General features: G+C 41.1%; 2 protein-coding genes and 1 non-coding gene across 7 annotated transcripts in view; 2 read left to right on the top strand and 1 right to left on the bottom strand.

The window, feature by feature from the left end:
• Window positions 1-4,210: 4,210 nt before the first annotated feature.
• MAP3K19 (mitogen-activated protein kinase kinase kinase 19) lies at window positions 4,211-79,206 on the bottom strand. Of its 4 annotated transcripts, none has more exons than XM_032145578.2 (13): window positions 78,943-79,206; window positions 71,888-72,083; window positions 62,245-62,433; window positions 56,588-56,703; window positions 53,665-53,780; window positions 37,465-37,561; window positions 31,361-31,439; window positions 30,155-30,414; window positions 22,968-23,011; window positions 17,311-19,764; window positions 15,166-15,315; window positions 12,311-13,008; window positions 4,211-4,992 (listed from the first exon to the last, which is right to left on the bottom strand). In XM_032145578.2, exons 4-13 carry the CDS (start codon window positions 56,607-56,609, stop codon window positions 4,926-4,928), a joined length of 3,987 nt encoding a protein of 1,328 aa, XP_032001469.1. In that variant the 5' UTR covers window positions 56,610-56,703; window positions 62,245-62,433; window positions 71,888-72,083; window positions 78,943-79,206; the 3' UTR covers window positions 4,211-4,925. The 4 variants fall into 4 exon arrangements, with proteins under 4 accessions (XP_032001469.1, XP_058290354.1, XP_032001470.1 ...); XM_058434371.1 differs by having other exon boundaries at window positions 71,888-72,027; XM_032145580.1 differs by lacking the exons at window positions 4,211-4,992; window positions 12,311-13,008; window positions 56,588-56,703; ... (1 more) ...; window positions 71,888-72,083; window positions 78,943-79,206 and adding exons at window positions 14,690-14,814; window positions 55,413-55,485 and having other exon boundaries at window positions 15,162-15,315.
• A 19,760-nt stretch (window positions 79,207-98,966) lies between these two features.
• Window positions 98,967-99,070, top strand: LOC116463071 (small nucleolar RNA U13). The gene has a single exon (XR_004246543.1). It is a non-coding gene; the product is annotated as a small nucleolar RNA U13 (small nucleolar RNA).
• A 5,368-nt stretch (window positions 99,071-104,438) lies between these two features.
• RAB3GAP1 (RAB3 GTPase activating protein catalytic subunit 1) overlaps window positions 104,439-114,138 on the top strand; it is a 120,029-nt gene continuing 110,329 nt past the window's right edge. For both annotated transcript variants that reach the window (XM_032146029.2, XM_032146028.2), the window contains exons 1-3: window positions 104,439-104,477; window positions 104,583-104,638; window positions 109,878-109,953. In XM_032146029.2, the coding sequence (XP_032001920.1) occupies window positions 104,460-104,477; window positions 104,583-104,638; window positions 109,878-109,953 (150 nt within the window). In that variant the 5' untranslated portion in view covers window positions 104,439-104,459. The remainder of the gene's footprint in view (window positions 104,478-104,582; window positions 104,639-109,877; window positions 109,954-114,138) is intronic.

Genomic DNA, 114,138 nt, shown 5'->3' with positions numbered 1-114,138 from the left:
GTAGTACCTGTTCATCACAGAATTGTATAAGGCTTGGATGGTCAAGGAAGGCTAAATAGAATAGCATTAAAGAGAATCCTAATTGAGGGGTAGATTTGGGATATTGGAATGATGAAGGCCAATCCAGATGTATAACTGGAACATATTAAATACTGCATGCTTGCTGTGTCCAGAATTCTCTTAAATTGTTCATTCTGATTTCTGTTTTAAGATTTTTCTTGTCTAACCTTTTGCATCACTCCCATAAAAAGCACAAAGAATAATTGCAGTTATCTGGAAGGGGAATTACCCATTTAAAATTATTTTTTGAGGCAAGTTCTCACTGTCACCCAAGCTGGAGTACAGTACAGTGGTGTGATTTTTGGCTTACTATAGCCTCCGCCTCCCAGGCTCAAGCGATCATCCAACCTCAGCCTCTTGAGTAGCTGGGACTACAGGCATGTGTCACCATGCCCGGCTAATTTTGGGGGGTTTTTTTGTTTGGGTTTGGTTTTTTGTTGTTGTTGCTTTGTTGTTGTTTTTGGTACAACAGGGTTTTGATAGGTTGCCCAGAGTGGTCTCAAACTCCTAGGCTCAAGCAATCCGCCCACCTTGGCCTGCAAAAGTGCTAGGATTACAGGCGTGAGCCACCACGCCCGGCCCCTTCAAAAACATTCAAACATAGCTGTTCTGTAATAAGGCTGCTCGCCAGCTTCCCTCCCCTTCCCAGCAATATCCCCGCACCTTCCACTTGAAAGAAAATGAAAGCTAATTGCAATAACTTTGATAAAGTAGAATTAGGATAGAAAAGTCACTTCTTTTAAAATAGATTTTCAGGCCGGGTGCGGTGGCTCACGCCTGTAATCCCAGCACTTTGGGAGTTTGAGGCCAAGGCGGGCGGGTCACCTGAGGTGAGGAGTTCGAGAGCAGCCTGGCCAACATGGCGAAACCCTGTCTCTACTAAAAAAATACAAAAAAATTAGCTGGGTGTTGTGGTGCGCGCCTGTAGCTCCAGCTACTCGGGAGGCTGAGGCAGGAGAGAATCACTTGAGCCTGGGAGGCAGAGGTTGCAGTGAGCCGAGATAGCGCCACTGCACTCCAGCCTAGGCGGCAGAGCAAGACTCCATCTCAAAAAAAAAATTTTTTTTTTAATTAAAAATAAAACATTTTCAGCCTAAATGTAACATAAATTTTTTTTATATCACAGTTAAGAGATTTGTCTCACTGGTGCTGACACCAGTAAGGCCTTGTTCTATTAACATAATAAATTGGATGGGTTTTAACTTTACAAAGTGAGTAATTCAATCTAACCAAACTCATACAAGTCCATTGTTTATTCCTTCACCCCTGCACTTTTCAATATAATAAATTGTATGTTTTTATTTTAGCCGTAGCATATGGCCTGCCTATTCCTTCCCCTCAACACCACCTCCCAAAACAATGTAGGGCCTCACTGACAAAAGATTTTTATTATATTGCCATGAAATTAAGAGGCTTACTTAGACCTTTCAAATGTTCAGAGACAGTTGAAGAGGCCAGTTTTCTTTAGTCTTTCACGTCAGCCTGTTAGTGACTGCCTTATGGATGAATTCAGCCATGGATTTTCATAATGTTGTGATGTCCTGTCAATAGGAAAAAGCACTATCCTCTATAAACTTGACAGTATAATGGCATATACAAACTTTTTAAAAACTTTATTACCAGTAGAGAGAGAGGCTGCTTACACCAGAGATTTTTTAATTGGCAGAATCACCTGGAAAGATTTTTAAAATCCAAGTTTCTGCATTTAAATAGCTGCTTTAAACTGAATTAATACTTGTAAGTGCAGCTCGTGTGAAGAATAAAGATGGCCTGGTAGGTGATGGTATGTTTGGATGCTCCTTGAGCAGATTAAGTGGGTTATTATCTTGGAGCTACTCATTACATGGTGTATGACTAAAGTAGGTTAAAGTTAAGGAGATGCTGTAGATCTACTTTTTAGAACTTGGGGGTTAAAATGTCTTTGGTTGAGCTTGGGCCCAGAGCATACAGGAATTTAGTACATAATAAGGTGGGTTTTCGATGTGATTGAAAACTCAGTGGTTGTGCCTTGGGAAAAGGGTGATGCTCATGGAAGGGAGGACAATGTTACTGCTAGGTGAACAATGAAAAGCTTTTCACACCATTAAAGTACTCAATAAAGGGAGGACGATACTACCATCCCAATCAGCGGCTAGACTCTATTCTAGCTTCACAAAAAGCTCAGTGAAGGCTAGCCATGCCAGCCCCAACCTACCTCCACTCCCAACCTCCTTTCAGACCCTCTTCAAAAGGAAGGGAGCATACATGTGGGCAATGATAATGAAGAGTGTAATTCCAAACAATTGTTCATGTCTTAAACAGTGAATAACAAAAACACAGAAGCTCTGAGGACCAAGGCTTGCCTATTGAAAACTTCAGCTTTTTTTTTTTTTTTTTTTTTGAGATGGAGTTTCGCTTTTGTTGCCCAGGCTGGAGTGCAGTGGTGCGATCTCGGCGCACTGCAACCTCCGCCTTCCAGGTTCAAGCGATTCTCCCGCCTCAGCCTCCCAAGTAATTGGGATTACAGGCACACGCCACCATGCCCAGCTAATTTTTTGTATTTTTAGTGGAGATGGGGTTTCAGCATGTTGGCCAGGCTGGTCTCCAACTCCTGACCTCAAGTGATCCACTCGCCTCGGCCTGCCAAAGTGCTGGGATTACAGGGGTGAGCCACCCTGCCCGGCCAAAACTTCAGCTTTTTGAAGTTTCTGTTCAATATTCCAAAATTGTCTTCAGTATCCTTATATTTCAGTAGAATAGGAGTAAACTTGTTAACACCGACTTCATGTGTCCATTACTGTGATCTCTATACACAGTATTAACAGGTCTTACTCTTTGCCCTTTCCCCATAGGGTTTAACAGGCTTGATTGTAAATAGTTGCTTTAAAATCCAATTTAATATTCAGATTTGAAAGAATGCTGAAGATTCCTCCAAAATGGAAAAGGAATAAGCCCTAACCTTTCAAAATTATGTTGTTTCTGGTCATGTTGAGATACAAGTAAGTAAAATAAAGGACATATTCTTCCCTTAATTTCTTAAATATGAAAAAAAAATGAGAAAAGTTATACCCACAAAGACTCACCTAATGTTACATGTCCACAGTAAAATCTGTTTTTACCTCACCTGGACAGCATTTCACATTTATTTCATAAAAACTAAACCAGCTTGGTTTTGACAAATCCTGATACTAGTATTAGAATACTCTTAATTTGTAGTTGTACCACCTTGAAATGATGGCAGCCAATAAAAATATCTGTGGCTATAGCTTAGAGCAATAGGTGCTGGCTGGGCGCGATGGCTCATGCCTGTAATCCCAACACTTTGGGAGGCTGAGGCAGGTGGATCACGAGGTCAGGAGTTCAAGACCAGCCTGGCCAAGATGGTGAAACCCCATCTCTACTAAAACTACAAAAATTATCCGGGCGCAGTGGCAGGTCCCAGTAATCTCAGCTACTTGGCAGGCTGAGACAGGAGAATCACTTGAACCCAGGTGGCAGAGGTTGCGGTGAGCCAAGATCACACCACTGTACTCCAGCCTGGGCAACAGAGTGAGACTCCATCTCAAATAATAATAATTAAAAAAAGAACAATAGGTGCGAAGTTTAGTGGATGAGTGAGATCAACAGCAATGGAAACCTTATAAAAAATGCTTAATCCTGGCCGAGCACGATGGCTCACACCTGTAATTCCAGCACTTTGGGAGGACGCGGCAGGTGGATCACTTGAGGTCTGGAGTTCGAGACCAGCCTGGCCAACACGGTGAAACCCCATCTTGGCCAACATGGTGAAACCCCGTTTCCACAAAAAATACAAAAATTAGCTAGGCATGGTGGTGGGCAACTGTAATTCCAGCTACTTGGGAGGCTGAGGCAAAAGAATCGCTTGAACCCAGCAGGCGGAGGTTGTTGCAGTGAGCCAAGATCACGCCACTGCCCTCCAGCCTGGGCAATAGAGTAAGACTCAGTCTAAAAAAAAAATTGCTTAATCCACCAACTTAAAATGGCTTGTAATACTACTAACTCATCCATGCTCACTTTTGTGAAGTCTACTAATGTTCTGGGAATGGCAGTATTTGAAGGATGACCTCAGCAGAGGTAACTATTAAAATGAAATGAGCAAAGGTCTGGAAAAATCATCCTTCCCTTACCAGACCTAGCTTTTGTCCTACCAACTGGTTTAGGCTTAGCTACTTCTGCATATGGAAATGACCTGATTCACTGCAAATAGATAAAAACTTTAAATCACTACAAATAAATTACAGAGAAAAGGGCCCAAGGTTTATGATGCCACCTTAACTAGCACAATTTCTCAGAGACATCTGAGGAGTTTGGGAGCCCTCTGATAATGAAATGCTGAGGCCCTCACCTCCTCCCTATCAGGCCTTGAGCCTCCTAGACTCTTTTAGGCTAAGATTGCTGCCAAAGTACAGAATCTAGAATCTCTTTAACTTACCTTCCTGCCTTCCTCTAGTCTGTTTTGGACGAATTAAGTAAGCGTCTTTACTCACCAAGCAAGAAAATATAAGTTGTTTTTACAATTTATTTTAAACTAACAACATTAAAATTGACAGGACAGGCCAAAAATAAAAGGAAATGTCATATAAAACAATAGAGAATGTAGTTCCTGGACAATCAAAACTGTAAACACTGAAATATGTTTTTTGTTGTTATTAAGAACATGTTTTCTGATACTATGAGTAATCATGTCTGACACTTGAGGAGGCTAATATGTAACTGCAACTTTCAGTTAGTGACTCCATAGGATCTGGTTAAACTGGGTTAGACTGAATTTTCAGTAGGGAAACAAAGATCCCTTAGCCATCATTCCCCACAGTTAAGCAAGGGAGCATCTGCAGTGGAACTGGGAGGAAAGTCTTGATGTATATTCAGTGACTTCTCTCCAAGAAGGAGTGCTTCAGGAGCTGGAGAGCAGAAGGTCGCTCATGCTGGTCCCTAAGAAGGGAAAAACACATTAGAAGCAGCAGCACCCAGTAATGAGACTGCCAATGAGATCTACTTAAATGCAAACTTTTAAAGATGGAAACACAACTTCTGATAGTCAAACAGACTTGGGTTGAGTCCAGTCTCCAATTTTTAGCTGTGTGACCTTAAGCTAAGTGACTAAAACTCTCCTCATCAGTAAGATGGAGATAACAATAATACCTAACTCATTGGGAGAATTAAATAATATATATACAACTTTTAAGCAATAGCATGGTACTTGTTTGAAAAGTGGTAGCTATTGTGATTGAAAACTAGGCCCTACTTTCCCATTGTACTTTTGTTCAATTTGTTTGGAGTCTAATTTACATATGGTAAAATTCACACATTTACTTTTAAAATTTAGAAGCATTAAAATCCAGAATTGAAAAGACTTTTTAAAATAGATATTCAAATATGCTTTGGTGATTAATTGAAATAATCCCATTTTGGGCACTCCTGGATTAATGTAAGATAGAGGGAGACAGTTGTTTAGTACTATTGTGGCATAGTTTCTTTCTTCAAGAAATTCAAAAGGTTTTAGAAAGGTATCATTCAATGAGCCAGTTAATGAACCAATGAGCTAATAAAGTAGCCAATGATTAGTTGCAATGGCCTATTCCAGAGGCATTCTTTTGGTTAAATTGGCTATCTTTTGATTTTTTTTTTCAGATACATAACTATTTATTAAGGCTTTAACAAACAGGTAACTTCCCCTACCCGCTACATTGTGCAACTACTTTATTGATATATAATGAGTATTTATCATTTCTATGTGTCAGGAACATTTCAAGTCCTCTCTTCTAGCTATTTGAAATACAGAATACATTGTTGTTAATTACAGTCACCCTGCTCTGTTATCAAACATTATAACTTACTCCTTCTATCTAATTATGTACCCATTAACCAGCCTCTTTTTATCCTCCCTGCCCCACCACATACACACCCTTCCCAGCCTCTGATAACTATCATTCTACTCTCTACTTCCATGAGATCTACTTTCGTAGCTCCCACATAAGAGTGAGAACATGTGGTATTTGTCTTGCTGGGCCTGGCTTATTTTACTTAAGAACTCTAGATCCATCTCTGTTGCTGAAAATGATAAGATTTCATTTTTTTTATGGCTGAGTAGCATTCTGTTGTGTATATATACTAAGTTTTCTTTATCCATTCATCTGTTGAGGGACACTTAGGTGGATCCATACCTTTGTTATTGTGAATAGTGCTGCAATAAGCATGAGGATGCAGATATCCCTTAGAGATAATGATTTTCTTTCCTTTGGATAAATAGTCAGTAGGAGGATTGCTGGACCATACGGCAGGTAGTTCTATTTTTAGTTTTTTGGGTTTTTTTGAGAAATCTCCATACTGTTTTCCATAATGGCTGTATTAATTTACATTCACACCCAACAGTACATGAGTTTCCTTATCTACACATTCTTGCCAGCATCTGTTATTTTTGTGTGTTTTTAATAGTAAACATTTTAACTGGGATAAGATGGTATCTCTTGATGGTTTTAATTTGCATTTCCTTGTTGATTAGTGATGTTGAGCATTTTCCTCATATACCTGTCGGCTATTTGTGTCTTCTTTTGAGATACGTTTCTTGTTGGATGAACATTTTGCAAATATCTTCTCCCATTCAACAGGTCGTCTCTTCACTCTGTGCCTTCCTTTACCTTAAAAGCACAGGTGACAAAACCAAAAATAGACAAATGGAACTATAAAGAGCTTCTGCACAGACCAATAACCTGGAGTGTTTCCCTATGTTTTCTTCTAGTAATGTTATAGTTTTGAGTCTTATGTTTAGGTATTTAATCAATTTTGAGTTGATTTTTGTGTATGGTGAGATAGGGGTCTAATTTCGTTCATCTGCATATGAATATGCACCATATATTGAAGAGGGTGTCAATTCCCCAGTATATATTCTTGGTCCCTTTGTCAAAAATAAGTTGGTTTACATATGGGGACTTATTTCTGGGTTCTCTACTCTGCTCTATTGGTTTATGTGTCTGTTTTTATACCAATACCATGCTGTTTTGATTACTACAGCCTTGTAATATATTTTGTGTATATTTTGAAGTGACAGTGTGATACCTCCAGCTTTGTTCTTTTTGCTCAGTATTGCTTTGGCTCTTTGGCTCTTTGAGCACCTTTTTGGTTCCACACAAATTTTAGGATTGTTTTGTATATATTTCTGTGGAAAATTACGTTGGTATTTTGATAGAGGTTGCATTGAATCCATAAATGACTTTGGTTAGTATGACCACTTTAACAATATTGATTCTTGTGACCCATGAGCATTTGTTTGTGTCTTCAATTTTTTTCATCAATGTTTTGTAGTTTATTTCATCAATGTTTTGTAGTTTTCCTTGTAGAGGTCCTTCACCTCCTTGGTTACATTTGTTTCCAGGTATTTTATGTTATTTTTGTAGCCATTTTAAATGGGATTGCCTTCTTGATTTCTTTTTCAGCTACTTCATTGTTGCTATATAGAGACACTACAGATTTTTGTATGTTAATTTTGTATCCTGCAACTTTACTGAATCAATCTAAGAGTTTTTTGGTGGAGTCTTTAGGTTTTTCTAGATATAAGAACATGTCATCTGCAAAGAGGCACAGTTTGACTTTCTCTTTTCCGGTTTGAATGCCTTCTATTTTTTTTTTTTTTTTTTTTTTTGAGGTGGAGTCTCGCTCTGTCGCCCAGGCTGGAGTGCAGTGGCGTGATCTCAGCTCACTGCAAGCCCCACCTCCTGGGTTCACACCATTCTCCTGCCTCAGCCTCCTGAGTAGCTGGGACTACTGGTGCCCGCCACTGCACCCGGCTAATTTTTTGTATTTTTAGTACAGACAGGGTTTCACTGTGTTAGCCAGGATGGTCTCAATCTCCTGACCTCATGATCTGCCCGCCTTGGTCCCCCAAAGTGCTGGGATTACAGGCATGAGCCACTGCGCCCAGCCTGAATGCCTCTTATTCTTTCTCTTGCCTAATCACTCTGGCTAGAACTTCCAATACTATGTTGAATAGGAGTGGTGAAAGTGGGCATCCTTCTCTTGTTCTAGTTCTAAGAAGAAAGGCTTTCACCTTTTCCCCATTCTGTATGATGTTAGCTGTGGGTTTGTCATATATGGCCTATTATATTGAGGTATGTTCTTTCTATGCCTAGTTTGTTGATAGTTTTTATCACGAAGGGATGTTGGATTTTAGACAATGCCTTTTCTGTTTCTATTGAGATGGTCATATTGTTTTTGTCCTTCATTCTGTTAATGTGATGTATCATGTTTATTGATTTGTGCATGTTGAACCATCCTTGCATCACTAGTATAAAACTCACTTGATTATGGTGTATTATCTTTTTGATGTGCTGTTGGGTTAGGTTTGCTAGTATTTTGTTCAGGAATTTTGTATCTGTGTTCATCAAGGATATTGGCCTATAGTTTTCTTTTTTTGTGGTTTTGTTTGGTTCTGGTATCAGGGTAATGCTTGGCTTCATAGAATGAGTTAGGGAGAATTCTTTCCTTCTCAATTTTTTGGAACAATTGGAGGATAACTGGTGTTAGTTCTTCTTTATGAGTTTGGTAGAATATGGCAGTGAAGCCATCCGGTCCTGGGCTTTTCTTTGTTAGGAGATATTTTATTACTGATTCAATCTTATTGCTCATTATTGGTCTGTTCAGCTTCTCTATTTCTTCCTGACTCAATCTTGTATGTGTCCAGGAATTTATCCATTTCCTCAAGGTTTTCCAGTTTGTTAGCTTATACTTGTTCATAATGTTCTCGGATGGCTTTTTTCATTTCTGTGGTATTAGTTGTTATGTCTCCTTTTTTGTTTCTGATTTATTTATTTATTTTGAGACGGAGTCTCGCTCTGTAGCCCAGGCTGGAGTGCAGTGGCGCGGTCTCAGCTCACTGCAAGCTCCACCTCCAGGGTTCATGCCATTCTCCTGCCTCAGCCCCCCAAGTACCTGGGACTACAGGTGCCTGCCACCACGCCCGGCTAAATTTTTTGTATTTTTAGTAGAGACGGGGTTTCACCACGTTAGCCAGGATGGTCTCAATCTCCTGACCTCGTGATCCGCCCACCTCAGCCTCCCAAAGTTCTGGGATTGCAGGCATGAGCCACCACGCCCGGCTGTTTCTGATTTTTATTTGGGTCATCTCTCTTTTTTTTCTTGGTTAGTCTGGCTAGCACTTTATTGATTTTATGTTTTTTTTAACCAACTTCTCATTCCACTGATCCTTTGTATTTTTTTTTTGTATTTCATTTAATGCTACTCTGACCTTTATTATTTTTCTATTAATTTTTAAATTTTTTTATTTTTAATTTTTGTGGGTACATAGTAGGTGTATATATTTATGGGGTACATGAGATGTTTTGATACAGGCATGCAATGTCAAATAATCACATCCTGGAGAATAGGGTATACATCCTCTCAAGCATTTATCCTTTGTGTTACAAACAATCCAATTACACTCTTTTAATTATTTTAAAATGTACAATTAAGTTATTAATGACTATTGTCTCCCTGATGTGCTATCAGATGGTAGGTCTTATTCAAGCTTTCTAACTATTTTTTTTTAATCCATTAACCATCCCTATCTGCCCTACTCCTATCCTCCTACTATCATTTCCAGCCTCTGGTAATCATCCTTCTACTCTCTATGTTAATGAATTTAATTGTTTTTATTTTTAAATCCCACAAATAAGTGAGGACATGCAATGTTTGTCTTTCTGAGCCTGGTTTATTTCACTTAACATAATGTGATCTTTATTTCTTTTTTTCTACTAATTTGGGGTTTGGTTTGTTCTCTTTTTCTTCTGTTTCCTTGATTATCTATTTAAATAAATGGGGTTTCTCCACGTGGCCCAGGTTGTTCTCCATCTTGAACTCCTGGGCTCAAGTGATCCGCCCACCTCGGCCTTCCTAAGTGCTGGGATTACAGGCATGAGCCACTGCACCTGGCTGTTATAATTATTTTTAAATGTGTCCTTCCAATCTCAATTGCTTTCCTGAGCTGCAATTCCATAGCTTCAAATGTCTCCTTACAGGGGGTGGGAAGGGTTTAGCTGCCTCCCCTGTTCTTCTCTCACAACTGTGATTTCTCCCATTATCCAGACTCAAAAATGTGAAATCCTATCATCCTGCTCCATTATCAAGTCTTGATTCACCTTTTCTCTGAAATTTTCTGGAATCCTTTACAATCCCACTGCTTCTACCACCATCAGCATCCAAGCTCTGGATTTCTGCAGAGCTTTCTAGTCTCAAGCAGCATCCATCCCAGGCCCTTCAATACATTGCCATCTGACCCGCCTTCCCAAAGACCCTTTTCTTTATGGCCTTTTCTACCCCAAATCTTTTGCAGCCCCCTGCTCCTCACTGCCTATTGCAACAAAGCTAAACTCCTTGGCCTGACTTCCCAGAACTTGATCTGTCAATAGGAGTACCCCCTCCATGCTTATTTCTCTCAGCTTCCCCAAGTTCCTTTCTGTTTTCTTTAGACTTTTCCTAGTCTATGCCTGATGACCTCTATTTCTGAATCTTTAAGAGTGCCTCGCCCTTTATTTTCTGGCTATCCATATCTCCAAGGAGTATTGTTATTGATATCAGGTGAGATGCTAGGGTCCTCAGGGCCTTTGCCATAGAATTTTAGGAGGTAATTATATACTTGTATATGACTCTAATTAGGTAAGGTATGTTAGTATTCTTCCTAATGATTATTAACTGTAAACTCCTAATTTTGTGCCCCACACTCTGCTAAGCAATTTACATGTACCATTTCACTTAACCTTCACAATTACCCTGTTAATTTTTATCAGTGGTGTGAATTGTATATTGCTTAGTTTATGAAACAACGGTTCAAAAGGAGAGCCATAAAAGAAGATTCCACCCTTTCTCTTTAAAGCGCGCACGCGTGTGTGTGTGTGTGTGTGTGTATTTACTCACAACTTGAAAGAAAATGAGAATAACAAGTGGTTTCTAGCTGTGAGTCAATAATATAGGTAATTGTTAAATTCGGAACAAAGCAACTACAATAGTTTTAAGAGTTAACACCAATCTCTAAAACTAGTACTGGTCTATACGATTTTCCAACACATTTATGCCGTTTTTTTTTTTTTTTTTTTTTGGAGAGGGTGGGCAGCTCAGTGACTGGGGCTGTGTCCACAAAATCCACGCTGGAAACCTAAGGGGTCTCTGCATCTAGCAGTGCCAAAAACTGTACCCCTGGAGTGGCATTCCTGCCCTGGCCCATGTAATCATCCTGAAATCAGCCAGGACAGGCTGATATTCATGTGCTGGGAGAGAGAGACAGAGACTGAAAGAGAGGCACGTTCATTGGCAGAGAGGGAGACCTGTAGATTCTAAGATTTATTCAGAAAGGCAAAATGAACCCCCTGGGAGTTGGGGGTTGCCATATGTGCTTGCTAAAAGATGGGACACTGGAGTTTTTCATCTAGGGATAAGAAGGCAAACTTCCTTGAAAGACAGGAAATTGACTTTGAGTCTCAGGCCTTTCTTGTCCTCCAACTAAAGTTGAGCCTTGCTAGGTAGGTGGGTTTGGGGCTGCTGTGCAGTATCCTAGAGTGGGCTCCAGCACCCACAGCCCCACTCCTTAACTCTTCCCAACCCCACGGGTACACACTTTAACTAGAGCCATCTCTCTGCTATTGTTTTATTCTTTGATTTAAGATTTCTATGAACAGAGAGTACCTGGCTAAAAATTTGAAAATCACAGCACTAGTTAATCTCCATTACATTACAGTTACAGTTCTAACATTTTACCCAGAATTTAATTCCATAGATATGAGAGAAGATAAGGAAGGGGAAAACAGGCAATTTTCTAAGGCTTTTCTGATTCACCAAATACTCCCCCACTTGACACTTGAAATCTCCAATTAGACATTTCTTTGGCTCAAAATGTTTCCCCTCACTTTAAATGCAAGATGATATCATTTCACCCTAGCCAGTTCCTAGGAAGATGTCTCATTGGTAAATAAGTAGATCTTTAACAAATTTTGCAAACCCATTGATTTGGGCAAGTATTGACAGAACTTGATAAGACATTTAATGGAGGCACTTTCTACTTGAAGCATTGCCTCCTATACCCTGATACAACAATGAACACAATTACCCAATATGACTGATTATGATTACTTTCGGCACAAAATCACTGTCTACTTGACTTCATAACCAAAACAGAGCTTTTAATGGGCCATCAATTGCAAGGGAAATGTCAGCCACTTGGAATCTCTGGGCATTTATCTTCCTCCTCTTGCTTTCAGTTTCTTACCTGGTCAGGCACATGCTCACAAAGTCTGCTGCATTTTCTGAGAAGTGGTCTGGTAAAGGAGGCATCAGCCCTCGGTGTGCTCCGATGTAAAACATGGCGGCCATCCTGTCCATGGAAGCCAGTGGAGGCTTTCCTGTAGCCATCTCAAACACAGTACAACCAATGCTCCAGATATCTGATTTCCGTCCATAGCCAGACTCATTGATGACTTCTGGGGCCATCCAATATGGAGTCCCATGCATGGACTTAAGCATGTCACTGTGGGTGCCATTTAAACCTGCCCAGGCCAAACGCTTGGCACAGCCAAAGTCAATCAGCTTTATTATTCCAGTTGGCATGAGCATAACATTATTTCCTTTGATATCACGATGTACCACACAGTTCTCATGAAGAAAAGCAACACCTTGCAGAATTTGTTTTGTATATTTACAGAACACCATCTCAGGCAATGGCCCAAAACGGTTTATAATACTAGAGATTGAGCCACCAGGAACAAACTCCATGAAAATGCTCACAGTGTTCTCTTGCAAGCATGTCCCCAAATAGGCCACAATGTTGACATGTTTCAGTGCTTTGAGCAAATCTACTTCTTCCTGTAGTTTCCGGTATTCCTTTTCAGTAGCTAATTTATCAGAGGTATCCAAAGCCACCTGTTTTACAGCTATTAGCTGCCCTTGGCTAGTGAGACCACAGTATACCTAGAAGCAAACCAATAATACCTTGTTATTAAATTAATGACATAACTTATTCACAAAATGCCTCAGGTGACACTTGACTTTCCCTTCTCTTCCTAAACCCTTGTCTTTCTCTAAGTTGATACCTCCCTTCCTAAATGCAAAGTGTTTAAGCAAATTCAGTGTTTCAGTGGAGCCAAGATGGGTATGAGAAACATGGTGGATGGATGTCATATTGGCTTAAAGTCAAGTGGCTTGAATTGGCTAGAATCCTGGCTTCAACTTTCCCCAGCTGTATAACTTGGGATAAATGTGTAATCTTTTGACTTCAGTTTTTCTCATCTGTAAAATTGAGGTAACAATACTTGCCTCACAGATTGCTTTTCTTTTGTTTGTTTGTTTGTTTTTAGACAGGTTCTCACTCTGTTGCCCAGGCTGGAGTGCATTGGCACAATCACAGCTCATTGCAGCCTCAACCTCCTGGGCTCAAGCAATCCTCCTACCTCAGCCTCCTGAGCAGCTCGTAGCTAGGATCATAGGTGTGTGCCACCACACCTGGCTAATTGTGTGTGTGTGTTTGTGTGTACTTTTTGTAGAGCCACTGTGCTATTTTTTTCTTTTTTTTTTTCTTTCTCTTTTTTTTTTGGAGACAGAGTCTCTCTCTGTCACCCAGGCTGGAGTGCAGTGGCCCTGATCATATCTCACTGCAGCCTCAAACTCCTGGGCTCAAGCGATCCTCCTGCCTCAGTATCCTGAGTAGCTGGGACTACAGGCATGTACCACCCCACTAGGCTAATTTTTGAAGTATTTTTGTGGAGACAAGGTCTCTCTATGTTGCCCAGGCTGCCTCACAGATTTTTTTCTTTTTTTTTTGGAGACAGGGTCTCGCTCTGTCACCCAGGCTAGAGTGCAGTGGTGTGATCTGGGCTCACTGCAACCTCTGCCCCCTGGGTTCAAGCAATTCTCATGCCTCAGCCTCCTGAGTAGCTGGGATTACAGGTATGTGCCACCACACCTGGCTAATTTTTGTATTTTTAGTAGAGACTGGGTTTTACCATATGGCCAGTCTAGTCTCGAAGTCCTGACCTCAAGTGATCCACCTGCCTCGGCCTCCCAAAGTTCTGGGATTACAGGTGATAGCCACCACACCTGGCCTGCCTCCCAGATTTCTGTGATGACTACATGAGATGGTGGTTTGGAAAAGCTCCTGATAATATGTAAAATAGAGCTAGTTCAGCTCCCAAGCTCTCTGGAGTGAGAAGGAGACAGGCCCTGGAACTCACCCTTGTGATGTAATCTCAGTGGTTTTGTGTCTTCCTGTCTTCTCACTGATTTCTGAAACATCCCCATCTGGAGACAGCACACGTCTTATTTGGGGGCCAGCCTTTTCTTTACTCGTCTATGTAAATAACTATCTAAAGTGCTAGGGTTTAGATATATAATGTTTGTACATATTTAAGAGGTACATGTGATATATTAATACATGCATAGAATGTGTAATGATCAAGACAGTGTGTTTAGGACATCCATCACCTCAAACATTTGTCATTTTCTTTGTGTTGGGGGCATTTCAATCTTCTAGCTAATTGGAAATACACAATATATTGTTGTTAACTATAGTCACCCTACTGTGTTATCAAACACTGGAACTTATTTCTTCTATCTGACTGTATGTTTGTACCCACCTCTCTTCATCGCCCACCCCCTAAGATCTCTTATGCAGTTCACAAAATGTAAGGAACATCTTTTGTTTTTGCCATCTAGCAATGATTCTCCAAACTTCCAGTAACATATTCTGCTGTCGAAGGAAGATATTTCTTTCCCATTGGACTTGAACCCGGGAGGATGGGAGGCTAGAAATGCAGTGGCCATTGTATCACTATATGTGCCTGAGAAAAAGCCAGGCAAAGAGAGAGAGAGACCAGATCCTGATGACATTGTCTGATCCCTGAAGCCACCTGGGCCCAGAGCCAGACCTATTCCAGACCTTTCAGTCGGATAAAGCAGTAACTGTCCTTTCCCTCTGTGGTTGGATTTTCTGTTACTTCCAACTGAAAGCGTTCTAAGTAAAAGAGTGCTTGCCAGAGGAAGCAGGGAGGATGACTGGGGGAGTGGGAGGGGTGGAGGGAGGGACTGTGGAGGGGTGGGGAGTGCTGATTTCAAGTTTCCAGTTTAACTTACTGTGCCGTAGGCTCCCTTTCCAAGAATCTCACCCTTGGTCCATAGGATAGGTTCTTCAGACTTTAAACTATTTTCAGAAAATATCTTCTTTTCATTTGAGATGAGAAATTTCTGCTCCCTGTCATATATCCTGAGCCCACTACTATGCCTCTGGAAGAATGAGACAAAAGGAAAGATGACTGTTAAACCAAGTCACTGGGATGGAGAGAAAGGGGTGAGAGTAAAGTCTTCTTTTCAAATGTTCCTGTCTGTGGCCACTCTTACAGGTAACTTCTAGCGACACATCATTCCCCCCAAATGACCACATAGTGTATCTTAGTTGTGAACTTCAGCCTTGTTAATTATACACATTTTAAAACCACATCTTGCTCTGTATATTTTATAGGAGGAGATCTTAGGCCTGTTCATCTCAGGCCCCACATGGGCCTGAAGCTACTAACCACTGTCTTTTGAGAATGATCTTTCACAAGGTCCCTATCATGACAGAATATGTTAGTGTGTGCCATCTCCTCAGCCCCCTAACCTCAACTCTCTCCTCAAAATTCCCATTATCATGGTCAGCTTGCTCCTAAACACAGACAAGTTCAGAAAGAGAAACATACACAGAGCTGGACAAACACATAGAGACACACAAACTCATACACACATATTCACATATGTGTTCACACAAATGTACACACACATAAACATAAATGATATATAATCCATAAACATACATGCACACATATATATCACATATATACATACACATAGATACTGCGAGATCACATACAAACCAACTATGGCCAGATCATATATAAAAATAGAACTCTGATCTACAATGTGCAAAAACCAACCCAGGAAATCAACCCATTATCTACAGTAAGCAAACCAGGAAGCCAGTTTACCATCCACAAGCCAGACTTGCAGGAAGTCAGACTAGTATCTCTAGCAAACTGTCCAGGAAGCTATGGGATAATTATTTATCTTGTATGTTCTTCTGCCCAATAATTATTTAAAATAATTATTCCTGGCTGGGCGCAGTGGCTCACGCCTGTAATCCCAGCACTTTGGGAGGCCGAGGAAGGTGGATCATGAGGTCAGGAGTTCCAAGACCAGCCTGGCCAAGATGGTGAAATCCCGTCTCTACTAAAAATACAAAAATTATCCAGGCGTGGTGGTGAGTGCCTGTAATCCCAGCTACTTGGGAGGCTGAGGCAGGAGAATCGCTTGAACCCAGGAGGCGGAGGTTGCAGCGAGCTGAGATCGCACCACTGCACTCCAGCCTGGGCAACAGAGCAAGACTCCATCTCAAAAAAAAAAAAAATTATTCCTGATCCTGATATAGTGTGGATATAGTGTAGTATGACCTGAGTTAGTGTTCAATAAATAATATTTCAGTTTACCTACTGTTTCTGTCTTTAAAATTTCAGTTTGGGAGGCTTGTGTACTTCAGTGAAAACGATAACAAAGAAAACCCAACTATGTGTTGATCTTCTTCACCACTCCATGCCCACTCCCGTGCCAAACAAAATTTTTTAAAATCTTATTTCAGGATTTTTGCTTACACTTCCATGAGAGCAAAGGCCGAGTCTTGTACAGCACTATGCTCCTAGTTCTTGGCCCACTGCCAGAAACACAGTAGGCATCAATAATAATTTTGCATTAAAGTAGTGAATAATCTGAAAGCAAATGCTCAGGTGTAGGGGCTCTGAGAAATGTACGTTTCATGTCTTCCTATGAACAAAATGGTGAGCCACTTCTGGAGCCATGTTCATTTCTTTCTGTCTCACATACCTAGAGCAATGTCTTGCCTATAATTATCTATCTGCTGATAGTTGGAAATGATATGCTGTTGATTGAAAATGTCATCATTGAATAAAATACTGACCAATTTGAATGGTTTTGCTAAATTAATTTAACCAAACTGACTTTATTGCAATGTCAAGCTAGCTAAATTCCAGAAGGGAGGCAACATAATGAAAACATCTTAGCCTGGGGGTCAGAGGACCTGAATTCCAACCTTGTGATCAAACAATGAGACCTTGAAGCAACTATTTAATTGTTTAGGGTTTATAATTCCTCATTTGAAAATAAGGGGTTTGAACCAGATTGTCTCTGAGGTCCTTCCCACCCCAATGAACCTTGGATTCTAATTATACCAACCTGTATTTTGACTTTTGTTGTCTCTCTGCCCATTTCTTTTGGGGTACTTCCTCTCCGACTGAGGACAAGATTTAGGTTTTCAGGATCTGTTTCATTTGCCATTTTTTGGCAAGAGTTGTTATCTTTCTCATCAAGAGCTAATAATTCTGCAGCTAGACAACCTAATAGTTCATCTGTCAATTCTTCATTATTTACAGAGTCCAGAATTCCTTGGGAAATTGAATTTGTGCCACTTAAGGTTTTTCTAAACATTTGATATGTGATTGACTTATTTGCTAAACTATCATGATCCAAATAATGTACCCAATATTGATATGTCTGGGAAGATGCACTTTCTTGTTTTTCTTGGAAAGAGAAATTTGTAAGTGTTTTAGACTGATCTGAAACACTATCAAACTCTAGATCATTAGTTAAAATTCGGCTGGCATTTACTTTACTAAGAGATGCTATATTCTGCTTTTCTTGCTGTACATACTTGTTAGAATTCTTCTCACTGGGCACTGCCCAGCTGTTTTCTGAAGGGATAAATGGGATCTGGTGATGTAGCTCTTCAAGTTCTTGCAGATCTCTGAGGCTTGTGGTGAGTATTTCATTGTTGGAAATGTCTCTATCACCAGCAGACTCTTCCATAGAAACTTCTTCAACAATGGATAAATCTGAGACAGGAGGGAATTCATTCTGTTTCATGGACTGCTCAAGTGTCTGAGCCAAGTTCATGGGATGAATTTCATCTTTGGAAGATAGAAACTCTTTTCCTGAAGACTTTATCTGCCAGTCTGGTTCTGAAATACCATCACCATTTTCAATGTCATGTAGGTTGCTATGTATAGCCTTGGAACTCTTTTCTTTAGAAATCAAGACTTTGTGCTCTTGTTTAATGCCAAATGAAGTCTTTGGGGGTTTCATATGTGCTTTTTTCTGAGAAAGTCTTGTTCTAATATTGCTCTTCCTCTCACTGCGTGAAGATCGACATTTATTGGTGATACATCTGCCTGATGGAGCCGAACATATCTCATGGTAATATTTGTTTTCATCCCTTTCAGTCTCTCGCATATGACAATAAACAGGGGTCCCAAACATTTCATAGATTCCAGGTCCATTAGCAGTTGAATTGATTTCACTGAACATATCACTATACTTAAGATCTAGGTAATTTAGTCTTGGCTCTGTCGGTTGAACAGAGAGAGGAACACATGACTTTTGTATTCCTGGATTTTTACAGATGCAAGGAAATGATTGCTTTTTAGGTTTCTGAGTCTGGTGAGTTGATTGCTTCTTTGCTATCTGTGGCATTTTCTTTTGAAACCTGGGCAATTGCCAAGGCCTGGGGTCAACAAGTCCCAAAGCCGGGAAAATTTGTGTTTTTCTGCTGGTTTTATGCATGGTAGGCTTAATGGGACCTTCAGTAGAAATCACGAAATTCTGAGGTGTCTTCTTACTTGTCTTGGTCTTTGAATCCAACTTGCTCCTATGGGAATTCATCTTATGCTTGTCATTTTCTTGGTGTACAGGTATGTTGACACTATGGTTGTTATGAATGGTTCCTTTTCTTTTTTGGAGGCTTGGTTTGGCTATCGCTGGTTCCTTGGGGCTTCCATCCACAGGGAAGGTGATGTGGATAAGAGGCACCTTCCCATTCATTTCTGGTTTGGCTCTTTCTGCTATTGATATTTTTATGTTTGTCTCCATGCTGCTATGACCTTCTGGGAGTTTATCAATGGGGTCATCAAAGACTACATTGGACAAGCATTTAAGTACAGTACACTCTTCTAAAATATTGTTTGGTTCCATTGCTTCATTTTTATGTAATGAAGCTCTTTTTGAAGCAGCTTTATTATTTCTCATCTCTTCATCCTGGCTTGGAGTTATTTCTGAATGCTGGGTTTCTTGGAACTTGCTTGGAATGGTACATACTATTTCTGGATCTTGTTCGTAGTTTTTGGCTACTGAACTCTCATTCTTTCTTGATGAAAGATATTGAGAGTTCTCTTCTTCAGGTTTTCGCGTTTTACTGCCATGGCGGTCAATATCCTCTTCCCTATCTGCAGGAATATTGCCTTCCTTCAAATTCTCAAAAGACACCAAAGACTGCCCTTTTTCAAAGTGAGTTATTTCAATTTTGTTACATTCTTCTATTTCCTTGGATTTCCAGTTCTCCTCCATCTCCAGGCATTGTCTGTGACGGTTAGTCTTAGGAAAAGAGCACATGTTTCTTGACCAAATGAAGCCATCAGAAGACCTGAGAGTCGGATCCATCAACAACTTAACTAGGGCTCCCGGAGGCTTGTTTGATGGGCTAAGCTCATCAGATTGACGAACAGACACTGAGAGCTTAGGCACAAAAGATGTGAGGCTTGGAATGTTTCTTTCTTTTTCTTTTGGAAACTTGTGATTTTGGGGGATAGTAAGGACACCAGATCGCGTGGGCAAGAGTGACAGTGGTGGCAGAAGGAACTAAAAGGAAGACAGAAAAAGCTATGAATGCAGAAACATATATAAATATCACGCTAACTCGTTTAAAGTAGTCTAAAGAGATTATAATATCCTCTTAAGGAAGGCTTTTAAAGTTCAAAGCTATCCTGGAGATCACAATTCTTTTTTTTCTTCTTGAGACAAGATCTTGCTCTGTCACCCAGGCTGGGGTGCAGTGACGTAATCACAGCTCACTGCAGCCTTGACTTCCTGGGCTCAAGCGATCCTCCCATCTCAGCCTCCCGAGTAGCTGGGACTACAGGCGTGTGCCACTATGCTTGGCTAATGTTTAAATTTTAGTAGAGACGAGGTCTCTCTATGTTGCCCAGGCTGGTCTCAAACTCCTGGCCTCAAGCAATCCTCCCACTTCTGCCTCCCAAAATGCTGGAATTACAGGCATGAGCCGCTATGCCTGGAAGGATCACGATTTTTAAAACTAAAACCTCATTCCCAATATTTTTTTTAGAACCAATTTAAAACAACACGTTTTAAAACCAGGATTATTATAGATGTAAATATTCATGGCTATATATTTTTAAATGAAGGCCCTATAATGTAAATGGTAAAAATTTAAGATAAGAAGCATTTTATTTCTCTTCTTTTTTCTTTTTACTTTCCATAGAATTGATTTAAGATTTTTGAAATCCCACTGAGAACAGTTTAAAATTGCTGTTAAAATACCTCAAAAATTATCAGTTATTGACTAACTCAGAATTCGTATCTGAAACACAACTACTCACCATCGTTTTGCTGAATTAGTTTGTGAATGAAATGTACAAAATTTCATTTTTGTGGATGACAGGAAAATGGATGGCTTTCCTTTCTCCTTTGTCCTCTATTTTCAAACTAAGCTAGTTTTTATTATCATCCTGTAGAGGTCAGTGTAACCCAATGTATAATATTAAACTTTGTGGGCAGTAAGCTATAAACTCCTTAACTTTATGCTTCTTTTCAGTGTGGTCTTTTCCTGTGTATACAGATTCAATACCTATTTATATCACAATGTTTATAGGCATGGGTCATGGGTAGTAATTGAGAAATATATGTTTAATTTTCATTCTATTGCCACCTGTGTGTAAGAAGGAAGGAAATGGAACCTGACTCTAGAAACTTAGGCATTAAAAGTAGATGAGATGTAGTGTAGGCCCCAGTTTTACTGTCTAGATGATTTTCCCCATTTCTCAAAAATGACTTAGGAAATGAAGGCAGATTCACCCAGTGCTTAACCATCTGCCTAGTAATGGACATTACAATTTTTTAGGTCAATAAACTCCTTTTTACAATGCTAAGCAGTACCTATGTATAAGTAATTCTTCAAGGCTCATAGGGAAAGAAGTGCCAGGTAGTTGAGAAACTAAGAACTGCAAATATCTTTCCAAAATATTATAAATTAGACAGCTAGGAAAATCTTTCCACCACTGGGGGAAAAAGAATTGCCTAATTTCTAAATAGGTTGAAAGAAGACAAATTAAAATATGTCTGGCCAGGCGCAGTGGCTCACACCTGTAATCCCAGCACTTTGGGAGGCCGAGGCAGTCAGATCACTCAAGGTCAGGAGTTCGAGACCCACCTGACCAACATGGTGAAACCCCAACTCTACTAAAAATACAAAAATTAGCTGGGCATGGTGGCAGGTGCCTGTCATCCCAGCTACTCAGGAGGCTGAGGCAGGAGAAATGCTTGAACCCAGTAGGTGGTGGTTGCAGTGAGCCGAGATTGCACCACTGCACTCCACTCCAGCCTGGGCAACAGAGTGAGACTCTGTCTCAAAAAAAAAAAAATGTCTAAGGGAGCTACTCAGCTCATTATGTAGAGAACAGAAACACTCCAGAAAAGCACTGCACATGGCAAGGCATAATTTTCCCAGGATGATTTGCTACTTTAGGAACTATATGTGAGTTGTTGTTTTTCCAAGAAATACAGTTGACCCTTGAAGAACACAGCTTTAAACTGCGCAAGTCCACTTATATGTGGATTTTCTTCCTCCTCTGCTACCTGTGAGACAGCATGACCAAGCCCTCCTGTTCCTCCTCCTCCTCAGCCTATTCAACATGAAGACAATGAGGATGAAGACCTTTATGGTGATCCACTTCCACTTAATGAAGAGTAAATATATTTTCTCTTTCTTATGATTTTCTTTTTTTGTTTGTTTGTTTGTTTTGTTTTTGAGATGGAATCTTGCTCTGTTCCCAGGCTGGAGTCCGGTGGCATGATGTCAGGTCACTGCAACCTCCACCTTCCAGGTTCAAGCAATTCTCCTGCCTCAGCCTCCCGAGTAGCTGGGACTACAGGCACCCGCCACTATGCTCGGCAAATGTTTTGTATTTCTAGTAGAGACAGACTTTCACCATGTTGGCCAGGTTGGTTTCGATCTCTTGACCTCGTGAACCACCTGCCTTGGCCTCCCAAAGTGCTGGGATTACAGGCGTGAGCCACCACACCTGGCCCCTTATGATTTTCTTAATAACATTTTATTTTCTTGGTTTTATTGTAAGAATACAGCATATAATACATATAACACAAAATGTGTGTTAATCAACTGTTTATGTTATCTATAAGGCTCTGGTCAACAGTAGGCTACTGCAGCCAGGTGCAGTGGCTGACATCTGTAACCCTAACACTTTGGGAGGCTAAGGGGGAGTATTGCTTAGGCCAGGAGTTCAAGACCAACATGGCCAACATAGCGAGACCCTGTCTCTAAACAAAACAAAACAGAACACCCAGCACTTTGGGAGGCCGAGGCGGGCGGATCACGAGGTCAGGAGATGGAGACCATCCTGGCTAACACGGAGAAACCCCGTCTCTACTAAAAATACAAAAAAGCCGGGCATAGTGGCGGGTGCCTATAATCCCAGCTACTCAGGAGGCTGAGGCAGGAGAATGGCGTGAACCCAGGAGGCAGAGCTTGCAGTGAGCCGAGATTGCGCCATTGCACTCTAGCCTGGGTGACAGAGCAAGACTCTGTCTCAAAAAAACAAAACAAAACAACCGGTAGGCTATTAGTAGCTAAGTTTTGGGGGAATCAAAGCTTGTGTGTGGATTTTTGACTGTGTTGGGGACATCAGTGACCCTACCCCCTGCATTGTTGAAGGGTCAACTGTAATTGCTGAGGATTTGGTTCTAAATTAGTTGATAGAGTTTTTTAGTTTTAATTCTCAAGTCAAAAATGCTAGCACTAATCTTACCTCGATGCTTCGGCCACTGTACTTCATATGAGAGGTCGAAAACTCTACAACAAGAAAAAAAATAACTGGATATTCTTAGTAGTAGAGAGAAAACAGTCTCAAGCCAGAGTCTGGGGACGGAGTAATACAGATGCTAAGGGGTCTGAGGAAAAGTTGTAGAAATTGGAGGCTTCCCCTGTGGAATTCACACAGAGGTGGAATCATTACACAAAACTTCAGGCTGCTGTCACTAGCAGGGGTTGCTGTTTTATATTTATATCTCTAATTCTGACAGAAAACCTGAGATCTCTGGACCAGAGAGCAGGCCATTTATCACTCACCGAACATTGTAATGCCAGTTCCCCACAACCCAGTTGCTCACAGGGCAACGTGATGAGAGCTGGGTGTTGACCTGCGCAGCTGGCAGAGCTGCATCACAGGAGGGAGCCCTGGAATGATGAGACTCAGGGGGTGTATTGGGTGGGTGGCACTTTAGCCCATCTTTCCCTCCAGAGAAAGAGAGAACTTTACTGTGAATTGTAAGCAAATGCCTCCAGGAGAAAGGTGACGCTATGTTTTATTACCCTAGAATATAAGCAAACAGCTTTTGGGAACATCAGTCTCTCAATTTCTCTGGAGCAATACACTAACTTCGGAGGCGTTTTTGCCATTCAGTCATCCTTTAACTTAGATTCCTAGTGTTTTTTGCTTAGAAAGCCTGAACTGTGCAGAAATGTGAAAATATTCTTGTATAAGTGTCTCCCAACAGTTGTTTAAACTAGATCGACCATAAACTCTGAAAGGTGAGTGTGAGGAAGACTCACCTAGGGAACAAGATGGGACTTACTAGGTAGTATAAAACCTAGAAGTTGTTCTCTTCTTACCAAAAATTCAGAATGATCCCCAAAACCCCATGAACCACCACCACCACCACTTCTGCATAGTTTGGACTTTCTAAAGCTGAAGCCAAAAGCTCCAGTGTCTCCAAGGTCAAAACAGGTCACAGAAATGGATGATGTGGGACAGGAAGGCACAGCAGTAAATCGAGATCATATGCCCAACTAAAAGGGCATCATTACCCAGCTCTCAGATGTTATCCAACCCAGATGGATAATCTAGCCCTGCTAGATCTTCCAAAAGAAGCCAGAGAGCTGCAGATTTTTTTTTTTTTTTTTTTTTTTGAGACAGGGTTTCGCTCTGTCGCCCAGGCTGGAGTATAGTGGCATGATCTCAGCTCACTGCAACCTCCACCTCCTGGGTTCAAGCAATTCTCCTGCCTCAGCCTCCCGAGAAGCTGGGATTACAGGCGCCTGCCACCATGCTCGGCTAATTTTTCGTATTTTTTTTAGTAGAGACGGGGTTTCACTATGTTGGCTAGGCTGGCCTCGAACACTTGACCTCGTGATCCACCGGCCTCGGCCTCCCAAAGTGCTGGGATTACAGGTGTGAGCCACCGCGCCCGGCCCAAGCTGCAGGTTTTATGTGAAATCTCCTTCCCCCACCCTTGCTTATTTATTTAAAATTTTTATATTTTTAATTTTTTTTATAGACAGGGTCTTACTATATTGCCCAGGCTGGTCTCAAACTCCTAGGCTCAAACAATCCTCCTTCCTTGGCTTCCCAAAGTTCTGGGATTCTAGGTGTGAGCCACTGGGCCTGGCCTCTCCTCCCTTGTTTTTCAATTTTGTGAGGGTCAAACAAATGTCTGTAGGTCCATTTCAGACTCAGGCTGTCATTCTGAAGTTTCACACAGAGAGAAAAAGACTTCTCTAAGATTTAACACAGTAGAAAAGCCAATCCCAGGTGAAAAACAAGTCACCTAAGAAGAGGACTCCAACAGGCAACAGGAGGGGTCATAGGCATTCCCCTTGGACAGAGCTGGCCATGGCACCCCCCCTTCATTCGTAATGCATTTACTCAACAATTATTTACTGAGTGCCTACTGAGCGGCCAGCACTGTTCCAGAAGATGGCAATTTATAGTTGTGAGCAGGAAAGACAGATCTTTGCTCTTTGCTCCCAGAGGTTGCATTGTAGAGGTTGAGATTTTCTATTGAAAAGATGTTAGAAGTTAATCTAGAAATACAACTGAATATAATTTATAGCTGGGTACATATGGATAGCATCCTGAGTTTTTAAAAAAACGCTTTCAAGTATTCTTATAAATATTTGAATAGGTATTATCCAGTATTGGTCAGGAATTATGTGGGGTAAAGACTTTTGGTGGGAATGTAGAGGCAAGATCTTTCTGGTAGGTAATTTGATAACATGTGTCAAAGCCTTTTAAAAATGTGTAGAGACCAGCCTGAGCAACATAGCGAGACCCCATCTCTACAAAAAATGTTAAAAGTAGCCAGGTGTGGTGGCATGCACCTGCACTCTCAGCTACTCAGGAGGCTGTGGTGGAGGATCACTTAAGCCTGGGATACCGAGGCTGCAGTGGGCCCTGTTTGCACCACTGCACTCCAGCGTGGGCGACAGAGCAAGACCTTATCTCCAAAAAAAGTAAATAAAATAAAATAAGTACACAGTTTCAATTAAAAATGGCAGATTGAATGTACAAGCTTTTCTCCAATCCCTCCACAAATCACACTAAAATCACAGTAAAGGAATTAAAAAACATGTAAATAAGGACAAAAAAATAAAAACACCCAAATGATAAAACAACAGATGAGCAATATCAACATTTTGGACAGAGAAAACTATATGGATGAATAATAACTGATTGAGTTGTCAGCTTTCTGTGTTCTGCCCAATGCTTGCAAGGGGAGAGCCCAACCAGAAATAAGAATCTCGGCAAGGAATGGGAACTGAAGGTACCTTTGAAGACAGGGATGCAGGCAAGATGGAAACGAGAGGGTGCTCATAAGTCTGTGCTGGAGTAAAGTCCTGGATTCCCTGCCCTGTCCACTATGAGGAGTTTCTCTTCTCCTTTCCTGGCAGACGGCTGGAAGTTTACTCCCTGGAGGGCTTGAAACAAAGATGCTAAGGAGCTGGGTATGGCTGGGAGCAGAAATGGGGTTCTGGAGTGAAAATATGAGGATTAAGGAAGAGTCTACACACTGAAATTTGAACCCCATTCAGTGCCAAGAACGTTGCCTCTAGTCTCATAACCTACAGGCAGGCACTTGGATTATCTCTCTGGGGAAAACTAGCCAAGAGAAAAGGTCCATCGATGTATACAAGCTGACGCTTGTGAATCCCTCTACCAATCGTCCAGTTCTCCACCTATTCAACTCCTCTGAGGCCCATTCAACAAGCTCATTCAAACATACAGAACTTTTTAGTGAAACCCTTTTAGATACAAATAGACAAGATTCAACTGATATGTGAGGAAATGCTCCAATACGAAAATACAGAAAACAGATCAAACTGAAAGAAAGAAAGGAGCACAGAAGAATTAGAAACAACAAACAAACAACTCTATCATTCATATTTTCCGTGTACCCTTTCTCAAGAAGCTGCTGGGAAATATGCCCTAGTAAATGAGGATTAAGTAAAGCAAGGAAGCCAGGTAAGGTGGCTCAAGCCTGTAATCCCAACACTTTGGGAGGCTGAGGTAGGTGGATCACTTGAGCCCAGGAGTTCAAGACCAGCCTGGGCAATATAGTGAGACTCCATCGCTAAAAAAGAAATTTTTTTTAAAGTAGCTGGGCCTGGTACTGCATCCCTGTAGTCCCAGCTACTCAGGAGGCTGAAGAGGGAGAATGGCTTCAGCCCAGAAGGCAGAGGTTGCAGTGAGCTGAGATCGTGCCGTTGCACTCCAAGCATGGGTGACAGAGTCAGACTCTGTCTCAAAAAAAAAAAAAAAAAAAAGAAAGGAAAGGAAGATTAAGCCACATATCCAGTACACAGGGATTCAACACAGCAAGGAGGCAAGGGAATTCCCAGGATGACACGAAGGGAATCTCAGATGGGTGGCTGGGCAGTAGATCCAGACAGCAGGTGGTACAGAGTAAAACTGGAGGCCAGGAGGGTCCAGGAGCAATGTCTCCAAAAATAAAAGGAACCAATGGATTGCCTGATATCTAATCACCTGTATTGAGATTTGTTTTATAGGTGCAATACACAGGATGGGATGAATTAGTAACAGATATACAGAAAGTAAGCAAATGAAGAAATGAAGTGGTTATTACTAATGCTGAGATAAATACAATGTCTAAAAGGAGAGGAAATGTAATCAACACACTATGGGGCTCAGCTGCAAATAATATTTTACCTAGTCATAATAACAGAGACAATGAATATTGATTTTTAAAAAATAGACACAAAGATTGGGAAAATTGGGCATTGCTTGTGTGTCAGGCAAGTAATGTAAAAGTAATAAGTCTTAATAGATAACTGAACAATCAATAAATACCATTCTAAACATGATATTTAGCAATATGAAAGTACACACTAGAAGAAAGTCTTATACTAGTTGTACTTTTTTTTTTTTTAAGAGATAAGGTCTGTCACCCAGGCTGGAGTGCAGTGGACTAATCACCATTCACTGCAGCCTTGGCCTCCTGGAATCAAGCAATCCTCCCACCTCAGCCTCCTGAGTAGCTGAGCCTATAGGTGTGCACCACCACAGCCACCTAATTTTTAAAATTTATTTTTACATAGGTACTTTTTTTAGAGGTGGAGTCTGCCTATGTTGCCCAGGCTGGTCTCAAACTCCTGGCCTCAAGCAGTGCTCCTGCCTCAGCCTCCCAAAGTGCTAGGGTTATAGGCATATGCCTGTGCACAGCTAGTACTTCTTATTTCTTTTTTTTTTTTTTTGAGACTTCAAGTGATCTGCCTGCCTTAGCCTCCCAAAGTGCTGCCCTGGACCTGATTATTGTTATTATTAATTAAAAGTGCATTTGTAATGGCTATGTGCCAGGTATGATGTCAAGTGCTTGGAGGTTGAATGATTCTTGCTTTTGTAATCCGGTAAAGATGAACACATAAACGAATAGTGACAATTATGCTTGATTAGTGCTATGTTGTAGGTAAGATCAGGATCCTATAGCAGAACAAAGAAATGGCAACTCATCCAGTCTTGGAAAGTTCAGGAAGACTTTCCACAGGAAGGGGTTTCTAAGACAAAACCTGAAGGATGGCATAAGCTCCAGCAGAAAGAACAGTAGGTGCAAGTATTCACATGCATGTTTAGGGAATAGAGGGCATTTAGTGTGCTAAAGTTTATCATGCTGCTAAGGAAGAGTGGTAAGACGTGAGGCTGAAAGAGACTGTTGAAGCTGAACACCGTGGCTCACGTCTGTAATCCCAGCACTTTGGGAGGCCAAGATGGGAGGATCACTTTAGCCCAGGAGTTCAGTAACAGCCTGGGCAACACGGTGAAACCCCATCTGTACCAAAAAACAAACAAACAAACAAACAAAATTAGCCAGGCGTGGTGGCATGCACCTGTAGTCCCAGCTACCCAAGAGGCTGAGGTGGGAGTATCACTTGAGCCCAGGAGGCAGAGGTTGCAGTGAGCCAAGATCATGCCACTGCACTCCAGCCTGGGCAACACAGCCAGAACGTGTCTGGAATAAACAAACAAACAAACAAAAAAACAAAAAAACGCTATCAAGATTTGGGAACTAACTTTGTAAATTTCAAGGAACAAGAGTCTAGGTCCACTTCACAGTCCAGATTTCTTATGAACTGTTTTACATACAGCCCATCAAAACACTGCTTCACCATTATGCCAAATGAAACACAGACACAGGACAAATATTGCACGATTCCATTTCTATAAAAGACCTAGAATGGTCAAATTCATATTGAGACAGAAAATAGAATAGTGGTTGCCAGAGGCTTTGGGAGAGTGGGAAATAGAGAGTTATTGTTTAATGGGCACAGAGTTTCAGTTTTGCAAGAAGAAAATATTCTGGGGATGAATAGTTGTGATGGTTACACAACAATGTGAATGTACTTAAATGCCACTGAACTGTACACCTGAAAATGATTAAAATGGTCAATTTTATGTTACACACATTTTAGCATAATAAAATAAAAAAAAATTTAGGCCAGGTGTGGTGGCTTACCCCTGTAATCCCAGCACTGTGGGAGGCCAAGGTGAGAGGATCACGAGGTCAAGAGATCAAGACCATCCTGGCCAACATGGTGAAACCCCATCTCTACTAAAAATACAAAAATTAGCTGGGTGTGGTGGCATGTGCCTGTAGTCCCAGCTACTTGGGAGGCTGAGGCATGAGAATCACTTGAACCCAAGGGGCAGAGGTTGCAGTGAGCTGAGATTGCGCCTGGCGACAGAGCGAGACTCCGTCTCAAAAACAAAAAACAAAAAACAGAAACAAAAAAAATTTAAGCACTGCTTCACTTAAATTTCACTTAAAATGTATCCTTCTCTTAAAATCCCATAATAATTATTCTTTTTTTTTTTTTTTTTTTGGTAAGATGCATCACAGCTCCACTGGCATGCAGTCTCCCTCACTGTGGTAAATCAATGAATGTAGCTTGTTGGATTATAAGGTTGTTCCTGGTGGTTTTGGCTGATTGGTTGAGGACAGTGGTAAGCAAATAGCAAAGACAATGTTGCCGCAGGGGGAAATGCTCCATCAGTGCTGCTATCTAGCAAATGAGTCTTGGGCTCAAGGTAGTTGGAAGTTGGCTCTTAGACTTGCACATTAGCTTGGAGATCCAGGAATAAGGCTAACGTAGACTCAAGTCCATAATGACCCTGGGAATTGGTAGAAGTAAACTCAATACTTCTGGCCAAAAGCATCCACAGCATGGGCCCCCAAGATTCCCACAGATAAACATCAACCAAATATGAGCTCACAATGAAGATTTTCAAACACTCAAGAAAAAAAGCCAACCATAGTGCAGAGCAGTAGGATATTGATACTGAAATTATCAAATATAGTTTACAAAATAATGTCTGAAATGTTTAAAGAAATAAGCAATGAAATAATCTAAACAATAAGATATTCTCAAAATATTTGCCTTCTATTCCTTGAACAAATATATAAACATTTGCACATATAGTGTTCTTTCTGCTGGAACATTATGCCATCTTTCATTTTACTTGTTTACTAGTTTATTGTCTGTCCCGCACCCCCATGACCCCCAGGAATGTAAATTACACAAGGGCTGGGGTTATTGTCTGATATTTTTACTGCTTTATCTCTAGCATTTAGAACAGTGCCTGGCACAATATATAAACATTTGTTACCCAAAAGGACTCACTGTGGAATTCAATGTTCAACTTACCTTCAGATTTTCTTTGCTGCTCCTTCAGAAAATGAGGAGCATCTTCTCTGGTTACAGACTTGGAAATGTTTGGTTCTAAACAAGATCTTGGCAGCAAAAAGCCCAAGTTCACATTGCAGAGCTCCCTGGAACGTTCCTCTTTTTGTAAAACTAAGGGCCGCATGGTCAGCATCTTTGTCCTGAGCTCCACTGTTTCTGTTTCATTTGGATGAGAAACTGCATGTGCTTGTGCCCATTCTTGATGTGATGAGGTTATCTGACTAAAGGGGGAGGGAAATGTTTGATTTAAAACTCAATAAGAAGTTGCCACATCTTCTGAATCTCCAGTCCTCAGTACAGCCTGACATCACTAGAAAGTTTGAAGAACTATTTCCAAATGGTGCTGCTGAAAGGAAAGGCTGAATCCTGAGAGGGTAAGACATCTCCAACTGCCGACTCCTCCTGGCCTCCTTAGCCCTCTGTACCATTGCTTGGATGGATTAGGTTTCAGCTCACTCTCATTTTCCCAATCACCATTTCCTTGCACAGAGAAATCAGAGACCAAGGGCAGGCTTGGCGGATGTACCCTTTTATCTCCACAGGCACTGACTAGCCCAGTGTTTCTCAAACTATCTTTGAAGAAGAACCAGCATTTAAATTTCCAATCATTGTGAACTGACACTTTTGTAAAATATAAATGAATTGCCATAAAAATGGAAGAAAAATAAAAGACATGCAAAAAATAAGCCTCAATTTGTCTCACTACCCGATCAATGAATGTAAGTTATTTGCCAAATTGCTTTGCAACTTTTTTAATGGTCACCCTCACAGCCTGTCCTGACCTCATCATGGACTAGTAACAGGACCGCACAACCACATTCTAAGTAGCTCTGCCCTGCAGTAGGGTCAGCAAACTACAGCCCGGGGGCCAAATCCGGCCTTCAGCCTTTTTCTGTATCTTTAATTGGATCACAGCCACACTCATTTGTTTACATACTGTCTGTGGCTGCATTCAAATGACAGTTGCGGAGTTGAATCATTACAACAGAGACCATATGGCCCACACAGCCAAAGTGTTTATGATCTGGCCTCTGCCACATACCATTTATTGTGACCTGCACTTTTAAGCATTTTTATGGATCGAATTACTAATAATGTAGGTTGCCACGTGACTATCATTGCTTCATACTTCATTTCAAATCTGATACTTCAAAGAATATTCCTTACTTCTTTTCTTTTAAGTCTTCTTGGCTCATTTCTTGGGGAGGACTGGCATCTCTTGGAAAAGTCACAGTGATCTCAACACCTGTGGAAACATACCACAGTAGTAGAAGGAAGAAAGTAATGAATTCCAGCGGAAAGCGGGAGATGTACTTTATTTCTGTTTGGCTAATCTCTTCTTAATGATTACAAAATGGACATTAATCAGGGGCTGAGGTTTAGCCATCTTTGTATCTTTCCTGTTCAGGATATGATAGATCCTAAATAAATGCTTGCTTAAAGGGCAAAAAACCATATAATAATATTTTACAGATGTAAAATAAAGTTTTATAACAAACTATGTTGTCCTCAGGATGGAGAAAACAGAACCACCTTCTATAAAGTGTAATGACACCTATCTCCCAGAACTATTGTGAGCATTCAATGAGATAATTTATGTAACACCAAAGATGTTTGCTTGTATTTGTAATTTTGGTCATCTCCTGTCTCATTCCATGAACTAATTCCCAGAATAACCCTTAAGACAGAAAGTTCCAACTTATAGAATACGTGCTTGCTCACAATATAAGATGTTAAGCAAATTTATGTAAAAAACTAGTGTGAACTACTCTAACATTGCCTGTTCTTTAAGGTGTGTTCATTCATTCCTTTTTTCCATTTAACAAACTTTTATTAAGGATATGCCAAGCCCAGCGCTTTGTGCTGAAAACATGGAAATAAACAAGATGCAGCTGAGGCCCTAATAGAGCTGATAAGAAAATAAAGAATGCAGTGAGATAAGCACTGTGATAGAAGCAAGTGGTGATGTGGAAGCAGAGAGGGGTGTCCTTCCGGGAGGACGCAATGCTTGCCCCGGTATTCATTTCTATCCATTTATCTGTCAGAGCCATTTATTCACTCAATCTGCATGTGCCTGGAGGAGCAATGGCTGTAATGAGCTCCACTAACTGAAGGCTGGGGAAGGAGTATCGCAGGGAGGATAAGGTTAAGGTGTGAATCAGACATCCCTCTTCTGCCACTTCCTGGGTGACCTAGGGAAAGTTGTTTAATAGCTATCATCGTTATCTAAATTAGTAGATTTTTATTATTTTAAAGGACTTTGGATATATTTGGGTAATACATAGGAACTACCATAGTGAAAGCATTTTTGTTGTTCAATTTTTATACCTGTGCCGTTTAATGAAACAAGTGCATTAAAAAAAAACACAGTAAAAAATTCCAAAAGGAAAAGTTTTGTTTACAATCAGGCAAATGATAATAGTGTTTACCATCATTGTCATCCAATAATATTGTTTTGTGCTACCATAAAAATGTAGCTAGCTTTGGTTTTCTTAGTGTTTCTCAAAGGAGACAACTTGATTGCATGTTTTCTAATACTATACAATTGCATGGAACACTTGTCTAAAAATGAAGTTTCCCTGGAATAGTCCATTGTTTTTTAAGTTTTCAAAGAACCTATCACCACACTATGTAGCACAAAATGAGAGACTTGGAATTATTGAGCTGGAAGGAACTTAGAGGTCACCTAATCCAAGCCTTTCATTTTAGAGATGAAGAAACTGACAGCAATGAGTTTGCATGACATGCTCAAGGTCGTTCTCCTACTTGAAAGGAAGATGGATGTCTTTCATAATATTTTTGTAGTCATCCTTGAGTGCAAACACCTAGCTGACATGTTAGAGTGAGAGAAACATACAGCATACATTCCTAATAACTAAACTGTCAGTGAAAAGGATGTTCTGGCACAAAAGCTAAATGTATTTAGCTCTTTGCTGCGGAAGTTAGAAAACTGAGTGTATTCACATGAACCATATTTAAGAACAACTGTACTTTTGCAGTTGTCAAGAATTAATAAACCCAGAATGTTTTCAAACAAATTTAATGTGATTCAAAGTCTGTTCATCAGCTGACTTCTTTTTCAAACCAAGAAACAAAGATATAATAAGCACAGGTAAGAAATACCTGCCTTTTAAGATATTATTAAGAGCTAATGGCCACCATCCTAATTGTTGGTCTTAATTGGAAAAAAAGATTACAGAATGTACTGATTCTGAAATCCTCTAGAAGCATACAAATGTTCTCTTTGCTCTGCCTCCTGAATACTGTGAGTTGCTGAGTTGCTGTGGATAAGGCCTCTCAAGCTACCCAGTAGGCCAGGGAAGAGGATGCATTGTCACAGGTAAAGACAAAACACTTGCTCTTAGCTAAGTGCATTTTTTACATAATGAGGGTAAATTAACCCTATTAGAAAATATTACCATAGAGAGAAATTAGAAGGCAACATTTCAACATAGCCACGAATATATTTTCTTTATAGAAGAGGTAAAAATAACATTCATAACCAGTCAGAAAATGATCATTAATTTGTTGTTGTTAGTGTCAAAACCAATTATTACAATAAAAACTTAAAATCAGGCCCAGCCTAACTGATTTCAATAAAGAAAAATTATTTTCTCCAGAAAAGCCTTACTTTCCTGTTTGGTCTCCTTATTTTATTTTATTTGCTAAATTTCCGTGGGTACATAACAGGTGCATATATCAATGAGGTCCTTGTTCTATTTAAATGGATGTGCATATCTGTCTGGATTGTGAGCATGGAGGCTCAAAATATTTTGAGGCCATCTTCACGTTTTGATGATTTCCTAAATTGTGAAGCTCAACACAGACTTAAAAAAAAAAAAAAACTGTATTTCCAGCCTCCTGCTCTGCTAGATTCAGAAAGCTTACTTGAGAGACTGATGCATGTGAGTTACATGAAAAAAGATAAGGTGCAGGCATGCTGTGTGCTGATGTGGGTACCAGCAGAGGGAGGGGGTTCTTCCATTGATAGTAGGAGCAGCTCTCTTGTTATGGCAGAGGTGGCATGATTAGGGGGTCAGTAGCAGCCAGTTTTGAAATGCAGTTATGGGAATTCTTCCTAACAATCCAACCTAGAGCCTTCCTGTTATGGACTGGATGTTTTGAGTGTTTGTGTCCCCCACCACAAATTCATATGTTGAAGCCCTAACTCCGAAGTGTGGCTTATTTGGAGATGGGGCATCTAAGGAAGAAATGAAGGTTACATGAAGTGTCAAGGGTGCAGCCCTGATCCAGTTGGATTTGTGTCCTTCTAAGAAGAGAGCTCACTCACTTGTGCTCTGCCTGTGTGTGCACAGAGGAAAGACCACGTGGGGACAGACCAGCCATCTGCAACCAGGAAGAGAGCCCTCACCAGAAACCCATCCCTGCTAGAATCTTGATCTTGGACTTCCCATTCTTAAGAACTGTGAGAAAATAAATGTCTGCTATTTAAGCCCCCCAGTCTATGGTATTTTGTTTTGGCAGAATGAGTGGACTAAGAATGTTCCTATCCTCTGGTTTTTCAATGATATATGAACTTCCTAATATCTTTCAAAATTCCCTTCCTTTTTAAACCAACCAAGAGTAGGTTCTTGTATACCTGCAACTACAGATCCTGATGAATTTATACTGTATTAAAATATTTTTAAGCCCATTAGTTTTAGGGAATAGGCTCTCTTGTTCACTCATGAAAAGAGTAAATTTATAGGCTCAGTTTCTAGTCTACAAGATTTGTGTCTGTTATGTTCTGAGAAAATAGTGCTTGTTTGTTTATTTGTTTGTTTGTTTGTTTGTTTGTTTTGAGACGGAGCCTCACTCTGTCACCCAGGCTGGAGTGCAATGGTACAATCTCAGCTCACTGCAACCTCTGCCCCCCAGGTTCAAACGATTCTTCTGCCTCAGCCTCCCAAGTAGCTGGAATTACGGGTGCGCGCCACCACACCCAGCTAATTTTGTATTTTTAGTAGAGACAGGGTTTCACCATGTTGTCCAGGCTGGTCTTGAACTCCTGACCTCAGGTGATCCGCCCACCTTGGCCTCCCAAAATGCTGGGATTACAGGCATGAGCCACAGTGCCCCGCCCATTTAAAGAGATTTAAACCAATATTTAAAATGAATATAATGCACAATAATATCTAAAACTCTTTTATTTCAGAATCTGTGATTAGAAAGAGTAGCTAGCTCAACTGAAGTCTCTATCAACTGTGAGATGAAATTTTATCAGGAAGAGAATTGCTTCTTCCAAATTTGTAACTCAAGTTGTCAAAAGCTTAAAACTGGCCGGGTGCGGTGGCTCACGCCTGTAATCCCAGCCCTTTGGGAGGCCAAGGCGGGCGGATTACAAGGTCAGGAGATCGAGACCATCCTGGCTAACATGGTGAAACCCCGCCTCTACTAAAAATACAAAAAATTAGCCGGGCATGGTGGCTGGTGGGCGCCTGTAGTCCCAGCAACTCGGGAGGCTGAGGCAGGAAAATGGCGTGAACCCGGGAGGCAGAGCTTGCAGTGAGCTGAGATTGTGCCACTGCACTCCAGCCTGGGTGACAGAGCAAGACTCCGTGTCAAAAAAAAAAAAAAAAAAAGCTTAAAACTGAAATAACTTAGTGGAGATGCCTCATAAGTATTATGGCTCCCATATGAAAACATTGCAAATCACGTTTAAAAGAATGACTAACATCCCAAATGGTGAGTTATCTCCAAATTGAGCGGAATAAATGAAATATTTAACCTCCTGGAAGGCGCTTGGGACACCATTAGGCTTCTAAGTGCTTGGCTTTGAAGTCTATGAAAGTCAAAGGAGGACTGCAAGGACCGTTCTGAAGGGTTTCGGGGTTTATTTTCTTTCTGTTAGCTTTTTCAGGCTTAATGGTGTTCATAATTTTAATGGTTACTGAATTACTCTCGGCCCTCAGCCTGGGGAGGGAAGAGTCCCAGTGGGCGTGAGAAAGGCAGGCGGCTGCCCAGGAGAGGGCAGCATCGTACCACCTCCCGGAGGAGACGCTACTCCAGAGAGCTGCAGCCTTCTGGGAGGTGCGAAGGGATGAGAAACACGGGCATCAAAGAGGGCGGCTTCCCTGGAGTGTTAGAAATAGAAGCCAGAAAATTGCCCAGGAGAAATTGCAGCAGTTCAAATGAACATTTACTTTAAGAAGGTTATGGGCCGGGCACGGTGGCTCAAGCCTGTAATCCTAGCACTTTGGGAGGCCGAGGCGGGTGGATCACGAAGTCAGGAGATCGAGACCATCCTGGCTAACACGGTGAAACCCCGTCTCTACTAAATATACAAAAAATTAGCAGGGCTTTGTGGCGGGCGCCTGTAGTCCCAGCTGCTTGGGAGGCTGAGGCAGGAGAACGGCGTGAACCCAGGGGGCGGAGCTTGCAGTGAGCGGAGATCCCGCCATTGCACTCCAGCCTGGGTGAAAGAGCGAGACTCCGTCTCAAAAAAAAAAAGAAGGTTATGGATGAATAGATGACAGACAAATGGGATAGCCGTGGCAACTATGTTCTGAGACGAGAATCTGCAAATACCTTGTGGTCTGTTAAGTGCAAGGGCACTTATGGTGTGACAGGATAGCGTATTTGAAATGGGTGGTGCTCTGGAAGATTCCAGACTTATGGCCTTGTAAATAAAAGACCGAGACTTGGGGACTTTCATGCCTTGTACACTCCCCCACCTTCCCCTCAGGGACAACAGCTGATGGAGACATGTGCGGCTCTGGAAGGGAACCGATCGCTGAAGCTGCTGGAAGATTCTGAGAGGAAGAAAATAGGGAAAGGACGTTATCAGACAAAAAGAAACGGACAGGGAATGGCTTGGCTGAGCTGGAGTAAGGTGGAATAAAAGAGGCAGAGAGCATCGCCTATTCTAGCCAGTCAAGCTGCCTAGACCCACTGATACAGATACGGACCAAAAGGTAGTATTATGAGTGGTTTTTCTTCTCCTTTGGGCTTTTTCTGTGTTTTCAAACTTATTTAGTATTATTTTTAAAACTTTTATTGCAGGAGTTAAGCTCAGGGATACAAGTACAGGTTTGTTCCATAGGTAAACATGTATCATGGGGTTTGTTGTACAGATTATTTCATCAGCTAGGTATTAAGCCTAGTACCCATTAGTTATTTTTCCTGATGCTCTCCCTCCTCCACTCCCTCTACCCTCTGATAGGCCCCAGTGTATGTTGTTCAAACTTCTACAATAAGCCCTTTTGAAATTGGAGGGAAGCCCATATGATAATGTTATCTTTGTAAACACATTAAGGACTGAAGCCCGATACCTTCTGTCCTGGGTTGCCAGTCCTGTCTACCACCACTGGGATCTTCTACTTCATTAACCAGTGTGGAATGACTGCAATCATCATCTTGGTCGAACTCCTGCAATATCATAAAATTCAAAACTCAGTTATTAGTTATTCGATGTATCAGTTTGTTGGCAGAGTGAATGTTGATTTTTCTGGGCTAAAGATTTACACTGTGGATTCCTTTTAAATTGAATAAAGTATTTAGGACTAAAATAATAAGAAAGTATCTGCCCTTGGAGCACTAGGCTCAGACAGTCATGGATGTGATTAATTGCATAATAAAAAATGAAGAGCAAAGCTGAAATCACATCGACACATAGAAATTCAGTATTTTATACTTTATCATCTCAGTGCCCAGGCTGCTAAGCTGCCCCAAATTCCATCTGGGTGGGTAACTGGAAAGAATCCTTTAGCCACAGTCACAGTGAACAACCCCAAAGGAATGTGATCTTTTCCATAATGCCTCCCTGGGGCATCATTTACAAATGGCAAGAATGGAAATCCCTGCCCCTGTGGAAGCTACAGATATAACCCTAGACTGAAAGGAGGCAGCAAAGCTGATTAAAGTCTTCTCTATGATGGAGTTCTGATCTAAATCGTGGTGCATAACCTCTTAAACTTCCTTTTCACTCTCTAGAAAATAATCATTATAGTTGAAAACCAACTTGATTTACAAAAAGTACTCCAAACATTTTAAAGAAGAAATGTTTTCTTAGTAGAATTCATTGTTTTCGATAGTTTCCTTCATTCGAAGTTATAGCTGGTGATTTTGTGCCTTTAAATTTCTAGAACCATGATAGACCCAAGTAGTAGTTAAAACATCCCATCACAACCCATACGTTACAACTAGCTGTCTGGTTTCTATGATCTAGGCAGACTACCTATTTAAGTGGACTGAGGGACAGTAAGTCTTTGCCCTAAGTGCACAAGCCTGTGATCTGAAATGTCAGAGAAAATTCTCTGTCACAAAAATTCTCTGATAGCTCATTTATTAATTCCCAAGAGAGCTAGGAAGTTTCTTGCTTTCCTCTCCTTGTTCATTTTAATTGTCGTAGCAAATAATAAAAGTTGGCCAGGCACTGTGGCTCACTCCTGTAATCCCAGCACTTTGGGAGGCTGAGGCGGGTGGATCACTTGAGCTCAGGAGTTCGAGACCAGCCTCGGCAACATGGCGAAACCCTTACAAAATTTAGCCGGACGTGATGGCACACACCTGTTGTCCCAGCTACTTGGCAGGCTGAGGCAGGAGGATGGCTTGAACCCAGGAGGTCGAGGCTACGGTGACCTAGGGTCATGCCACTGCACTCCAGCCTGAGTGACAGAGTGAGACCCTGTCAAAAGAAAGAAAAGAAAAGAGAGAGAGAGAGAGAAAAGAAAAGAAGAAGAAAAGAAAAAGGAAATAAAAGTAAAACCTGGCCAGGCATGGTGGGTCACACCTATAATCCTAGCACTTTGGGAGGCCGAGATGGGTGGATTGCTTGAGGCCAGCCTGGACAACATGGTGAAGCCCCATCTCTACAAAAAATACAAAAATTAGCCAGACATGGTGGCACGTGCCTGTAGTCCCAACTACTCAGGAGGCTGAGGTGCGAGGATCATTTGAGCCATAGGAGGTTGAGGCTGCAGTGAGCCATGATTGCACCACTGCACTCCAGCCTGGGCAACTGAGTGATACCCTGTCTGAAAAAAAAAACCAGAAGTAAAACCCTCCATTTATACAGTCATTAAAAATATTATAGGTATTCAATCATAATAACTTAGTTGTCATACCTTACTTTTATTCAGCAGTTCGTACTTAAACATTGTTTTTTAATTTTTAATTTTTATGGGTACATAGGTATATATATTTATGGGGTACAGGAGATATTTTGATATAGGCATGCAATGCATAATAATGACATCAGGGTAAATGGAGTATTCATCACATCAAGCATTTATCCTTTGTGTTACAAACGATTCAATTATACTTTTAGTTATTTTTAAACATACAATTAAATTATTACTGACTATAGTCACTCTGTTATGCTATCAAATACTAGGTCTTATTCTTTCTTTTCCTTTTTTTTTCTTTTTGTTCTCTCATTGGGTTGATTATTCATTCTTTCTAGCTATTTTTTTTTCTACCCATTAACCGTCCCCCTTCCTCCCTACCCCCAATACCCTTATTAATACTTTCTAAAGCATTTTCTATCTCCTGGCAAAAGTTGGGTGCCCTATCTCAGACTATCCTGGTTGTCAGTGGCGGATGGGTTCACTCGGCTCCTAGGCTGTTGTCAATTTCACTGTTTAACCTTCTCTGTATTTCAAAAATTCTACCATTATCTGGCAAATTCCTCCTCCTTCCTATCAAATCACAAAGGGGGATTTATTCTTCCTAGAACATATGAAAATACAAAAAAGTATTTTTTAAAGCAAGATTTAAAAAATCACCTATAACCTGACAACCAAAGAGCAAACACTGTTAACACAGGAATCATATTTTCTTTGTGTTTCTCCTAAGTATTTAAAAATATAGTTGCATCACATAAGTTTTGTATCTGGCTTTTTCACTTAAGTGTAAATTCATAAGCAATTTACTAAGTAAGTGTCCTTTTAATTTTAATGGAATTTAAAATTTCTTTCCTTAAACAAATATCAGAGGCCCATAATAGTACTTCTTTTTTTTTTTGAGATGGAGTCTTGCTCTGTCGCCCAGGCTGGAGTGCAGTGGTGCAACCTCGGCTCACTGCAACCTCCACCTCCCGGGTTCAAGAGATTCTCCTGTCTCAGCCTCTCAAGTAGCTGGGACTACAGGCACCTGCCACCATGCCCGCCTTATTTTTGTATTTTTAGTAGAGACGAGGTTTCACCATGCTGGCCAGGCTGGTCTCAAACTTCTGACCTTGTGATCCGCCTGCCTCGGCCTCCCAAAGTGCTGGGATTACAGGCATGAGCCACCACGCTCAGCCAATAGTACTTCTTTAATAAGCCCCATTAGTCTTACAATGTAACTCCCATGATGCTTAGTAGTCATTTTAAATTCTTCATTGTTACAAATAGTATTATTAAATATTTGCAACTAATACCTCAATTTTGCATTATTTCTTTAGAGTAGATCCCTAGATATGGAATTATTGATCCAAAGACTGTGAAAAAGTTGTTTTTTTGTACACACATTGCCTTAAAAGTAAAGTTTATTCCTATTTATAATCCACCAGCAGTGCACGAATGTGCTATATCATATCTTCTCCCTTATCATCATTCCTTTTCATTTAGTTAATTAATTATTATTGTTTTCCCTTCTTTTCACAGGTGTTTATATGATTATTGTTATTATTTTGAGGCAGTGTCTCACTCTGGCACCCAGGCTGGAATGCAGTGGTACTATCATGGCTCACTGCAGCCTCAAACTCCTGGGCTCAGGCAATCCTCCCACCTCAGCCTCCTGAGTAGCTGGAACTACAAGTATGTACCACCATGCCCTGCCCCTTTTCATTTTATTTTTTATTTTTTGAGACAGAGTCTTGCTCTGTTGCCCAGGCTGGAGTGCTGTGGTGCAATCTCGGCTCACTGCAAACTCTGCCTCCCGGGTTCACGCCATTCTCCTGCCTTAGCCTCCCAAGTAGCTGGGGTTACAGGTGCCCGCCACCATGCCTAGCTAATTTTTTTTTTTTTTTTGTATTTTTAGTAGAGATGGCATTTCACTGTGTTTACCAGGCTGGTCTTGATCTCCTGATCTCAGGTGATCCACCTCCCTCTGCCTCCCAAAGAGCTGGGATTACAGGCACCTGCCACCACGTCTGGCTGACTTTTCATTTTATTATATTTAATGTAATATATGGAATTGGTCTTCTTATTGTTGTTTGAATGTGCATACTTTGATTAATAGTAAAGTTGGAGATAGTTATAGATGCTTATGGGTCATCTGAAGTTTTCTTTTTTAGTATTATATAGAGTTTTTGTGTAGCTCCTTAGTCTAGAACACTCTAAGAGACCTCAAAACACATTTCTACCATTTCATTTAATTACAGTGATTTGGTGAAATTTTTATGCTAAGCTTTGAGAAAACAGCCTTCATTTGGAAGTGTTAGTCATACAGCAGGTTCTCACATCAAGTTTCCATGTTGATTACTGGGCTGTGGTCAATCTCAACTACTCAGTTCATTTGTCAGTTGGTGCTGTAGGAAAAGTTGGAAGCCGGCAGTGTGGTCATACCCACCTACAAAATCCATAATGATGACTAGCATTTACATATATAGTACCAGACACTGTTCTATATGCGTTACACATATTAACCCGTTTATCCCGGAGGTTGCAAATTTTTTTGTGTGAAAAATCAGGCCTTTGCAATGACCTTGAGCAGTGGGATATAAATAAACCCCACAAGCTCACCGTTCCAATAATGGAACACTAGGCATAAATGAGTTAACTAATTTAATCCTCACAACTCTAAAGTTAGGATCTATTATCTTCGTTTTATACCTGAGGCCCAGAAAAGTTAAGTAGCTTACACGAGGTCACACAGCTAGCCAGTGGCAGAGCCAGAATTCACACCCAGACTCTGAAATCTGGGTCCAGAGGTTGTGACCACTCTGTGATCTTGTTAGCATGAAAAGTTTGAAACAATGAATTTCAACAAGAACCAGAAAAAAAAAAAAAAAAGAATTAACGAGCAAAATAAAGGGAAAGGATACTCAAACCTAACTGGTAAGTTTTGCATAGAAAAAATAATAAAATATGTGTGATCCCTATAAGTACCTGACAAAAATGTATACCCTGGAATAAACTGAAAAACCGTAAGTATCACAGTCAAAAAGTATGTAGGGAATAAGATCTACTTTGAAGGTGATGATGGAAGTGAAGACTCAAACAGAAACAGCTCAGAATTTTCTAACTTATTTTATAAATCTAACCAGCAATGACTTTAAGATGTGCTTGGGTGCCACAAGCAGGAGAATTGAAATAGTGTCATCTAGGAGTGAGTAAAAGAGGGAATACATCAGAATAACAAGTCCCAAACATAGATGGATTTCATAAAGCATTGACAACACCACGGGAACTGATAGACGGATGAGAAATAGAGCATCGCATTCTAGCCTGCAGACAACAGCATACCGAGCATACAGAAGGTAAAGGCACGATGGAAATCAGACGTAATTAAATTTTTTTATTTTTATATTTTAGAGACGTGGGAGCTCACTCTGTCGCCGAGGCTGGAATACAGCAGCACAATTATAGTTCACTGCAGCCTCAAACTCCTGTGTTCAAGTGATTCTCCCACCTCAGCCTCCAGGAAGTAACTGGAACTACAGGCGCACGCCACCATAACCAGCTAATTTTTTAATTTTTTTGTAGAGACAAAGTCTTATTATGTTGCCCGGGAGTGTCTCGAATGCCTGGATTCAAGGGATCTTCCCAGTTCAGCCTCCCCAAGTGCCGAGATCACAGGCATGAGCCACCATATCCAGCCTATAATAAAATTGTGAAAGAAGATTCTCCTCAGATGAAAAAAGATGACTGGGTGAGTCTATAACGAGCCTCTCTGGAGCTGTCCTACATGCAAGGCAGCTGCTTATATCTGTAAACTATAAAAACCTATTTCAGACAACCAAAAAGAAAACAAAGCTTTCATTTAAAGAAAAGAGTGAAAGAGATTTAAACTCCAGTTAAACCACTAGGGAAGAAAAGGCAAATATACCGAAAAAGTCCATTTCTCCCTCAAAAAGGAGTTTAAACTTTATTTCAGCTACAATAAGAAAAAACACCTAATGAAAGTTTTTATAAAAAAGTTTTGCCAGGCGCGGTGGCTCACGCCTGTAATCCCAGCACTTTGGGAGGCCAAGGCGGGTGGATCACGAGGTCAGGAGATCGAGACCATCCTGGCTAACACGGTGAATCCCTGTCGCTACTAAAAATTACAAAAAATTAGCCGGGCGTGGTGGCGGGTGCCTGTAGTCCCAGCTATTCTGGAGGCTGAGGCCGGAGAATGGCGTGAACCCGGGAGGCAGAGCTTGCAGTGAGCTAAGATCGAGCCACTGCACTCCAGCCTGGGTGACACAGCGAGACTCTGTCTAAAAAAAAAAAAAAAAAGTTTTAAAGTTGCCTCAAAAAATGTACTGATCAGGCACGGTGGCTCACACCTGTAATCCCAGCACTTTAGGAGACAGAAGTGGGAGAATCTCTTGAGACCAGGAGTTTGATATTGTTTGTTTGTTTGTTTTTTAGAAACAGACTCTCACTCTGTCATCCTGGCTGGAGTGCAGTGGTGTGATCATAGCTCACTGTAACTTTGAACTCCTGGGCTTGAGTGATCCTCTTGCCTCAGCCTCCCAAGTAGTTGGGGCTACAGTTGCATGCCACCACACCTGGCTGAGGCCAGTTTGAGACCAGCCTAGGCAATATAGTGAGACCCCATCTCTACAAAAATTTTTTTAAACATTTATTTCAATGTACTAATATGAAGTGATATAGTTAGTCCTTTTAAAAAGAAAATTGCTTAAATAGACCATAAAAAATAAAAAGTATGTTTTTGTTTATCAATATCTTATGCATGACACTTACCTTAAAGATTTGTCTCTAGGTATTTTATTTTGATTACTATATAATATTAGTAACCAAACACAGTGCAACCTTCAATATTGTGACAAAACCTAGCAAATTTCTCAGTCTCAGCATTGTTGACATTCAAGACCAGATAATTCTTGGCTGTGGGGGCTGTCGTGTGCCTGATAGGATGTTTACGAGCATCCCTGGCTTGTACCCACTAGATGCCAGTTGCATTCTCCCCCAGTGATGATACCAGAAATGTCTGCAAACATTGTCAAATGACCTCCTAGGGTGGGAGGGGTGGGAGGTGGGTGCTGGGAATCACTCCCTTGTTGGGAACCAGGGTACTAAATTCCACTTTGGTAGGAAGCAGACTAAACTACTTAGAAAATTTATAAATGCACAAAGCTAAAATATTCAAATAGGAATGTTTCCATGGTAGCTCATCCCATCCCATGTCCCAGAGAAGTCTTGATTTAACCATTTATTTTTAATTTTCACTTGATTTTTGTCAAAATTAAACTGCACATTTAAAAAAATCAAATAATGGTAAAAGACTTTATACCAGGAAAAACAGTCACTGTTTTCCTCAGAGGCAACCACTTCCAAACTTTTAGCTGTTTCTTTTGGTATTTTCTTCCATATTTCTGCGTAGTTATCATGCTGTCTCTTGATTCATCAAAGTGAGGCATCATCTATTGACTTATTATGGTAGTTAATAATTTAATATTCTTATGCCCTGCCTCCATCCTCCCAATCCATTTACCTTCTTTGTTGTTAAATCAATAGTCAATGGCTAATTATGATTATGAGGATATTGTACTATGTAGTAGTACAATTGTACTGTAGTATGATTATGGTTTCTTTCTTGTATAACTGTATTTTTTTTTTTCCTGAACAAATCCCCAAACCCTTGTTTGTTTGTTTGTTTGAATAGACTTTATTTTTAGGGCCGTTTTAAGTTCACAGAGAAATTAAGAGGAAGGTATAGGCCGGGCGCAGTGGCTCCCACCTGTAATCCTAACACTTTGGGAGGCCAAGGTGGGTGGATCACCTAAGGTCAAGGGTTTGAGACCAGCCTGGACAACACGGTGAAACCCTGTCTCTACTAAAAATACAAAAATTAGCCAGACATGGTGGCGCATGCCTGTAATCCCATCTACTCGAGAGGCTGAGGCAGGAGAATCACTTGAACCCAGGAGGTGAAGGTGGCAGCGAGCCAAGATCGTGCTCCAGCCTGGGCGACAGAGTAAGAGTCCATCTCAAAAAAAAAAAGGAAGGTATAGGGATTTCCCATATACCCCCTGCTGCCACACATGCACAGCCTCACCTATTATTAACATCGCCCTCCAGAGTGGTACATTTGTTACAGTTGTCCGTAGTTAACATTAAGGTTCACTCCTGGTGTTATACATTCTATGGGTTTGAACAAATGTATAATGACCTGTATCCACCATTATAGAATCATACAGAGTAGTCTCAGTGCCCTAAAAAATCTTCTTTGCTCTGCCTATTCACGCTTCCTTCCCCTCATTCCTTGGTTTTTAAATTTCTAGTTGGTTTATTTTATTTACTTTCTTATGTCTTTTTATTAAATGCCTAAATCTTCCCAACCTACAATGGACTCTCCACTTGGTGAAATTTATCAGACAACATATCTGCTCTGTTTCCCTCCTCTGTCCTGCTCCCTGCCCCCACCCCAATCCCCCAATCATCTGAGCTCTTTGTTTCCTAGACTTGCTACACAGCTGGAGTCCTGGGACCTGCCTTCTTCATTATACCAATGATTCCCTCCTCTCTCTTGATCCCCTGAGTCACAGATCCTATTTTTTCCTCTTTCTTTATTTACTTTTTCAATTTAATACAGCACTTAGTAGCTTCCTTAAAAGGTGTATCAGAAGTAATATGTTTGAGATTTCTGTGTCTGAAAAATATCTTTATTCAACTCTAATGCTTAACTGAGAGTTTGTTTGGGCATAGAATCCTAATTTGAAAACCACATTCAGCCGGGCCAGTGGTTCACACCTGTAATCCCAGCACTTTGGGAATCTGAGGTGGGCAGATCACTTCAGGCCAGGAGTTCGAGATCAGCCTGGGTGATATGGTGAAACTCCAACTCTACAAAAAAATGCAAAAATTAGCTGAGCATGGTGGAGCATGCCTGTACTCCCAGCTACTCAGGAGGCTGAGGTGGGAGGATTGCTGGAGCCTGGGAGGAGGAGGTTGCAATAAGCTGTGATCATGCCACTGGCCACTGCACCCTAGCCTAGGTGACAGGGTGAGATCCTGTCTCCAAAAAAGAAAAAAAGAAAGGTATGTTGTCCAGGCTGGTCTCAAACTCCTGGGCTCAAGTTATCCTCCCATCTCAGCCTCCTGAGTAGCTGGGACCACAGGTACAGGTGTCCACATCCATGCCTGGCTGAAAGCCATATTCTTCTGTGTGTGTGTCAGATATTTGAAGACATTCCTTACTCCACCCCTTTTCCATTACTTTTGATTTTAGTGTAGCATACATTCAGAAAAGTTCACTTACCATATGTGTATAGATTAATTTTAATAAACCAAATACATTTGTGTATCCAGGACCCAGATCAAATAAAAGAACACTACCAATATCCCCAAAGAACACTCTCATGCAAGTGCTATTCTGAATTCTAACACCATAGATTAGATTTGTTATTCCTCCTTTTGTTTTTATATAAATAGACCCATACAGGATTTAATTTTTTATGTCTGGCTTCTTTTGCTCAACACTGTATTTGTGAGATTCATGTGTATTTTTGCATGTAATTTTAGATCATTCACTCTCATTCTCATTTATGTGTAGTTTTACACTATGTGAATATACCACAATTTATGTATCCTTTCTATTCTTGATAGGCACTTGGGTATTTTCCATTTCGGGGCTATTATAATAGTGCTGCTATGATCATTATAACATGTAGCTTATGGTAAACATATGATGCACTTCTGTTAGGTATGTACTTAGGAGCAGAATTGCTGGATTATGGAGTATGCATATATTTCTCTTTAACAGACACCAAAAGACAGCTTTCTAAATTATTCTAACACTTCATTCTCCCATCAGCAGTGCATGAAAGTTCTTGTTGCCCTACATCCTTGTCAACACTTGATATTTCCCAACTTGTAAAATTGTAATCATTCTGTGGATGTGCAGTGTTATCATATTGTTGTTTAAAATTACATTTATCCAATGACTAAAAGCTGAGCATCTTTTAATATATTTTATTGGCCATTTAGACATCTTTTTTTTGCTAAGTGTCTGATCAAGTTTTTGCCCACTTTCTATTAGCCTATCTGTTCCTAATTTGTGGGAGTTTTTAAATTTTTTCTGAATGCAGGTCCTTTGTCAGATACATACATTTTAAGTATCTTTTCTCACTTTATGAGTTGCTTATTATTATCTTAATGATGTCTTTAGATAAAAAGAAATGCTTCATTTAATATAGTCCATTTAATTAACTTTTCTTTTATGGCAAGCATTTTTTGTGTGTGTGTGTTCTGCTGTAAAAATTGTTGGCCAGGCACGGTGGCTCATGCCTGTAATTCCAGCACTTTGGGAGGCCGAGGTGGGTGGATCACGAGGTCAGGAGATCGAGACCATCCTGGCCAACATAGTGAAACCCCCATCTCTACTAAAAATACAAAAATTAGCCGGGCATGGTGGTGCATGCCTGTAATCCCAGCTACTCGGGAGGCGGAGGCAGGAGAATCCCTTGAACCAGGGTGTTGGAGGTTGCAGTGAGCTGAGATTGCACCACAGCACTCTAGCCTGGTGACAGAGTGAGACTCTGTCTCAAAAAAAAAAAAAAAAAAAAAACAAATTGTTGCCAGCTCCAAGGTCACAAAGATTTCATCTTACATTTTCTTTCAAAAGCGTTAGTGTGGTCAGGCAAAATGGCTCACATCTGTAATTCCAGCACTTTGGGAGGATGAGGCAGGGACATTGTTTGAAGCCAGGAGTTCAAGAACAGCCTGGGCAACAAAGCAAGACCCCATCTCTACCAAAAACAAATTGAAAAAAATTAGCCGGGAATCGTGGCATGTGCCTGCAGTCCCAGCTACTCAGGAGGCTGAAGCAGGAGTTTTGCTTGGGCCCAGGAATGCTAGGCTGCAGTGAGCTGTTCTAATCAACGTGGAATTGATTTTGTGTATAGTGTGAGATAGGGGTCAACATATGTATTGTTTTCTACATGACTATCCATGCAACCCAGAACCATGTATTGAAAATTGTTTCCCCTATTTCACTGCAGCATGAACTTTGTCATAAATCAGGTAATGGATTTATCTATATTTCTAGCAATATCACACTGCCTTAATTGATTTAGCTTTATAATAGGACTTGATATCTGGTAGCGTAAATCTTCCAACTTTGTTCTTCAATATTGCCCTCAGTATTCTTGGCCTTTTGCCTTTCTATATGAATTTAGAATCAGCTTGTTAATTTACACACACACACAAACCTGCTAGGTTTTGATTGGGACTGTGCTGAATCTACAAACTAATTTGGCAGAATTGACGTCTTCATAAAAGTAAATTTTCCAATCCACTAACATGTTACATCATTCTATTTATTTAAGTCTTTTTAAAATTTTCAGCAATATTTTACTACTTTCAGTGTAGAGGTCTTTTATTGCCCCATATATTTGTAGCTCCGTATATTTGTAGCTTACAATGGTATTTTTAAGACATCTGGTGCCATTCTAGTTTCCCATCCTTTATATTATCTCTCTCTCTCTCTTTCTCTGAAAACTTTTAGGATTCTCTTGTAGCCTCAGTGCTTTAAAAGTTCATAATACTTTAAGGTAATTTACTTAGTCACTGTCCTGCAATGATGGGTCCTGCAGTGATGGGTGCTTTAAACTTGAAAACTCATATCATTTGGTTCTGATAACATTTTTTTCTTTATTTTTCTCTCCTCCCTTTAAAACTATTTCTTCCCCTTCATTTCTTTGTGCTCCTGATGTCATCTGCATTCCTTGTTGTTTTGATGCTACTTTTCATATTGGAGGCTTTCCTCAAATACCTGGTGACCCTTGGCTATCTTGGCTCTTCATATTAAGAAAGAGACACTAAAAATATGACTAGAAGTTCTCTATGTATATTGCTATTTACCTGTCGGTGGCCTTCACTGGGGTTAATCTGGTAGTGAAATGCTTTTGTTTCAGGGAACTTAAAAATGTCAGTATCAGTAGGTTTATTTTCTGGGGTTATTAAATCTCCAGAAGAGAATCTTCTAGTCTTTTGGCTTAGTAGTATAAACAGGCTGCTGGCCATATGGGAGCTAGGTGGAGAAGGAGGACGGATGCAATCTCTCTGTCAATATTCAGACTTAAGCCTGCAGGTTGAGAACTGATTCCCATCTTTCACCTTGTATGTTGTTACTAAGTCCAGAATTCCTCCAGCTCAAATAATCCTCCACCAAATCTTCCTGCCTTCTGTGAGGGTGGGGAAGGAGTAGTGATGTAGTTACACAGAGTGGAAGTAGAATGTTGGGGATCTCTCTGCTCCTTGTATACATTTTCAAACAAACCCTCCTGTTTTTCAACCTCATGCTAACTCCCAATGTCTGCAGTACCTGGTGCCTCTAACTCCTGGGTTTTTCCATGGTTCTTTGCAGTACATCATCTTGATTCTCATTAATATCCTTTCTCTGGAAAATTAGTTTTTACCATTTTCCATGCTGCAAAATCATTTCTTACTTCTCTATCCACTTTCTGACATCTTATATTGCGACTTGGGTTTAGCAATGTATCCTACCATGTTTCACTAAATCTAAGATGTCCTTGATTAAAAGCTACACTGTTGTTTTATGTACCATTAAAAATGACAAAACAGTACCAATTTGACAGTGACAATTGCAAGATGTCTGACTTCAAAGAGGTTAAAACACAAAGTACACATCTTAGAATTGATAGTAGTTTAGGCCGGATCCGGTGGCTCATGCCTGTAATCCCAGCACTTTGGGAGGCCAAGGCAGGCAGATCACCTCAGGTCAGGAGTTTGAGACCAGCCTGACCAACACAGAGAAACCCCGTCTCTACTAAAAATACAAAATTAGCCAGGCATGGTGGCCCATGCCTGTAATCCCAGCTACTCCAGAGGCTAAGTTAGAAGAATCACTTGAACCCGGGAAGCAGAGGTTGCGGTGAGCCGAGATCGAGCCATTCCACTCCAGCAGCCTGGGCAACAACAGCAAAAAAAAAAAAAAAGAACTGATAGTAGTTTAATTGAAGAAAGAAGCTCAACATATATTTTTTTAAAGGGATTGGGCCTCTCCACTGTTGGCCAGGCTGGAGAGTAGTGGCATGGTCTTGGCTCACTGAGGCTTCAATTTCCTGGGCTCAAGCGATCATCCTGCCTCAGCCTCCTGAGTAGCTAGGACTAGGGGTATACACCACCATGCCCAGCTAATTTTTAAAATTTCTTGTAGAGACAGGGTCTTGCTATGTTGTCCAAGCTGGTTTCAAACTCTTGCCTCCCCCGAGTGATTCTACTGTCTTGGCTTCCCAAAGTGCTGGGAGTACAGGCATGAGCCACTGCACCTGGCCCAGATCTTTTTTCTTTTTCTTTCTTTCTTTTTTTACAAAGATGTGAAAGTAAATCAGTGGAGGAAGTATGGTCTTTTCAACAAATGACAGAGGAACAATAGGCAAAAATATGTACCTCGACCTAAACCTTGTACTTTGTAAAAATTAACTCAAATTCCGCTGGGCGTGGTGGCTCACACCTGTAATCCCAACACTTTGGGAAACCAAGGCAGGCAGATCACCTGAGCTCAGGAATGCGAGACTAGCCTGGCCAACATGGTGAAACCCCATCTCTACTAAAAATACAAAAATTAGCCAGGCGTGGTGGCAGGCACTTGTAATCCCAGCTACTCAGGAGGTGGAGACAGGAAAATTGCTTGGGAGGCGGAGGTTGCAGTGAGCAGAGATCGTGCCACTGCACTCCAGCCTGGGTGACAGAAGTGATACTCCATCTCAAAAAAAAGAAAAAAAAACTCAAATTGGATTATGAATCTAAACGTAAAATGTGAAACTATAAATCTTTTAGAAGAGAGCATAGGATAAAATTGTGACCTAGGCTTGGGTGAACAATACTTAGTCACAAAAATCATGATCCATAAAGAAAAAAATGGATGCTGTTTTTTTATCAAAATTTAAAACTTCTTTTCAATAAAACATTAAAAGGATGAAAAAACAAGTCAAATTATTTTCTTGACTAGGAGAAAATATTTTATGAAGCATGTACCTAGAATATATAAGGGCTTCTCTAAACCTATCAGTTAGAAAGCAAATAATCCAATTAGAAAATGGGCAATGGGGCCGGGCATGGTGGCTCATGCCTGTAATCCCACTACTTTGGGAGGCCAAGGCAGGAGGATTGCTTGAGGCTAGGAGTTCAAAAAATTTTAAAAATTAGCTGGGTGTGGTGGCATGTGTCTGCAGTCCCAGCTAGTCAGGAGGCTGAGGTAGGAGGATTGCTTGAATCTGGGAGATTGAGCCTCCAGTGAGCCATGTTTATGCCAGGGCTCTTTGGCCTGGGCAACAGAATGAGACCTCAATCTCAAAATAAATAAAACAATTTTTGGACTTTTTTTTTAACCAATAAAATATAGAGTAGTAGGATCTTTATTTGGGATATGTTAATTTTTGTAAACATTCAAAATGTACAAATGAGTACACAGTGCAAATTGCGTCTCCAGTTCTCTCTCTGTAGGCAACCACTTTTGCCAGTTTGTTGGACATCTTGGGTCTCATTCCACAGTTTTCTATGGGCTGCAATGTTTGTTACTAATACTGTTACTGTACTATAGGGTACTTTTTGTAAAGTCATTCATCACAGACAGGATGATAACCAGGGCCACGAGGGGGCACCTCCTTTTTGGTACCCTATGATGGGTGTGATATGATCAGATTAATGATCTCCTTTTCTTTTCCTTTTTTTTTTTTTGAGATGGAGTTTTGCTCTTATTGCCCAGGCTAGAGTGCAATGGCACAATCTTGGCTTACTGCAACCTCTGCCTCCCTGGTTCAAGCGATTCTCCTGCCTCAGCCTCCAGAGTAGCTGGGATTACAGGTGCCCACCACCAAGCCTGGCTATTTTTTTGTATTTTTAGTAGAGATGGGCTTTCACCGTGTTGGCCAGGTTGGTCTTGAACTCTTGACCTCAGGTGATCCACCCGCCTTGGCCTCCCAAAGTGCTGGGATTACTGGCGTGAGCCACTGTGCCTGTCTTTTACTTTTTTAAAAAATTGAGACAGGGTCTTGCTCTGTCACCCAGGCTAGAGTTCACTGGTGCAATCATAGCTCACTGCGGCCTGAAACTCCTGGGCTCAAGTGATTCTTCCACCTCAGCCTCCCAAGTAGCTGGGACTACAGGCATGTGCCATCATAACCAGCTAGTTTTTTTTTATTTTTAGTAGAGATGAGGTCTCTTTTTGTTACCCAGGCCAGTCCAGAACTCCTGGCCTCAAGAGATCCTCAGCCTCACAAACTGCTGGAATTACAGGTGTGATATGATTTGGCTCTGTGTTCCCTAGGAAATCTGATCTTGAATTGTAATCCCCACATGTCAAGGGAGGGACTTTGTAGAAGGTGATTGGATCATGGGGGCGGTTTCCCCCATACTGTTCTTGTGATAGTGAGGGAGTTCTCACAAGATCTGATGGTTTTAAAAGTGGCAGTTTCCCCTGCACTCTCTCTGTCTCTCCTACCACCTTGTGAAGATGTGCCTGCTTCCCCTTTGCCTCCCACCATGATTGTAAGTTTCCTGGGACCTCCCCAGTCATGTGGAACTCTGAGTCAATTAAACCTCTTTTGTTTTTAAATTACCCAGTCTCAGGTAGTATCTATAGCAGTGTGAAATGGACTAATACAAGGTGTGAACCACTACGGCCAGCCTAGACTTCCTTTTCAATATTAATGTACATAAAAGGAAGGTACATTTGATTATTTAGTATGGATTCAGCTGAAACAATCTTCTGTGGTACGGGAGACACATACACACACACACGCAGGCAGGCACACCCAGAGTAAAGAACTGAATATTTGTGTCCCACCAAAATGTGTATGCTGAAATCTCAACTACCAATGCAATGGCAGTAGGAGGTAGGGCCTTTGGGAGGTAGGTTATGAAAGTAGAGTCCTCATGATAGGATAAGTGCCTCTTATAAAAGGGACCCCAGAGCACTAGCTAGCTCTCTTTCCATCGAGTGAGCATACGAGAGGTTGGCAATCTGCAGTCCAGAAGACAGCCCTCACCAGACTCAAACCTGCTGGCACCCTGATCTCAGACTTCCAGCCTCCAGAACTGTAAGAAATAAATTTCTGTTTACAAGCTACCCAATCTATGGTACTTTGTTACAGCAGCCAGAACTGACTAAGACACACACACATACACACACACACACGTGTACACACACGTTATGCATGAGTCTCAGAGTTTACTAGCTAATTACTGCTCTGAGATTGAACTTTCAGAAGAGTGTCTTACCAAATGTGCTTTTTTATGATTACACTTAAAAATAAAATTGTAATATATGAGTGTTACGAAGTATTCAAGCAACACAAATAAAGTAGGAGATGGCATAGGCTCTCTGTTGTTTCTTTAAAGTGAGGCTCTTACCTCACTGCTGCTGATGCTTTGCAAGATGATGTTTTGATTTTTGGTAACTGTCATCATATCAGTTGGAGAAGAGTTTGTATCATGACAAATGTCAAGCAATGACTCAGCATGTCTTTCTATCAAAAGAAACATAATAGTATGTTTTGATAAGATTCATCTCCAGCAATTTCAAAGGAAGATCTAGCTCTATGTTCTAAAATCAGCTCCATTTTGTCAAAGATTTTCCTGAAATAGTGGTCTGGGATCCTGATGAAGCTTCAGGCACTAATTTTCACAGGAAGAGATGTGAAGACAAGAGTCCACAGAGTGGATGGCTTACTATTTTTTTTTAAGGCTTTGATGGTAACTGCTATTACATAGGGACAAAAAAATCAAACAGGTACTTTGAGATTTTGAGCAAGTGAAGTATTTTTTAGAGAGTTAGGGTGAATCAATCAACCGATCTGATCTGAGCACCCACCAAATTGTAAGCCGTATGAGAAATTAAAACTTAACAAGAGTCAGATTTTAGTTCAACTTAAATCCAGTCACCTCATACTTAATGTCTACATCGTCATTGCAAAACCCTCTGTAGGGTGCTGTGACATGAGTAAGAACTTTTTAATCATTAAAGCCATCAGCAGTTCAAGGTTAGGGAACCCTCTTCTCCAGAGCTGTGCAGAGGAAGGACATCCGTCTTCCATGTTTCCTGAGGATGACCCATCATTACGGACTTCTACTGGTGGACGATTAGGAGATGCTTCTTGGCCTCTTCCAACTAAACCCTGAAAAACTGCCATGTATTTTTCAGGGTACTGAAGACTTAGTGCCTGCTCAATCGATACTGGATTTTCTTTCTCTGAATCTGCGCACTGCCCTGAAGCCCCTGAAGTTATTTCTTGGGGATTGAGGATAATTTCTGCACAATTTGGCTAACAATTGAAATCAGAGCAATACAGGGCCTTATAGACCATCCTATAATTTAAAAAATTTAGATCGCTCAAGCTTTCTTCTTTAGTTTGTAGAAGAGAGTGAATCATGAAGTTAAATTGATAGCGATCAACAGTTATCACTTCAGATGTTTGGGATTAATGGTTTGTGGTAGGCAAAGTTGTTAAGTGAAACCCTAATGATGAGCTGGAAATCACATTTGCTTTACAGTTGCCCAGGACAAAGACACTCAGTTCCTCTGAGCACACTTCCTATCTAGTGATTAAAGCCTCATTAAACGGACAGAGTTCATAACACCAAACAGCAGACTCCCAGTTTGTACCCTAGGGACATTTCTCTCCTATGCATCCCCTCCTGCTATCCTGGCTTCTTCAAATAAGCATTGGCTTCTTTCAACAAAAACTCCCCCTCTTTCAGTGCTCCTCCATTTATCTTGTAGTGGAAACAAAATTGAACAAGTGATCTATACCCAGACCTTCCATTTCTTCATCATATTTTCCTTCTTTATTCTCTGCACTTTATCTTCTGCCTACATCCTGCCATTGAAACGTCTCACATCCTTACCACATCTGCTTTGTAATCTCTTTTCCAATTTAACATTGTTTCCCGCTCCTTTCTTCTGGCAACTCTCTTCTGATTCTCCTCCTCCTCCTCCTCTCACTTTCTGAGTCCTGATGTCCCCACCACTTCTCTCTATCTATGGGTGCACCTCCTCGGCTCAGCCCTCTGCAATTTTCTCACTCTCATCAGTCCCTCAACGACCTCACCCACCGTCATGTCCTCACAATCTCCTCTCTGTAGAGAACTCCCAAACTAACTTTTCAACAGGTCCTTTCCCACAAGCCCAGTCCTACAGAAACTTGCTACTTGAAAGTTCCAATGTGCTCCCATTTTGTTGGTTGTATTTCCATCTTCTGCACTTTCCAGGCCTTAAAATTTAGTCATCTTTGACTCAAGTTTCTCAGCTTTTATCTCTGTGTCTCCACTGTCAACATCACATCTCGCAGTTCTGTAAATTTTTCTTCCACAATGTCTCCTAGACCCACCACTCCGAGCATCTCTCAGGCTCACTCTCATGCCCCACCCAAGGACTCATTCCCTAGTTCTTACCACCACACATATGGGCACATCTATAATTTCTTAATAGAGATCCCTGCCTTTTCTCTCAGATGTAGCCAACACGATAGGAATAGGTTAATATTCCTAAAACATGGCTTTCATTATTCTCTGGCTTAAAATTCTTTAGTGTCTGTTTTATTGAAAAAAAAAAAAGTGATGTCCTTCAGCCTGACATCTAAGGCTCTCCCCTCCATGGACCCAGTTTCTTTATGTATCTGACCTTTTGTTTCTCTTTTCCCTGACATGAACTTTCAGTTCTAGTTTCTTGTTTGCCCCTGGGATAAGCCATGCTCACTCCCAGCAAGGGGCCTCTGCTCCACAAAATCAAATTGCATCCTTTTTTCAAAGGTCAGATCAAGTCTCACCTCTTTCATGAAACCTTCTTAGGTATAGCTTTGTCCTCTGCCCTCGAAGCTTCAAACAGAAAGTGAATCAAACAATAAAGTCGGGCAGCTTTCACAAAGTCACACGCTGCTCAGTGGCACACTTTTCATTATACTTCTTGCTGTGGCTGTTTCTTTGTCTTTGCTTGGACTCTTTTCCCACCTATATCAAACCTTCCCACAGTTATCCAGCCTTCAAGAACCACTGTAAGTCCCTCTCCCCCTTTCAGGTTTACAGCAAGCTCTTTCTCTCTGTCTTATGTGATGTGCCCCTGACCATGCTGTATATTTTCAAAAGTTTAAACCTTGCATTAGACTTCTTTGCATCCCCCAGAGCACCTAGTCATGGGCCTTGTACAGAGTCACTGCTCCATAAATAGCCGTGGACTTGATTTCTTTAAATGGATCCATCAAACACATGTAGAAAAAGAAACAGTTCTAACAGGAATTTTTGGGTTGGGAAATTATGCATGTGGAGTGAAAGTATTTACCTGGTTTTGGCATAGAACTCATTAAAATGTCCAAAAGATGCTGTTTCTTTGAACTCTCTATTTGTGACACATAATGTATCGCTGATTTTCCACTAAAATCACAAAGTTTAGGATCTCTAGGAAGAACAGAATCAACATTAAAGTTTATTTAGTTGAATCTGTTGAAAAAAGAAAACTAATATGAGAGGGAAAACATTTACATCAAATAAATAAAAAGTAATCTTATGTAGTTTGGGGATGATAATAATGATTTCAAAATGTATGAATAGAGGATGACAATTTTACAAGGTTTTAAATAAAAGGAATTTGCTGTGTATCTTTATTCCCATCCCCATTCTAAAAACATTCTAAGATTTGCAGAGAATTCCCAACTTTGGACAAAAATTTTTATAATTCTTTAAGGGTGCATAAAATCAAGCAAAGATAAAAACATCTTTTGTTTTTTTATTTTTAAATTTTTTCAATGAGTCATAAGGATTAAAACATTTTGATAAACGATTGTCTTATCATTCCAAATAGCTCACTTGATTTTTTTTCTTTTCAATAATTAAGCTAACTGCTGACTTTTTTGATATTTCTTTTTTCTAATGCTAACAGCTAGCTCTTTTATGATTCAAAATGGTGGAATGGCATAGAATCTTCTCTTTAAAATTAAGCTGATGCTTTTATTTCATGGTCTCTTGGATGAGTGGAGCAATCTTGTCATAAAAACAAAGTGCCTCTCCACATGGCCTTTTCTTTCTTTCTTTCTTTTTTTTTTTTTTTTTGAGGCGGAGTCTCGCTCTGTCACTCAGGCTGAAGTGCAGTGGCCCTATCTTGGCTCACTGCAAGCTCTGCCTCCCGGGTTCACGCCATTCTCCCGCCTCAGCCTCCTGAGTAGCTGGGACTACAGGGGCCTGCCACCACGCTTGGCTAATTTTTTTTTTTTTTCGTATTTTTAGTAGAGACGGGGTTTCACCGTGTTAGCCAGGATGGTCTCGATCTCCTGACCTCGTGGTATGCCCGCCTCGACCTCCCAAAGTGCTGGGATTACAGGCGTGAGCCACTGTGCCCGGCCCCCACATGGCCTTTTCATTCTTCTTTACCTGGCTTTGTGGTTGGTAAGCCCAACTGGCTGATCTTAGGACCATTTACAACAGCACAAGTCTCTTCTTATCCTCTCTATGTTGTACTGAACCCTTGCATTAGATATCAGCTCAGAGAAATCCAAAGTTAAATGATGAGAATCCCATTAATAGATTATAGTGAGGGAAACAATGATGAAACTTGTTTTACTTATCCTATTCTAGGACAAGGAGCAAGTTGATCATGGTCTCTATCCTAAAACATTTGAATTTGAATCTCTTCATTGCTACGGGACAGGGTAATGTGTCATGAGCCACGGTAATATTCTCTTATGGACTTTTCTTCATCAAAGATTGTAATTCAAAAGAAATAGCATAGGACTGAGAATTGGGGTTGCCACTACCTTGATATATGGCTTTAAGCAAGCCACTTATCATATTTGCAGAGAATTCCCAACTTTGGACAAAAATTTTTATAATTATTGGTGCATAAAATTAAGTAAAGGTAAACTCATTGGGACCTCTCCTCATCTGCCTAGATTAGGGTGTCTCCAAGTGGCATACCTTGATTTCCAGTATTCTGGACCCCAATCCAGACCTACTGAACATCTCTGGGATGATGTCCAGGAATCTCCACTTTTATCAATTAGCCAAACTATTTCTCAATAGTAGTCTGAAGTAGCTTCAAAATTCCCTTTTCATTCCATTATACTAACTGATCCTTTTACAGTATCTTGTATTCTTGACTATAATTTTGTTCTTGAAGCTCCCTCCTCCTTTTTTTTTTTTTCAAAACAAAATTCATATGAAATACTGAGAAAGAGTTCAGGCCATCTGTTCTTATTTGATGACAAGATAACTAAGTAACAGCTTTAGGAAACTGCAATTGTAACATGAGAGATTGCTTATTAACACTCTTATTTTTTAAAAAAAGTTCATTGTTTTTCTCTCCCCTCCTAAAAGAGCATTTGACATATAGTAATTTTAAGATAACTTGAAAACACTATTATAAATTGCTTTTCAGACATTCACAGTGTTTTCTGAAATAATTAGTAATATCTTGGGGGTAGAGAGCTGGATACTCAAGAATTATTTGACATTCCCAGTAACTACCAAAACAAATCATTTCAAGAAATGATACAAAGAGCTGGATATCATAAGAATAATAGGTAGCAAATTTTAGAAACTGCACATCACTTTGCAATTGTGAAGTCACTTTTATGATGATGCATGTGCATTTGGTATATATAGTAGAAAACAGCCTGTAATCTCCACACTTTGGGAGGCCAAGATGGGAGAGTAGCTTGAGGGCCGGAGTTGGAGAGTTGCTTGAGGGCAGGAGTTTGAGACCAGCATGGCCAATATAGTGAGACTCCATCTCTACAAAAAATTAAAAATTAGCCGAGCATAGTGGTATGTGCCTGTAGTCCCAGCTACTTGAGAGGCTGAGGCAGGAGGATCCATTAAGCCCAGGAGTTTGAGGTCGCGGTGAGCTATGATTGCACCACTGCACTCCAGCCTGGGCAACTGAGCAGGATCCTGTATAAAAAAGAGGAAAGAAAGAAAGAAAGAAAGAAAGAAAGAAAGAAAGAAAGAAAGAAGCAAGGAAGGAAGCAAGGAAGGAAGGAGAGAGAAAAGAAAGAAAGAGAGAAAAGAAAGAAAGAGAAAGAAAGAAAGAGAAAAGAAAGAAAGAAAAGGAAGGGGAGGGAGGGAGGGAAAGGGTAAAAAAGAAGATTTGTGTCTCAGTTTACATGTGATTTCTGTAAATAACAATGGAATAGACACCCTTCAGCTGGGCTGACTAACTGCTCATACTCACGCATGATGCCTTAGGAGCTGGGACAGAACTTCCACAGGTTTGTACACTGTTAACATGTCAAGACTCTCAAACAGGTCCACATCTCTCACAGCCAGCATCAGAGGAGTCAAGCCATGTTGGTTTGGGAAATTTATGTCCAGGAACTCTTCGGATGCCTTTAAAAACATGCAGCTTTATTTCTGTTGTGTTTTCACTGCATAGTTCTTTATGCTAATCTTTGCATTTTCATTGCTTGGCCAACTTTTCATTATAACTTCAATATGTTCTTTCTCAGTGTCTGTCTTGAAAGGGAACTGATGAGGTGAAAGAACACAAGCCAGAAAGACAGATCTGGGTTTCAATCTCAGCTCCTTAAGGTGGTTATTTAACTTTCCTGACAGATTGTATCAGGGACACCCTGTTAAAAGGTGATCAGATCACCCTGATACATTGAGGGTATCCAGTTAAATCATGTTTAATTTTCATTTGGGATGTATTTACACAAAAAATTATTGGTTGTTTATCTGAAATTTAAATTTAACTGGGTGTCCTCTATTTTTATTTGCAAAGTCTGGCAACCATACTTGCTAAACTTCAGAGCCCTCAGCTGTAAGGTGGAATAGTAGTGTCTTCCTTGTAGGGTTATGTTGCTGATTGGAGCTAGAATGTAAAAAGCACTTAGCAGAGTGTCTGACACACAGTAGGTGCTCAGTAAACATTCATTGAATGAATAAATCATTTATAATAATATAGCAGCTCAGCCGGGCATGGTGGCTCACACCTGTAATCCCAGCACTTTAGAAGGCTGAGGCATGTGGATTTCTTGAGCCCAGGAGTTTGAGACCAGCCTGGGCAACATGGCGAAACCCCATCTCTACTAAAAATACAAAAAATTAGCCAGGCATGGTGGCATGCACCTGTAGTCCTGGTGACACAGGAGGCTGAGATGGGAGGATCACCTGAGCCTGGGAAGGTCGAGGCTGCAGTGAGCTGTGATCAAGCCACTGCACTCCAGACTTGGCAACATAGTGAGACTCTGTCTCAAAAAAAAAAACAAAAAAAATTTAAACAAACAGTGAACTTACCTGTATTTATATAGTCAAATGGAGGGAGGTATATGGATGTAATGTGATGCCTTAACGAAAGTAAAACTAAATTTGGATAATTCAAAACTGAAAAGCTACTGCAGGCCAAAACACTTAAATTGTTCATTTTATAGACCAAGGAAATGCACTAATTTCCATCTCTATTTCACTTTATGCCATGTAAGTATACTCAGTGTCTCTACCTCAGCTTCTCTAGGGACAAACTAGAGATAATGGTATTACTTAAGCAGGGTACTGTGGGAATTAATTAGTTAATTTTTTTTAGTCGCTAAGAAGAAATCACCTCTTGTAGCAATGTTTATTATTAGTTAGAACCAATATGAAAATTTTCAACTGAGAATAGTCTTGCAATAGCATATCAATTCAGCATCTGTTGATCAAGGTATAGATCCAGTTACAGGTACCAGTTTCTTAAAACTTGGTTCCTAATGTTTAGGGGTTAAAAATGTTATAAAAGCAGACATTGGGCCGGGTGCAGTGGCTCACGCCTATAATCCCAGCACTTTGGGAGGCCGGGGTGGGCGGATCACAAGGTCAGGAGATCGAGACCAACCTGGCTAACACGGTGAAACCCCGTCTCTACTGAAAATACAAAAATAAAATTAGCCAGGCGTGGTGGCGGGCGCCTGTAGTCCCAGCTACTCCAGAGGCTGAGGTGGGAGAATGGCGTGAACCCGGGAGGTGGAGCTTGCAGTGAGCCGAGATCGCGCCACTGCACTCCAGCCTGGGCGACAGAGCAAGACTCCATCAAAAAACAAACAAACAAACAAACAAAAAAACATTAGATTACAATTACAACTGCTGAAAATACCATTAAGTAAAATACGTTGTCTTTCAAAAAAATTTCTAAGCCTCAGTTCGTGATGTCTGGCAATTTTAGACTATCATTTAGTCCAACAAAAGAATTTGAAGTATTGTTTGGTTTTGTTATGTCTCTCTTTGAACTGTACCTGACTGGAATATCTTTTACTTTTTTCTTTATCTGTTTGTGTCTTTACCATAAGGGATTAGAGGAAACTGTTTCCTAGCAGCAATTGATTTTCTTTCAATTGGAAGGTCACATGTTCTGACAGTCTCTTTGAAGGTAAATGCCAAGAGTAGGCAATTGCCAGTTACCAATAATTAATGTCCTTGGTTATGCATATGATTTTGCAAGTTGCTTTGGGAAAAAGTATCTGTAAGTAGAAAATCTAAACACAAAGATCAATACCCTGAGAAGACAGCCCTTTAAAAACGTAACCTCTGAACTCCTTTCATGACAACTAAATATTATGCAAGGCATAGGCTCTCAGATTCCCTTTTCAGGATAAAGATAATAACAGCAACTGGTCCAAAGGGATCTAAACAGCAATTGTACAAATGGAAATAATGCCAAGGGAACTCCTCTGAGCAAGTTGATACTGGTCCTCTGGAGGCTTCCTGGGAGCAAATCATTTCCCAGGGGTGTTGCGTGACTTCTAGCATCCAGCTCGAGGAAGGTGGAAATCGACTGCTCCTGTGTTCTTGTATTATCTTGTTTTCCACCCCAGTGTCCTGTTTGATCCCCTTTCTTTTTTATATATTCTGTCTGAAACTTCCTAGGATTACATTTGAAAAGAACTTATTTTTCTTTAAAAGGAGTCATATGTAGTCTGTGCCCTTTTCACCATCCACTCACCCACCCAAAGACAGAAACAAATATTAACTAACCAGTAAATGTTGAACTTGCTCAAGATCACCTTGCCATGAACTTTGTAGAAGCTGCATTTGGGGAGCCTGGATTCTACTGACTGCCAAGAGTTGTCTTTGGATATTGCAGTTAGCTACATGAATTGCAGTTCGATTGCTGTAATTGCAAAGGGTGATATCTACTCCCTTTTCCAGAAGAAATCCAACAACCTGCAAAACAACACAGTCTTAGTTAAATATTTTTACGTACCAACAGTGTCTTCAGAGCTGGGTGGAAAACTGACTTAGGCATGGCTCTGATTCATCAGGATGTGGGTAACTGCTATTTGCCCTTTTTAATTTGGCAAACAAAAATCTCCGTGACATGCATAATTTTTGGATACTCTTTTTTGTAGGGACTAGAGCTCTATGAGTATTGTATGTTAAATCCACACAAAACATTGAAGTTTTATAACTGTCTATCATCGAGAATACAAAACCAAAGGGATCAGGCATGGTTGTGTGTGCCTATAATCCCAGCTACTGGGAGGTTGAGGCAGGAGGATCACTTGAGCCCAGAAGTTCAAGGCCATCGTGCACTATAATCCTACTGTGAATTGCCACTTCACGCTAACCTGGGCAACATAGTAAGATCCTGTCTCTAAAAAATACAAAAACAAAGATGATTCAGGCTTATATATTCTTGAATGTCACAAATATTTCTGCAAGTGTTTCTAGAAAGAGAGTAAACTCTATTCAATACGGTGAGGGGACAGACTGCCCAGTTGCATGTTAAGAACTGTCCTTGGTGCTGAGACTGCACCAATGAACAAGACCAGCAGCCAGCCTTTAAGATATTTAGGTATTTGCAGTCTAGTGAAGATCAGAGACAGATTAAAAAAAGGCAATTGCAACATGGAGTGAAAAATGTAACAAGAGAGGTGAATACAGGAGGCTGATGGGGGCACTTCAACGAAATCTATTAAGATATCTTGGAGAGTCTGCAAAGCGTTCTTGGAGAAAGTGATGTCTAAGCTGAGACCTGAGGAATCAGACTCAGTTAGCCAGGCAGACTGGGAGAAAGATCGTTCCAAGCAGAGGATACAGTGTGAGTAGAGTACAGTGTGTACAAGAGGGCAAGTAATATTCAAAGCTCTGGAAGGAGTTAGGTATGTCTAGAGCTCAGGATAAGAAAAGGAAGGGAAGGAGATGCAGGTGGAGAAATCAGCAGTGCCTGAGTCCTGGAAGACCTGACAAACCCCTATGAGGAGTTAGGGCTGTGTCTTCAGAGCAATAGGCAGACAGTGAAAGATTTTCCTCAGGAAAATGACATAATCAGGTCAGTGTTTTAGAAAATCACTCTGACTGCTGAAATAGATCGATGTGGGGAAGAAGGGAACTGGGGAAACCAGGGAGGAGAATACCACAGTGGCCTCATGGAGAGATGGCAGTGACTGAACAAGAGAAATGGTAGTGGAGATTTAGTGGCTGAGGGCATAATCTAGGAACACTTAGGAGGTGGAGTTGACAGATCATAGCCACTTATTCAATGTGGGAGTTAATGGTGAGCCAGAAATCAAGGATAATTCCAAGATACTGTCTTCAGTGTACTTTTGTCTATCTCCTGTACTGCCACTGCAGACCAGGCCACCATGGTCCCTTGCCTGAAGCAATGGAACAGCCTTCTCTCCATTTCAAGTGCTTCTGCATGAAACCCACTAGAAAGGCCCAAATCAAAAATTCAGATAACAGCAAGAGTTGGAAAGATGAGAAGAACCTGGAGCCCTCATACCACCATTTCTGCTGGTGGAAGTGTAAATGGTGCATCCACTTTGAAAAACAGTCTGGTTTGGGAGGCCAAGGTGGGTGGATCATGAGGTCAGGAGTTCAAGACCAGCCTGGCCAAGATGGTGAAACCCCATCTCTACTAAAAGTACAAAAATTAGCCAGGCACAGTGGCAGGCGCCTGTAATCCCAGCTACTCGGGAGGCTGAGGCAGGAGAATTGCTTGAACTTAGGGGGCGGAGGTTGCAGTGAGCCGAGATTGCACCACTGTACTCCAGCCTGGGTGACAGAGTGAGACTCTGTCTAAAAAAAAAAAAAGAGAGAAAAGAAAAGAAAAACAGTCTGTCAGTTCCTCAAATGATTAAACATAGAACTCTCCTATGATCCAGCAATTCCACTCCTAGGTATGGTACTCAGGAGAAATGAAAACATATACTCACACCAAAATGTTTACAGAAGCATTATTCATAGTAACCAAAAGATGAAAAGAACCATTTTCTGTCAATGGATTGGATAAATAAAATGTTGTATATCAAGACAATGTGATATTATTTGGCTATAAAAATAAAGTACTGACACATGTTACAACATGAATGAACCTTGAAAACATTATGCTAAGTGAAAGAAGCCAATCACAGGAGATCACATACTGTATGATTCCATTCATATGAAAATCCCAAATAAGAAAAGTTACAGAGGCCAAGCACGGTGGCTCAAGCCTGTAATCCCAGCACTTTGGGAGGCAGAAGCAGGTGGATCACTTTAGCTCAGGAGTTCAAGACCAGCCTGGGCAACATGGTGAAACCCTGTCTCCACAAAAAATACAAAAATTAGCTGGGCGTGATGGCACATGCCTGTAGTCCCAGCTACCCAGGAGGCTGAGGCAGGAGGATCACCTAAGCCCAAGAGGTAGGGCCTGTAGTGAGCTGTGATTGTGCTACTGCACTCCAGCCTGGGCAACAGAGTGAGACCCTGTCTCAAAACAAACAAACAGACAAACAAAAAATAATAAAAAAAGAACAGCTGTACAGACAGAAAGTAGATAAGTGGCTGCTTAGAGCTGGGGTGGGAGTTGGGAAGAAAGGATAGAGAGTGATAGCTAAAGGAAATCGGGTTTCTTTTTATCTTCTTTTCCTGGGGATGAAGTTCTTTTTGAGATGATATGTGTTCTAAAATCAGTTGTGAGGATCGCACATTAATATAAATATACAAAAAACATGGAAGTGGCCACTTTAAGTAAGCAAATTGTATGGTATATGAATTTTATCTCAATAAAGCTGTTTTTGAAAATGCCTTTGCATGCCTTTATGGCTTTGCATGATCCAGCCCCTGCCTGCATTTCCAGCTTATCTTGTGCCATTCTTCACCCTCCCTCTGCAAGATCAAGTCATCTTTCTATACTTCAAGAATGCAAGATTTTTTTTCCTTTTTTTTTTTTTTTTGAGACGGAGTTTCACTCTCGTTGCCCAGGCTGGGGTGCAATGGTGCGATCTTGACTTACTGCAACCTCCGCCTCCAGGGTTCAAGCGATTTTCCTGCCTCAGCCTCCTGAGTAGCTGGGATTACAGGCCCCCACCACCACGCCCCGCTAACTTGGTAGTTTCAGTAGAGACGGGGTTTCTCCATGTTGGTCAGGCTGGTCGGGAACTCCCGACCTCAGGTGATCTGCCCACTTTAGCCTCCCAAAGTGCTGGTGAGAGGTGACAGCATGCTGGCAGCCCTCGCAGCCCTTGCTCGCTCTCGGTGCTTCCTCGGCCTTGGCGCCCATTCTGGCCCAGGAGCCCTTCAGCCCGCCGCTGCACCTTGGGAGCCCTTCTCAGGGCAGGCCAAGGCCGGAGCCGGCTCTCTTGGCTTGCCGGGAGGTGTGGAGGGAGAGGCAGGAGCGGGAATCGGGGGCTGCGCGTGGTGCTTGTGGGCCAGCTAGAGTTCCGGGTGGGCGTGGGCTTGGCGGGCCCACACTCGGAGTGGCTGGCCGTCCCACCGGCCCTGGGCACTGAGGGGCTTAGCACCCGGGCCAGCAGCTGTGGAGGGTGCAGCCGGGTCTCCCAGCAGTGCCAGCCCACTGGCCCTGCGCTTGATACCGGACCTTAGCTGCCTCCCTCGAAGCTGGGCTCGCGACCTGCAGCCCGCCATGCCTGAGCCTCCGCCCCGCCCCGCCCCACCCCGCCCCGCCCCGCCCCACCCCGCCCCGCCCCGCCCCACCCCACCCCGCCCCGCCCCACCCCACCCCACCCCCTCCCCCCAGACCCCCTCGCCCCCCTGCCGTGGGCTCCTGCGCGGCCAGAGCCTCCCCGACTAGCGCCACCCCCTGCTCCAGGGCGCCCATCAACCGCCCAAGGGCTGAGGAGTGCCGGCGGGACTGGCAGGCAGCTCCACCTGCAGCCCCTGTGGGAGATCCACCTGGTGAAGCCAGCTGGGCTCCTGAGTTTGGTGGGGACTTGGAGAATCTTTATGCCTAGCTAAGGGATTGTAAATACACCAATCAGCAGTCTGTATCTAGCTCAGGGTTTGTAAATGCACCAATTGGTGCTCTGTATCTAGCTAATCTAGTGGGAACTTGGAGAACTTTTGTGTCTAGCTCAGGGATTGTAAATGCACCAATCAGCAACCCCCTGTCAAAACGGACCAATCAGCTCTCTGTAAAAGAGACCTTGGCTCTCTGTAAAGTGGACCAATCAGCAGCATGTGGGTGGGGCCAGATAAGGGAATAAAAGGAGGCTGCTCGAGCCAGCAGTGGCAACCTGATGGGGTCCCTGTCTACAACGTGGAAGCTTTGTTCTTTTGCTTTTCGCAGTAAATCTTGTGCTGCTCACTCTTTGGGTCCACACTACCTGTATGAGCTGTAACACTCACCACGAAGGTTTGCAGCTTCACTGCTGAAGCCAGCGAGACCACGAACCCACCGGGAGGAGAGAACAACTCCAGACGCGCCACCTTAAGAGCTGTAACACTCACCGTAAAGGTCTGCAGCTTCACTCCTGAGTCAGCGAGACCACGAACCCACCAGAAGAAACTAACTCCTAACACATCCGAACATCAGAAGGAACAAACTCCGGACATGCCGCCTTTAAGAACTGTAACACCGCGAGGGTCCGCAGCTTCATTCTTGAAGTCAGTGAGACCAAGAACCCACCAATTCCGGACACACTAGGATTACAGATGTGAGCCGCTGGGTGCCCAGCCAAGATTTTTTTTTCCTAACCAAAGCCTTTGTCTTTGCTGTTCCCTCTACCCCAATTGCCCTTTGTTTATGTCTTAGCATAAATACAACCACTTCATTAAGGATTTCTTAGGCCGGGCGCGGTGGCTCAAGCCTGTAATCCCAGCACTTTGGGAGGCCGATGCGGGCGGATCACGAGGTCGGGAAATCGAGACCATCCTGGCTAACACGGTGAAACCCCGTCTCTACTAAAAATACAAAAAAATTAGCCGGGTGTGTTGGCGGGCGCCTGTAGTCCCAGCTACTCGGGAGGCTGAGGCAGGAGAATGGCGTGAACCCGGGAGGCGGAGCTTGCAGTGAGCCGAGATCGCGCCACTGCACTCCAGCCTGGGGCACAGAGCAAGACTCCGTCTCAAAAAAAATAAAATAAAAATAAAAAGGATTTCTTGACCACTTTATCAAAAGAGAAGGCACTCTTGGTTACTTCAAAGTACTAATAACTATTTGTAACTTATTTATGTGCTTGTTTCCTTATTTGTCGTGTTTCACCTGCATTCAAATGTAAGTCCCCAAGGGCAAGAGATCTTATCACATGAATAAATATTTTATGAATGAGTGAATGAATGGTTTAAGATAAATGATGATGCCTTAATTTAATTCAATTTCAAATAATTAAATGTTTATTTGATTTCATAAAATGGGTAAACCGATGCTGGTGTCCCTCAGGAGGGTAAGGTGTGGGAAGAAAGATGATGAAGATAATTTTGGACATGTTGTGTTTGGGATGTCTGTAATATACAAGTGGAAATATTTAGTTTGGAGTTCAACATTGTGTGTGTGTGTGTGTGTGTGTGTGTGTGATATGGGCTTGAGAATCAGGGGCCATCCTCACATGATTGAAGGACACCAACATTTAAGGGATGAGAAGAAACAACCCATAAAGGAGACTGGATAGAAGTTGCCAGAGAGGTAAGGGGGAAAAACCAGGAGGAGGTCAAGGAAGAAAACACTTGAAGAAAAATTGGAGTCCAATGGTGCTAAGAGGTAGAAGCAGCAAAGGACATTGTAGGGAACATTGGCAAGAGCAGTTTCAATGGAGTAGTAGAGGAAGGTGTCAGACTGCAGTAGTTTGAAGAGGTAAGTAAGTGGAGGCAGTGAGGATAAACCAGTAAAACATTCTTTTTTTTTTTTTTTTTTTTTTTTTTTTAGACAGAGTCTCCGTCTGTTGCCAGGCTGGAGTGCAATGGCAATATCTTGGCTCACTGCAACCTCTGTGTCCCGGTTTCAAGCAATTCTCCTGCCTCGGCCTCTGTAGTGGTTGAGATTACAGGCACCCACCATCATGCCTGGCTAATATTTGCATTTTTAGTAGAGATGGGGTTTCACCCATGTTGGCCAGGTTGGTCTCAAATTCCTGACCTTAGGTGATCCACCTGCCTTGGCCTCCCAAAGTGCTGGGATTACAGGCATGAGCCATCACCTGGTTTTTGACAGCAGACCCTGATGGTTTATGTGATTTGTTCAGCTGAATGGATTCAGGACTTTGCGCGGCATTGTTGAGGTGAGTACTGCAGATTGGCCGCCTCCTGCTGCTTGGAGTTCTGTTGACAGTAGCTTTCATTGAATGTTACATGAGACAAATTGATGAATTTGGTCCCAGCCTCTGTTGGTGAGATTAATCAGAGTGGCCAAGAGAGCGATGAAATAATGAGAAAATTAATCAGATGCCAAGATAGTGTAGAAATGAGGGGTGGACATTGTTAGGAGGCATGTCTCCACGGGTCTCTTACATTTCTGCAGGTCTGGTGAGCAAAGGTGCCAACTGCCTTTATTCCATGCAAACTTTTCAAGCTTATTTGTATAGTGAATGGCCTTGGAATATAGAGATAGTGTCTCCTTCTGCAGCAAAGAGTAGCTTTGCTTACTGCACATTGTAAATTATTAGGGGTCTCTAAGTTGAGGGTTCCTCTGCTGTCATGCAACTCACTGCATGTTCAGGGGTCACCTGGTCCTCTTCGTATCACTCAGTGGGAATTAGGGCTTAGGGAACTGATACAAAACTGCTAAAATTCTGACTAATGCTGTTGTTATGAATAAATACACTGCCCTTTTTCTCTGATCCAGTAGTTGTTTCTTCTGCTAGGAATTCAAGCAATTCTGGCACGCTAACTCATTAGTTGCGAGTAAGGTAAAATCTCAGATCCTTCATAGTTCTCGAGAGATGTCTGCGAGTGAAAAGGCCTGAGAGAGGAAAGGAAAGGAAGTGGTTGCAGGAGGACGTGAGATCAGTGGAGGTATTTGCTTCTTTACGGGCTGGCAGAAGGCACTTATCTAAGCATTTTTAAATGCTGATGGAAAGAAGCATCATTGTTTGTAATGACAAGAATCTGGAGACCACCCAGATGTCCACCAGAGTAGGAGAGGGAGATAAATAGTGTAGGCAGATAAATTGTGGCATATATATACATACATATGTATATAGATGTGTGTGTGTGTGTATGTGTGTATATATATATATATATATTTAAATGAGACAGAGTCTTGCACTGTTGCCCTGGCTGGAGTTCAGTGGCACGATCTCGGCTCACAGCAACCTCTGCCTCCTGGGCTCAAGCGATTCTCATACCTCAGCCTCCCAAGTAGTTGGGATTACAGGTATAAACCATCATGTCCAGCTAATTTTTTGTATTTTTAGTAGAGATGGGGTTTCGCCATGTTGCCCAGGCCGGTCCCAAGCTCCTGACGGACTCAGGCAATCCACCCACCTTGACCACCCAAAGTGCTAGGATTACAGGCATGAGCCACTGTGCCTGTATTGTGGCATATATTTTTATCTAATGGAACACTAGATAGCACTAAAAATGAAAAACCATAGCTACACTTCATGTTTCAAAATGGAGGAATCCCAAAAACATGATAATGAACAGAAGCAGCAAGTTATGCAGGAACATGGCTGGGCATGGTGACTCAGGCCTGTAATCCCATCACTTTGGGAGGCTGAAGTGGGAGGATTGCTTGAGGTCTGGAGTTCAAGACCAGCCTGGCCAACATGGTGAAACCCTGTCTCTACTAAAAATACAAAAAATTAGCTGAGTGTGGTGGCGCACACCTGTAGTCCTAGCTACTTAGGAGGCTGAGGCAGGAGAATCGCTTGAACCCAGGAGGCAGAGGTTGCAGTGAGCCAAGATCACAACACTGCACTCCAGCCTGGGCTACAGAGTGAGACTCCATCTCAAAAAAAAAAAGTTACGCAAGAGTATATAGATGTGAGTTTGTTTTTATAATATTCAATAGCAGGAAAAAGCCAAGTAACTATTTAGGCATGGATGCAGAGGTGGCCAGGAAATTATTAACCCAAAATTCAAGATAATGGTTAGCCAGGGTGGGAGATGCAATTCAAGACAGGCATATATATAGAGGGCTTTTGAGGCGTGGCAATGTTCTAATTTTTGGCCTGGGTATTTGGTACACAGATGCTTGTTTCATTAATTTTCTTTCTTTCTTTTTTTTTTTTTTTAGAATATGTGCTATATTTTATAATTTGTTTAAAAAGGATTCATGGAAAGGAGTCAAAAAAGAAAAAGAGCTTCAAACATAGTCAAGAGAGGCTAATTGAGGAAGCAAAGGTGACCAGGCAGGATTGAGGGTCCACTTGCATTTAAAGTCCCAAGAACTGGCCAGGTGCAGTGGCCCATGCCTGGAATCCCAGCACTTTGTGAGGCTGAGCCATGTGGATCTCTTGAAACCAACAGTTTGAGACCAGCCTGGGCAACATGCTGAAACCCCATGTCTCGAAAAAAAAAAAAAAATTAGGCAGGCATGGTGGTGTGTGTCTGTAATTTCCAGCAACTTGGGAGACTGAGTTTGGAGAATCACCTGAGTCTGGGCAGGCTGAGGCTGCAGTGAGCCAAGATGGTGCCACTGTACTCCAGCCTAGGCAACAGAGTGACCCTGTCTCAAAAAACAAAACAAAACAAACAAAAAACAAAGTCCCAAGAACTTGTAGAGGCATCAACTTGTGCAGTTGAGTGAAATTTGTCTTTTCCAGTCTAGTTTCCCTATTCTTGCCCTTTCTATTTGTGAAGCCTCCCTCTTTGCTGCCTCTCCCCAACTCTACATGCTCATATTGTTGCCACTTTTACCTGAATGCTTAAACAGAACTTTATAAGTTACGGCACACAATGATATAACTGATGAATAAGACCCAAATGGGTTACTTTTTCATTAATGTCTCCATTTAATAAATATTTATTAACACCTGGCTGGGTCAGGCTCTCTGCTGGTAGCTGGAGATACAGCTAGAACAAAGAGGACAAAGTCTCCTGCCCTTTTAGGCCTTATTATTCACTTATTTATCACTGTTTCCCTACTTCCAGGTTTACATACATTTGTTAGAGCAGAGCATAAATTTCCAGGTACTGATGGAGTTGGGGGTCCATTATGTGGCGCCATTAGACCATTAGCTCCTCGGAGGTGGCATCTGTGTTTGATTGACATCCAGATCCACCATAAAATCTAGTGATTGCCTTGGATATAGCAGGAATATTTGTGCACTGAGTGAGGAAATGAATAGAGATGGTTCCTATCTAGATTTAGGGTATCCCCCTCCCCATACCCCGCTTTGTGTCTTCAGACATTCTTTTATGGCAATGGGTGATATCACTATTCACAAATATCTCACTCTTGGAATCCTTAGCTTGGAAGACTTTTTATCCTTGAGCCCAGCATGCCACATGTTACCTCTGTTAGATTTTCCTCTGCTGCAGTAATGAGAGGCGTATTCCCCGTCTCTGGGTGCTGAAAGTCAAGGTTTCCGAGGATGGATTGGACTTTAGTAATACAGTCACAGATGAGTTCCACATCACCTCTTGAAACTACTTCTAGGAAATCATGAATCAGTTTATTTTTATTCATCTTGCTAGTTCCACATGATTGCCTTGAAAAGAAAAGGAAACATTTAATTATATGAGAGCCAGCAAAGCTGTGAGTAGTTCAAATGTAACGTATTCTGCCTTTACTGCCACCTGTTTCCTTCTTTTATGTATAAAAATCTTATAACAGTTTTAAAGACAATTTTGAAAATAGGGGGAAATGCCGCAATACCACCAGGCTTGGTTCTTTGTGTACATTTTGAATTAGGAAGAATAATAATTTCATCATTATTTTGGAAGATCTGCTGTGGTAGAGGAGAAGAGAGGATGGATCAACAGTAGAGTGGAAACAGCACAAGCTTGGAGCCCAGTAGAACCTGGATTTAAATTCCTTCTCCACAGATTACCAACTGTGTGACCATGAGCATATGGCTCATCTCTGGGCTGCGTTTACTTATCTCTAAAATGGAAATGATCGTCCCCTCTTCAAAAGGTTGGTGAGGATCTGAAATATGATCTACAGAGGGTTGGCACATTTTAGAGGTGAAAATTCTTTTTGGATTTTTTTTTTAGCTTGTTTATTAACCACCTTATACGATTTCCTTTCTGAAACTCCTAGCTTCCCAACAATACTGTAAGCTTCTCAGTAGCAGGGACATTACATGACTTATCCTTTTGTCTCCTCTGTGATTCTAGCCCAGTGGGAATCATTGAGGAGCACAGTGCCCACTGTTCTGGATTTTCCAGGAAAGCCCTAATTTTAAATAACTCATATCAGTTTTCCAAATCATTGAAATATCTCAAATTGCAATTTTGGAGGTCACCAAACTACCCTCTCCTGCATGGAGCCCTATTTTTTTTAAATTTTGAGATAGAGTCTCACTCTCTCGCCCAGGCTAGAGGGCAGTGTCACGATCTTGGCTCACTGCAACCTCTGCCTCCTGGGTTCAAGCGATTCTCCTGCCTCAGTCTCCTGAGTAGCTGGGACTACTGGTGCGCCACCATGCCTGGCTAATTTTTGTAGTTTTTAGTAGTGACGAGTTGGCCAGGCTAGTCTCGAATTCCTGACCTCAGGTGATCTGCCCGCTTTGGCCTCCCAAAGTGCTGGGATTACAGGTGTGAGCCACCGCACCCAGCCTGGAGCCTCTTGCTGTTAGTAACAGCACGACATCCTTTGTCAGGCTCTATACTCCAACTTCTGCTTCTGACACCACAGTCACTGTATGTAGCCACATGCTATTTATTCGATGTGCAATTTCCTTGCCATAATCTGGCATGAGATTGAAAGCAAAAGAACAAGAGGCTCATTTCATAGTATAACTTTGTGGAGGACAGCTAAGAAAAACAAACAAGAGGCCGGGCGCGGTGGCTCACGCCTGTAATCCCAGCACTTTGGGAGGCCGAGGTGGGTGGATCGTGAGGTCAGGAGACCGAGACCATCCTGGCCAACACGGTGAAACCCCGTCTCTACCAAAAATACAAAAAATTAGCCGGGCATGGTGGCTGGTGCCTGTAGTCCCAGCTACTCGGGAGGCTGAGGCAGGAGAATGATGTGAACCCGGGAGGCAGAGCTTGCAGTGAGCCGAGATCGTGCCACTGTACTCCAGCCTGGGTGACAGAACCAGACTCTGTCTCAAAAAAAAAAAAAGAAAAACAAACAAGAAAAAGTCTAGATTTGCTCTTTAGTGTTCTAAACACACAAATGCCTTCAGAATTCATGGGCCAGACTACAAGAACATGTACAGAAACACAGAGAACATGTGTTTCACTCTAGAAATAGTACTAGCCCATGAATTCATCCATTCATTAGGAAGATGCTATATGCCCTTCAGCAGCTTTCATTGACCTGTCCCAATAAACATAACACAAAATAGGTTAGACAAAATACAAGAAAGAACACACATGATTAAGCGTCCATGCAAACATCAGATAATGAATCTTACAGATGTCAGAGAAATGGGCTGGCCACGTAATCTGGAAGATCCCCTTGAAAGAAGGCATTCATTGCCGGGCACAGTGGCTCACACCAGTAATCCCAGCACTTTTGGAGGCCAAGGCAGGCAGATCACGAGGTCAGGAGATCGAGACCATCCTGGCTAACACGGTGAAATCCCGTCGCTACTAAAAGTACAAAACATTAGCTGGGCATGGTGGCGGGCACCTGTAGTCCCAGCTACTCTGGAGGCTGAGGCAGGAGAATGGCGTGAACCCAGGAGGCAGAGCTTGCAGTGAGCTGAGATCGCGCCACTGCACTCCAGCCTGGGCGACAGAGCAAGACTCCGTCTCAAAAAAAAGAAAAAGGAAGGCATTAGTGATATCTGGAGAGTCACAGTGAAGGAGAATGGGCAGCTCTGATGAAGGGCAGGCATGAGCTCAGGCCTCTATCTGGGGCCGAGGACAAGAGAGTAAAACCAGATGGGAGTTTACCCTGGATTCCCCAACACATTGGGAAACCTATGGAGAGCTTTCAGCAGTGCGTTTTAGGAACATTGGTACTTTAGGAAGATTATTATGATGCAGAGGAAAAAGGCAGAAACAAAAATTTGAATGTGCATGGGCATGGTGGCTCACACCTGTAATCCCAGCATTTGGGGAGGCCGAGGCGAGGGGATCACCTGAGTTCGGGAGTTCAAGATCAGCTGGGCCAACATGATGAAGCCTTATCTCTACTAAAAAATACAAAAATTACCCGGGTGTGGTGGTGTGCACCTGTAATCTCAGCTACTCAGGAGGCAGAGGCAGGAGAATCACTTGAACCCAGGAGGCACAGGTTGCAGTGAGCCGAGATCAAACCACTGCACTCCAGCCTGGGCAACAGAGCGAGACTCCATCTCAAAAAACAATAACAATAACAAAATTTGAATGTGAGGGTTCACAGGATTTGTGACTGATTGACCATAGACAATGAAAAGGTCCAAGAGGTTGGGGTCCAGGAACTGAGGGAGGACCCACTACTGGGAAGGTGATGCCTTTTACAGAAAGACAATAGATGAGGTCAGCAGCAGAGCCAGTACATAAACAAGTGTGTGTGGTTCGTGTTCTTGGCTTTCAAAGAAATGGTGGACTTAGCTCAGTGCAGTTTCCTGAACTTGCTTGAGCATAAACATTTCCTTGTTATAAAGATTCCAAGTTTCCTTTAGTAGATCTGGGATGAGCCTGGCGACTCTTTTTTTGAAAGAAATTTTTAATAGACTTTTAAAAATTGACTTTATTACTTAGAGCAGTTTTAAGTTTGTTATGCAAAATTGGGCAAATTCTGCAAAATTGGGCAGAAAGTACAGAATATTCCCTCTCCACTGCCCCCTACTGGCCTCGCCATCAACAGCCTGCACCAGAGTGGTACATTTGTTAACAACTGATGAGCTTACAAACAGTCTGTAGTGTACATTAGGGTTCACTCTTGGTGTTGTACATTCTATGGGTTTGGACAAAGGTATAATGACAGGCATCCACCATTTTAGTAGGTACAGAATAGTTTCGTGGCCCTGAAACTCCTCTGTGTTCTGCCCATTCATTCCTCCCTCCTCACTAACCCCGGGCAACCAGTGACCTTTTTATTTCTCTGGGAGGCTCCCAATCAGTTGCCACATTAAAAGGCAACTTCTAGAAACACAGATCTTGTGATTAGAATTGAATCCACAATCTGTCTTGCAATCCACTTTGTTTTCTAATTGACATTTATCATTACTACCTGTTAGTCCTTTTGATTTAAACTTCCTGGAATAGATATTAGTTTCCCCTTCAAATTTCTAGCAGAATACTTTGAAATACAGAATGAATTCCTCAAGTCTTTATCTACCTTTGTTCAAAGTGAAGTTACAAAATAATAACAATAATACAACAACAGCAATCATGCCCAACATTTATTGAATGCTTGCTACGTGTCATATGCTGTTCTAAATGCTTTACAGGTGTTTTTTCTATTTAATTCCAAATAACACCATCAGAACAGTTGTATTATTATCCCTATTCTATAGATGAGGAAAATGAAGCACAGACATTGGCAAAATGGTATCTCACTCCAGAGAGATGAGAGTGCTACTGCCCAAAAAGATGTAATGGCGCCAGGCGCAGTGGCTCATACTTGTAATCCCAGCACTTTGGAAGGCCGATGTGGGTGGATCACCCGAGGTCAGGAGTTCGAGACCGACTTGGCCAACGTGGTGAAACCCCATCTCTACTAAAAATACAAAATTAGCCAGGCATGGTGGCGCATGCCTATAATACAAGCTACTTGGGAGGCTGAGGCAGGAGAATCGCTTGAACCCAGGAGGCAGAGGTTTCAGTGAGCCGAGATCGCACCATTGCACTCCAGCCTGGGCAACAAGAGTGAAACTCCATCTCAAACAAACAATGACAACAAAAAAGATGTAATGGAACTAGTATTTAAAGGTGCGTTTGCAGGATAGGCTTATTTCCATTTTCATGTTTGGACCTTAGCTAGATGGGGATGAGCTCATCATTACTCCTTGCTAGCCACACTGGATGGTGTCAGGCTTTCCTCTTGTTTTATTTTTTCCCTTCAGCTCTGATCCCCTCTGTCTGATAAGAACCCAATCTAATGTGCCTGAGAGGTATCCTCAATAAGTGTATATCCTTATAAGGCATATAGTGCTGTTATATTACATTGGTTTTTAATTTACACAAATAATATGTATTCTAGAGCTTGTTAATTATTTGTTAACACTTTGCTTTTTAAGCTTTATCCTTGTACTTATATGTACAAGGTTTTTGGTTTTATGTTCACCGTATTTTATTACTCCCTTGGTGATGGACATCTAAGTTGTCCACAAACAACACTATGATAAATATCCTTGTTTGGGCCTTATTATGCACCCTGTAAACGTTTCTCTGGGGCAAGTGGGTCGAATGGATTTAATTTCACGAAGTACTGCCAGATTGTCCTCCAGAATGGCTGTATCAATTTACACTCCCACCAGTAATGCCTAACTGTTTTCTTTAAGCTCTTTTAAGAGAAGCAGACGTTTAGTTGATTGCTGTCACTTAATCATCATTATCTTAATCATTAGCATTTAATAAGCAGTGTACTTGGAACCTTACTAAGGGCGGAAGGGGCAGATGATATACTCAAAATCAGGCCATAGAAATAATTAAAACCAATACACACATCTGTCCCAGCAAATTGCTTTGTAACTTAGATTTACATACTTGTTTTTGAAAATGCAACAGTATTTGCAGGATCATTTCAGGGGGAAAAAAAGATTTTCCAAAACAAAGGATAATTAAAACTTGTCTTTCAAAAAAGCTAAAAATCAGATATTCAAATAACAACTAGGGAAGAAATAGAGATTTATATCACACCTTATTCATAAAGTAGTAATAAAACTTCAAACATTTTTCCCCCAAGGCTATTACCTAGCAATGTTATGGAGTTGTAATTTAACTTTTTAATGTGACCCTTAAGGGAAAGCATTTCATAGGTAGTATCTATCATCTAAAATAAAACAAAAAAATTTAGATTTAACTAAACTACAATCCCAAAGTTATCAAATCAAATCACTGCAATACCGGGTAATGTGGTCATTATTTGGCCATTTATTGTCTCACATACTCAATAGTGACTGGAGGAAGACAATGAAGATTGAATGAGCACATATCATTATCCCTATATGCAGGTCATTCTTTTAGTTAACATGCACAGACTATGGCTTTTAAAAATTATTTTTATTAGAAATGGGGTCTCACTCTGTCATCCAGGCTGGAGTACAGCAGCTTGATCATAGCTCACTGCAGCCTCAAACTCCTAGGTTTAAGGGATCCTCCCACCTCAGCCTCCCGGATAACTAGGGCTACAGGTGCACAGCACTATGCCCCGCTAGTTATTTTTGTTTTATTTTTGTAGAGACAGAGTCTCCCTATGTTGCCCAGGCTTAGTCATGAACCCACAGTGCTTTTTATTATTGAGCTCTATTTCGTCTTCTGACCTTCAATCTGTACATGTCTGTTTTAGTTTTTGTGTAAGAAAATATTTCTCAATTTTCCATTTAGAATTGTTGTTGTTATTGTTGTTGTTTTTACAGAGTCTCCCTCTATCGCCCAGACAGGAGTACAGTGGCACAATCTCGGTTCACTGCAACCTCCACCTCCTAGGTTCAAACAATTCTCCTGCCTCAGCCTCCCAAGTAGCTAGGATTACAGGCACCTGCCACCACGCCGGCTAATTTTTGTATTTTAGTAGAGACAGGGTTCCACCATGTTGGGCAGACTGGTCTCGAACTCCTGACCTCAGGTCATCCACCCTCCTTGGCCTCCCAAAGTGCTAGGATTAAGGGCGTGAGCCACCATGCCTGCCCCGTTTAGAATTGTTTTGGTCGATGATTTTTGAAGAATAGTGTTTCATTCCACAGAGGTTTTTAGTTTAGCAACTACTAAAGCCCAGTCTTTTTTATTTTTAATTGCATGCATGGTTTATCTATTTGTAAAACCAAAACTTTTTGTTATACTGTACATTTGATTTAGAACCTTATGTAATAAAGATTTAAGGCAACAGAAATCTCATTTCATGTTGAGAAAGCATGGTTAAGAACATATGTATACAATATTGATTGGTTACAAGAAGATTCATACCATGTAAAGTTTACACATATTTGGGTGATTAAACTAAAAGATTACCCCTAGGTATAATTCAATGAAGGCAAGTGTTTTTCATACACTTTTCTTGTCATTAGTAATTTAGCCTATGGGGTCTAGAGGTGCCTGCATAAGTATTGGAGGAAATCGTCACAATATTTGAAAAGTAAAAAATAGTTTATACAACTCCAAGGATATTATTATTTGAGATTAGGACACAGTTTCTTCTATCAGTATACCTGGCGTTCCTCCTCTGGGACATCCTTTGGGGAGTAAAAAAGTTGCAACAAACAGTTTATCTAAAATGAGATGAAAAGCAGAGATTCGGCTTACCTGCGCTGTGTTTTGCTGAGGGACGTGGCACACAGTTGGAGAAACACCAAGCCAAACAGTAGCCAACATCATCCTAATTCATTGTGGCACTGGTTTCTGGGACAGCTGTAACCCACACTTCAACTAGGGATCCATTTAAAAACAGCATAGATTCAGATTTTTTTTTTCAGTGTTGCACAGCCCAAATAATTTTTCCTTTTAAATTTTGTCTTTAATTAAGCTGGTCCTGCATGCACAAACCCTTTAGTTAGCTGCAAAGAGACTGCTTAGTTTACAGGTTGTCGCCCAGGCAACCATCCACTGTGCATTTAGCTTAGAGAATTGAAAGCAGGACAGTCTCATCCAGGAAGGAAAACAAGTTTTGTATGCTCTTCCAAGTTGTTGCTTAAGTGCTTTAAAACTACGGAACCCCTATGTACTTGCATGGTTGGCACAATTACTGTGATCACCTGATGCACTGAGACTTTCTCCAAGAGATCCATGCCTTTGTAATCCCCACAACGTGCCAGAAGGGCCCCTTTCAAAGCTGCATATAGGTCACAGAGTGAGAATCCAGTCGATTACCACCAAACTGATTGCATTCTTAGACTCAGCCTTGAGAAAGCGCTAGCAGACAGAAATCCTTACATTACAACATACTTCTTCTCTAGATATGCTTGTGGTATTCTGAAGCAAAAGCTTCAGTAAACAGACTGCATTTTTGTCTCAGTCAAATAGTAATAAACCCAGCTGCAAAAGACTTCAAATCATGGACTATGAAAACATAATCATGAGGAAGTGGACACAGGGCACTGCATAAGGTCACCTGGCATTTGTGTGCTGCTAAATTCTTTTCTGCCACTTACCAAAGGACGCAGGGGTTTCTCTTCTAAGGTAGGGCATAACATTACATATTCTCAACTGAATAGGGTACGATAGTCTATCACAATAACAACAGCTGACATTTATTGACTAGTTCCTACGTTAGTCCATAAAGGACATGATTAATGCCATTTAACCCTCATAACAACTCTGTGGAGCTGAAACAATAAACAGCATCATTACCACGTTACAGAGATGACACTGAGGCTTAGAACTTTTAAGCTAATGAATGGTGGAGCTAGGGATTGAATTTAAGTGGCCTGGTCACAGTGTTGCAATACTACCTTTACTATGCGCGAGCACATACACACACACACACACACACACACACACACTCTATCTCTCTCTCTCTCTCTCTATCTCCTTTAGTGGATGAAGACTTCAGGGTAAAAACAATTCAGAGATTGTTAGATCTATGTAAACTCTCTTATTACCAATTCAGCTTCAAGCTGCTTGACACCAATTTAAGCACACACAGGCTATTATTCTGTTTTGCTTCCTATATTCTACTTTGTTTCTACTCCCAGCAAGGTGAGTACTCTCTCAGCCTAACAGAGGAAGGTGTAAGTACCGTAGTTTCTGACTTTTAGGATTTCTGCCGGGTTATTCTAGGGTTCCAGCTTGTCTGCAAACCATGAACTTTAAATTGGCTTCTCAAAAAGTAATCCTGGCCAGACGTGGTGGCTCACACCTGTAATCCTAGCACTTTGGGGAGGCTGAGATGGGTGGATCACCTTAGGTCAGGAGTTCCAGACCAGCCTGGCCAACGTGGTGAAATCCCATCTCTACTGAAAATAAAAAAATTAGGCCGGGCGTGGTGGCTCACACCTGTAATCCCAGCACTTTGGGAGGCCGAGGTGGGTGAATCACGAGGTCAGGAGATTGAGACCATCTTGGCTAACACGGTGAAACCCCATCTCTACTAAAAATACAAAAAAAAATAGCCGGGTGTGGTGGCAGGTGCCTGTAGTCCCAGCTACTCAGGAGGCTGAGGCAGGAGAATGGCGTGAACCTGGGAGGCGGAGCTTGCAGTGAGCCGAGATCACACCACTGCACTCCAGCCTGGGCGACAGACAGAGACTCCATCTCAAAAAAAAAAAAAAAAAAAATTAGCCGGGTGTGGTGGCTAGCACCTGTAATCCCAGGTACTCGGGAGGCTGAGGCAGAATTGCTTGAACCCAGGAGGCGGAGGTTACAGTGAGTCGGGATTGTGCCACTGCACTCCAGCCTGGGTGACAGAGTGAGCAAGACTCTGTCCCCACCTCCCACAAAAAAATGTAATCCTTTGGCTAGGCACAGTGGCTCACGCCTGTAATCCCAGCACTTTGGGAGGCCAAGGTAGGAGGATTGCTTGAGCTTAGTTGTTTGAGACCAGCCTGAGCAACATGGTGAGACTATGTCTCTGCAAAAAATAGAAAAAACTGCTGGATGTGGTGGTGGGTACCTGTAGTTTCAGCTACTCAGGAGGCTGAGGCAGGAGGATTGATTGAGTCCAAGAGTTTGAAGCTGCAGTGAGCTATGATCATGCCACTTCACTCCAGCCTGGGAAACAGAAAGACATCCTGTCTTCAAACAAAAGGAGTCCTCCTTTTGTCTCTCATTTTGAGATAGAGTCATTCAAACAATTTTTTTTTTCAAGAAACTCAATTTTTAGAAATAATGGAGGGATAGGCATGCAAAACAAGGACAATATCAGGCTGCCCTAGGGCTGTGTCAAAAGCTCTAAGGAAGCATGGAAGGGGAGTATCTGACTTCCTGGATTGAGGGTGGGGGATGTATGTTTGCCCAGGGCTGCTTGAACAAAATGCCACAGACTGGAAGGCTTAAACAACAAAAATTTATTTGCTCACAGGGCTGGGTGCCGTGGTTCACACCTGTAATCCCAGCACTTTGGGAGGCTGAGGAGGGTTGATCAGCTGAGGTCAGGAGTTTGGGACCAGTCTGGCCAATATGGTGAAGCCCTGTCTCTACTAAAAATACAAAAATTAGCCGGATGTGGTGGCACATGCCTGTAATCCCAGCTACTCAGAAGGCTGAGGATGGAAAATTGCTTGCATCTGCAGGTGAGCATTGCAGTGAGCCAAGATCTCGCCACTGCATTCCAGCCTGGGTGACAGAGCAAGACTTCATCTCAAAAAAATTTTTTTTTATTTGCTCACAGCTCTGAAGACTAGAAGCCCAAGACCAAGGTATCAGCAGGTTGGGTTTCTCCTAAGGCCTCTCTCCTTGGTTTGCAGGTGGCCAACTTCTCTCTATGTCCCCACATGGCCTTTCCTCTGTGTGTGCACATCCCTGGTGTCCTAATCTCTTCTTATAAGGACACTAGTTAGATTGGATTAGGGCCCACTCTAATGGCCTAATTTTAACTTAATCACCTCTTTAAACACCCTGTCCATAAATACAGTCACATTTTGAGGTACTAGGAGTTAGGGCTTCAACATATGAATTTTGAGTGAGAATCCAATCGATTACCACCAAGCTGATTGCAAATACCAATAAGCTCCTAACGGGGGCAGAGAAAGTCTTCACAGAAGAGCAAATATCCAAGCTGAAACTTGAAGGACAAATAGTTTACCAGGTAAACTATAGACACAAGGATATTGCAGATTCTAAACGACAACATGTCCAGAGGAAAGAGAAAGCACAGGATGTTGAAAACATTGTAGGTGCATGTTAAAAGAGGCTGTCTATTAAAAGAGAGTGGCAGACACAGAGATGTGCTGCTGAGACCTCCCTTAAAGAAAGACTCACTGCCCAGCTGTAAGGTGTGTGATTAGATGAATAGCCTACGGCCGTTGGGTTTATCAGGTTTGTCTAACTGTTGAGCCAAGGACCTGCTATTCTTGGAGTGCTTCCTCCAGCCAAAAACTGAGCAAACAGTGATGGCCAAGGCTACTCTTTTCTTGGGGAGATCCTGGCCAATGATTGACTGAGCAAGGCAGTAGTACAAGGGGCTACGCATTTCCTGATGGATCATTTTTGCCCCAGCACTTCCACTTGGAGTTCAGAGACTTCGCCAGCTTGGAATTGTAGTCTCTGCTTTTTTAGAGCACCAGTCTGAAAAAAAAATAGTGAAAAAGCAAGCTGCAGAGTGGGAGAAGGTATTTGCTACATATATAAACAATATAAAGCTCAGATGCAGAATATATATAAATAACTTTAAGGTGTTAATAAAATAAAGACAGGGCAAGGCACGGTGGCTCACGCCTGTAATCCCATCACTTTGGGAGGCGGAGGCGGGCGGACCACAAGGTCAGGAGATCGAGACTATCCTAGCCAACATGGTGAAATCCCATCTCTACCAAAAATACAAAAATTAGCTGGATGTTGTGGCGCATGCCTGTAATCCCAGCTACTTGGGAGGCTGAGGCATGAGAATCACTTGAACCCAGGACGCAGAGATTGCAGTGAGCCGAAATCACGCCACTGCACTCCAGCCTGGCGACAGAACCGAGGTGGGCGGATCACGAGGTCAGGAAATTGAGACCATCCTGGCTGACATGGTGAAACCCCCCCTCTACTAAAAATACAGAAAATTAGCCGGGCATGGTGGGGGACGCCTGCAGTTCCAGCTACTCGGGAGGCTGAGGCAGGAGAATGGCGTGAACCCAGGAGGCGGAGCTTGCAGTGAGCCGAGATGGTGCCACCGCACTACAGCCTGGGTGACAGAGCGAGACTCTGTCTCAAAAAATAAAATAAAATAAAATAAAATAAAATAAAGACAGCTCTATAGACCAAAACTAAAAACACTAAATTTTCTGCTTTGCAAAAACAGCATATTTAAATGGCCAATAAGCAAATGAAAAAGTGCTTAACTTCATTAAAAATGAGTGACATGAAAATGAAAATCATAGTGGGATACTCCCCATCCATTGGAGTGGCAAAATATTTTTAATCTGACAATTCCAGGGGCTGGTGTGGATACAAAGCAGTGGGGACGTCTGTTAATTGCTGGAATATAATTTGATAAGCCACTTTGTAACACTGGCATTATCTAGCAATGTTGATAATACTGATACCCTATGACCTGGGGTAAAGCCACTCCTAGTATCTCTCATAAATGTGTAACATGACAGAAGTACAGGAATATTTACACTAGCATTATCCATAATAATCAAAATCTAAAAATAATCTAAATGTTTATAAGCACTTAATGGATAAATTGTGACATATTCATATGATGGACTACCTTATAACAATAAAATTAATTAATTACTATTACACACAGTAGCATGGATGAATCTCACAAGCACACTGTTGAAGAAAACATGCACACAAAAAATACAATATTATTCCATGGAAGGCAGGCAACACTAAATTATATTGTTTTGTTTGGTTTTGTTGAGACAGGGTCTTGCTCTGTCACCCAGGCTGGAGTACAATGGATTGATCTCTCAGTCATTCAGTGATCACTCCCGGCCGCCTCGAACTTCTGGGCTGAAGTGATCCTCCAACCTCAGCCTCCCAAGTAGCTGGGAGTGCAGGCATGTGCCATCATGCCAGGCTAATTTTTAAATTTTTTGTAGAGATGGGGTTTCACTATGTTGTCCAGGCTGGTCTCAAACTCCTGGCCTTGAGCAGTCCTCCCACCTCAGCCCCCGAAAGCACTAGGATTACAGGCATGAGCCACCATGTCCTGCCTATATTGTTTACAGATGAATTGATTACAGGTAGTAAAACTAAAGATTAGCAAGGAAATGATCACCACAAAAGTCAGGATAGTGCTTATCTCTAGGGTAAAGGAGGAACTGTAATTGGTATTGGGCACATAAATGCTGGCAATGTTCTATTTCTTCACCTGGTGGTACTTGAGTGTTTGTTTTATGAGCTTTCACTGTTTTTCTTACTGTGACAGAAAAGACACAAGAGCTGAGACCTGGCAGATGAGAATTGCAGGCCATATGAGATCCTGGGAAAGAGCACTACAGAAAGGGGCTGTCGTCAGTGGAAAGGGCCTAGGGAGGGGAAGAACTTTGAGCTTTGTTCAAACAATAAGAAGGAGGAGCGTGACTCAAGCAGATTGGTCAAGGGAGAAAGTAGTAGCATATGAGATTTGTGTAGCAGGAAAAACTAGATCACGCAGGCCACAGTGAGGAGTTAGAATTTTATTTCAGGGGCACTATACAGCCATCGATGGGTTTTAAGCAGGAAATTGCATTGGTCTGATTCAATTTTTCTAGAAGATCATTCTGGTTGCTGTATGGAAAATGAACTGGTAATCTGAAAGTTAAAGAGATAAGAAGGTACAAAGAATAGATGGGGTAAATAGAAGACAAATAGTAGGGTGGTAGACAGAAATACAGTCATATAAATAACTATGTTGATTATAACTTAAAGGTAGAGATTGTCAGAATGAATAAAACAGAAGACCTAGCTGGGCACGGTGGCTCACACCTGTAATCTCAGCACTTTGGGAGGCCAAAGCAGGTGAATTGCCTGAGGTCAGGAGTTTGAGACCAGGCTGGCCAACATGATGAAACCCCATCTCTACTGAAAATACAGAAAATTAGCTGGGTGTGGTGGCACATGCCTGTAATCCCAGCTACTTAGGAGGCTGAGGCAGGAGAATTGCTTGAACCCAGGAGGCGGAGGTTGCAGTGAGCCAAGATTGTGCCATTGCACTCCAGCCTGGGCAGCAGAGTGAGACTCTCAAACAAACAAACAAACAAACAAAAACCCCAGAAGACCCAAATTACATGCTATATATGAGACACGTTGTAAATATAAAGCCACAGGTAGGTTGAAAGTGAACAGATCACAAAAGATATACCATACAGAAACCAACCAAAGCAAAGTTGGTGTGGCTATATTAATATCTGATAAAATAGACTTCAAAGCAAAGAGTATTAACAGAGATAAAGAGAAATGTTTCATAATGGTAAAGGAGTCAATTCATCAGGAAATCACAACAATCATGAATGTGAAGCAAAAATGGACATAATTAAAGGGACAAAAGGGATGTCACAATACTAGCTGGAGATTTTAATACTGCTTTTAAGGAATCAGTGGAATAAATATACCAAAAAGGTTAGTAGCAACATAGAAAATCTGAACAGTACTATCAGTCACTATTACCTAATAGATGTGTATAGAATTCCAGACACAAAAACTATGGAATATATATTCTTTTCAAGTGAATGTGGTATAGTCAATAAGCTAGAGCATATGCTGTGCCACAACCAGTTCTCAATAAATTTCAAAATACTAAAATTTTACAACGTAATTAAATTAGATAACAATATATCTAGTAAAATCTCAAATATTTGGAAATTATAGACATATTTCTAAGAAACCCAGGGATCAAAGAAGAAATCACCTGCAAAAATTTAAAATATCTTGAAGTGAATGACAATAAAAATACAACATATTAAAATTCATGGGCTATGGTAAGAATAGTGCCTAGAGAGAAACTGATAGCCTCAATAATTATATTAGAAGAGAATAAAGGGCTAAAGCTATTGACCTTCAAATATTCCGTCTGAAGAAGCTGTAAACAGAAGACTGTAGTAGACATAAATAGGTGAAAGCAAATAATAAAGTAAGAATATAACCAGTGAAATGGAAAGCAGACCAACCCCCACCCCCAAAATCCTTCTTTAGCAAGATCCACAATCAAGAGAACAAATTGAAGGAAGGCAGTAGTGTAGCATCCTGACAGGTTTTTCTTGCCCACTGCCCAAAAAAGCCAATGCACTGAGAACAGCAGGTTTTGCAGTAAAGAAAGAGATTAATTACTGTAGGGCCAGATGAGCAGAAGAATGGTAGATATTTCTCAAATCCACTTGAGAGCTCAGAGGCTACAGTTTTTAAGGATAATTTGGCAGGGAGGGGATAGGGAATAGGTGCTGCTGATCAGTAGGAGAGGAAATCATATGAGTATCCAAACTGTGCTGAATCAGTTTCCGGTGGGTGTTTCTGGGTGGGAGTCAGTCTCTAGGTATGAGTCACAGGTCTGGGTGGAGTCAGTCAGTCACCAAAATGCAAAAATCTGAAAAGTATCTGAAAGACTAATCTTAGATTTTGACAATGGTGATGTTATCTATAGGAGCAATTGGGGAAGTTGCAAATCTTGTGACTTCCAGCTACTTTTGAGCAGTAAGTGATTAAGGCAAACTAGGGAACAATGGCTGGTTATCATTTAACTATGCCTACATCATAGTGGAATTCAATCCCATAATCCTAACTTATGGTGGTTTCAGACCCCAAGTAAGGAGGGGGTTAGTTTCAGGGAGGGACTGTTATTCTCTTTGTTTTAAAGTTAGCAAAACCAGTGAGGTTAGAAGCAAGATGGAGTCAGATTGGATTTCTCACACTGTTATAATTTTGTTTTAATTTTTAATTTTTATGGGACCTTAGTAGGTGATACAGGTAACATAATAAACTTTGATACAGGCATAACATGTATAAATAACCACATCAGGATAAATGGAGTATCCATCATCTCAAGTATTTATCATTTCTCTGTTATGAATGTTCTATTTATACTCTTTTTGTTGTTTAAAATGTACATAAATTATTGTTCACTGTAGTCACCCTGTTGTGCTATCAAATACTAGATCTTATTCATTCTGTCTAACTACATTTTTGTACACATTAACCATCTCACCCTCCCCAACCAACCCCCACTACCCTTCCCAGCCTCTGGTAACCATTCTTCTACTCTCTATGTCCATGAGTCCAATTGTTTTGATTCTTAGATCCCACAAATAAATAAGAACATGTGATGTTTGTCTTTCTGTGCCAGGTTTGTTTCACTTAACATAATGATCTCTACTTCCAGCCATGGCGTTGCAAACGACTGGATCTCATTCTTTTTTATGGCTGAATAGTGCTCCATTGTGTATATGTACCACATTTTCTTTATCCATTCATCTGTTGATGGACACTTAGGTTGTTTCCAAATCTTAGGTATCATAAACAGTGCTGCAACAAACATAGGAGTGCAGACATCTCTTTGATATACTGATTACTTTTCTTTTGGGTATATAACTAGCAGTGAGATTACTGGATCACATGGTAGCTCAATTTTTAGTTTTTTGAGTAACCTCTATACTGTTCTCCAGAGTAGTTTTACTAATTTACATTCCCACCAACAGTGTATAAGGGTTCCTTTTTCTCCACAGCCTTACCGGCATTTGTTATTGCCTATTTTTGATAAAGGCCATTTTAACAAGGGTGAGATAATATCTCACTGTAGTTTTGATTTGCATTTCACCGATGATCAGTGATGTTGAGCACCTTTTCATATGCCTGTTTGTCATTTGTATGTCTTCATTTGAGAAATGTGTATTCAAATCTTTTTCCTATTTTTAATAGGATTATTAGATTTTTTTCCTATTGAGCTGTTTGAGCTACTTATATATTATGGCTATTAATTCCTTGTCAGATGAGTCATTTGCAAATATTTTCTCCCATTCTGTGGGTTGCCTCTTTGCTTTGTTGATTGTTTCCTTTGCTGTGCAGAAGCTTTTTAACTCGATGTGATCCCATTTGTCAATTATTGCTTTGGTTTCTGTGCCTGTGGGGTATTACTCAAGAAATCTTTGCCCAGACTAATGTCCTGGAGGGTTTCCCCTATGTTTTCCTTTAGAGCTTCATAGTTTTAGGTCTTAGATTTAAGTCTTTAATCCATTTTGATTTGATTTTTTTGTATAATGAGAGATAGGGATCTGATTTCATTCTTCTGCATTTGGATATCCAGTTTTCCTAGCACCATTTATTGAAGAGATTGTCATTTCCCGAATGTATGTTCTTGGTTTCTTTTTTGAAAATAAGTTGACTGTAGATGTACAGATTTATTTCTGGGTTATCTATTCTGTTCCATTGGTCTATGTGTCTGCATATATGCCAGTACCATGCTGTTGTGGTTACTATAGCCTGTAGTATAATTTGAAGTCAGGTAATGTGATTCCTCCGGTTGTGTTCTTTTTGTTCAGGATAGCTTTGGCTATTTTGGGTCTTCTATAGTTCCATATAAATTTTAGGATTGTTTTCTCTATTTCTGTGAAGAAGGTCATGGTATTTTGATAGGGATTACATTAAATCTATAGATTGTTTTGAGTAGTATGGACATTTTAACAATATCAATTAACATGCAATGTTTTTCCATTTCTTTGTGTCCTCTTCAATTTCTTGCATCAACATTTTATGGTTTGTTTTGTTTTGAGACAGAGTCTCTCTTTGTCACTCAGGCTGGAGTGCAGTGGTGCCATCTTGGCTCACTGCAACCTCTGCCGGGTTCAAGCAATTCTCCTGCCTCAGCCTCCTGAGTGCTGGGATTACAGGTGTGCACCACCATGCCTGACTAATTTTTGTATTTTTAGTAGAGACGGGGTTTGACCATGTTGGCTAGGCTGGTGTCAGACTCCTGGCCTCAAGTGATCCACCCACCTTGGTATCCCAAAGTGCTGGGATCACAGACATAAGCTACCATGCCTGGATATGGTTTTCATTGTACAGAATTTTCATTTCTTTGCTTAAGTTTATTTTTAGGTATTTTATTTGTAACTGTTGTAAATGGGGTTACTTTCTTGATATTTTTTCAAATTATTTACTGATAACATATATAAATGCTACTGATTTTTGTATGTTGATTTTTTTTGTCCTGTAACTTTACTGAAATTGTTTATCAGTTCTAATAGTTTTCCTGCAGAGTCTTTAGGTTTTTCCAAATATAAGATCATATCTGCAAACAAGGATACTTTGACTTCTTCCTTCCCAATGTGGCTGTCCTTTATTTCTTTCTCTTGTCTTAGTGTTCTAGCAAAGATTTCTGGGGCTGGGCACGGTGGCTCACGCCTGTGAGCCATCCCAGCACTTTGGGAGGCTGAGGCAGGTGGATCACCTGAGGTCAGGAGTTCGAGACCAGCCTGGCCAACATGGTGAAACACCATCTCTACTAAAAGTACAAAAATTAGCTGGGCATGGTGGTGGATGCCTATAATCCCAGCTACTCAGGATGCTGAGGCAGGAGAGCCTTGAACATGGGTGGCAGAGGTTGCAGTGAGCTGAGATAGTGCCATTGTACTCCAGCCTGGGTGACAAGAGCAAGACTCCACCTCATCGACAACAACAACAACCACAATAACAACAACAAAGATTTCTGGTACTATGTTGAATAACAGTGTGAAAGTGGGTATCCTTGCCTTGTTCCAGATATTGGAGGAAAGGCTTTCAGTTTTTCCTCATTCAGTATGATACTAGCCATGGGTCTATGCTTTCATTGCATTGAGGCATCTTCTCTCTATCCCCAGTTTTTTGAGAGTTTTCATCATGAAAGGATGTTGAATTTATCAAACCCTTTTTCAGCATCAATTGAAATGATCATATGGTTTTTGTCCTTCATTCTGTTGATATGATGTATCACACTGATTTATTTGCATATGTTGAACCATCCTTGCATCCCTGGGATAAATCCCACTTGGTCATGATGAATGATCTTTTTAATGTGTTGTCGAACTTGATTTGTCACTATTTTGTTGAGGATTTTTGTATCTGTTCGTCAGAGATATTGGCCTATAGTTTTCTTTTTTTTGATGTGTCTTTGGTTTTTTTTTATCAGGGTAATGCTGGCCTACTAGAATGAGTTTGGAAATATTCCCTTCTCCTCTATTTTTTTGAAATACTTTGAATAGAATTGGTATTAGTTCCTCTTTAAATATTTGGTGAAATTCAGCAGTGAAGCCATCGGGTCCTGGGCTTTTCTTTGCTGGGATAGTTTTTATTCACAGTTATAATTTTTGCAAAGACAATTTCAACAAGAGAGGCAGAAAGATTGTTTAGAAGGCTTTGGTGGAAATCCAGATGGGAGATGCCAAGGCCAACAAGAATGGTAGCCATGAAGAGAGACAGAAATTATTGAAATCCCTATACAAAACCACCAGGTAAACTGTTCATTATAAGAAAAGGAGATAATGACGAGTTAATGGGTGCAGCACACCAACATGGCACATGGATACCTATGTAACAAACCTGCACATTGTGCACACGTACCCTAAAACTTAAAGTATAATAATAATAAAATAAAATAAAAAAGAAAAGGAGACGGATATATTAAACTTGCTGAGCAAAGGGGAGAGGTGTCTCAAAAAGGGGGCCTTAGGAAAGGATACTTAGAGTTTTAAGTCCTGGAGTTAGTCACAGGACAGTTTGGCAGGGAATCTGTAAAGTGGGTGGATTGCTTCAATAGCCAGTGGGCTTATCTTTAGAACATGTGAATCTATGTAAAATTACCATGACTGTGGACTTGTTTTGGTAGATGTGACTCTGAATTAAGCTTAGACAGTTTGTTTTGCACATCGTGATTCGGTACAATTTATTTGTTTTGAGTCAGGAAACAGTTTGCTTTGCAAGTGATGGTTTCTATTCCAGTTCTAAAGTGGATTATTTGAAATCTATTTTGGAAGTAGAATTAATAGGTTATGTTAAGAGGATTGGAATTGGGAGGTGAAGGATAGAAAGGAACCAAGGAAGGCTTAACATTCAGACTTTAGCAAAAGTATAAATGGAGGAGGTTGTTAAATAAAAATTATAAAAGACGCCGGGCGCGGTGGCTCACGCTTGTAATCCCAGCACTTTGGGAGGCTGAGGCGGGCGGATCACGAGATCAGGAGATCGAGACCACGGTGAAACCCCGTCTCTACTAAAAATACAAAAAAATTAGCCGGGTGTGGTGGCGGGCGCCTGTAGTCCCAGCTACTCGGGAGGCTGAGGCAGGAGAATGGCGTGAACCCGGGAGGCGGAGCTTGCAGTGAGCCGAGATTGCGCCACTGCACTCCAGCCTGGGCGACAGAGCGAGACTCCGTCTCAAAAAAAAAAAAAAAAAAAAAATTATAAAAGACTATTGTTTCAGATTAAGCTCCGGCACTAGGCCCCAACAGACCAGACTAAATCAAAATGGAGCCACTCATGGTGAGGTTCTATGACACCAAACCAAAACTGAGTTTTTATCAGTCCTGAGAAATTAGGAGAGAAAATAGCCTAATTTCCCAAATAGACCAGTTTCAATTGGCATAATCATGAAGTTTCACCAGCCTTTATTCCTTACACAAAAGATAATTTGAAGTAACTTGATGTTAACCACTAAGTTATTTTTCTATTTCTCTGTTCTGTTCCTGCCTTACAGGAACATTTGAAATGACGAAAATTTGCTTTTGGTTCTTTGTTTCTGCTTTCTTTGGTCCTTCTATGTCTATAAAACCAACTTTTTCTGTTTAGCTCATTAGAACACTTATACTCCTTTATAGAATAAAGTGTTGCCCTATGATAGAATTGAAAATAAACCCATTTGCTATCTTTAAATTAAATTTTTTTGTAATTTTGTCTTTCGACAGGATGTATTTACTGAGACACAGATATTGGTAGAGGAAAGTTTAGGGCAAAAGAACCAAGAGTTATGTTTTGGACCTACTTAAGTTTGGGATGCTTGTTAGTCTTCCAAGAATTGATATCATATAAGCAGCTGGATATGGAAGTCTATAGTTCAAGGGTGCTATTTGGGTGAAAGAGAAAAATCTGAGAGTCATCTACATATGGATGACATAAGGCCATGGGACTGGGTGAGATTACTTGAAAGTATGCCTGAAGGAAGGAAGGAGACCTACCCATTCATTCATTCATTCATTCATTCAATACTATATCTTTTTCTTTTCTTTTTGAGACAGAGTCTCGCTCTGTTGCCCAGGCTGGAGTGCAGCAGTGCGATCTCAGCTCACGCCTCCTGAGTTCAAGTGATTCTCATGCCTCAGCCTCCTGAATAACTGGGATTACAGGCGTGCACCACCATGCCCAGCTAATTTTTGAATTTTTTAGTAGCGATAGAGTTTCCCCATGTTGGCCACCTTGGTCTCAAACTCCTGGCCTCAAGTGATTCACCTACCTCGGCCTCCCAAAATGCTGGGATTATAGGCATGACCTGCTGAACCAGTCCTCAGTGCTATATCTTGAGTGTCCTTTTTTGTGCAAAGCATTACTATAAGCACTGGAGAAATATCAGAAAAACCAAATAGATAAGTTAAGCAAATAAACAGTCAAGGTAATAATAACTGGCTATAAATGCTATGAAGAAAATTAAAGAAATAGAGACCGACAGTTGTGGACAAGAGGGGAACTTTATTAGATTGTGTGTTCATGGAAGATCTCCTGAAGAAGCAACACTTCATCTGTTACTTGATTGAAAAGAAGCAGCCAGCCCTTTAAAGAGTTAGGGGCAGAGACTTCTAGGTAGTGGGGACAGCTTGTGCCCCCTTCTATAGGTGATATCAGTTACTCATATTCCAAGAGACAGAAGAACAGAGAACTTCAAATAATAAAGACGATGGTTTTGGTGAAAGGGACGCTAGAATAGGAGACAGAATTACTGAGCTCCCATCGTCAATGTTATCTTGCTATGTGACTTGGGCTAAGTTTTCCAGTCTCTAAAATGAAAGGGTTGGGTCATTTGATTTCAGAAATCCCCTCTGCTTCTAAAAATCTGGAATTCCAAGACAGTAAGTAAGCAAAACAATCTCTTCTTCTTCTTTATTTATTTATTTATTTATTTATTTATTTATTTATTTATTTTTTTGACAGACTGTCACCCAGGCTGGAGTGCAGTGGTGTGATCTCGGCTCACTGTAGACTCCACCTCCCAGGCTCAAGTGATTCTCGTGCCTCAGCCTCCTGAGTAGCTGGGATCACAGATGTGCACCACCATACCTGGCTAATTTTTGCATTATTAGTAGAGATGGGGTTTTACCATGTTGGCCAGGCTGGTCTCAAACTCCTGGCCTCATGTGATCCGCCCCCTCGGCCTCCCAAAGTGCTGGGATTATAGGCGTGAGGCACCGCGCCCAGCCAAGAATTTCTTTACACAAGAAAAATTAAGAAACAAGAATCATGACAGTAGTCAAGTCTTCCCTCTGGTGGTCAACACGTTCAAATGCCGGCCCTCCTTCAGCTATATTCCTGAGGACTTTAGTCCCTCCCAAGCCCCAAGCCATTCTATTCCCATGCCTTTTCTCACTTCTATTACAACATATAACAGAGCCAGTCTTGTTTGGAGTTGTCTTATCTCTCCATTAGATTCTAGTTTGTGGAGGATTAGAAATGTGTTTTAATTACCTTTGTTTCCTCTGTTGTGGTTATGTGTTTTACACATAAAAGTTTCTCAGAGGCCGGGCGCGGTGGCTCACGCTTGTAATCCCAGCACTTTGGGAGGCCGAGGCGGGCGGATCACGAGGTCAGGAGATCGAGACCATGGTGAAACCCCGTCTCTACTAAAAATACAAAAAATTAGCCGGGCGTGGTGGCGGGCGCCTGTAGTCCCAGCTACTCGGAGAGGCTGAGGCAGGAGAATGGCGTGAACCCGGGAGGCGGAGCTTGCAGTGAGCGGAGATCGCGCCACCGCACTCCAGCCTGGGTGAAAGAGCGAGACTCCGTCTCAAAAAAAAAAAAAAAAAAAAAAAAGGTTCTCAGAGAGGCCACGTGCGGTGGCTCACGCCTGTAATCCCAGCACTTTGGGAAGCCGAGGCAGGAGGATCACCTGAGGTCAGGAGTTCAAGGGCAGCCTGACCAACTTGGTGAAACCCTGTCTCTACTAAAAATATTTTTAAAAATTAGACGGGTGTGGTGGTGGACACCTGTAGTCCCAGCTACTTGGGATGCTGAGGCAGGAGAATGGCGTGAACCCAGGAGGCAGAGGTTGCAGTGAGCCGAGATCGCACCACTGCCCTCCAGCCTGGGCAACAGAGCCAGACTCCGTCTCAAGAAAAAAAAAAAGCTTCTTAGAGAATTTCATGCAGTGGCATTTTGCTCACTCTAGCAGAAGCTCAGGTTCTCAGCAGAGCTATGTGTTTATTACATCCTGGCTAGGTGGAAAGGAGGAGAAATAATTTCAGGAGACTAGTGTCAAATGAGATACTGGAAAGGAGGGCTTTGAGAGGGATGACAATTATCATTTTGAATCTAATGCTAGCTGTAAGAAAAGAACACTATGAATAATTTTGGAATGCTTGAGTGACCCCAATAAATCGAGTAAAAAAGGATTAAAGGAGTTTAAGGTTCTAAAAAAGAGGTTTTTTTGCTGAGGCAGCACTGGTTTGAATGTTAGCTACATCTTCTGCATGTTAAGCATGACCTATTTTTCCCTTGCAGCACAATTGGAAAAGGTGAAAGATTTTTCAGGAAGACCATGAAGAAGCCTGTTGCTTTTAAGGAACACAAACTTCCTAGGAACACTGCCCAAAATCTCTTTTTTTTTCCACTTAGAAGATGGTATCAGGAAGGAATAGAAGATGGAAGAAAGGGGGCAAGATAAATAGAGCATCTCAATGGGCTGAGAAGAGAGGTAAAAGACCACCGGGGGACTGAGCGCGGTGGCTCATGCCTGTAATCCCAGCACTTTGGGAGGCTGAGGCCGGCAGATCACTTGAGGTCAGGGGCTCAAGACCAGACTGGCCAACATGGTGAAACCCTATCTCTACTAAAAATACAAAAATTAGCTGGGTGTGGTGGGACACGCCTATAATCCCAGCTACTCGAGAGACTGAGGCAGGAGAATCGCTTGAACCCAGGAGGCAGAGGTTGCAGTGAGCTGGTATCATGCCACTGCACTCCAGCCTGGGCCACAGAGCGAGACTCCATCTCAAAAAAAAAAAAAAATCATTGAGGTCCAAGAGTCACAGAAGCTTGGAGAAATGTGAAGGAACAGGATTTCCTGTAACTCTGAGTGGATGGCTGACAATTTCATTAACTAAGGTGTTTTATGACTCAGAAAGGCAATGTGAGCAGGGAGGTCCCCAACTCTATGGCACAGAGCCGAAGATCACCATCCCTTAAAGCCCTGGCTCCCAAATATGATTGACTACTAGCTTCATCTGGAGAGATTTTATAAAAACACAGATTCTTGCAATTCCACAGAAAAAGAAACAAAATATTTGAAATCATTCTTTATAGGAGAGGAATACATGTGGCTAAAAACCACATATAAAATAGTTTTGTTTATTTTTTATTTTTATTTTTTGTTTTTGAGACAGGGTCTCACTCTGTCATCCAGGCTGGAGTGCAGTGGCACAGTCTTGGTTCACTGCAACCTCTGTCTCCTGGGCTCAAGCCATCCTCCCACCTCAGCCTCCCGCATAGCTGGGACTATAGGCACAAGCCACCATGCCTGGCTAATTTTTGTATTATTTGTAGAGGCAGGACTTCACCAAGTTGCTCAGGCTGGTCTTGAATTCCTGAGCTCAAGTGATCCACCCACCTTGGCCTCCCAAGGTGCTGGGATTACAGATGTCAGCCACTGTACTTGGCCTAAAATTGTTTAATCTGACTAGGAACCAGAGAAATGCAAATCAAACCATTTTTGCTCATATTGCCAAAAGTACAAAAGACTGATAGTTTTAAATGTTGTAGGGAAATATGTACTCTTGTATATTATTAGTAAGTATGTAAATTAGTGAAGTCCATTTTAGATATTGCAATCTGCTCCTATTACATTGCAAAACGCGCATACTCTTCAACCCAGCATTTCTATTTCTCAGTATTTACCCTACAATAATTCTTACATGACCGTATTTTTAAATGTTTATTATGAAAATTTCAAATATACTAAGTAAACAGTATGGTAAAATGAACCCCCATAAACTTCTCACCCATCTAAGACTGTTATTGATAGCAAGTTATTGCTATTCACTATTGACTCAGCAGTCAATAGTAAATGGTCTGTGTGTCAAAACTTAGAAGACAGTTAAACAAAAGATGGTATATCCATGCACTGGATTTTGGAGTGCTGTGCAACAGCATAAAAAAGGAGGAAAGAGCTTTATATTACATCTTAAATGGGCTCCAAATCATATACTTAAGTAAAAAAAGTGAATTGGTAAATAATGCATATCATATGATACCGGTATGATGAAGGGATTCAGAGAACATGCTCAGGGGTCAGCCCTACCACCTACTAGGTGTGTGACTTGGGCAAGTCGTCTGTGTTCTTTCTGCCTCAGTTTCCTCATCTATAAAACAGGGTTGTACAACAATAGTGTCTACCTTATAGGGTTATTGTGAGAATTAAATGAGTTAATAGGAGTAAAGTACTTAGAGGAATGTACATATCAAGTGACAGACATCCTTATTTGTGCAAAATATTGATAAAAGAAAAGGTAAAAACTGTTTCTCTATATGCAAATATGTATGTAACAGCATAGGAAAGCATCTGAAAAGATTCACACTTAACTAGTATCAATCATTATATCTTGGAAGTATGTGCATTGGAAAGACAGTCAAGGAGGGCATTCATTTTATGCATATCATTTGAACTTTTTACAGTGAGAAGACGTTCCTATTACTTGTATCATACTTAAACAATTTAAATTAAAATACAGATTCCCAGGCTGTATATTTGGTGATAAACAGTGATAAGTATCTCCAAACAACAGGCATAAATGGAAGATGCAAGATCAACTGCAGCAACATAGCAGAAGCGGTAGAGATGGAAATCTTTTTTTTTTTTTTGAGATGGAGTCTTGCTCTGTCACCCAGGCTGGAGTGCAGTGGCGTGATCTCGGCTCACTGCAACCTCTGCCTCCCGGGTTTATGCTATTCTCCTGCCTCAGCCTCCCAAGTAGCTGGGACTACAGGTGCCCACCACCACGCCCAGCTAATTTTTTTGTATTTTTTTAGTAGAGACGGATTTCATCGTGTTAGCCAGGATGGTCTCAATCTCCTGACCTCGTGATCTGCCTGCCTTAGCCTCCTAAAGTGCTGGGATTACAGGCGTGAGCCACCATGCCCGGCCGAGATGGAAATCTTTAAACGTTAGTAACTAGACTGTAGTACATTGTTGAAAGAAATCTGAGGAACAGATCAGCAAGCGTTTGGTGATGTTATTGCTGTGAAAGTAGTTAGTGGGACTCAGAGCAATGTGATACAAAAGAAAGTCAGTGCTGTGGTTTGAATGTTCCCTCCAAAACTCATGTTCAAACTTAATCTCCAATGTGGCTATGTAAGAGGTGGGGCCTTTAAGAGGTGATTGGATCATGAGTTCTCTGGCCTCATGAATGGATTAATCCACTTACAGATTAATCAATTAATAGGTTAATGGATTAATGGGTTATCGTGGGAGTGGAACTGGTGGCTTTGAGGAAGAAGAAGTGATCTAAGCTAGCACACTGAGCCCTCTCCCCATGTGATGCCTCCTTGACCTTGGACTTCTCAGCTTCCATATAACTATAAGAAATTTCTTTCTTCATAAATTACCCAGTTTCCAGGTATTTTGTTATAAGCAATAGGAAACAAATGAAGAGAGTCAGGCTTAGGTCTAAAACTTTTCTTTTTTTCTTTTTTTTTTGAGACTGTCACCCAGGCTGGAGGGCAGTGGCATGATTTCGGTTAACTGCAACCTCTGCCTCCCAGATTCAAGAAATTCTCGTTCCTCAGCCTCCTGAGTAGATGGGATTACAGGCGCGCACCACCATGCCTGGCTAATTTTTTGGGTATTTTTAGTAGAGACAAGGTTTCACCATGTTGGCCAGCTGGTCTCAAACTCCTGACCTCAGGTGATCCCCCCACCTGGGCCTCTCAAAGTGCTGGGATTACAGGCATGAGCCACCACGCTCAGCCTCATTTGTTAATCATCTGCAGCTGGAATAGTTCACCATCCTGAATTAGGAAAGATTAGAGTTTAAATAAGAATATGTCTGTGTAAAATACAGTAATTAGTTGTATATAGATATAGGCTCACATGTACATGCTTAGCAGAATATGCTTATTCTCTAAACTTTATGTAATTCTCATGACTCTTTAATTAACTATTTTGTTTCTCACATTCTGAGTTCAAGATCCATTAAAGTATTTTTAAAACTAGAAACACATAAACTTGAGCAAACTAAATCAACCTGCTAGCAGTTATGTCTTATTCGAACCTGCCAGACAACAAATTACAAACTTAAGGACTGAAATTAGCTGCTCTTGACTTATTATTACCATTTAGAAGAATTCAATTGCTTTATATTTGAAACTTCCTGAGGGCAGGCACCTTGTTTTTATATTTTTGTTTCCCAGTTTTTGGAACAGTGCCAGGCACATAGCAGCTGCCTTTAACAAATCTTTTCTGTGAGAAAAAATGACTGAGTGACTGGTGAGTGAATGAAGATTGCATTACTTCTCTTGAAATTCTGTGGAGATTCGTGATCCTTTTGTAGTTCACAAACATGATGATTGGGTGTTCACACGCATGTGTGAGATGTGCCACTCTTGAACCTTCTAACAATGTCAGCGCATTACCCATCTGATCTGAAAAAAGAAAAAAATTAAATTCTTTGGAGATGCCTTGCCTAGGTGACTATACTGCTTTCTGGTTGAAGAAATAGTGGACTGCTTTTTTTAAAAAAAAAGCACGTAAGATTTTATGTGTGTGTTCTAAAAAGTCCTTGAATTTCTTTTTACCATTGATTTTACAAAGAGCTTTAAGAAGTTGGATAGCCATCATGCATCCCTTTATAAACCATGTATAGTTATTTCTGTCTTATCTCTAGATGCTCAGACTGTGAGAACGCAACAGGCAGAGATTCTTTGAACCCCTCCATAGGATTGACCATAGTGCCAAGACAGCAGACACTTGATAAATATGACCAAATGAATGAAAAAATGCTGTCCGATAATTTTGATTTAGAGAATTTTTCTCCGAAGAGTTTCTTGTTCTCATACAAGTCTTCCTCTTCCAGCTGCACCTTCTATTGCACTGGTTCTCACAGCAGCATCACAGAGAATTCTTGATTCTCCCTGCACAAAGGCCGTCCAGATAGATGAGGATGCTATAATCAGTTTCATAGTTGTTGCTGCTTTCACAAACAATGTTTGCTCTATAACTAAGATCTAATTAAACTGTTATGCCCCTACATTCCTCCGAGGACTAAGCTAAGGGTGATTTTTCCAGGCTTCTAATCTCTTAAATTGCCTATGCGTCAAACCATCTCCCTGTGGCCATTATTGGTAACACCTCAAAATATAACTGAATTATGCCGGAAAGGAAATGCACTTGCATGGAAAAGCCCTTGCCTTTGGACGTGTAGCAAAATAGTTCTTAATACTGAAGAAACAGAATCTTTTCTGCTTTGTAAACCGGTAAAATCTAACAAAAGTATGTCTCCCCTGGGTATTTTACATCATTAGCATCCTGGCTTCTCACTTTGGTTTAACAAATAACTTATTTTAAAAATTTCTCCTGGGTGAAGACAAGGAGCCAAAAAAATCTTGGAAGAAAACTTTACCTAGCAACCTGATAGGCTGTTTCATACAGCTTCTAAAATTTAACTTCATGCAATGAAGCTTTTGTGGTTTTTTTAGTTTCTGACTTTTTTATATATTGAAACTTCTTCATGTCTAAGCTAGAAGAAAAAACAGTAATGCCTTATATGTTGAGTAGCACTTCCTGGTTTTCCTGGTACATTCATTATAAATATGACTACAATAATTGATCATCTGTTACATGCCAGGACATTGTGCTGACCATTTTACATATGAACATAGAACTTAATCTTGGCCAAAATTTTATGTAGAAATAGGTATTACAAGTCCCATTTTACTATTGGAGAAACAGGTTCAGAGGAGTTAAGTAATTTTCCCAAAGTCATATAGTTAATAAATGACTGAACCCAGATCTACCTGATCTTAAAACCCAAGGACTTTCTTCACTTGGTGAGAATCTTAACACGTAAGTGAGCAAGAAACTCTTTTCCTTTTATGTGCATAAATCTCCCTATGTCTGTACCCATCTTTTCCTTTCCTTCTCTTCTCAAAAAAGGCCAACCTCACCACATATGCTTCATTCCCTCCTGCTACGTGGGCTCTGAATTCCTCCACTGCCCGGATGCACAACTCCAAGGGGTATGATTCACAAGGAGTTCTCTGCAGGTGGCACTTCCTGAAGCAAGACTTCAGAACACAATGTGAGTAGTGTCCCTTGGAGCTGTGTGACTACCAGCTCTGTGGATTTCCTTTCCTCTCACCTTATTAGGAATTGTTTCCTTCAGCTCTCCCATTTCCTCTTTGCCATCAATCTCTCTCTCTCCTAGAGTATTTCCACCACCATACCAACAGGTCTGCTATTCTCTGTTCTAAAGGCAAACAAACAACCCCCGCCCCCCCCACACACAAAAAAACCCAATCATCCTAGACTCTACATTCCTCTCTTACTTGCTTTTTCAGCAGTAGTCCATATTTACCTTTTGAAATAGTTTCCATCCTGGGGTTCTACACCATCACTCTTTCTTTGTTTGCCTTCTGTTTCTCTAGCCACCTCTCTCACTCTTTGCTTCATATTTTTCCTCTATTGTCTAAATATAGAATTTCTTCAGGGCTTTATATGAGGTGCCATTTCTTCTCTTTCTATATTCTTTTCTGGAATCACCTCACCTAGGCTTGTGATTTAAAATACCATCTCATCCCCAGGTCCTGCCTCTGAGTCCTATTACTACACTCAATTTTCTCCTTGACATCTCCCCTAAACTATCTTACAAGCTTGTCAAACTTAACATCTGCCAAACTCAACTCTTGTTTTCTTGCTCCTTCCACTTTTCCCCATCTCAGGAAGTGGCACCATCCTCACACAGTTGCTTAGGCCAGATATCTGAAAATTATCGTTGATTCTTACCTTTCCCTTATCCCTGAATTCAATACAGTAGCAAGTCCTGTCTGACCTATCTCCAAAATACATATCAAATTAGTTCGCTTTGCCTGTTGACTACTCTAGTCAAAGCTTCTGCACCCTCTGTCACTGGATGTTTTAATAGTCTTCAGCTATTCCTTCTTCTTCTTTTGCCCCCTCCCATGTATTCTTCATGTAGCATCCAGACATTTGCAAAATGTGAACTGGATCACATAGCTCTCTTGCTTAAAACACTTCAGTGACTTCCATTGTCCTTAAAATAAAGTCCAACCCTGGTGTAGAAAACCCTCTAGGATCTGGCTCGTGCCAATCTCTTCAACTTTATCACAAACACTGTGTTCTAGGTGCAAGACACTCCTTCAGTTCATTAGATGAATCAGACTTTTCTACCTTTGAGCCTCTGGTTAAGTTATTTCCTCTGCTTAGAAGCCTTCCCCACCCCTAACTCTCTTGCCTCCATCTTATCCTTCATCTCTCCTCCAAGATTCTTCTTGTCAAGGTTACCACTGGCCTCCACATTGCTAATAGCCATGTGGACATATGTGGCACCTCTTCTCTCTGCTCATGCAGCAAAGTTCCAGTTTCTCTACAAGACCCTGAGTTCTTCGAAGTCAAATTCTGTACCTACAATACATTTTCCTATCCCTGGAGCCTAGCATAGTGATTGGCTTGTAGTGGGTGTTTAATGAATGCCTGTAAATGAGTGAAGGTGCAAGTTGAGATGTTTTGGGAAAGACTGCTGCAGTAGTAACCCACACTTCCTCACTAGTGTAGTGGATAGAAACCACAAGGATCATCAAGAGACAGGAGTTCAAGGCTTGGCACTGGCAGTAACAACCTGTTGTCAAAATTCTTCCGACCTTTAGTTTCCTCATCTGGTCTATTTACATCACTAACTTTTTGATACCTTTCATTCTTATTTTAAGATTAATAATTTTTGGCTGGGTGTGGTGGCTCATACCTATAATCCCTGCACTTTGGGAGGCTGAGGCGGGTGATCACTTGAGCTCAGGAGTTCAAGACCAGCCTGGGCAGCATGGTGAAACCCCGTCTCTACCAAAAACACAAAATACTAGCCAGGCATGATGGCTTGAGCCTGTGGTCTCAGCTAGTCAGCAGGCTGAAGTGGGAGGATCGCTTGAGCCTGGGAAGCGTAGGTTGTAGTGAGCGGAGATTGTGCCCTGCACTTCAGCCTAGGCAACAGAGTGAGACTCCATCTCAAAAAATAAATACAGGCCAGGCATGGTGGCTCATGCCTGTAATCCTAGCACTTTGGGAGGCCGAGGCGGGTGAATCACCTGAGGTCAGGAGTTTGAGACCAGCCTCAACATGGAGAAACCCCGTCTCTACTAAAAATACAAAATTAGCCGGGCCTGGTGGTGCATGCCTGTAATCCCAGCTACACAGGAGGCTGAGGCAGGAGAATTGCTTGAACCTGGGAGGCGGAGGTTGTGGTGAGCTGAGATCGTGCCATTGCACTCCAGCCTGGGCAACAAGAGCGAAATTCCATCTAAAAAAAAAAATACATTAATAAATAATAATAATATATTTTTTGAGATGTAGTCTCGCTCTGTCACCAGACTGGAGTGCAATGGTGCGATCTCGGCTCACTGCAACCTCTGCCTCCTGGGTTCAAGTGATTCTCCTGCCTCAGCCTCCCGAGTAGCTGGGACTACAGGCATGCACTACCACGCCCGGCTAATTTTTGTATTTTGAGTTGAGGCGGGGTTTCCCCATTTTGGCCTGGATGGTCTTGATCTCTTGACCTTGTGATCCACCCGCCTCAGCCTCCCAAAGTTCTGGGATTACAGGCGTGAGCCACTACGCCCAGCCAATAACAATTTTTATCACTGAGGCTGCATCTCCTAGTTCCCCACCTCCAAATGCCCTCTGTGGGTTGCAAAACTCATTAAACAAGATTAAATTTTTAAAAACTTCTAATTATGTAAACATTCAAACCTAAACAAAAGTAGAGGAAAGAGTGTATATCACTGGTTTAAACAATTATCCTCTCATAACTTTTATTTCACTCCTATCCTTAATCTTTTCTCCTTCCCATTACTTTGAGGCAAACCCCAGATGTGGCAGCATTTCATTTGTAAATATTTCAGTAAGAGAATTCTTAACTGCTAGCTGACACCCCTTCTGTTCTTCAACAACTTAAAAAATGAAGCCTCTGTAATCCCAGCACTTTGGTAGGACAAGGCAGGCAGATCACGAGGTCAGGAGATCAAGACCATCCTGGCTAACACAGTGAAACCCCGTCTCTACTAAAAATATAAAAAATTAGCCGGGCGTGGTGGCGGGCGCCTGTGGTCCCGACTACTGGGGAGGCTGAGGCAGGAGAATGGCGTGAACCCGGGAGGCGGAGCTTGCAGTGAGCCAAGATCGCGCCACTGCACTCCATCCAGCCTGGGCGACAGAGCAAGACTCCGTCTCAAAAAAAAAAAAAAAAAAAAAAATGAAGGGTTTGTTGAACACCATGTTGCTCTTCCCAGAAACCAGGTAACTAGTATGATTTTATTTCAGGACAATCAACTGAGCAAGTTCTTGCAGGGTCAGGGGGCAGAGGGTAGAAGTGGTATTACAGCACCTAGTTTAGTGCCTTGCAATCAATAAATAGAGGGTGAATGAAAACAAATTAGCTTAAAGTGTAAGCTAATTGGTACTAACTACAAATAGGGGTTGAATGAAAACAAACCCAACATGCTTTAGGTTTTTTAATACAATCTTATCCACATGAGTTTAGGGTCTTGTCCTACCACCTTGGCTTCTGTTCCCTTTCTGTATTCATTAAAGGAAATTTTCAAGTTTTATTAAACCAGCTAGAGCGGAGTTTTATTAACCAGCTGAGGGCGGACTAAAGACTTCCAGACCCGGGCGAAGAAGCAGCACTCCTACTTAACTAGGGCAAGACTCATGAACAGGGGGCGGGGGCTCCGGGGGCGGGGACGCGCCCCGATCTCTTCCGCTCTTCTTCCCGGCAGCCTTAGCGCCCAGCTCGGCGCTCCTCAAGATGGCTGCCGACAGTGAGGTGATTTGTTTGCTCCCTATTTAATCCTTATCACTATCTAAATTCGTTCCTCCATGTCTTCGCCTTGGGGCTTAATTTCTTTTTCTTTCCTTCCCCTTCCCGCAGCCCGAATCCGAGGTATTTGAGATCACAGACTTCACCACTGCCTCGGAATGGGAAAGGTGAGTGAATCGCATTTTTGGTTACCAGCTCCCATGGGCCCTGGCGTCCCCTAGCCGCTTCCCTGACCCCAGACACACCACAAGTGACGCCACTTGTGCGGGAACGGTAATAGCATGGGTCCCGGGTCTCCTCCCCGTCTTCTGTGGTCAGCCACAAGCCTCTTCCGCGTCTCGCTTCTGGCAAGACCCGGCCCGCCCCCGTCAGCCAATCCTTGAGGCTCAGGCTCTCAGAAAGTTTTGTTTTCTCTCCGGTCAGACTGCTTCCCTTAGACTTTGGTTTTCTGGTTGTTACCCACTCGCAAGAACAATTTCCGAGGCTGCAACAACCGTTGCGGTTTTCACTACCGTTTAACTTATTATCGTAAGCAGTAAACTTGGCAGGTGCGTCTCGCACCTCATCCCGTGTCCGTTGGTATACCCTTTTCAGGTGGAAGTCTTTCTTCAGAGTATTGGTGGTTGTCCGTCTGTCACACTCCCACCGTCTCCATGCTGTCTTTAATTTTTTATTTTATTTATTTTTGGATACAGAGTCTCAGTCTGTCCGCCCAGGCTGGAGTGCAATGGCGAGGTCATAGCTCACTGCAGCCTCGAACTCCTAGGCTCAAGTGAAGCTCCCGCTTTAGCCTCGCGAGGATCTGGGACCACAGGCACGCGCCATCACGCCCAACTAGTTTTTTAAAGATCTCACTGTGTTGCCCAGGCTGGTATTGAACTCCTGGGCTCAAGCCTCGGCCCCCCAAAGTGCTGAGATTACAGGCGTGAGCCTCCGCCCATCCTGTCTTTTAGAATAACCTTTTTAAAAAGTCTGCATATGGTTTTGGAATGCTTTGATTCAAGTTGTTACATTAAAGTGGGTACTGTGCCCAGGCCTCCTGTGCCTGTCAAACTCAGATGAACAGCTGTCTGGGTGAAACTGTTGTATTACTGAAATTAATTGAAAGCCAAGTTTGTGGAGTAGTGATAGCTTCGATCGAGAAGGTTTCTGTTAAGTGTGACAGAAACCCTTCAGTTTTCTGGGTGTTGAAGTCAGTGTTTACGCTGTTACAACATTTTATAATCTTTCTGATTAGGAGAGGAAATTTGTGGATGTCGTGTCATTAGGTGGCACAGGAAAATATAAAAGGTCCTTTTTGGAATAATAGTTAGACCTGTGGTACCCTTCATAAAAGTGTCAGTAAGACATAACCACACTGGCAAGACTTCATTGAGTAGGTACTGGGTGTCCAGAGCGATATACAAAGAGAAAAGCAGAAACTTGACCCATATATTTTTAAAAAACAACAAACAGCAAATAGTTAAAATGTAAGCCAATTGGTACTACCTATAAAAATAATAATTAAAATAATTATTATTGAAATAGAGGTGATATTGTGGACTACAAGAGTTGGAGATATTTTCATAGAAAAGATAGGAAATGAGCTGGGCCTTGAAATGGGAAGTGGTTGGTTAAACATAAGAATGGACTGACATGGGTAGAGACATAGGTGAGAATGAATCTTTGAAGGGACTGACTGAAGAAATATATCTTCACTAGAGTGAGGACTGTCTATTGAAGGGAAATAAATAAGGTTAACGAGGAAGACGGGATTGGGTTATGGACGTCTTCCCAAACTAAATACAGGAATCCAGATGCAGTATTCCTATGACCAGTGATTCTCATACTTTAATGTACATCAGAGTCGTAGGTTGCTGGGCCCCATCCTCAGAGTTTCTAATTCTGTAGGTCTGAGGTGGGACTGAAAATTTTGCTTCTGTAACATGGTCTCCGGTAATTCAGATGCTGCTGGTCAGGAGACCACACTTAGAAAGAACCACTGCTTAAGACAATAGTGAGAGACCCTGGGTTTTAGAGTGGCCAGGTGATATGATGAGAGTGGTTTTAGGACATGATGTAGAATAATGGTGGGAGACTTGATTCATAATTAGGATGGTGATTTGTGGACTGGAATAGAAAGGGAACCTAGGAGGGAGGATTGTAACATATTTCAGAGAAGATTTAGGTAATAAGCTTGATGATATGTTAAGAGTGGGAAAAATCAAATATGAACTGTAGTTTTTTGCCTGAAAGCATGAATATAAGGAAGTGTCAAAGTGAGAAGATTTGAACCTGTTTTGAACCTGTTGATTCTGAAATAATTTGATGTCTTGAAGGTAGTTAGAAAAATGTAATTCAAATCTTGGAGGGTGGGGTAGGGAAACATCAGAGTTTTGAATGGAAAAATGATCACTTTCCCCTAATTAAAAATATCCTGAAGTGGAATATTAAGTCCTTTAGCTTTGCATATGGAAATAATTATTAACACAGTTATAAGAACTATTGCAAAGTAGAAAATTTGGTTTTTGGCTTTTACACTGTAGTGTGCATTTTACAGTTCATGAGAAAAAATGTTAAGACTTTGAAGTCTCAAACCTTGAATTTAATTTTAAATGAAAGATCTTGTGAGTACAGTATGTTATGAACTATATAGATAATTTATTGAGAGAACTGTATAGAAGCCCATAACTCTTTTTATCATTTGTTCATTGACAGAATATTTATTGAATCCCCATATGTCAAGCACAGTACACATTAGGGATTTAGGGATGTGGTGGTTAGTAAAACAGGTACGGTTTCTGCTCTTACTAAATGTGCAGTCTAGTGCATTACAGACACAAATCAACTAATACAAGTCTGTAATTATGAGTTTATGTAAGAGCTAGAAAGGGAAAGAAATCTGGTCTTATAAGAGCCTATAACAAAGGGACCTAATATAGAATAAGGAATCAGGAAATGACCCTTCATTTCCTGAGAGCTTTTAAGGAAAAAATTACTTAAGTTTTTCTAGTCAAATCTCAATACTTGTAGGATAAAGTCCAAGTCTCTTAGCTAGTAGTGATAGAATTCATTATTCTTACAATAGATATTTTAAGACATTCCTGGCTGGGCATGGTGGCTCATGCCTGTAATCCCAGCGCTTAGAGAGGCTGAGGCAGGCAGATCACTTGAGCTCAGGAGTTCAAGAGGAGTTGGGGCAGCACGGTGAAACCTTGTCTATACTAAAAATACAAAAGCTAGCTGGGCGTGGTGATGTGCACCTATAGTCCCAGCTAGTGAGGAGGCTGAGATGGGAGGATTGCTTGGGTCCTGGAGGACAAAACTGCAGTGAGCCGTGATTACACCACTGCATTCCAGCCTGGGTGACAGAGTTGAGACCCTGTCTCAAAAAAAAAAAAAAAAAAGACATTTCTTCTTTTACTGTAAAAACTATATTTTAAATAGTTTTTACTATAACAGTCATATCTTATAGTAGAATAAAAAATAAAAATCACCTGTAAACTTACCACCAGGGAGTAACTACTGTTAATTTTTTGATGTATTTCCTTCTAACGTGTGTTAAAAACTTTTGGATCAAATATTAATATTTCTTTTTCTTTTTTTTTTTTTTGAGACAGAGTCTCACTCTGTCGCCCAGGCTGGAGTGCAGTGGTGCAGTCTTGGCTCACTGCAGCCTCTGCCACCTGGGTTCAACCAGTTCTCCTGCATCAGCCTCCTGAGTAGCTGGGATTACAGGTGCCTGCCACTGTGCCTGGCTAATTTTTGTTGTATTTTTAGTAGAAACGGGGTTTCACCATCTTGGACAAACTGGTCTTGAACTCCTGACCTCGTGATCCACCCACCTCAGCCTCCCAAAATGCTGGGATTACAGGCGTGAGCTGCTGTGCCTGGCCTTTGTATATTTTCTTTTGATTGACATGATTTTTATTGGGTGCATATTAGTCCTCTGAGTGGATGAATATACCATTAATTTACAAGTATTTCCTGCAGTTGGGCGTTAAGGTAACTTCCAGTTTTTTTTTACCTTCATAAATGTAGTATACATTTCATGCAAATTTTTGCTTACCTATGGATATATTTAAATTTTTTCTTTTTGGTAAACATGTAAACTTGTTTCTAGAGCACTCATTTTCAAACCTAGTAATTGTCATTTGACTGACCTCCCGTATGAATTAGTGTATGAATTGATACTGCATTTAATTTTAAAGAGGAATTAGTAAGAAGCCTCAGATGAATCATAGATTTATTATTACTATCTTAAAACGTAATTATTAGTTCATATTAGTTCATAATGTCACTGAAGGAAAAAATCTATTGCCTTTTCATACAGTTTGACTAGAATTAACTCTAGTACTCTAGCAGTACTTCCAGGTGTTTAGAGAGCAATGTTGCTGTTAGATTGCATCATACTTAGCTTATATAAGAAGTCAACTTCTTAGAGTAATAACAATTCTTCTGAAAGTGTCTTTGACTGAGACTTGACAGTTTTCATTTACTGATGTTGAGCATGTTGCTAGTCAAAATTCAGTTCTCTTTTTAATAGGCCTTCTTGATCATTGGATTTAAAGATTGGTGACTAGTTTTAAGATCTGTCACTTATCCTTAAAGTTGGCATATTTACTTGCAATTTCTTGTCAGCTGTCCATTAAAACTTGTTTTAGTTTCATGAGCCAAGTTTCCAAATAATATTTTCTTTTTTTGTTGGGGGTGAGGGGGTAAATCAGGGAATTCCTAATATATTTAAAGGAAAAGTTTATTTAAATAGGTCAGTTATTTTGGGTAGGAGAGAGATTATTGGTTTCATAATTTTATTTATTTGTTTATTTATTTTTGAGATGGAATCTTGCTCTGTCGCCCAGGCTGGCGTGCAGTGGCGCGATCTCCACTCACTGCAGTGTCCACTTCTGTGTGATTTTCGTGCCTCAGCCTCCCGCGTAGCTGGGATTACAGATGTGTGCCACCACACCGGGCTAATTTTTTTTTGTATTTGTGCTGGGCTGGTCTTGAACTCCCAGTCTCAGGGTTGGGAATTCAGAGGGCTGGAATTACAGGCATGAGCCACTGCACCCAGCCCATAATTATCTTTAATAGTATCATTTTAGTCTGTCAGTTTTTATTTGTGCCTCAAATTTGTTTTATTCATTTTAATAGAGATTCATTAATTCTTAATTTACATTTTGTAGAAGGCAGAATGCTTTTGTTGGGTAAGGAATAGATATAAATGAATCAAAACCTAAGAATTCTTGAATGAAAGAAGATTATTTCTCTCACCCCATATCCATAAATTAAGCTAGCAATACTAAATGTACTGAGTCGTCTCTGGTCAAATTGTTAAAATATAAAAAATACCTTTTTAAAGAAATTATATAATAATAGGAAAAAATGTGTGCTGTTGTATTTAGAAGCTTTCTTCCCACTTCCTAGGTTTATTTCCAAAGTTGAAGAAGTCTTGAATGACTGGAAACTGATTGGAAACTCTTTGGGAAAGCCACTTGAAAAGGTCAGATCTATTTGCTGGTGTCTCTAAATGACTATTTACTTTGAAACCTCTATTTTCCAGCCCTTTGCTGCATTTGGCACATTTGAATTAAATGTTTTTTAAAGTTATGTATAATCTATAAACATCAAATGGCATTTGGAAGAATTTGGATTTAAATCTGTGGCAAATGATATATGGAAGACATTTGTGATATGTTTAATAAAGTTATATATATATATAAATGTTGTTCTTTGTGAGTGATTCTTTGTGAGTGAAGTTTGCTTCTCTTTTGCCTTCTCCCTTGGAATGTTAAAACATGTTTTTAAAAGTTTTTTATTTGGTCAGAGAAACATTGCAGTGACCAGCTTCTTTGGTAGCGTATTTTGCTTACTAATGAGGAAAATTCTAGTACTTACCATTGACTTACTGTAGTTAACAACGATTTCACTCGGTTTTTGTATTTTATAATATCACTGATAACATCCCCTTTCCCTTTTAAACTTTTTAACTTACAGATGTTTTAAGGATTTTATTTAAGAATGAAAAAATTACTCTTTGAAAATGAGATAGAAATCAAATTCTAATCTAAAGTATTGGTAGTTTTATTCATAAACCACACCCCAAATGTTTACTGAAGAATGTACTCTGAGAACAAACCTGGATTCACTGTGAAGGGATCTAACAATTTGATTTTAAGTTTATGTAGATGCTTAGTTTGTTAGATAAATTCTTTTGAAATGAAATTTATGGTTGGTTTTATTACAACTCAGTATTACTAACTCAGTGATAACTTATTAACTCAGTAATTATTAATTCAATAGTAACTTAATTATAATTTACCATGTGTTAGGAATTTTGAGTTCTCAATATTTGCTAGGGTTTTTCAGCTTTGTGATGGTGATACTATCAAAAAAGAGACTGTCAAAATGCATTAGGAAGCCAGGCAACATAGTGAGACCCTGTCTCTTAAGGAAAAAAAATCTCCTTATTTGTATCAATATGAACAGAAAAAGTAAGACCACATATAAAAAATACATCATTCAAAGACTCTTGGCAATATATACATTGATTTACTACACTACATGTGTGAATAAAGAAAATGTGACGCTTTCAAACACGTGTCATTCTATTCCACTTGAAACAAATACATAACAATTGATATAGATGCCAATAAGATTAAAGGCAAAATAAGCTGGATATAGCTAGAATAGGAAATGATTTACACTACCAAGAAGAGAGCTAAACCGGGTACTTATGAGCTCTGATATTCTTTCATTCTTTGATTTACATGTATTTACTGAGTACCTGCTATGTGCCTGATGTGAAGAAATTGTGAACAAGATAAGATCAGTTGCCATTGAACATAAATTCTAGTGAGGGTGATCAGTAACGAAAAATTAAAATTTTATTTTATTATTATTTTTAAATTGATATGTGATGTACATATTTTGGGGTACATGTGATAATTTGATACATGCATATAATGAAATCGGGGTACTTGGGAACCCTTAAATATTTATCTTTATGCTAGGAACATACAAGTTACTCTCTTTTAGCTATTTTGAAATGTACAATTAGTGTTAACTAAAGTCACTCTAAGGGTTAAAGTTTTAAATGCTAAATTCAGTTTTGGGATTTAAATGGGCAGTTATTTAAAGTAGGTAGCATACTGCCAGGCGTGTAGTAGAGGCTAATGAAGTGTTAGCTCCAGTCTGTTTCTCCCTACTAGATAGTAGTACATAAATAAGATACAGAAAATATGGGCAGATTTCAAGGTGAGCTGTAACTATGATGAATATGAAGAAAGTGTAGAGGACAGGGATTGTTTGGTGTAGAAAACAAAGTTTAGAGACTTCCTTAGAAGATTTTAATTTATATGAAGGACAGTGATTATTAATTTTCTTCCTCCACTGAGGGGGAATTAAGGGAAATTATTTTATTAAAACCTTTAATTATGGAAAATTTCAAACATATATGAAGTAAACAGAATAGTATAATGAACTCCCATGTACCCATCACTTAATGTCAACAATTAATACTTTGCCATTTCTTGTTTGAGTGGTACCTCTGTTTACTCCCCCACCTCTGCTAGATTTTTTTAATAGTTTCTTTTGGGTAAGATTTATATACATCGTAATGCACAAAACTTAACTGCTTGATTTTTTTTTTTTTTTTTTTTTGAGACCGAGTCTCGCTCTGTCACCCAGGCTGAAGTGCAGTGACGTGATCTCAGCTCACCGCAACCTCCGCCTCCTGGGTTCAAGTGATTCTCCTGCCTCAGCCTCCCAAGTAGCTGTGACTACAGGAACCCGCCACCACGCCTGGCTAATTTTTTTGTATTTTTTAGTGGAGACGGGGTTTCACAGTGTTAGCCAGGATGGTCTGGATCTCCTGACCTTGTGATCTGCCTGCCTTGGCCTCCCAAAGTGCTGGGATTACAGGTGTGAGCCACCGCGCCGGCCAACTGCTTGATTTTGACAAATGTTCACATGGGTATAACTTACACTCCTATCAAGATAGAGGTCATCTCTGTTACCCCAGGAAGATCCTTAGTGACCCTTTCTAGTTAATTCCCGTGCCCTCCAGTCATCTGCTATTATTATTATTATTATTATTATTATTATTTGAGACAGAGTCTTGCTCTGTTGCCCAGGCTGGAGTGCAGTGGTGTGATCTTGGCTCATTGCAACCTCTGCCTTCCGGGTTCAAGTAATTCACATGCCTTAGCCTCCCAAGAAGCTGAGACTACAGGCATATGCCACCTTGCCTGGCTATTTTTGTGTTTCTAGTATTTTGTATTTTCGCCGTGTTGGCCAGGCTGGTCTCCAATTCCTGGCCTAAAGCAATCTGCTTGCCTGGGCCTCCCAAAGTGCTGGGATTACAAGTGTGAACCACTGGGCCCAGCCTTTTTTTTTTTTTTAATATAAATTACTGTCACCTGCTCTAGAATTTTACATTTAGGTGACCATAAATGTCCCTGACATCCTTTACTCACCATAATGTTTTTGAGATTCATCTAGGTTATTGTACATATCAGAATTTCATTTCTCTTTATTGCTGTGTAGTAAGTGATCTGTTTTATGAATATACATGGTTTCTTTCACTTGTCCACATACATACTATTAGGAATAAAGCAGAACGTTATTGTATGAGGCCTTTTGTGGACATATGTTTTTATTTCTCTTGAGTAAATACCTAGGATTGGAATCACTGGGTAATAGGATAGGTGTAACTTTATAAGAAACAGCTAGGCCGGGCGTGGTGGCTCACGCTTGTAATCCCAGCACTTTGGGAGGCCGAGGCGGGCGGATCACGAGGTCGGGAGATCGAGACCACGGTGAAACCCCGTCTCTACTAAAAATACAAAAAATCAGCCGGGCGTGGTGGCGGGCGCCTGTAGTCCCAGCTACTCGGAGAGGCTGAGGCAGGAGAATGGCGTGAACCCGGGAGGCGGAGCTTGCAGTGAGCCGAGATTGCGCCACTGCACTCCAGCCTGGGCGATAGAGTGAGACTCTGTCTCAAAAAAAAAAAAAAAAAAAAAAGAAACAGCTAGAGGTTTTTGTACTGTTTTACCTGCCCACCATCAATACATGGGAGGTTGTGTTGCTCTACATTCTCACCAACAATCAGTTGTTTGCAGTCTTGTATATTTTAGTCATCTTAATGGGCATGTAGTTTGTGCTTTTAATTTATATTTCTCATTTTGGTTTTAGTTTGTATTTCTGTGATGATATTAATATTGACCACTTTGAATTTTCATGCACTTATTAGCCATTTGTTTATCTTCCTCTGTGAAATGTCTTAAAAAGTTCTTTATCCATTTTAAAAATTGGATTTTGTTTTTTATTGAGTTGTAGGAGTTCTTTTAGTGTTTCTTTTTAATATATATATTCTGCTTTTAAGTCTTTTCTCAGTAGTTTTGCTGGGTTGTGAAGACGTTTTTAATGCATTTTTCTAGAAGCTTTACCAATTTATCATTTAACTGTTGTTAAGGTCTATGATTTATTTTGAGCTACTATATGGAGGGAAGTAGGGATCAAGTTTCTTCTTCCTTTTTTTTCGTGTATGGATATCCTGTTGTTCTAGAACCTACTTTGGAAAACACTTTTTCCATTGAGTTAATTTGTCACCTTTATTGAGTAGTTGACCTAAGTGGTCTACTTCTGGAGTCTGTATTCTGTTTCATTAACCTATTTGGCTATCCTT

Source organism: Hylobates moloch, unplaced genomic scaffold, assembly GCF_009828535.3.
Source record: "Hylobates moloch isolate HMO894 unplaced genomic scaffold, HMol_V3 SCAFFOLD_24, whole genome shotgun sequence".
Classification (NCBI taxonomy): domain Eukaryota; kingdom Metazoa; phylum Chordata; class Mammalia; order Primates; family Hylobatidae; genus Hylobates; species Hylobates moloch.
This window is presented reverse-complemented; position numbering and strand designations above follow the sequence as displayed.

Bases quoted from the DNA above. Each gene is read 5' to 3' on its own strand.
- MAP3K19 (XM_032145578.2), bottom strand. From the start codon at position 56,609: ATGAGTTCTATGCCAAAACCAG. The intron at 15,316-17,310 runs GTTGGTATAATT...TCATTCTTCCAG, and splicing joins CAACAAAAGTCAAAATACAG to AGGCATAGTAGTGGGCTCAG. The intron at 4,993-12,310 runs GTAAGAAACTGA...TTCCCTTCTTAG, and splicing joins GTGAGCATGTGCCTGACCAG to GGACCAGCATGAGCGACCTT.